General features: G+C 59.6%; 6 protein-coding genes across 19 annotated transcripts; 3 read left to right on the top strand and 3 right to left on the bottom strand.

Annotated features, from left to right (window-relative positions):
- Positions 1-4481: 4481 nt before the first annotated feature.
- On the top strand, positions 4482-25553 carry SHMT1 (serine hydroxymethyltransferase 1). The gene is made up of 12 exons (XM_066365011.1): positions 4482-4638; positions 8326-8447; positions 10392-10537; positions 14350-14465; positions 14746-14906; positions 16854-16935; positions 17413-17625; positions 19581-19697; positions 21368-21490; positions 22795-22911; positions 23676-23786; positions 24467-25553. Exons 2-12 carry the CDS (start codon positions 8352-8354, stop codon positions 24637-24639), a joined length of 1455 nt encoding a protein of 484 aa, XP_066221108.1. The 5' UTR covers positions 4482-4638; positions 8326-8351; the 3' UTR covers positions 24640-25553.
- Positions 25554-29142: 3589 nt separating this feature from the next.
- SMCR8 (SMCR8-C9orf72 complex subunit) lies at positions 29143-40272 on the bottom strand. The gene is made up of 2 exons (XM_066365010.1): positions 37905-40272; positions 29143-30416 (listed from the first exon to the last, which is right to left on the bottom strand). Exons 1-2 carry the CDS (start codon positions 40265-40267, stop codon positions 29963-29965), a joined length of 2817 nt encoding a protein of 938 aa, XP_066221107.1. The 5' UTR covers positions 40268-40272; the 3' UTR covers positions 29143-29962.
- A 359-nt stretch (positions 40273-40631) lies between these two features.
- On the top strand, positions 40632-66746 carry TOP3A (DNA topoisomerase III alpha). 3 transcript variants are annotated; one of them, XM_066365007.1, is made up of 20 exons: positions 40632-40770; positions 41284-41481; positions 43989-44048; positions 44572-44645; positions 45479-45554; positions 46986-47094; positions 48910-49053; positions 49205-49375; positions 49661-49761; positions 52076-52150; positions 54235-54317; positions 55238-55445; positions 57245-57430; positions 57620-57749; positions 59001-59114; positions 59332-59497; positions 60342-60485; positions 63401-63523; positions 63929-64602; positions 66004-66746. In XM_066365007.1, the coding sequence occupies exons 2-20, from the start codon at positions 41302-41304 to the stop codon at positions 66180-66182; spliced, it is 2997 nt and encodes a 998-aa protein (XP_066221104.1). In that variant the 5' UTR covers positions 40632-40770; positions 41284-41301; the 3' UTR covers positions 66183-66746. The 3 variants fall into 3 exon arrangements, with proteins under 3 accessions (XP_066221104.1, XP_066221106.1, XP_066221103.1); XM_066365009.1 differs by lacking the exon at positions 40632-40770 and adding an exon at positions 40825-41150; XM_066365006.1 differs by lacking the exon at positions 40632-40770 and having other exon boundaries at positions 41157-41481.
- Positions 66747-71133: 4387 nt separating this feature from the next.
- On the bottom strand, positions 71134-75950 carry MIEF2 (mitochondrial elongation factor 2). Of its 7 annotated transcripts, none has more exons than XM_066365023.1 (5): positions 75147-75948; positions 74431-74489; positions 73470-73622; positions 73118-73298; positions 71135-72287 (listed from the first exon to the last, which is right to left on the bottom strand). In XM_066365023.1, exons 3-5 carry the CDS (start codon positions 73614-73616, stop codon positions 71197-71199), a joined length of 1419 nt encoding a protein of 472 aa, XP_066221120.1. In that variant the 5' UTR covers positions 73617-73622; positions 74431-74489; positions 75147-75948; the 3' UTR covers positions 71135-71196. The 7 variants fall into 7 exon arrangements, with proteins under 7 accessions (XP_066221121.1, XP_066221120.1, XP_066221119.1 ...); XM_066365022.1 differs by having other exon boundaries at positions 73470-73753; XM_066365021.1 differs by having other exon boundaries at positions 71136-72287; positions 73470-73626; positions 75147-75947.
- Positions 75951-76787: 837 nt separating this feature from the next.
- Positions 76788-96322, top strand: FLII (FLII actin remodeling protein). Of its 5 annotated transcripts, none has more exons than XM_066365012.1 (30): positions 76788-76940; positions 78611-78721; positions 79218-79289; positions 80459-80539; positions 80806-80891; positions 81011-81172; positions 84359-84462; positions 84806-84981; positions 85087-85244; positions 86083-86167; positions 86559-86706; positions 86878-87014; positions 88610-88822; positions 89494-89673; positions 90372-90454; positions 90558-90632; positions 90905-90988; positions 91485-91656; positions 92658-92762; positions 92851-93042; positions 93535-93747; positions 93906-94045; positions 94125-94365; positions 94492-94646; positions 94731-94791; positions 94879-95007; positions 95083-95189; positions 95288-95393; positions 95518-95583; positions 95770-96322. In XM_066365012.1, exons 1-30 carry the CDS (start codon positions 76878-76880, stop codon positions 95902-95904), a joined length of 3840 nt encoding a protein of 1279 aa, XP_066221109.1. In that variant the 5' UTR covers positions 76788-76877; the 3' UTR covers positions 95905-96322. The 5 variants fall into 5 exon arrangements, with proteins under 5 accessions (XP_066221109.1, XP_066221110.1, XP_066221111.1 ...); XM_066365013.1 differs by having other exon boundaries at positions 86881-87014; XM_066365014.1 differs by having other exon boundaries at positions 93559-93747; positions 95770-96321.
- A 117-nt stretch (positions 96323-96439) lies between these two features.
- Positions 96440-117526, bottom strand: LLGL1 (LLGL scribble cell polarity complex component 1). Of its 2 annotated transcripts, none has more exons than XM_066365019.1 (23): positions 117334-117526; positions 113855-113952; positions 111332-111413; positions 111114-111244; positions 110082-110240; positions 109840-110002; positions 109623-109755; positions 108975-109029; positions 108688-108842; positions 108395-108618; positions 108140-108207; positions 107070-107223; positions 106786-106890; positions 102029-102321; positions 101553-101700; positions 101190-101343; positions 99448-99743; positions 98747-99011; positions 98449-98563; positions 98138-98244; positions 97789-97909; positions 97574-97653; positions 96440-96916 (listed from the first exon to the last, which is right to left on the bottom strand). In XM_066365019.1, exons 1-22 carry the CDS (start codon positions 117412-117414, stop codon positions 97575-97577), a joined length of 3186 nt encoding a protein of 1061 aa, XP_066221116.1. In that variant the 5' UTR covers positions 117415-117526; the 3' UTR covers positions 96440-96916; position 97574. The 2 variants fall into 2 exon arrangements, with proteins under 2 accessions (XP_066221116.1, XP_066221115.1); XM_066365018.1 differs by having other exon boundaries at positions 96441-96916; positions 109623-109758.
- Between the last annotated feature and the right edge of the window lie 1562 nt (positions 117527-119088).

The following is a 119088-nucleotide window of genomic DNA, read 5'->3' on the forward strand; positions in this document are numbered from 1 at the left end:
CCTGTTCGGTGGCAATAATTATCGAGATCTTTGAGTGTATTGTAATGGAAAGTACCATTTTCTGGCCATTGGGAACCATTGTCTAGTTTATAGTGGGGCCACGCGGTATTGCAAACGAAAATGAGTTTCTTTGGCTTAAGGTCTGAAAGATCTAATTTAGAGAGAGTTTTGAGTAAGCGACCTAAGGGGGTGTTGCGTGGTGGTTTGGATTGGGAGGTCCACATGGTAAGTAAAGGAGGTAGACGGGAGTCGGGGAGGAAGGAGGAACATCCCCCTTCTTCCTCTTCCAACATAGGGAAAGGGAGGGGAAGAATTGTTGGGGTTCATCACCTGCGAGAACTCAGTCCCAGTGAGGAGGAGGTTTCCTGGCCAGGCGCCTGGACTTCTGAAAATATAAGTCCGAGTAGACAAGAAACCCCAAGGTCTACCTCCCCAGCTTTTTAGGGTGAAAAATTTGGAATAGCGCCTACTGAAGGAAGGGGAGGTGAAGAAGGATTCCTAATCCTGGTCCGGCAGGGGTTTGGAACAGGGCCACAGAGTCAGCCAACCTACCCCCACTCCCAGGACCAAGCAGAATCAGGGAGTAAACCTGGAACAAGCTGACCCTGTCCACCGCCTCCCTGGTAGTAAGCTTGGGTGAGCGTTGGGGGATCGTCCAGGCAACCAGAGCCCTGTCCCGGGTTTCAGCACCAAATGATAAATCGAAACTTAAAGAAACAAAACTTATGAGGCCCTGGCCGGTTGGCTCAGTGGTAGAGCGTCGGCCTGGCGTGCAGGAGTCCCGGGTTCAATTCCCGGCCAGGGCACACAGGAGAAGCACCCATCTGGTTCTCCACCCCTCCCCCTCTCCTTCCTCTCTGTCTTTCTTCCCCTCCTGCAGCCAAGGCTCCATTGGAGCAAAGATGGCCCGGGCGCTGAGGATGACTCCGTGGCCTCTGCCTCAGGTGCTAGAATGGCTCTGGTTGCAACAGACCAGTGCCCCAGATGGGCAGAGCATCGCCCCCTGGTGGGCGTGCTGGGTGGATCCCGGTCGGGCACATGCGGGAGTCTGTCTGACTGCCTCCCCGTGTCCAACTTCAGAAAAATACAAAAAAAAAAAAAAAAAAAAAAGAAACAAAACTTCCGTTCGTAGCCTGAAGAACCAAAACCTATTACTATGGACGGAATGAACATGACTACGGGCACTTAGAACACGCCGTTGCACAGACGAACGTTAAAAAAGAGTAAGGAATGTCAACGTGTGATTTCCACACTGGGCGCCCACTTCAGAGAGAGCCCTGAGGACAAGTGCCGTGTTAACAACCAGCTCACTGAACTCCATGAAAAATCAGGTCATCAGGGCAGAGAACCGATTGTTAAAATATTTGAATCCCACCAGTTTCAAACTCTGGACGTCAGCATTGCAGGTCAAGGCTCTATCCAGTGCACCACCACTGGTCAGGCCGGAAAGAGTACTTTTCTTAACACCTCCCTCAGCCGGAGGCAAGGCCAGGGCCACGTGCTGTGGCTGAAGCTGACTAGAGCTGCTTCCAGCAGGTGGCAGTGCACACTCGCGAATGACAACGGCAGTCCCCTGCGTCCCCCCCTGCGGGCCCCCTGCCCAGTCCGTGGGTCTAGCACAACTACACCCTGGAGAGGGGACGCGAGGGAAGTCACTTGCATGAGATCGCAGACTCAGAAACTCACACAGCGGAAGTCTCTTCTCTCTCACCCGCGTTTAATGACTTCCCCTAATGGTCCCAACAACCCCCCGGGGTTATTTCCGGTTCACAGAGGTGCTCCCAGCCGGTGACAAGATATTTCTGTTGGGGAAGCCCCTTCGTATAAGACGAAGGTTGATCTGCCTGAGGTTCAGAAGCCATTGTACGTATGAATCTTGATTAGTTCTCTTTCTAAAGAAATCACTTGTGTCACATATTGATATTTCTCTGGAAAGAAACCTGCAGTGGCTCTCAATGTCCAACCTGGGAGATCTAGTCTGAGCACACTGGTCTCTCTTCCCCGAGGTAGAAAAATTGGGATCATATTAGCAGGGGGCCACAAAGGGACTAGAGAAATGACTAACAATAGCCGTTAATGTGTATCGCTGTCACGAGATCTTTCCGTCCCTTCTATGAGCTCCTGCAATAATAACAATGCCTGGCTCAATCACGCAAGTGTCCTCATGGGCATACCAATAAATTATAATTCCCAGTTTCTTTACAGCGGGGCTATACGACGGTGTTCTGGACCGTGGGATGTAAAGTGATTTACACCATTTTGAGGCTCGGCCCATACTTCTCCTTATATCAAAGAAAAACTGGCCCCCACCCCCAGGCAGGGCTCAGTTAGTTAGAGCATCATCCTGACATGCCAAGGTTGTGGGTTCCATCCCCTGTCAGGGCACACACAAGAATCAACCAATGAATGCATGAATAAATACCAACGAATGCATAAATAGAACTACAAATCGATGTTTCTCTCTTTCTCTCTCACCCCCCATTCCTTTCTCTCTCAAAATAGCAATAAATGCCTGACCTGTGGTGGCGCAGTGGGATAAAGCGTTGACCTGGAACATTGAGGTCGCAGGTTTGAAACCTTGGGCTTGCCTGGTCAAGGCACATATGGGAGTTGATGCTTCTTGCTCCTCCCTCTTCTCTCTCTCTCTCTTTCTCTCACTCCTCTCTCTCTAAAAATCAATAAATAAAATATTTTTTTAAAAAAATAGCAATAGGCCTGACCTGTGGTGGCGCAGTGGATAAAGCGTCGACCTGGAAATGCTGAGGTCGCTGGTTCAAAACCCTGGGCTTGCCTGGTCAAGGCACATATGGGAATTGATGCTTCCTGCTCCTCCCCCCCTTCTCTCTCTGTCTCTCTCCTCTCTCTCTCTCTCCCTCTCTCTCTCCTTCCTAAAATGAATAAAAAAAAAAAATTAAAAAAATAGCAATAAATATTTTTTTTCCCCCCGAAGCTGGAAACAGGGAGGCAGTCAGACTCCCGCATGTGCCCAACCGGGATCCACCCGGCATGCCTACCAGGGGGCGATGCTCTGCCGCAATCAGAGCCATTCTAGTGCCTGAGGCGGAGGCCGCAGAGCCATCCTCAGCGTGCAGGCAAACTTTGCTCCAGTGGAGCCTTGGCTGCAGGAGGGGAAGAGAGAGACAGAGAGGAAGGAGGGGGGGGGGGTGGAGAAGCAGATGGGTGCTTCTCCTGTGTGCCCTGGCCCGGAATCGAACCCAGGACTCCTGCACGCCAGGCCGACGCTCTACCACTGAGCCTGAGGTTCAGTGGTCAATAAAAATTTTTTAAGGAAAAAAAACCCAAAAAAACCAGAACCTAAGTTAAAGTGTGAAAAATAGGTTTTATTCAGGAACTGTTGCAATAGGGGGAAGGAGATCTTGGTACAGGACTGGGTTCAGCTCTGAACAGAACAAGGAAAAGTGGGAATTTATAGCCAAGAAGCAGAGTGGGGTCAGTGGATGGAAAATGATTAAGAAACATCAGGGATCAGGGGAGATTCTGGCTAAACCCACCCCAATGGAATCTTGGTGAAGACTGGCCAGGGTGATGGACATCACTAGAGGGGATGGTGGAAGATGAGGAATTTGGTCACATATCAAGGATAATCAGTTACGGAGGCTGGGGGATTTTGGCTAAACTGACTCGGGACTCTTGCTAAGACGGACTCTTGGAGGACATGCCCAATAACAGGACTCAGAGGGACTCGACTAAAGCTTGGTCAAGGAAAGAATTTTTTACAATAATTTTCCATTGCATCCTTATTTTAATTTTAATTTATTTATTTATTTTTAGAGAGAGAAAGACAGGAAGGGAGAGAGATGAGAAGCATCAACTCATAGTTGCTGCAACTTAGTTGTTCATTGATTGCTTTCTCATACGTACCCTCACTGGGGGCTCCAACTGAGCCAGTGACCCCTTGCTAGTGATTGACCTTGGGCTCAAACCAGCAACCATGATGTCGGTCAGTCTATGATCTTCGCTCCTTCCACAAGTGGGCAGCCTTGGGTCCTCAGCGTCCCTGGCGGACACTCTATCCACTTCGCCATCGCCTGGTCAGGCTAAAATTCACCTGTTCTTATTCGCACAATTCAATGATGTGTAGTAAGTTTACAGAGCTGTTACACCCATGAATCCATTTTAGAGCATAACCGTCTTCCAAAAACCTCTCTCATGCCCATTTCAATCGTGTTGAAGTTCGAACCCACGTTTGTCCATTTTAAATGACCACTGTGCTAAATTGTAAGGAGGACAATGAAAAAAGTTAAATATAAACTGCAAAACTCATCCCCAACCCCAGGCTGGGACAGGCCCGCTGCCGTCTTGCTGGAAATCCTCGTTCCCCTGGCTTGCAGCCAAACCAGGACCGCTGTACCTGGTGCCCCTTCCGGGCCTCGTGGGCCAGGCCCGCCCTGCGCCGCCCTCCAGACGACAGCGCCGGCACATTCTGATTGGGTCCCTCCAGAGGCGGTGCGCTCCGGGTCCCGAGGGGAAGGCCCGGAGCGCGCGCCAAGTCCTGGTTCCGGCCCGCGCGGCGCGTCACGTGGCGGGTGCGCTGCCTGGCGGGTCTCGGACTTTGGTCGCGCCCACAGCAGCGTGGGACCGAGGTGTCGTTAGGCTGGTGCGCCTGATCCCTCTTCGGTAGGTGGGCAGCTTCGGGTCCCAGGGCTCGGTGACGGCAGCGCCCGCGGTGCGCTTTGCTGGGAGCGCCTTCTGGTCGCTTGCCCCACCGTCACCTGGTTCTGACCGGCCGGAGGAGGCGAGGAGCGCTTTGTTAGGACCTGGGGCGAGGGGTGGCGCGGCCGCGAGACCCGGTTCCCTGGTCGCACGTGGATGCACTCGGGGGTGGTGGCCTCAGCGTTAACACAGATATGCGAGCTGCCGCTGTCCACTGAGCGCTCTCTGGTGGAGCATTCTAAGGGCAGCCCTTCTTTCCCCTCGCTACGGTATCCCCCGTTCGCAACAAAGCTGAAAGTTCAGTCGTAACTTGTAGCCCAGTTCACAGAGGAGGAAGGTGAGACTCGGAGAGAAGAGCCGAGTTAGACGCGACCTGCAGCTAGCAGAATGGCACACCTGGAATGGAACCAGGGCTCACTGAAGCCTGCGCGCCAAGCACGGACTTTGTGGTCACTTTACTTTCGGACTTGCGCCCAGACCCCGTGGAGGAGGGTCTCCGCCTGTCACCCCTGTTCCAGGGGACAGACTTTGCACTGTGGGGTTCTTGGGCCGGCGCCCTGTGTTTTGACGTCCCAGCACAAACAGGTGCCATGGATCAGGCAGTTGCTGCACTGGAAACACCAGTTTAGAGTCTTATGGAATCAAACTTTTAATATTTTACTTGAGGGAACATGCATCGGAGGTGGATAATAGTGCTTTTGTTCAGAGTGATGAGGAAGGGCTTTGGGACTAGAGGTGAAAAACAGTTCAGATTCTAACTCCTTATTATATGATCTTATCTTTCTGAGCCTGGGTTTTCGCTTCTGTAAAGTAGAAATCACAGGATCTGTGTGAGACAGACAGGTGACTGACTAGAGCAGGATAGTTAACCCTCAGCTGACCGCTTGGTGGTTCCACTTGGAACTGAGGCCCAGGGAAGATTTGGAGCCATGGGAGGCTGATGATGACTTTGGCGAATGAATTCACTTCCTAGGTCTGTCTCCCTGGGGTGGAGGGGAGGATCACGCCACACTGTAGTGAAGGTGGACTGCCTCTGTGAGCCCAGTCAAGTTGTTACATTACACTCAGGAGTTTTTCTTACTCTGTAGTTCAGGGTGCCCCAGGATATAATAGATGTAATTGACTTAATTATATCTATAATTGATTTCGTTGAAACAAGACAAAGCCATTTAAAAAAATTTTTCCCATTTATTTGAGAGAGAGGAAGGGAGAGGGAGAGGGAGAGAGAGAGAGTGAGAGAGAGAGAGAAGCATCAACTCATAGTTCCACTTAGTTGTTCCGTTTAGTTGTGCGCTCATTGGTTGCTTCTGGTAGGTGCCCTGACCAGGGATAGAACCTGTGACCTCGGTGAGCCGGGATGGTGCTTTTATCCACTGAGCCACCTGGCCAGGGCAAGACAAAGTATCTTGAACGCTGAAGGGAGAATTCTTATTTCATCGAGGGTGTGGATTGGATGAAGGCATGAATTACGTGCTCCATCTGGGAGGACTTGTCCTGAGTAGCCCCAGGAGGCAGGGAGAAAACCCCCAGTGGGTGGGTAGCGAGAGCAGGGGGCGCTGCTGGCCTGAGGAGGGCTGATGGCCACACATGTACTCTCACGCCGGGGTGCAGAAGCAGCTGTGACTCCGGAGCAGTTCGCATCGTGGGTAAGGAAGAGATTGGCAAGGAGAGCAGAGGGGCAGCAGGTAGTTATGCTGAAATGGACTGAGTGAGACCACAGATGAGTATGGAGACTTCGTTCTCTTTCCTGAGCGGAGTGGACCTCCAATGCCTTCCGCAGAGTGACTGTAGATCTATCTGACTGTCCTCACAGGCGGAGGGTCCACACTGACTTTAGTTATTTGGTGGTAGGGAATTAACTTCTCTGTTGCTTGCCACCTTCAAAGCTTTTTTTTTTTTTTTTTTAAAACCTTGACGAGCCAATATTTAAAAGAAGCTTTTCTCTTTGAGATTCTGTTTTGGCTCTGGTGCTTTTTGTGTGTGTGGGCTTGCCACCTGCTGAGGATGTAGATGATATGTTGGCCCATGCAGGGGTCCATGGGTTGAATTGGCCATTCTTGAGTGCAGAGGTCAGCGAGGAGAAGCCATGGGCCTGGTGCCCGAACTAGTCTCGCCACCTCTGATGGAAACGTGGATGTGACCAACCACGTCCAAGGTTGCTGGCCTGCCCTTGGCAAGGTGATCTTGCTGTTGCCACAGAAGCGTCCATTGCGTTTTAAGTACAAGTGGTTCCACCTTTGTTTTGTAGGGGCGGCTGCATTTCTAATCATGTGCGCGTGGTAAAATAACGGCTGCTTTGAAAGCCCCAGTTAGGAATTTCCTGGATAAAGATTATTATTGGTGGCGGATGGGAGGAGGTGGAGGAGGAAATAGGGGTGATAAATGGTGGTGGACGGAGACGTGACTTGGGGTGGTGAACACACAATACAGTGTAGAGATGATGTGTTGTAGGTAGGATTGTACACCTGAAACGTGTATAATTATGCTAACTAGTGTCCCCACCAAAAATTCAATAAAAAGGTTAGAGAAAAGATTATTGGCCCTGGCTGGTCGGCTCAGTGGTAGAGTGTCAGCCTGGCATATGGATGTCCCAGGTTCTATTCCTGGTCAGGACACACAGGAGAAGTGACCATCTGCTTCTCCACCCCTACCCTGCTCGCATCTCTCTCTCTCTCTCTCTCTCTCTCTCTCTCTCTTCCCCTCATGCAGCCATGGCTCGATTGGAGTGAGTTGAACCTGGGCTCGGAGGATGGCTCCATGGCCTCTGTCTCAGGCTCTAAGAAGAGCTCCATTGCTGAGCAATAGAGCAACATCCCAGATGGGCAGAGCATTGTCCCCTAGTGGGCATGCCAGGTGGATCCCAGTTGGGCACCTGTGGGAGTCTGTCTGTCTGTCTGTTGCCTCTCCTCTCACTGAATAAAAACCAAAAAACAATAATAGGTCAGATGTGAATGTTGCCATTGATTTGACAGAGGGAGAAAGGGGAAGAACAAGAGAGAGAGAGAGACATTAACTCGGATTGTTCCCTTTAGTTGTGGACCCATTGGTTTGAGAGAGGAGTTTCTACAACAATCCTATAGGTCCTTCAAGCATGTGGGTTGGGGTTTTGAGTCTGATCTTTGTGGCTAACTTGCTGTGCAGTCATTGGCTGAGATACTTTACCTCTCTGAGCCTCATTTTCATTACTTGAAAAATGGGGGGGGGGAATAACACTAAGTCAGCAGTTCATTTGTTCGGGCGTTTGGCAAATAAGACTTCATGTATGGGCCACACTGGATGCCGTGGGAGATCTTAAAAAAATAAAAGTAACCAACAGTCCTTGCTTTCAAGGAAGTTAGTTTAGTCGGAAAGAAGCCATACACAGGAAAAGGCTGTAGCTGACCAAAGGCAGCGCCGGGCTCCCTGTGGACAGGCTGGGCCAGGCCCGAGGCAGCCCGGGGAGTTCTCCTTACTGATGGGATAACAGGCTCACACCCACAGCTCAGAAAGGAACCGGAAGCCCCACACCGGGGTTTTGCAATAGAAGATCTTTGTCTTTACCAAGCAGTTCTAAGGGAAAGGCTATAAAATACAGTGTCAGCACTTAGCAATTCAGAGAACTCACAGGCTGCCATGAGCTTTAACCGAATTCAGCGTTGGAAATTCCTCCAGTTTTTAGGCAACTTTGAACCAGTGCAATGGCGGCTGCAGTCAACAGCGCTCGTGGGGATGCTGACCTGTGGTCCTCGCACCATGAAATGCTGGCGCAGCCCCTGAAAGACGGTGACCTGGAGGTGAGGTTGGAGGGGTTGTCTTGGTGGGGGGGGGGCGTTCTTACATTGGAGTGTCTTGTGTACTCTCTAGTTCTGGTCGTAAATGTACTTTATTCAGAATAGCCTTGCAGTGAGTCTTAAGAGTGCCAGATTTCAGAGGCAGTAGCTGACCAAGTGCCAAAGGCCCTTCCAGGGTAAGTTTAAGTATTTCTGAGTTTCTACAACGCACAAAGCGCTATGCTGCTGCTCTTCGGGGGGGTGGGGCACCATGGAGGTGTGACCCTTTCCCTACAGTTCAGACTTACGTGTACACACCAGGCAGCATCTTTGATTAATGTATTTTTGTTGTTGTATTTTTCTGAAGTTGGAAACGGGGAGGCAGTCAGACAGACTCCTGCATGCACCGACCGGGGATCCACCCGGCATGCCCACCAGGGGGCGATGTTCTGCCCATCTGGGACAGTCACTCTGCTGCAACCAGAGCCATTCTAGCGCCTGAGGCAGAGGCCACAGAGCCATCCTCAGCGCCCGGGCCATCCTTGCTCCAACGGAGCCTCGGCTGCGGGAGGGGAAGAGAGAGACAGAGAGGAAGGAGGGGGGGAGGGGTGGAGAAGCAGATGGGCGCTTCTCCTGTGTGCCCTGGCCGGGAATCGAACCTGGGACTTCTGCACGCCAGGCCAACGCTCTACCACTGAGCCAACCAGCCAGGACCTATTAATGTATTTTTTATAGCAACTTTATATCTGAGATATCATTCACTTACCATATAGATCTTCTATTTAAAGTACACAATTCAGTGGGGTTTTTTTTTTAGTGTTTTCATAGTCAATTTTAGAACACTTATACTCTCCCAAAGAAACCTTGAGCCTGACTGACCAGGTGGTGGCGCAGTGGGTAGAGCATCAGACTGGGATGCAGAGGACCCAGGTTTGAAACCCCGAGGTCACTGGCTTGAGTGTGGGATCATAGATATGACCCCATGGTCACTGGATTGAGCAAGGGGTCACTCGCTCTGCTGTAGCCCCCCGGTCAAGGCTCATATGAGAAAGCAATCAATGAACAACGAAGGTGCCACAACGAAGAATTGATGCTTCTCATCTCACTCCCTCCTGTCTGTCTATCCCTGTCTGTCCCTCTCTCTGTTTCTGTCACACACAAAAAAAAAGAAAGAAAGAAACCTTGAACCCATTGGCAGTTACCCACCAACCTTCCAAACCCCAGGCAACCACTGGTCTACTTTCTGTCTGTGGATTTACCTGACCTTTTTTTTTTTTTTTTTTTTTTTTGCATTTTTCTGAAGCTGGAAACAGGGAGAGACACTCAGACAGACTCCCGCATGCGCCCGACCAGGATCCACCCGGCACGCCCACCATGGGGCGACGCTCTGCCCACCAGGGGGCAATGCTCTGCCCATCCTGGGTGTCGCCATGTTGTGACCAGAGCCACTCTAGCGCCTGAGGCAGAAGCCACAGAGCCATCCCCAGCACCCGGGCCATCTTTGCTCCAATGGAGCCTCGGCTGCGGGAGGGGAAGAGAGAGACAGGAAAGCGCGGCGGAGGGGTGGAGAAGCAAATGGGTGCTTCTCCTGTGTGCCCTGGCCGGGAATCGAACCTGGGTCCTCTGCACGCTAGGCCGACGCTCTACTGCTGAGCCAACCGGCCAGGGCTCTGACCATTTTTTTTAAAGGAAGCTTATTTTAAGGAAGAAAAGCAAGGAATAAGGTTCAGGGAGGGGCAAACTTGGTGAAATGTGGAAATAAAGAAAACAAGATGGAATAGAATTAATATTGGGTGAGGTACACATTTAATTGTATTCTGAGTTTGGCTATTTGGGTTATGGTCAGCTCCTGAGGGCAAAGTGTAGCTCTCTGACAGTGACTCTTGTCCTTACTCGGTTATCCTGTGATCAGAACAAAATGTTAAGCTGAAAGGTCCGAATGAGGAGTGTCTCCTTTCTTCTCATCAGGTTTATAACATCATTAAGAAGGAGAGTCAGCGGCAGAGGTTTGGACTGGAGCTGATCGCCTCCGAGAATTTCGCCAGCCGCGCCGTTTTGGAGGCCCTGGGCTCTTGCTTAAATAACAAGTACTCCGAGGGGTACCCGGGCCAGAGGTAGGTGTGTGTATCAAAGCCGCTTCTGCCAGAGTGCCAGGAGGCACTGGGTCCGTAGAGGATGCTAACACGGGAGGGTTTCCGTTCCCCTGGGAAGCACTGGATCCGTAGAGGATGCTAACACTGGAGGGTTTCCGTTCCTCCGGGAAGCACTGGATCCGTAGAGGATGCTAACCCGGGAGGGTTTCCGTTCCCCCCGGGAGGCACTGGATCCGTAGAGGATGCTAACACGGGAGGGTTTCCGTTCCCCCTGGGAGGCACTGGATCCGTAGAGGATGCTAACCCGGGAGGGTTTCTGTTCCCCCTGGGAAGCACTGGATCCGTAGAGGATGCTAACCCGGGAGGGTTTCCGTTCCCCCCGGGAGGCACTGGATCCGTAGAGGATGCTAACACGGGAGGGTTTCCGTTCCCCCTGGGAAGCACTGGATCCGTAGAGGATGCTAACACGGGAGGGTTTCCGTCCCTCCCCCCCCCCCCGAAGCACTGGATCCGTAGAGGATGCTAACACGGGAGGGTTTCCGTTCCCCCTGGGAAGCACTGGATCCGTAGAGGATGCTAACACGGGAGGGTTTCCGTCCCCCCCCCCCCCGAAGCACTGGATCCGTAGAGGATGCTAACACAGGAGGGTTTCCGTTCCCCCCGGGAAGCACTGGATCCATAGAGGATGCTAACACGGGAGGGTTTCTGTTCCCCCTGGGAGGCACTGGATCCGTAGAGGATGCTAACTCAGGAGGGTTTCTGTTCCCCCCCGGGAAGCACTGGATCCGTAGAGGATGCTAACACGGGAGGGTTTCTGTTCCCCCTGCTCTCTGACATAACTTCTCCGTGGTGCCCGCCTGTGGCAGCACAGCTGTTCTCCGAGTGGCTGTACTCGGGGTCCCTGTAACAGCCCCTTTGGGGGCTTTCTAGAATAGCAGGCCAGTCCACAAAGGAGCGTGGAGCTGCTGAACTGTCCGACGAGCCTCTAGTCTAGGAGAAGGTCAGTAAGTGCTCTGAGTGCCGTTGCCGTGTGAGTAGTCGACCTGCTCCAGGAGTGACTGGGTGTGGAAACCGTGTCTGCATCAGACGTGTGGGACTTAAGACGGGCAGCAGGTTCCGTCAACTCCTTCACACTAAGACCCACGAGAGATAATATTCTTCCTTTCTTCCTTTTTTACGGTCATCATCAGGCAAAGGTGGCGATTGCAGAAGCTGACACAGGGCTTTTGCTTCTGTGTACATGTGTGTCCTGGAGGACACAGAGAAAGAAGGGCCCCCGTGGAGTTGACCCCGGGCAGGATTGCGATGACTCACTGGAAATCAGAGGCTCGGTGGAGCTGCCTCGGCCTCTGGAAATGTTGGAGGAGGGAAGTGAGCCCGGGGCTGCTGTGAGCGCAGGGAGAGTCAGGGAAGGGGCAGGGGAACGCGCGGCACACTCCGGGGAGGACGCGCCCTGCTAGGTGTTTTGTTTTGAGGGATTTTTTTTTTTTCATTTTTCCGAAGCTGGGAACGGGGAGGCAGTCAGACTCCCGCATGCGCCCGACCGAGATCCACCCGGCATGCCCACCAGGGGGCAATGCTCTGCCCCTCTGGGGCGTCGCTCTGTTGCGTCCAGAGCCATTCTAGCACCTGAGGCAGAGGCCACAGAGCCATCCCCAGTGCCCGGGCCATCTTTGCTCCAATGGAGCCTCGGCTGCGGGAGGGGAAGAGAGAGACAGAGGAAGGAGAAGGGGAGGGGTGGAGAAGCAGATGGGCGCTTCTCCTATGTGCCCTGGCCGGGAATCGAACCCGGGACTCCTGCACGCCAGGCCAACGCTCTACCACTGAGCCAACCAGCCAGGGCCTGTTTTGAGGGATTATAAAGGCTGGGGGTTTAGGAGAGGTCTTAGGGGAGCTCTCAGTGGAATGGTCATCACCTTTTCCAGCTGTGCCCTTTCAGGGTCGTGGTCTGCACTGATAGGTCAGCGCCAGGGGTCGCAACCTCACAAACAGAGATATGCCGGGGAGAGGGGAGGCTGTTCTGAGGGTGACGTCTGGCACCAGTTTTGCCCGTTGCTAGGCACCCAGGGCTGTCTCTACCCTGGTGACCTTCTGTAATTGTCTGTGAATGTCTTGGCCAGCTTGTTCAGTTCTCTGCCTCAGTTTCCCCATTCCACTTGCCAAGGGGTTCTCCTGGCTTCTTATTGTCCTGCCCCACTGTGAGTAAAATACTCTTATTCCCTGTGTTTCCTTATTGTGGAAACACAATAACACGCCTAACAGAAAATTTACCACTTTTAAGTGTTCAGTTCAGTGGCATTTAGTGTATTCACAGTATGGTGCAACCATCACCACCATCATCTCCAGAACTTTGTCATCCTGCATAAGCAAAGCTCTGTCCCCATGGAATAGCAGCTCCCGCCAACAAGCACGGGAAAGGGGCACCACTCTTCACTCACCAGGGAGCTGCAAGTCAGAACCACAGTGAGCTGTCAGCTCTCCCCCTTCTGTTTCTCTTCCCCTCTTGCAGCCAGTGGCTCGGTTGGTCTACGCATCAGCCCCAGGCGCTGAGGATAGTTCGGTTGATTCAAGCATCGGCCCCAGATGGGGTGGCTGGGTGGATTCTTGTTGGGGTGTATACAGGAGTCTATCTCCCCTCCTCTCACTTAAAAAACAACAAGTGTTGATGAGAATTTAGAGGAATTGTAACCTGTGTACTGATGGTAGGAATGTAAAATGTGCAGCCACTGTGCTAAAATCAATAAACATTTTTTTAAATGTATATACAGCTAATTTAAAAATTTTTAAAGCTTTTTGGGACTACAAGATCTAAATGTTAAAACTTTCTCCTGGATTGAGTTATTATGATTATTAGTATGTATACAGATAAAAAAACAAATTTATGACATGTTATTATTAAACAAAAAGTAAAATTTTATTACAAATGAAAAAAGAAAAACCTGGTAACTCTCCACCCCTCCTCCTCCCGGCCCCGGGTCAGCCACCGTCCCCCGGGTCAGCCACCGGACCCCGGGTCAGCCACCGTCCCCCGGGTCAACCACCGGCCCCGGGTCAGCCACCGGCCCCCGGGTCAGCCACCGGCCCCCGGGTCAGCCACCCTCCCCCGGGTCAGCCACCGGCCCCGGGTCAGCCACCGTCCCCCGGGTCAGCCACCGGACCCCGGGTCAGCCACCGGACCCCGGGTCAGCCACCGGACCCCGGGTCAGCCACCGGCCCCGGGTCAGCCACCGGCCCCCGGGTCAGCCACCCTCCTCCGGGTCAGCCACCGTCCCCCGGGTCAGCCACCGTCCCCCGGGTCAGCCACCGCCCCCCGGGTCAGCCACCGGTCCCCGGGTCAGCCACCCTCCTCTGGGTCAGCCACCATCCCCCGGGTCAGCCACCCTCCTCCGGGTCAGCCACCCTCCTCCGGGTCAGCCACTGTCCCCCGGGTCAGCCACCGTCCCCCGGGTCAGCCACCGCCCCCCCGGGTCAGCCACCGGCCCCAGGTCAGCCACCATCCCCTGGGTCAGCCACCGGCCCCCAGGTCAGCCACCGTCCCCCGGGTCAGCCACCATCCCCCATGCTGTCTCCACCACGGTGACTGCTCTTGGTCCCTTGTCTAATCGTACAGTGTGGTTGGCTTATTGCACTTAGCGTGATGCGAATGCTGGGGCCGTCCATGTGGCCGAGGTCAGGATTTCCCTGTGGCTGAGGAGATGGTGCTCAGGGTCACACGGCTTGGCGCTGCGGGGAGACCGGGGTTTGCACCAGGCCTCCGCCTGTGTCCCCCTGCCCGCCCCGCGCTCCCCGGGCCTCCGCACGGAGCGCGCCCACGTCTCTGCTTCTCTCGCCAGGTACTACGGCGGCACCGAGTTCGTCGACGAGCTGGAGGTCCTCTGCCAGCGGCGCGCGCTGCAGGCCTACCGTCTGGACCCCCAGCGCTGGGGCGTCAACGTCCAGCCCTACTCTGGTAATGACCAGGTCCAGGTGGTTTGGGTTTTTTTATATAAAAACTGAAAGCCTCAAGCAGAATCCCTCCAGTGAGGAGCATATCTGAAGCAGGCTGTCCGGCCTGAAGGCCATGGGGCAACCCAGACCCGACCAGCATGCGGTCGGAGGAGGACCCTTCCACTGTGCTGACCCAGTCAGCCCGGGCCTCTCTGGCGGACGCCATGGTGGCCAAGCTTGGGGTCCTGCTGGGTGCCTCCCAGTCGGAAGCCACTGTACGTCCTCTGGTCTGCCCGTTCCAGGCTCCCCTGCCAACTTCGCCGTGTACACCGCCCTGGCGGAGCCCCATGGGCGCATCATGGGCCTGGACCTGCCCGATGGAGGACACCTGACCCATGGGTTCATGACGGACAAGAAGAAGATCTCTGCTACCTCCATCTTCTTTGAGTCTATGCCCTATAAGGTAAGAGGGCCCCTCTCTCCACGGCTCTGGAGTTCACCTCCTCAGAAAGCCTGCAGTGTGTGGCTGAACCGACCGAAATGTCTCGTCCACATGGCACTGTAGGGAGTCCTCACCTCTCCTCTCCCCCTGTGTCACTGCCCTGTGCTGGGGACTCCTCGGGCACACAGCGCAGGCTGGGGACGCCTGGGACGGAGAACAAGGCACCGGGAGATGAGTGCGGGAGGGCGCTGGCTGCAGCAGAACTCGGGGGCAGGGACAGCTGGGGTGACACCTCCCGGCAACCAGGCCCACCACAGCCAGGACGCTAGTGACAGCAGCTGTATCCCGCACCCCAGAGCCAGCGGCCTCACCACAGCACCCAGTCAGCCTTCATTAGCCCCCTCAGGACCAGGCCATGTGCCCATCACGGGACCGGCACATATTTATGTGGGGGCCCTTGCCATTACAAACAATTTGTTCCAAAAGAAATGCATGTAAGATTCACAGGCTCATGCCTGACAAGGTGGTGGTGCAGTGGATAGAGCGTCGGACTGGGATGCTGAGGACCCAGGTTCGAGACCCCGAGGTCGCCAGCTTGAGCACAGGCTCATCTGGCTTGAGCAAAAGCTCACCAGCTTGGACCCGACGTCTTTGGCTCGAGCAAGGGGTTACTCGGTCTGCTGAAGGCCCACGGTCAAGGCACATATGAGAAAGCAATCAGTGAACAACTAAGGTGTCGCAATGAAAAACTGATGATTGATGCTTCTCATCTCTCTCCGTTCCTGTCTGTCTGTCCCTAACTATCCCTCTCTGTCCCTCTCTCTGTCTCTGTCTCTGTGAAAAAAAAAAAAAGATTCACGGCTCAGGAGGGGCGCAGTGACGTCTCTGTGAAGATACTCAGATGGGCAGCAAAGGGTTGAGCTGCGTACTTGCTCGTGGGGCACTCTGTGTACCTGGTGACTCCTCCTGGCATGCAGGAACTGTCTCCTCCTGGTGCTCGTTGAACAGCTGTTCCGGGTTCCGGGTTCGTTTCCTATGTCAGTGTCTTTTACCACGGGAAGAACGGCCTCCTCTAAGGTGGGAGAACTGGTGGGTGACTGCTCTGCACGAGGGGAGGAGGGAGGGAAGGGGAGACGGAGGGGAAGAGAAGCCAACAGTCGCTTCTCCCGTGTGCCCTGACCGGAAATCGAACCCGGGACGTGCATACGCCGGGCCAGCGTTCTCTCCACTGAGCCACCAGCCAGAGCTGAAAGCGCCCTCTTAATCTGGCAAGGGTGACCGCCTAAATCCGATGTCCTTCCGTCCATGAGGTGGGGGCTTCCGCATGGGGAGTTTCTCACCACCCCTCCCTAGAGGACTCCCGTGACCCCCACCCCGGATCTTTCCGACAGTAACCCCTTCGATTACCTTGACTCCCCCTTACTGAGCGCTTTAACCTGACTTCAGTGAACTGAACTTCCCAAGAACGTGTCGACCTGCAGTCCATCTGGAATTGGTTTCTGGGTGTGGGTGAGGCAGGCGTGCCCGTGGCTGCACTGTGGATGCCCAGTGGACCCAGCTGGACCGCCCTGCTTTCCCTGCAGGGCCACACTGACCTCGGTCGGGCGGCCGCCTCTCACGGGAGGTTCTTTGCCCTCAGTCTTCTGTCAGATTGCCCTTCCGTAAGCCCACGGCCGTAATTACTAGCGCCTTTTTTTTGAAAATTTCTCTCAATAATGTTTTGTGTAGAAGTCTTGTCAATAAATCTTTTGTTCGATGTTTTATGGCTTTTGAAAGCAATGATAATAATTATTAAGTCTCATTTTCTACTTTTGCTGCTTATACAGGAATAGAATTGATTTTTGGTTTTCGACCCTAAAGTGAACTTGCTTAAATTCAGTCACTAATTTTCTTTATTTTTTTAAAAATATATTTAAATTGACTTTAGAGAGAGAGAGAGAAACAGTGCTGTGTCCGTGACATTCGCAGGTAAACCCGGACACTGGCTACATCAACTACGACCAGCTGGAGGACAACGCCCGCCTCTTCCACCCCAAGCTCATCATTGCAGGTGCTGACCCGGCCAGAGCAGCTCTTGGTCAGCAGTCCCAGGCCGCTGGCCGGCGGGGGCCTGGTGCTCTGGTTCCCCACCCGGTCCCCGCTCATGGCCAGTGTCTGCCTCGGGGCGCTGGACCCCTTGCCTCTACGGACATTCTTTTCTCCCAGGGGCTCCATCTTGCCACCGCGGGTACTGGGTGAACTGATGCCTGAGGCTGTTCTCAGAGGAGCCTCTAGAAAAGTTGATCCCTGACTCACTGGGGGTGGTGATCCTAGTCGGGGGCCATCCCAACCACCACGACAGTGCAGAGGCAGGGGCCGGAGTGCTTGCCTTTGGCACAAAGATGTGTTTCGAGAACAGTCTACGTTTCCGTCCTCAGACTGTAGAGGGAGAAACCCCCGAGCTTTCGAGTTTGTACACCCGGAGGCCACCTCGTGGCCGACTCCGTCGGCGGCGGCTCTGACAGCGGCATCGCCTTTGCCGTCGTAGGAACCAGCTGCTACTCCCGAAATCTGGACTACGCCCGATTGCGGAAGATTGCGGACGACAACGGGGCGTACCTCGTGGCCGACATGGCGCACATCAGCGGGCTGGTGGCCGCGGGCGTGGTGCCCTCGCCCTTCGAACACTGCCACGTGGTGTCCACCACCACCCACAAGACCCTGAGGGGCTGCCGGGCCGGCATGATCTTCTACAGGCGAGGTGGGCTCCCGCGCGGGGGGCGGGGGGGGCGTCAGGACCTGTCTCTCCCCTCGGGGTGCTCACATTCGGTCTAGGAAGCTGGGGGGGGGGTCTGACCTGAGGTCCCCGATGGAGCCGCACAGGAGGGGACAATGACAGGCTTTACAGAAGGGCTTTTAGAGAGAAGCCCTGAGCACACCTATCTGGGTCCTGCGGGAGGAGGAGGGGTGTGGTGCTGGGTGCCAGTAGCACCGCGTGGCTCAGCTAAGCCTGCTCACGAGGCTGGTGCTGGAGAGAAAGGAAGCTGTTTGTGGCAGCCAGGGCCTCCCGGGGGCCTCACACGGCACCGTGTTCGGGGAACTTACCGTAGCCTGCCGTGTTTCTCCTCGAGAGCACGCTCAGTGGTCAAGTCTGACGGTGTGGGTGTGTAAGTCCTGGCACCAGTGTATTAGGAACTCGCTCTGTGGTGATGGAATGCTGACTGCCCACCTGTGTGCGGGCGCTCCCGTTGCCGCGGGCGTCCTGTCGCGGAGAAAACCGCCGTGGGGGTGAGGCCGTCCTTCGGCCCGTGGGGGGCCCTGGTGCGTGAAGGGGCATCAGCCGAGAAACCAGCCCTCCGGAGACAGAGTTGCTCTTCATCTCCTCGCCCGGCTCCTGCCCCTGGACACAGCTGGCCCGGCTCCTGCCCCTGGACACAGCCGGCCCGGCTGCTGCCCCTGGACACAGCCGGCCCGGCTCCTGCCCCTGGACACAGCCGGCCCGGCTCCTGCCCCTGGACACAGCCGGCCCGGCTGCTGCCCCTGGACACAGCCGGCCCGGCTCCTGCCCCTGGACACAGCCGGCCCGGCTCCTGCCCCTGGACACAGCCGGCCCGGCTGCTGCCCCTGGACACAGCCGTGGCCCCACGGGCGGCGCCGGCCCGGCTCCTGCCCCTGGACACAGCCGGCCCGGCTGCTGCCCCTGGACACAGCTGGCCCGGCTCCTGCCCCTGGACACAGCCGTGGCCCCACGGGCGGCCCCGGCCCTCCTCTGAGGCCCCTTGGTCGCGTTGGGGTTTCTGAGGCGCCCGCCGGGGGGATGTGTTTTCCCCGCTGTGTGTCGTGGTTGCTCTGCGCAGCCGGCTGGGGCGAGGCTGGTCGTGCCCACGCTCACCGCGGCCTTGGATGGTGGGGAGTCTCTTTGTGCCTCATTCCATCGCCTCCAAAGTTGGGGTCATAATAATAGTACCAGTCCCTTTGGTCTGCTGCTGTGAGGGTTCAATTTAGGTGAAGTGCTTAGAGCACTTCTGGCTCACAGGAAGCTCTATAGAGCCTGACCAGGCGGTGGCGCAGTGGATAGAGTGTCGGCCAGTGACGCTGAGGACCCAGGTTCGAAACCCCGAGGTCGCCGGCTTGAGCGTGCGAGCATAGACATGACCCCAAGGTCACTGGCTTGAGCGAGGGGTCACTAGCTCGGCTGGAGCCCCCTGGTCAAGGCACATATGAGAAGCAATCAGTGAACAACTAAGGAGCTGCAACCATGAGTTGATGCTTCTCATCCCTCTCCCTCAAAAATAAATAGAAAGAAGCGCTATAGAGACATTAGTAGTTACTGCTACTGATGATTACCTTTTTCAACAAAACGAACCTTATTCCCCATGTCTAGCCACACGAGTGTTGCCTTCCTCACACTAGTCACCTTGGAAGACTGCTCCTGGACACGTCTTTGGGGAAATATGCCCAAGGCGTCCTCTCTGTTCCAAGCTCTCTGCAGGGAGGTGTCCACCCTTCCGTCTCACCTGTGGCAGGGAGGGGTGCCCACCTTTGGGAGCAGCACCCTCTCTGTCCTGCAGTCTTCCACACCTGGTCTTGCCTCCGGAGCAGAGGCCGGGCTTGTGCTTAGTGCCCCAGGGCCAGTCTGGACTGGAGTCCAGGCAGGGGGGACACAGAGGGGACAGCCCACCTGCTGTACCCCTTCTCATGTTTGTCTTCGTCCAGGGGTGCGCAGCACAGACCCCAAAACCGGCAGAGAGCTCCTGTACGACCTGGAGGCGCGCATCAACGCTGCCGTGTTCCCGGGACTGCAGGGAGGGCCCCACAACCACGCCATCGCTGGTACGACGTCGCCAACCCAAGGCCGAGCCCTCGGGAGGCCCCCTGCGTCGGTTTGAGGGTTCTCCCACTTGTTCTGTCTTGTGGCCCCCAACTCCCATCTCACCTGTCCACCGAGGCTGTGCCGGGACTCCCACACTCGGGAGGAACTCGAGGAATATCAGTCTGATCAGATGTGAGCTGCTGGTTGGTATCAGGTAGGGACACGTGTGGCTGCCCACCGGCAAAGCTGAGGGGCAGGCCCGGTCTGTGTGTGACCCTGTGTGAGCAACGACAGGGAAGGAAGTGGACAGCTGGGGAGGGCAGAGCCAGTGGACTGCAATGTGCAAGGGCCGGTGTCTCCCCTGCCGTCCTGACTCCTGCGGAGCAGGGGCACCCGTGTCTGACCTTGGGGCACATCCCTGACCTTGGGGCGCACCAGCAGCTCCTGGATCTGATTCCATGGTCCCCCTGCAAGGAGTCGTAGACTCACTCCCTTTCTGTACAAGTGGCTGAGAAAACCTGGGGTGATCAGGCCCGGGCTGGTTGGCTCAGTGGTAGAGCGTCGGCCTGGTGTGCAGGAGTCCTGGGTTCGATTCCCGGCCAGGGCACCCAGGAGAAGCGCCCATCTGCTTCTCCACCCCTCCCCCTCTCCTTCCTCTCTGTCTCTCTCTTCCCCTCCCACAGCCGAGGCTCCACTGGAGCAAAGTTGGCCCGGGCACTGGGGATGGCTCTGTGGCCTCTGCCCCAGGCGCTAGAATGGCTCTGGTCGCAACAGAGCGACGCCCCAGATGGGCAGAGCATCGCCCCCTGGTGGGTGTGCCGGGTGGATCCCAGTCGGGCGCATGCGGGAGTCTGTCTGACTGCCTCCCTGTTTCCAGCTTCGGAAAAATACAAAAAAAAAAAAAATCTGGGGTGATCTCAGAGCACCCTCCGTCTAGAGAAGCACTCGAGTTCCAAAGAGGGGGCAGGAGGTGACGATTGGGAATTTCAGCCACTGGGGGTTTTCGTGTCCCCGTTCCGTGCCTGCAAGCTCAGCCTCTGTGGCGTCTTCAATCCTCAGACGACGGCATCGTCCAGCCTCCAGCCACTCTGAGCCCCTTCCTGTCATCTGCGCGCGCGCACACACGCACGCACGCACACACGCACGCACACACACGCACGCACACGCGCACCCATGCACACACACACACACGCACCCACGCTGACGGGAGGCCTGTGGTGGGACTGGGGCACAGGCGTGCTGCTCTGTCCTCCTCCTCTTTCTGTGCCTGACGAGCAGCCCTCAGGACTGAACACAGGTGCCCATGAGCCGGAACTCTGCACTGAAAGAGCTGCACAGTCTGGCGTCGAAGCATCCGTGTTAGGGCAGCTACGCAATCATTTTCACGTCTGGAGCCGAGGGGACCGTAAAATCTACTTTGCTTAAGAACGGCTTTCTTGTGGTAATCTTATTAGCAGGAGACTTCGTGCCCGGAAGAAAGGCTACTTCCAAAGCCCTTCCTCAGACAAAAGAGGTCTGGAGGTTTGGCCAGGTGATTGCAGGGTTGAAAAGGCAATTCCATCTGGGGCAGGGTGTAATCCGCCCCTTTCTGCGACACAGGAAAGAACCTGGGTGGAACTAAGGTGTTTTGACTCTCGGTCCGTCTGTGAACCCCGTCCTTCCTTCCTGACCCACTGTCTCTTCCCGCCAGGGGTGGCGGTGGCCCTGAAGCAAGCCATGACTCCGGAATTCAAGGTGTATCAGCGCCAGGTGGTGGCCAACTGCAAGGCTCTGGCTGAGGTCTTGATGGAGCTGGGCTACAAAATAGTCACAGGTACACAGGAAACGTGGGCGGCACCCGCTGACCCTCAGCCGCGACCCTGGTCCTGGTGGCTGCGTGGGGTCGGGCCTCACGCCAGGGTTCCCCCACGGGGGGGCTGGCTGTAGGGTGGCGGCCCTGGCAGGGCTCCTGGCGGTACGAGTGGGAAACACCTCCAGAGGCCCGCCTTCCTTATGCGGTGACCACGGTCTCCTCGGCTGGGCCAGAGCTGATGCTGACAGTAGCCGCCGTTGTCACCGGGCGGGTGAGGCCTCAAGTTCTCAGAACAGCTTTCTGAAAGGGGCCCCTGAGGTTCGCCCGAGAGAGGTCAGGTGCCGGTGGTCACGCAGCTGGTGGGCGGCAGCGCCAGGACCGAAACGGAGCGGGACCCCCAGGGCTGTCTCCATGGCGAACCTTGGTCATGACCCTCACCTGAGGCAGAAGCAGAGGAAGGGGACAGTCATCGCGCCAGCGTTTCTGGAGAGTGGCCTCGTGCTGGACACAGCACCTTATTTAACCTCTGGGCGGCCTTGGCTAGTGTTGGTCTTAGTTTACAGTCGGGCGTGTCGCTGCCTGACCGACCAGAGCCACACGGCCAGTAGCCGGTGGGAGGGTGGGGACTGGTGCTGACGCACAGGGCCGTGGGGTCCAGAGCTGAGCCGTGAGTCAGGTCACTTACATCTCTGAAGTCGTTGCTGTTTACTTGGAAGGCTTCTGGGTGGCCTTGGGCCAGTTCCGGAACGTTCTTGGAGCTTTGCTACCTCCATCAGCGCCCCTTGATCCCCGCTGAGGGATAAAATACACGACAGGCCCACAGTGCCCAGCGCCCGACAGGTGCTCACGAAGGGAGTGGTTACCCACGGTTACCGTCAAGGGCACGCGGCCTGCCACTGGGGTGCTGTCCCCAAGGGAGCCTCGGAGATTGATTTTGGGGGTGTGGGCACTTCTCTGCGCTTTGTCAGAGAACACGGAAGCCAGGGATGGCACCTGCCCCGAGCAAGCTGTCCCTCCCCAGGCAAGCTTTCTGGTCCTTGACCAGCACCCTGTGGGCTGGGTCACTGCCGTGGGCAGTCTGGTCATCGTCCCCTCCGCCTCACAGCTCCCTCGCCACCACCAGCCAGCCACCCTTCTCACACTTTGTCCAACTCTGAGGTCCTGCAGGGTCTCTTCTTTACAGTTGCTTCAAGCCTTCCGGGACCCGTGGTGGGCAGTCCCTTCCTGCCCGCATCTGCTCCAGCCCCGTTCCTTGGGAGGAGAGAAATCCTTCCCTTGGTATGAAATGACCATCCGCATTTCTGTCTGTCCAACTTGGTCTCCAGGTGGTTCTGACAACCACTTGATCCTCGTGGACCTCCGTTCCAAGGGCACAGACGGTGTCAGGGCTGAGAAGGTGCTAGAAGCCTGTTCTATTGCCTGCAACAAGAACACCTGCCCAGGTGAGAATCCTCCGTGGTCTCTGCTACCACGGCTGACAGTGGGCTCTGTGGACAAACACACCGTGCTGGCTGGGAGGTCCGTGGGGCTCTCTCTGGGACCGACTGGGCCGACAGGCTCGAACCCGCCGGGGACGGGGGCTAAGGCAGAGTGCTGAGAGGTGAGGCGGTGTTTGGATGAGGGAGGCAGGGGCTACGGTGGAGTGCTGAGAGGCGAGGCGGTGTTTGGACGCCAGGGACGGGGGCTAAGGCGGAGTGCTGAGAGGCGAGGCGGTGTTTGGATGAGGGAGGCAGGGGCTAAGGCGGAGTGCTGAGAGGCGAGGCGGTGTTTGGATGAGGGAGGCAGGGGCTACGGTGGAGTGCTGAGAGGCGAGGCGGTGTTTGGACGCCAGGGACGGGGGCTAAGGCGGAGTGCTGAGAGGCGAGGCGGTGTTTGGACGCCAGGGACGGGGGCTAAGGCGGAGTGCCGAGAGGTGAGGCGGTGTTTGGGTGAGGGAGGCAGGGGCTGGGGAACAGGCTGGATCTCTCAGGGGGCTGTTGGTGAGGAGTGGGTGATACCATCCAAACTCTCAGTGTTAGGGCAAAGGCCACTGAGAGCCGTCAGGACCTGCTGCTGCCTGTGCCTTTGCCTCCAGCGTGGGGTCAGTGGTGCTCCTGGCACCAGTCAGACTGGTGTCTGCGGGCCTGCGCCCGGCGTCTCTGCCTGTGCACCGTGCTCGGCGGAGAGTCTGGGTGCTACCCAGGCACACAGCCTGTTTCTGTTGAAGGTGACAGAAGTGCGCTGCGGCCCAGTGGACTGCGTCTGGGGACCCCAGCACTGACGTCCCGAGGACTTCTGGAGAAGGATTTCCAGAAAGTAGCCCACTTTATTCACAGAGGTAGGGACGCGGGCGTGGACGTTCGCCGTGTCCTGTTGTGTGTGTGGCTGGGTCTCGGGCTGACCCGCTGGGACCCAGCCCCTGAAGGACATTTCTGTGTCAGGGCCGAGTGCTGGGGACAGGCCTGAAACGTTGGTCACCTTGTCCTGCCCAAGGAAGGGTGCACATAAGAATCGTTTCTGGGCCCTGGCCGGTTGGCTCAGTGGTAGAGCGTCGGCCTGGCGTGCAGAGGTCCCGGGTTCGATTCCCGGCCAGGGCACACAGGAGAGGCGCCCATCTGCTTCTCCACCTTTCCCCCTCTCCTTCCTCTCTGTCTCTCTCTTCCCCTCCCGCAGCTGAGGCTCCATTGGAGCAAAGATGGCCCGGGCGCTGGGGATGGCTCCTTGGCCTCTGCCCCAGGCGCTAGAGTGGCTCTGGTTGCAGCAGAGCGACGCCCTGGAGGGGCAGAGCATCGCCCCCTGGTGGGCGTGCCGGGTGGATCCCGGTCGGGCGCATGCGGGAGTCTGTCTGACTGTCTCTCCCCGTTTCCAGCTTCGGAAAAATACAAAAAAAAAAAAAGAATAGTTTCTGGGGCGAACATTAATTAATACCTACGGCTGTCACATCCCCCAGCGGGGGTCCTCGGGTGGTGGGGGTGTTGCACGGTCCCGGAGGACTCACTGAATGTCTCTGCCTCACAGGGATACAGCTGACTCTGCAGATCCAGGGCGACACGGGGGTCGGGGCCACCCTGAAGGAGTTCAGGGAGAAGCTGGCGGGGGACGAGAAGTACGTGCAGGCCGCCCGAGCGCTCAGGCAGGAGGTGGAGAGCTTTGCGTCCCTCTTCCCTCTACCCGGCCTGCCCGACCTCTAGGAGCCACCGGCTGCACCTGCCCCACCGCTGCTGCATCAGGACCACGCGGGGCACCGACCAAGGACGTAGCGCCCCTCTCTTGGGGGACAGCCACCGCCCTGCACAAGACCTGCTCCACCACCGTGTGCTCCTGGTGTGGGGGGTTTCTTTCGGGACTTTTCTCACATTATCTTCACAAATCACAGTCTGTTTCAGACCCACTGTTCGTAATTCTGGGACTAATCATTCAGGAGTTTCCATCTGAATCTCCGTTTCTTACAGCTCTCTCTCTCTCTCTCTCTCTCTAGTTATTCTGGAAAAATGAACTACTACTTAGCCTTAATTCATTTAGACAGTGCGGTGGGTAGGGCGGAGCTACTGGGAAGATTCTGGTCATCTCACTCACCCTTCCCTTCAAAAGTTACTCTTCCTCTGACTCAAAGCTGCAAATGAATGTCCAAGTCTGTGGCTTAAAGAGCTGTCCGCATTCTGTTCCCCGGTGGGACACCAGAGAACTGAGTTAGGACCTTGTAACTGAACAGGGGAGCCCTGAAGCTTCTGCTGTGTGGTTCCGATCCTAATTCTCAGACGTCTAGCCCAGTGCCACCCAGTCTGTGGGTTTCGCTAGTAGCAGCTCAGTGTGCTACGGGATGGCCTTCACCCTCCAGCCCTGGGCCCCCTCGTCCTGTCCCGAGAGTATCAGCCAGGGGCCTTCCACCTGCGGCAGAGAACTCCCCCGGCAACCAGATAACCACGTGACACCTTCCTAAAGGAACTTTATTTCTCGTGAATCTGAAGTACCAAACATAAATGGCCATTTTTAATAAGCACAAACTGTTAACCACAGAATTGTCCACAAGAATTAGAGCTTTAAAAATACAACCAACTTTTTGTATTTCAAAAATAACTCAAATAAATTAATTTCTTAGAAAGTACACTTCTCATAGGACTTGTTTGGCATTTACTCCGGGGGAACTCAGGCGGGTGCCACCGTGCTGCTGAGCTGCTGTCACGCGCATCTGCCGAGCGCCTGCCCGCGCCACTGTGAGGACCGCAGCGCACGTGGCGGTCGGTTCCCGCTCACAGACAGACGGGCGATGTGCAGAGAAAACCCTTTTCTGAAGACAACAGGGTCTCTCCACGGGCTGTGTTTTCACCACGACCTGCAGGACGGCACTTCTCTCAGCCAGCCAGTGCCAGGCAGCCGAGGGGTGACACCCTGAGGTCCCCTCGCGAGGACTCCTCCGGGCCTGGGGTCCAGCACGTGGGGACAGCTGCTGCAGTCTCTAGGTGGGGGTGACATGCCAGTACCCACACCTATGCCTCCATCTGGGAGCTGTTACGCTGCTACCACAGTCTTAACTGGAGGTACAGGGCTTGGCTCCGCTCCCGCTGCAGACGGGGGCATCTCCCAGAGCCCGTGTGGCTGTGTGCTGCAGCTGAAGTCACTCCCCGGCAGCCAGGGCCCCACCAGCAGCTGAGCTCACTGCAGAGGGAGGGCTCCTTCCCACGGGCACAGCCGAACCTGAACAGGTAAGGCACCCGAGGTCGGCGCTCCACAGAGAAGGCGCTCAGGAGAACTGGGTGTGCTCCCACCTCATCAAGTGAGACTCTGCTCATAGCCAGAAGTCGACGTTTGACGCTTTTTCCTTTGTGCAGTCTGTTAATACCATGTCTCTTAAAGATTCCAGTTTTTTCTATGATCACAGTATCAGAGAAAAGCCAGAAAGCTAGCTGGTTTAATTCAGAGAATGAACCAAAACACTTTCTTCTGAGTTTTCCAGGGAAATGGGAGGTATACCTGCTGGCTGGGGGGTGGGTCAGTGTCTCCAAAGGTCCTCAGGGACACGTATCAACGGGTCCCCACCAGCTGAGTGCTGCCACCTGTGCAGAAATGACCTGGGGGCAGCGGAAGCTGACCTGCCATGCACCATCTGGTCCAGGGAGGTGGGGCATGCGTCCAGCAAAAGTGGCTGGTCAGTGTGCACGGAAGATCTCCGAGACTGCTCTAGTCCTCGAGCATGTCACCGAACTGCAACAGGCCTGGCATTTGGGGTAGAATCTATGGCCTCCCTTAGATTTTGAAATGGGACTTGTTTGTTTTGGGTTGGATTCTAGTCTACTTTGAATAGAGTGATTAATCCGAGACCCTGAAAAGCAAGATGGGAAGTCAGCTGTCAGGCCCATCACCAAACTCTGGAGCAGCCACTGCAGTTCAATTATGGGAAAGTCACAATCTCTCAAGTCCCAGTGTCCCACTGCAGGACAAGGTCCCCGGGGAAGGTCTGAGGCAGCAGCTTCATTGGGGCGTCCCAGGCACCAGGGGTGCTGTAAGGGGCCCCAGCCCATCTCTGCAATGAGGCTCCTTGAAATCACTACGGCGTCATGCCAGCCCAGTCAGGTTTCTGTTAACTTGGACGGCTTTTTAAATGGGGAGGCAGGTAACTGGAAGTCAAGCAACCTCAAACCTTCAGTGGCTGGATCTTCAGAGGGCTGAAGACGTAGTAAGGGCACTGATGTCCTTGACATGCAGGGAGGTATTTTTAAACGTTTCATTAACACTAATGGGCCTATTCCTAGAGGAAAACCTCAAATGAAAATTCTTGAAGAGTAGCCTCATTGCACAGGGCTCCCCGCCATGAAGGTTTGCAGGTGCACCTGGGACTTCCCGCAGGTCCCAGGTCTGCCAGGGGTCCGGGGCAGGGGCCACTTCACAGCTCCGGATGCCTCTGCTGGACTGGCTCAGTGCCAGTGCCACTTCAGTCTCTTTGGAAGAAGCAGAGTTGGCATCAAGCAATCCTTTGAAACTGCTACACTGAAAAGTTAGATTTCAACCAAAACTGAAATCCTGGAGTTCACCTTCATGGACAAACCCCCGAGGGAGATGCTCCCGTCTGCCCTCTCTGGCTGCCGAGGGCTGCTCTGTGCTCACCTTACTGGTCCCGCCTCGGAGTCCTCAGGGCCCCGGAAACTTCCTGAGGCAGAGCTCTGAGCAAACACCTGCAGAGCAGACGCCTGCGGCAGCAGCGAGTGGCTGTGTGGCTCTACTCTGGGCCAGGTCGGACTGGCCTGCCTGCAGACGCCTGCGGCAGCAGTGAGTGGCTGTGTGGCTCCATTCTGGGCCAGGTCTGCCTGGCCTGCCTGCAGCGGCTTCCCAGGTGACAGCAGTGTTGCAGCGGTTTCCCAGGTGACAGCAGTGTTAAGCACAGAGTCCTGGTTGGTGTGAAACACGGGGGCGAATGACCACTCTCCTTTTCTGTCACGGGGACCCAGGGGCCTTTCTTCCCTTGAAGATAAAACGTCACAAGCTCAGGTCCTGGGAGGCCTAAGCAGACAGCGTTTGGCCACCCAGTTAGAAAGCAGAGCAGCATCTTGCACAGGAGGGAGTGGAGGTGGTGAGACAGGGGAGCTCACAGGGAGACGGGCTTCCTGAGGCGCAGCCTTCCTGCGGGAAAACACGCTTCCCCCTCACAACTGCCGGACGCTCCTGGAGAGGCGTGCGTGTGAGCGCACAGTGGGCACGGGTACGAGGAACAGTGATGTGATGTCAGCAGCACCGTTTGCCACCGAGGGTTCTGCCACAGCCTCAGAAGCACAATCACACCCCCACGAAGACAGCCGCAGCGGAAGGCCTCCATGCTCTCAGGAGGAGACAGCCGCAGCGGAAGGCCTCCATGCTCTCAGGAGGAGAACCCGCTGGGATGTGAACGGGGACCCTGACCAGGAGCTGATGGCTGGGAGCCAAAAGGCCATATCCCTGCACAGAGGACCTGGGCACGGAACGGACCCAAGGAGGGATGGGACGCACCCCCTCCCTTGTCACCAGAGGGCTGCCTCTCCTGTGACTCGAATGGTGTGCCACAATGCTGCAAGGCAGGCCAGGTCTCCACAGCAGGACCCCAATTAACACAGCATGGCTCCGAGATACGCACGTGTGCTCAGGAGCACCACTTGTGGCTGGCTCAGGTCTGTTTTGTCACAATATTCTGGGAATAAACAAAAAATCAGCAATACCAAGAGGTCTCCCTACCTAGGGTGTATAACAGCTTTAAAAAAAAAAGGAAGTATAAAATTTGCAATGTTGCAAGAAGCCTCCATCTATGTTCCAGAAGCAACTGTGTAAGCAGCCCAGGGAAGGGTGGGTGAGCCTGGGAGCACGTCCTGGGGCGCTGGGGGTTCACACGAGAGAAGCGAGCTGCAGTGTGCTGAGCGGGCCGGGCGCTCTGTCGCTCTGGGGACGGCCGAGCTGCAGGGAGCGGCCTACACTACCGGCCTGCGCCACCTCCCAGAGCGGGTCCGAGAGGACAGCCACCAGAGAAAGCTCTCCTCTTCCTGCAGCTTCCCTGCAGGGGCCACCAGCATCCGAGCTGCCCACCTGTGCCAGCCACCTGACAGAACTCTGCCGTCACCGTGCCCGTGAAACCCTGCGAGAGGTAGTGAAGTGGTTGCAAAGGTTTGCTTTGGGTGAGAACAGTGCTAACTCACTCTGGCCAGAACTGCTGGACCAGGCCCCGGCCACGGCCCCGGCCCCGGCCTCGGCCCCGGCCTCACAGGGCCTGCTGGCTCCTCCTCGTGTGCACAGTGGCGGTGGCTTCACAGCTCCTTGGCCCTGCCTGGGGCTCTCTACCACAAGGACAGTCCTCACTGACACCTGGGGACGGCTGATGCTCCCAGCTCTCCTGCTGACCTGCGTGAAGCTTCCAGGGCGGGAAGCGAGGATGGGGACATGCTGCTCCCTCGCTGCAGCCCTGGGGCCCGAGGGGTGCGTCCCCCACCACCCAGCTGGGGCTGACCTTTCCCCTCTACCTCGCCCACGCCGGGGCTCCCCGGGACGGCGGGCTCCAGGCGGCCACTGAGCTGGGTCTTAACGAGGAATAGAGCCCTGCCCTCCTGCTCGCCACCTCGTCATTCCAGCTGACAGGCTGCCCCACTTGACTGTGCCGCGCGAGTGCTGGGTGGAGATGAACGTGGCCACCACGCTCTTCCCCTCGGGGCTTTGCCTTCCTGCCCTCACCCCACCCCATCAACGCTTTCCTACGCCCTGGCTGCCCGTCCTCGGGAAGCTGAGTGCTCCCTCCCGGTCCTGGGGCCACTTCTCACCAGGGAGACAAGAGAGCTGTTCCTGTCCTTCCAGACGCCTTGGGAGAGCCAGGCTCCCCCCCTCGGCCCAAAGTCCAACTTGCAAGCTGCTTGAAGCCACCTGGGAACACAGCTCCGACCCTGGTTTCCTTCCCACCTGTGACACCGGAAGTCTAAACAGCCCGGAGGACTGCTTGGTCGTGCCAACCTTTCCCTTCCCTGTGCCCTGAGTCACAGGTCTTGGTCACAGTGGCTAGGACTGACTTCAGATTTTGTACAAAAAACTGGGGACGTAGTCAAACCTGAGCGTGGGGTGGCTGCTCCCAGGAGACTCCTGCAGATAGTGCAGCTTCAGCAGCTCGGCCAGGTACTGGACCACCTTGACGTCTTCGTTCACCAGACCCAGGTTCAGCTTAAGGAAGTTCGCCTGCCGGCTGGCAAGCCACTCCTCTAACTCTGTGCTGTGGGCGGGCAGGTGCAGGTGGTGGCAGAAGGTGTAGAGGAAGGCCTTGGAGCAGAGCTGGGTGAGCATGCTCTGGACGTGCAGGTAGTAAGTGCTGCCCCGCTTGATCTGGGTGCGGTGGTCCGCCAGCCGGGGCACGAGGGCGCCCCTGTAGAGGGGACAGCGCAGGGTCTTGCTGTCCAGGTCCAGGATGCTTGTGTAGCGGCTGTAGCGGCTCAGGACGTGCAGGGTGCTGGCGCTGGCAGGGGACGCCACTCTGAAACACACAGGCCAAGGTCAGGGGGAAGGCGAACGCTTGGGAGGGGGCTGCTCCCTGGCCCACACTCTGGGAGGCAAAGCTAATCACCATCTTCAGAGGGTTCCCCGCCACCCTCGTGGCCACGTTCAAGCACCTCGGCATGGCCCACAGCCCTGCACGTGCTCCCTGCTGACCTCCGAGGCTGCGTCTGTTACTTCCCCCTGAAGTAACAGACCTTCTGCCTCGCAACCGTGCCCAGCTTTCGGTGAGGCCTCAGAACCACAGGCCTTCTGCTCTGCCTGGAAGACCCCTCCCCTTTGTACGTGGCTTATGCCAACTGAAACCCTCTCCAGCCTTCCCTGGTCCCCTCCTCTGCTTTCTTGCTAGGACCTTGGTCAAGCTCCTGAACCTTTCTGAGACTTACTGTAAGGCAATAATTACTACCTGGAGGGCTCACTGTGGAGACAAGATGAGTTGTGCTTAGGAGAACGCCTGGCCCTCAGCATCACCAGCCTGGCACTGGCCAGTGTGGTGCGGTGACAGCTGTCAGTCTTCTTGTCTAGCCCACTGGACAGGTCTAGCTGTCCAGCAGACCCAAAGCGGTCCCTGATTTGGCCTCCGGCCCCACTGCCCAGCACATCAGGGACAGGCAGACATGGTTTGCTCAATGAGGGAAGGAGGTCAGAGTGGTCAGGCCTAGCAAGCAGCTCCTTAAAATCCTCTTCCACACCACTGTTTCCAGAAGAACCGGAATTACCCGCAGAATCTGGCAAGTGGCCGGATGACCAGAGGTCCCATGGGCTGACGTGCTCCGGGATCTCACGCTTGTGTTAGACCCAAGAGGGTGTGTAAAATGGACTACTGACCACTCACTTGGAACCAAAGCAATCTCACAACATATTTCCCTTCCTGAATGCAATCTTGTACCATTAACAACCATTCCTGAGCATCGCCTACAAGCCAGGCAGTGACCCAGGGCCTGAGCAGGCAGTGAAGGGAAGAAAAGCCAAGTGTGAGTGAACAAGGGTGTGATCTCCTCCTGCAGGAGAGGCGGGGCCACAGTGAACAAGGATGTGATCTCCATCCCTGCAGGAGAGGCGGGGCCACAGTGAACAAGGATGTGAGCTCCGTCTGCAGGAGAGGCGGGGCCACAGTGAACGAGGGTGTGATCTCCGTCCCTGCAGGAGAGGCGGGGCCACAGTGAACCAGGGTGTGATCTCTGTCTGCAGGAGAGGCGGGGCCACAGGGGCCTGGAGGAGCGGCCTCAGACCTGGGTCTTGAAATGAAGGTGGGCGCTGGTAACAGTGGGAGGCAACCAGACTGCGGTAAGAGCAAGGTCAAAGGGCAAAGCGGAGAGCCACGTGGGCCCCAAGCTCTGAGAGCCGCAGAGAGTGCAGTGGGCTGTAGCCCACACCCCACAGCGACGGGAAGGCAGGCTTGCGGGCAGCTTGTCAGCTCTGCAGAGAGGCAAGCCTTTCTCCACCCATGCCCAGTGCGCTTGGTCCACTCCTGAGGTGGCCGGCCCAGGGCCCCCCGGCTGTGAGCCACACGCCTCCCCCAGCTGGCACACAGCAGCACAGCCGCATGAGACCCTCCACCCATCCTAATGCAGCACCCTGGCCTGAGGCCCCACCTCCCCGGGGAAGCTCGGACATCCCACCCACTCCTACCTCCGGCCACACCTCTCTGGGGTGCTGCTCCTTCTAACTCTTCCTCCATTCCTGTTTTCTTCAAAGCTCCTGATCAGGAAGGAGGCCAGGCAGCACGCAAAGAAGCCAGTCCCAGGCCTGTCCCTCAGCTGCACAGCACGGCACCCACCCGAGAGCCTCACACTTCACCTCTGACATCTATTTAGACGCATTACGGTCTGTCCTGAAGCCAGCGAGGCGATCTCTGCACAGATGAGGACGGTGACGCTCAAAGGGGGCAACCACTTGTCCACGGTCACCCAGCTGGACAGTGGCTGACTCAGGACTCACCCCAGGGCTTCTGACCCACCCTCACACTGTTTCCCACCAGAACTGAGCTGTTTTCCGCCAGTCCCAGGCTTACTACTGCTGCTTAGTGAGCAATACAATAATCCCTGGTTTTGATTTAAACTGAGAGACTGATTTCATCATCTGTCCATCTCTTTAACACGCTCTGTAGACAGGAAGGGCCTACTTTAGCAGCAAAAAATTAAAATTAAAAAATAAAATCCCATCGCCAATGAGACTGGCAGTTGTGGGTTGGGAGTCCTTAAACAGTTCATCGCCTGAGCCGGTTCTGGCTGGAAAGAAAGCCCTGTGTGGGAGAGACCTCCTGAGGGACACAGTTCTGATTCCAGACTGACTCAGCGCGCGGACCAGCCCCTCTCCGTACAGCTGAGCGCCCCACAGACAGGGTGCTCACGACCACACAAAGGCACCTCTCCTATCAGGCTCCTGAGCGCTGACCCTCAGATGGGCCTCAACCTGCCTCTGCGTCTCAGTGCTGGGCGGCCTGTGGGGGGCTCGCTGTCCCTCCACAACTCCAACCAGGCATGGCGCTAGGTCTGCACACACATCCTAGGTGTGCCTGCCCCCACTCCACGTGGGGTACTGAGACCCTTTCACGGACAGGTCGACAAGTTCTGTTGAGTGAGTGAATGAGAGAGGACTGGTCCAAATCCAGACAGCAGTGTTAACACCAGGACCTGAACTCCAAACGCCCACAGCCTCCCTCTGACAGCACGAACCACTCTCTGCAGGCTCTCAAACGTGATGCTCTCACTCCTGTCTGCTGCTCACGTCCACTCACCTTTCAAATTTTTTTCGGGTGATTTGTAGCAAATCCAGTTCCCATTCCACTTCTAACCCCTCAGCTGACACCCCGGTGACAGGTCCCCTGGAGAACAAGATCTGCCACGCCCACCTACCCCTCCTCAGGCCTGAGCAAGACCCTGGAGGCAGACGCTCCAGTCCCAGCACGTGTGCACGCTCAGAAGGTCCGAGCAGGACAGCGTCACAGGAGACGGCATCACTTCCCCGCTGGGACTCCTGGAAACACCTCAACTGCCACTTCCAACAGGACTGTCACTGGTGGAGGACGACTTCAAGGCCCTGATGCCTGGTGGTGCGGGCCAAACTCACGCCCTGCTGCCCTCCCCAGTCTGCCTGTGCCCCCGGGAGGCTGTCAGAGGGCCCGCTGCCCTCCCCAGTCTGCCTGTGCCCCCGGGGGGCTGTCAGAGGGCCCGCTGCCCTCCCCAGTCTGCCTGTGCCCCCGGAAGGCTGTCAGAGGGCCCGCTGCCCTCCCCAGTCTGCCTGTGCCCCCGGGGGGCTGTCAGAGGGCCCGCTGCCCTCCCCAGTCTGCCTGTGCCCCCGGGGGGCTGTCAGAGGGCCCGCTGCCCTCCCCAGTCTGCCTGTGCCCCCGGGGGGCTGTCAGAGGGCCCGCTGCCCTCCCCAGTCTGCCTGTGTCCCCGGGAGGCTGTCAGAGGACCCGCTGCCCTCCCCAGTCTGCCTGTGTCCCCGGGAGGCTGTCAGAGGACCCGCTGCCCTCCCCAGTCTGCCTGTGCCCCCGGGAGGCTGTCAGAGGACCCGCTGCCCTCCCCAGTCTGCCTGTGCCCCCGGGAGGCTGTCAGAGGGCCCGCTGCCCTCCCCAGTCTGCCTGTGCCCCCGGGAGGCTGTCAGAGGGCCCGCTGCCCTCCCCAGTCTGCCTGTGCCCCCGGGGGGCTGTCAGAGGGCCCGCTGCCCTCCCCAGTCTGCCTGTGCCCCCGGGGGGCTGTCAGAGGGCGTGCTCCCCTCCCCAGTCTGCCTGTGTCCCCGGGAGGCTGTCAGAGGGCCCGCTGCCCTCCCCAGTCTGCCTGTGCCCCCGGGAGGCTGTCAGAGGGCCCGCTGCCCTCCCCAGTCTGCCTGTGCCCCCGGGAGGCTGTCAGAGGGCGTGCTCCCCTCCCCAGTCTGCCTGTGCCCCCGGGAGGCTGTCAGAGGGCCCGCTGCCCTCCCCAGTCTGCCTGTGCCCCCGGGAGGCTGTCAGAGGGCCCGCTGCCCTCCCCAGTCTGCCTGTGCCCCCGGGAGGCTGTCAGAGGGCGTGCTCCCCTCCCCAGTCTGCCTGTGCCCCAGGGGGCTGTCAGAGGACCTGCTGCCCTCCCCAGTCTTCTGTGCCCCCGGGAGGCTGTCAGAGGGCCCGCTGCCCTCCCCAGTCTGCCTGTGCCCCCGGGAGGCTGTCAGAGGGCGTGCTCCCCTCCCCAGTCTGCCTGTGCCCCCGGGGGGCTGTCAGAGGACCTGCTGCCCTCCCCAGTCTGCCTGTGCCCCCGGGAGGCTGTCAGAGGGCCCGCTGCCCTCCCCAGTCTGCCTGTGCCCCCGGGAGGCTGTCAGAGGGCATGCTCCCCTCCCCAGTCTGCCTGTGCCCCCGGGGGGCTGTCAGAGGGCATGCTCCCCTCCCCAGTCTGCCTGTGCCCCCGGGGGGCTGTCAGAGGACCCGCTGCCCTCCCCAGTCTGCCTGTGCCCCCGGGAGGCTGTCAGAGGGCCCGCTGCCCTCCCCAGTCTGCCTGTGCCCCCGGGGGGCTGTCAGAGGACCCGCTGCCCTCCCCAGTCTGCCTGTGCCCCCGGGGGGCTGTCAGAGGACCCGCTGCCCTCCCCAGTCTGCCTGTGCCCCCGGGAGGCTGTCAGAGGACCCGCTGCCCTCCCCAGTCTGCCTGTGCCCCCGGGGGGGCTGTCAGAGGGCCCGCTGCCCTCCCCAGTCTGCCTGTGCCCCCGGGGGGGCTGTCAGAGGACCCGCTGCCCTCCCCAGTCTGACTGTGTCCCCGGGGGGCTGTCAGAGGGCCCGCTGCCCTCCCCAGTCTGCCTGTGCCCCCGGGAGGCTGTCAGAGGACCTGCTGCCCTCCCCAGTCTGCCTGTGCCCCCGGGAGGCTGTCAGCGGGCCCGCTGCCCTCCCCAGTCTGCCTGTGCCCCCGGGAGGCTGTCAGAGGGGCTCCACGGATCCGGCACAGACCCGATGGGACGGGCCTTCCGACCTCTGCAATCACAAGGGAGGCCCTGCCAGCCACCCCTGCTGACAGGGACAGCCTGCGAGAGGTCACGCTGACAGCGGCGGGCGCCGGGCTGTGCTGAGGGCTGGCTGTGAAGGTCACGATCGCTGTCACAGGAGGCGCCCTGGCTGCAGACCAACCTTACGATTCTGGCACTGGGCACTGTAGCTGGCACACAGCCCTCAATAAAGACTTGGGAAATGATCATTTAGTGATCTAACCCTCCTATTTTCTCAGGAGGGAGAAAAAGGCTCAAGTGGAGGCCTGAACTGCCCACGTGCCCACTGTGGACACAGAGGGAGGACGCCCCAGGTCTCAGATCACCTCTGCCCTCTCCCACACCCACAGAGATGTCATTAACCGACGAGAGCGGGACTTCCAGTGCCTTCCCAGAGAACAGGCAGGCTCCCAGGAGAAGAAACGGGCCACTGGCCGCTGGGGCACATCCTAGGGGGTTAGGGGAAGGCCTCCCGAGAGAACAAGACCACCCCGAGCCTGGTCTTCAGCACACCCGCGGACGCTGACAGACGGTGGCTTCAGACTCCCCTCCTGCTAAAGTAAACAAGTCCACGCTCAAGGGCTGGGGCGAGGGAGCTGAGCTGGAGAACAGAAGGTGAGTGTGTGTTTAAGGGATACCAACCCACCATTCCACCAAGAACAGTCGTAAAACACAACCCTGAAAAGCCCTTCCCTTCCTGGGACGGAACGGTTCATCCCAAGTGCTGAGGGTGTCAGCAGAGGGTCGGGGTCCTGGGAGGAAGGACAGGCCTGCAGGGCCGTCAGCACCGTCGTCTCACCTGCTGGGCCTCCCGTCCGGCACCTGTGAGCAAGGACTTAACCGCTCCTACGACGCCAGCAACGAGCACGCCCAGGTGACTCGGCCCGTCACGCCAGGTCCCCATGTTGTCCCTCTTTCCCACAAGGATGATCCCCCCTCCAGGCAATCAAACTAAAGACCCCAGGCCTTCTCCAGTCTCCCTTCCTCCTTCCCTGCGGTCACTACATTACTCTGCTTTCTCAGAACACACCACGTGCCCACTGCTTGGACTCTCATCTCTCTGTACGGGGTCGCGACCCACAGGTTGAGAACTGCTGCTGTAGAGCAAGGCTCTGGTCAGCTGGCTGCCCCGTCTCCTAAACTATGAATTCTTCCAGAGCGTGGCCTTGCTCAGACACCTCCAGCTGGCCTGCAGATTCTCAACAAGGGGTCGAGTCACGGCCTGCAAGTGGCACTTGCTTGAATCCCACCACCACCAGCACCTGGGGGAAAGCCTGGTGCAGCAAGCATTAATAAGTCCATGTGGCCTGACCAGGCGGTGGCGCAGTGGCTAGAGCGTCGGACTGGGATGCAGAGGACCCAGGTTCAAGACCCTAAGGTCACCAGCTTGAGCACGGACTCATCTGGTTTGAGCAAAAGCTCACCAGCTTGGACCCAAGGTCACTGGCTCGAGCAATGGGTTACTCGGTCTGCTGAAGGCCCCGGTCAAGGCACATATAAGAAAGCAATCAATGAACAACCAAGGTGTCGCAATGAAAAACTGATAATTGATGCTTCTCATCTCTCTGTTCCTGTCTGTCTGTCCCTACCTAGCCCTCTCTCTGACTCTCTCTGTCCCTGTAAAAAAAAAAAAAAAAGTCCATGTGACTTCTGTGAGAGGGTGAACATAAGGAGACTTGGGACGGTGACCTCATTGATACCAGGGACCCCTACAAAGAGGAAGTCAGAAAATCTGAGCAATCCATGTGCGGAAGAAGTTCCTTTTCCCCTTCCTATGTGGCAGGGGAAGCACAGACTGTCAGCAGGTACTCTGGCGACCACCTAGCTCAAAACCTTTGTTTTACGTACGAGCAAAGTGGGCTGCAGAGAATGGAATGAAAAAACTAAACACAGTCCACTGACTGAGGAAGAGTCCTTTGAGTCATCGTGTCAAGTAGTATTAGGGAAAACAAAGAATCTACTAAAGCAGAAGTAACACAAGGAAAGCAAACAGAAAGCATTCAGAGAGAGAAAAAACTGGGTCTTGCATTTCCTTATCAGGACCGCCTCAAAGGCAAACAGGACAGTGCAGTAAAAGCCACCGGAGTCCTCTGATGTCCCCTCACCAGGGAGGGCTGCCCTCTTGTTATCACAGCCCTCTCTCAGAAGCCCATCTCTCCTCAGTCGTTTACACTCTAGTGTGAATTTGAGAATCAGCAGAGACCTGAGACCTCGAAGTCCAGTCTCTCCCAAACCTCGCTGTACACACCTTACCCCCGAGAAGCTGAATCACAATCTCTGAAGTGGGGCTCGGGCATTGTGCTTTTTAAAATCCTCCCCATAATTCTGGCACAGCAGGGCACAGACCAGGACTGGGAACCGCTAGGAACTGCAATCCCCTGGTGTGACCCACGAAGAAACAGGCCAGAGAGGGGGAGTGGACTGCCCAGAGCAACAGCCCGGCAGCCAGGCCCCCCGATTCTGGCTCTACCCTCCCCCGAGGACACACGTTTGAAGTCCCCCCCACTGCCCCGTAACCAATTACCTCTGCAGGCCAATGAGCTTCCACTTCTGAAAATCCGTAATGTGCAAAGGGGAGGAGACCCAGTGCTTCACGGGCTTGGCACAGTGGCTGTAGTTGGGGACGAAGATGGACAGTGCCGTCACGAGCTTCCTGACTACGGCCTCCTCCTCCCCCAGGACCACGAGCGTCCTCCCGCTGAGCAGGGAGTAGATGGCTGGGTGGGCAAAGGGGTACTGGCGGATGAATTTTAAGGCATTCTGCCCAGCCCTCTTCCTATGTCTCTCAGAAGAGGGGCCGGTGGGATGAGCAGAGGAGGGAGTCCGGTCAAAGCTGGTGGAGGCTCCACTGCTCACGTAACTGGCCGTGTCCGAGTAGTTGTCCAGGCTGGTCTTACTGGTGTCCCGGCTGGCCAGGAGGAGGTTCGGGTCCAGTTCATAAGCAGGGAAACCTTCGGAACCATGGTCGTGGGGAGAAGGGTTGGCATTTTCCCCTGCCAAGTCCACGTGGAACCCCTGGTCCTTCTGCCTGTAGCGCTGAGGGGGGACACTCACCACGCCCTCCTCGTCAGAGTGTGTGTGAGCCGGGGCCGAGAGCGGCACCTGCAGACTGTCGCCGTCCTTGCCGATGCAGCAGGAGTCTGCTTGTGACGAGCTGTTTTCTGAGCCGCCCTCCTCCGGCTCAGCCAGCTCGGTCTGGCTGACGCTCGCCCGGAAGTGGATGGCTCCCTCGCTGTCCTCGGCATAGGACTCTTCTTCGTTAATAGCACTTGGGTAGCTGGCTTTGAAGTCTTCTGGGATGAGGGCCTCAGAGGGGCAGGTGCTAAGGACTTCAATGCTGTCCTCACTGATGGTCCTGTGGCTGACCGCTTTGCTCCGGATCACCTGGGGGCTCAGTGGCACCATGAGGCTGCCCTGGCTGTCGGACTTAGACAGCACGGAGGCGGACTTCTCCGTGCCCAGAACCTCAATGCTCTCACCACTGCTGATACTCCCTTTCATATCCATATCCAGGTAGTCCACGTTCTCCTGGAGGTTGAAACTGCTCACCTCGGTCCCCTCCACTTCCTTGTAGTCTTCATCTCCGAGTTCCTGCTCCATCTTGATCAGCACAGACTCCACACTGGACTTGTAAGAGCCAACGCTAATTAGCACTTGAGGAATCGGGCACTCTTCCAGAGATCTGGAAGGCGGCTTTTCCCCACTGGGCCTCAAGGGTCCGCGTCCCTGTTTCTCCACCACCCTGTCACAGACGCCCGCCAAGTCTTCAAAGAGGAAATTTGTGATGTGCTGTTGCTTCAGTAGTGCTCTGTCGATCTGGCTAGTCAGGAGGTAGCACAGGTCTCCCCTGAACAGGTGCTCAATGTGGCCGAGCTGAGCCAGGGTCTTGGTGAAATAATCGGTGTCACAGAGCTCTTCCAAGGTCTTCAACTTCTTGTCAAAACACTTGGTGGACTTTGCTTTGATGAGTTTTGGGGTGTAGGTAGGTCTGCAGGTGTAGAGGTCTGTGTTGCCACACTCCTCGGGATCAGAGGAGGAGGCGGCCACCGGGTTGGGCTGATCCTGAGTCCGCTCCGCCTCCCCAGAACACCAATCGGAACCTTTCAGCTTCCGGTGGGGGTAGGAGCGGATCTGCTTCAGCAGGTCTTGGTGTTCAATGATGGACTTCTCCACGCTGGCCAGCTCGTTGGCTTTCTCAATCGCCTGGGAGGAGTAAAAGCCTTTGTCGTTGGCCTTCTTCTGGACCTCCGTCTCGGTGTGTAGCACCGTCCTGGTGTAATCCAAGTCCTTCAGCTTCTTTTCAAGCTCCACAGCAAAGGCCTTCCTGTTGCCGGCCTTCAAGTACTCGGACGCTTGGGAAAACTCGGCCGAGAGCTCCTGGAACTGCTGCATGATTTTGTGCTGGTCGGCGGAGATATAGGCCATGCAGAAGGGCCGCACGAAGCCCCGGGCCTCCAGGTCGTACAGGGTCAGGTGGTGCACGTAGGCGAAGGCCCCCTCTTTGGAGTCGCCCAGCACCACCTTGGAGTCCTCCACAAAGTTCAGCTTGGGATAGGCGGAGCCCGGGGGGTGGCCCACGAAGGAGGCCTGGTAATCCACGGACATGATCCGCAGGGAGAAGTAGTTGAGGTCGAACGTGCCGAACACTTTGGCGTCATTGGGGATGGTCAGCAAGGGCTGGGGTCCCACCTGCTCCGAGAACTCGGAGATGAGGATGAAGTCCCGCGAGAACTTGGCTCCGGACAGGGTGGACCAGGGGTTAGCGCCCTGGCTGGCGAAGGGGAAGAGCGGCACCGAGTACTCCTCGGGCAGGGCCGGCTCGCGGTACGGCTCCTCCTCGAACTCGTCCTCTCGGGTGAAGGCCACCACGTCCGGGGCGCTGATCATTATTTCCAGCTGGGCGGCGAGGACATGGAGAGGAAGTGAGAAAGGACGCGGAGGTCCTGGACGCCCGGAGGGGAGGCGCCCGGGCCTCGGGAGGAGGACGCCGAGTCCTCGCTGTCCCTCCTCGGCGCCGTCAGGGGGGTCCCCGGCTGCCTCTCGCCCTCCCCGGGGCTCAAGCTGCCGCAGCCCCCCGCAGAGGCCTCTCTCCTTCGGGGCGCGCTCCAGGCCTCACGAACTGCGCAGGTCTGCAACACCTGGGAGGCGGCCAGCACCGTCCCGCTGCTCCTCCTCCTCCTGCGCCTCCTCCTCCGGGCAGCGCGGCCGGCGCCAGGCACCTACAGCGAGGTCACCGAGGTTCCCCCGATCCCACCGGTCATGGCAACCGCCCCGGGCCCTGAACTGCTGGCCTCACGGGGCAGCTACAGGCCGCAAGGACCAGCCCAGCGCTGCCGCCCCTCACGGCCCGAGGACGGGAAACCGTCGCGGATCCTCGGACGCCACCACCCGTAAGTAGTTACAGCGGCGCCGCCATCTTGGTGTCACATGACTCGTGGCCTCGGCGGCCCCGTGACCCGGAAACGGCCGAATCCACTTCCGCGCTAGAGCGAAAAAGATTGTGACCCAGAGAGAGAGAGAGAGAGAGAGAGAGAGAGAAAGAGAGAGCGAGAGAAGCCTGGGCGGGGACTGTGGACTGGCCTCCTCCAAGGACCAATGGATTAACTAACGACTATTAGAAAGGAAATGAGGCGAGGGAGAGCGGAAGCGCGCTAGGATGACGGAGCCGGGGCGCGGGGCATTGTGGGAGTGGTAGTTCACGGTCCTGCGGCTTCCCTCCCACCGGAAGTGGCCCGAGAAGGCGGCCGGAAGTGGAACTTGGCGGTAGAAGGTTGTAGGCGAGTGGGCCGCAGCCCGTAAGGCTGTCGGGTTCGGGTGGAGAGGAGACTAGAACGTGGGCCGCGCCCGGAGAACTAGTTAATTTAGGGTGGGTACCGGGTGACCCTCACCTCTGACTTCCTCAGCATGGACAGGCACGCGGGATGATCTTCCCTGTCGCCCGCTGCGCGGTCCGGTGTCTGCAACGATCTGGACGCTGGACCTTGTCCACCTCCGCCATGGAGGTAGCCTTCCGAGGCGTGCGGAAAGTCCTCTGTGTGGCGGAGAAAAACGACGCGGCCAAGGGGATCGCCGACCTGCTGTCAAACGGCCGCATGAGGCGGGTAAGGAGTCGCATCTCCTATCAGCAGTGCTTGGTGTGAGGCCCCTGGAGGGGGACATCATGGTGGGCGCCGGGAACTGCAGGGGCCTCGTGTCTTATCGCAAGACTGACGGGCACTTGAACATGTTAAGAGGTTTCCGCAAGACTACGGGCACTTGAACATGTTAAGAGGTTTCACTTACTTGCTTGAAAAAACCTTGGATCCTCCCTCGCCTACAGCAGTGGTTGCCAAACTTGTCCGATCCTGGGGACCCCCTGGGGCAATGGCTATTCTATGGACCCTAGGATAAGACTGGGGGTAATCTGTATTTTAACATGTCTTTCTCGACTCGCCTAACCTGGGAACCACTGACCAAACTCCTTGGACTTGGTATCCAAGCCCTGCTGGGTCCTTCATTCCCAGGTGACCTAGCCGTCCCTGTTCTTCGCCACACCCCCCGCGTTCAGATTTTTTTTTTGGGTTTTTTTTGTATTTTTCTGAAGCTGCAAACAGGGAGAGACAGTCAGACAGACTCCCGCATGCGCCCGACCGGGATCCACCCGGCATGCCCACCAAGGGCGAAGCTCTGCCCACCAGGGGGCGATGCTCTGCCGCGACCAGAGCCACTCTAGCGCCTGGGGCAGAGGCCAAGGAGCCATCCTCAGCGCCCGGGCCATCTTTGCTCCAATGGAGCCTCGGCTGCGGGAGGGGAAGAGAGAGACAGAGAGGAAGGAGGGGGAGGGGGTGGAGAAGCAAATGGGCGCTTCTCCTATGTACCCTGGCCGGGAATCGAACCCGGGTCCCCCGCACGCCAGGCCGACGCTCTACCGCTGAGCCAACCGGCCAGGGCCTAGGAGTCACCAGTTTGGGGTGCGGTCTAGAAGGAAACTATTCAATGCAGAACAGGAAGCCATCACTTAATGTGTTTCGGCTTCAGCGCCAGGTGGGGAAACACAATCTTAGGTGGAAAGGGAAAGTGCCTTCTGGGGGTGACCTGACTTGTGGAGACAAAAGTCCCCATGGCGATTCCTGACTAGTCCTCCCTCCTGCAAAGACGCGCTCCGAGTTATCGCAGCTTGATTGGTCAGATGGAGCTATTCTGATTGGCTGGGGTACAGCTGCTCAGCTTTGATTGGAGGGGAAAGCTTCAGTCCTATTGGTTGGAATAGAGGCTAGGAGAAGTGGAAAATGGGGAGTGCTTAATGGCTACGGAGTTCCCTTTCTGTGTGATAAAAAACCAATAACCTGTAACTACATAGAGGTGATGGTTGCACAACGTTATGCTCTTGTATTTAGGTCACTGAGCAGTTTTGAGTTAATTTTTCTGTATAATGTAAAGTAAGAATCCAACTTTTGGCCCTGGCTGGTTTGCTCAGTGGTAGAGCATCCGCCTGGTTTATGGACGTCAGGGTTCGATTCCCTGTCAAAGCGACTATCTGCTTCAACCTCCCTCTCCCCCTCTCTAAAGCAGTGGCTCAATTGGTTCAAAGGTCGGCCCCAGGCGCTGAGGATGGCTCCTTGGAGTCTCCACCTCAGGCACTAAAAATAGCTCGGTTGCAAGTGTGGCCCCAGATGGGCAGAGCATCAGCTACAGACAGGGTTTGCTGGGTGGTCCCAGTTGGGGTGCATGCGGGAGTCTGTCTCACTATCTCCCTCTGCTCACCTAAAAGAAAAAGAAAAAGAAAGAAAGAGAGAGGGGAAGGGGAAGGGGAGGGAAGGGGAGGGGGGAAGGGAGGAAGGGAGGACTGATTTGTCTATAGATGGAGCTAAAGTCAAGTGCTATGTAGACTGACTGGGTTTCATAATGTTAATGGATTTTAGAGCCAGAGGAACCTTAAAGGTAACTTCATTCAATAATAAAATGAGGTTCAGAAGGGTGAATGACTTGCTGACATTCACCAGTTTATTGGTACAGTTGTATAGCCAGGAAGTAGTAGAAACGTGTAAAGAAAGAGAAAATCCAGAGAGTTGTGCCCTAACCCAGTGGTCCCCAACTTTTTTTGGGCCACGGACCGGTTTAATATCAGAAAATATTTTCACAGACCAGCGTTTAGGGTGGGACGGATAAATGCACAAAATAAAATTATGCGACCAGCGTAAAAACTGTGGTATTTTAAAATATAATTGTCGAACTTATGAGACAAGCGTCAAGAGTGAGTCTTAGACGGATGTAACAGAGGGAATCCGCGGCCCGGGGGTTGGGGACCCCTGCCCTAACCCACTCTCTGCCATTCATTTCTCTTGTGACCATAGACAAGTCTGTTCTCATCTATAAAAAGATATGTTAGCTGATCTCAAGGTTACCTTTCAACATAGTAACTCCATGGACTCTATCAAGTACGTGCTTGTAACTGTGTTTTGAGGGACCACTTAATACATGGTGTTAGTAATTTAGCCTAGATTTATCTGTAGGAAAACTGTTGCATTTTTAATATTCTCACTTAGCAGGGTTTTGGTTGATCTTTATGCTGAGGAGTCCTTTTTATGTAATTTATGTATATTTTTCTTTATTTTGTTTTGTTTTATAGAGGGAAGGACTTTCTAAATTCAACAAGATCTATGAATTTGATTATCACTTGTACGGCCAGGTAGGTACCACAGTTATTTCCGCTGTATAGCTGAATGTGCTTTTAGTTCATGTGCCATTTTGGTCTATGGTATTGGATTTTTAATTATGGCTAAAAAGGGCAGCTGTTTACAAATCCTCCCTAAATTGCTAGTATTTTAGAATTATTTAATCAAGAAGAATTAGCCTGGCCATTGTAGAATATGCCACTGTCTTTTAAAAATAACTTATTGTTATGACCTATAAATCCCTGGTTACGGGTGATCATTTGATCATTTATAAGGAAGTCTCTTTTAAAAAAAAATAGGGACCCATCTTGTAGTAGTAGTTTCTTCTCATATGTGCCTTGACTGGGCAAGCCCAGGGTTTTAAACTGGCGACCTCAGCATTCTGAGTCGATGCTCCATCCACTACGTCACCACAGGCCAGGCCCTTTTTTTTGTTTTTGTTTTTTTTTTAATTTGATAGAAGTTTCTCCCTTTTATTTGAATGATTTGGCAAAACATAGTTCCTGAAAGACTAACTCAAGTTTTGTTGTTGTTTAGAGTGTCACCATGGTAATGACTTCTGTTTCTGGACACTTGCTGGCCCATGATTTCCAGATGCAGTTTCGCAAATGGTCAGTTGAGCCCCTGTGGGAGGGAGTTTCAGATGAGCACAGTAGGTTGTAAAATATTACAGGAATTTTGAGGCACGTTGGTCTTGCTGGGTAACTTTTAACACAAAGACGACTGAGTCAGTCCAGGCTGCTCTAACGTAACGCCATGGGCTGGGGGGTTTGTAAACAACACATTCACTTCTCCCAATTCTCGAGGCTGGAAGTAGGAGATCAGAGTGCCAGTGTGGTCAGGCGAGGGCCTTCCAGTTGTAGGCTGCTGACCTCTCACTGAGTCCTTACCTGGTGGGAGGTCTAGGGAGCTTTGTGGGGTCTCTTTTGTAAGCACACTAATCCACTCATGAGCCTCCACCCCCACGACCTAAACACCTGTTAAAGACCCCGCCTTCCGACACCATCACTTTGGTATTAGGATGCCAGCATATGAGCTCAGGGCAGGGAGTGGACAAACCCTAGAGACCATAGCAGTGACCTAGGATTGACTGATTTGTTGTGAATTTTTACCTTATGTTGAAAATAAACAGCCACTTTTCGTTCTGTTCCCCAACACGAGGACTTTTTCATAGTCAGTGGAGGCACTTACCCTGCTGCCGTTATGCACGAAAGGGCTCTAGAATTTCTGCTGAGCAGCTCCTGTTAACTGTCGTGGGAAGTGGAGAGTGTATTGGGCAGAGGTCAGAGCCTTGCTTTTGATTCTCTGTTGTTCTCTGGGGGGACTCTGCCAGGGTCCCCTGCGTGAGAGCCCTGGGGCACATTTTTCTCGTTAACATGGAGGACTTCCCATCGGGCTGAGGTAGGAAAAGCTGAGGCTTTTCGTGTGTTCACTTCTTTTCTAGGCAGAGCTGCAACCCCCTTGTCCTCTTTGAAGCAGAAATTGAAAAGTACTGCCCGGAGAACTTCGTAGACATCAAGGTAGGGGCTTTTGAAAGACGTGCAGCACTGCAGTTGAACAGCCGCAGAATACGTGAACTGAGTCATTTCTGTATTTGAATGCATTAGAATTTTGAAATAAGACCCTGGCTGGTTAGCTCAGTCGATTGGGAGCATTGTCCTGAAACAACAAGGCTGAGGGTTCAATTCCTGGTCAGGACACACATGGGAAGCACCATGAATGCACAACTGAGTGGAACAACAAATGAATGCTTCCCCCCCCCCCATCTCTCTTTTCCTCTCTGTCTCTCTAAAAATACCAGTCAATAAACAGAACCCTGACCAGATGGCTCGGTTAGTTGGTGTGATTTCCCAGCATGGAGGTTGCCAGTTCAATTCCCGGGCCAGGGCACATAAAGGAGCAGCTTGATGTTCCTGCCTCTCTCTCTCAAAAAAAGAATTTAGAAATAAGATTTTCCACCAAACTAAGTATTAAGACTCAAAAAATTATTCCTGCCTGACCTGTGGTGGCACAGTGGATAAAGCATCAACCTTGAAATGCTGAGGTCGCCGGTTCGAAACCCTAGGCTTGCCTGGTTAAGGCACATATGGGGGTTGATGCTTCCAGCTCCTCCCCCCTTCTCTCTCTCTCCTTTCTCTTTCCTCTCTAAAAATGAATAAATAAAATAAAATAAAAATTATTCCTACCCATTGTATAAGTGAGGTCATTTAAACTAAGTGGCCAAGGAACTGAAGTAAGCCTTTTTGTGTGTGTGTGGCAGAGCCAGAGAGAGTCAGAGAGAGGGACAGACAGACAGGAAGGGAAAGAGATGAGAAGCATCAATTCTTCGTTATGGCTCCCTAGTTGTTCATTGATTGCTTTCTCATATGTGCCTTGACCGCCGGGGGGGGGGGGGGGCCTACAGCAGACCAAGTGACCCCTTGCTCGAGCCAGCGACCTTGAGTCCAAGCTGGTGAGCCTTGCTCAAACCAGATGAGCCCGCGCTCAAGCTGGCGACCTCGGGGTCTCGAACCTGGGTCCTCCACATCCCAGTCCGACACTCTATCCACTGCACCACCTGGTCAGTCTGAAGTAAGCCTTTTTTATGAATAGAATAAGTATTGACAATTCGAGGTTTATTTATTTTTTTTAAACCAGAACATAACTAGACCCACTCGAGTTATATGTGGGCGTTAGAGCTGAGTTTTACTTTCCTTCACGCTGGTCTGGTTCCGGTGAACCCTCAGTCTCCTGCAAGCTCGTTAACGGGTCTGTATTTTAAGTTGGTGGGTTGCACTAGTTTCTTTACCATGTTAGGACCAGTGAGAATAGTTCTCTCTGGTTTCTTTCTCTCACCAAATTGGCATACCCCGAGAACCTGATCCACGTTCAGCCAGCCCTGTTCTGTGTAGCGTGTGAAGCGGTAGCTCGCAGACTGTGCTCTCACTGTCTTTTCCCGTCGGGAACTCCAGAAAACGCTGGAGCGAGAGACTCGGCAGTGCCAGGCGCTGGTGATCTGGACGGACTGCGACCGAGAAGGCGAAAACATTGGCTTTGAGATCATCCACGTGTGCAAGGCCGGTAAGTGCCGCCACCGCGTGTCTGTACTTGGGGCCACGTGCAGAGCTCGTTCTCCCGCACGTATGCACGTACGTGTGCGTGGCGTGCCCAAGTCCCTCGGCAGACGCCCCTCCTGCATCCACCTGCCACTCTCGGGGGCTGTGTGTCCTGGAAGAGGTCACTGAGCCCCTGGGACATCGGACGGGTCAGACCCCTTCCCCAGAGTGCTGTGAGGACCCAGGAGCCAGCAGGTGGCCTGGGTCCCCTAGCATGGGGCTTACTGTGTGCTAGGTCCAAGCAGATTGCCAGTGCCTTGCGAACAGGGAGACGTGATGTCCTCTTTTTTTCTAATTAGCTTTCGACTGTTGACAAAAGAATGTATACACTGTAGGTGAATTATGAAGATTAATTCTAGAATATTTCATTTGTTTTGGTTTGCTTTTACTTTTAAAAAAATTATAAACTTATTGTTATGTAATTTTCATGTGTACAAGATTCCATCTTTTAAATCTTCTATATTAATTTTATCTCCTGAACATTAATAAATAATTGTTGAGGTAGACTAAATGATGCTTACCAGGATTAATGTTTCATAACATAAAGTGACACAGAGGAGGTGATGTGCAGGCCGATCTCAGGCTTCAAAGATGCGGGTTGCCATTTTTCCCTAAGCGTTTTTGAGCTTGAAGTTCTAATGACTCCTAGGAATTTAAACACATTAACTTTCAGGGACAGTGTGTATGTCCTATGTTACTTCCATGACAGGGCATGAAACTCCACCTTTTTTTTTTTTTTACAGAGAGAGAGTCAGAGAGAGGGATAGACAGGGACAGACAGACAGGAACAGAGAGAGATGAGAAGCATCAATCATCAGTTTTTCCTTGCGACAACTTAGTTGTTCATTGATTGCTTTCTAATATGTGCCTTGACCACGGGCCTTCAGCAGACCAAGTGACCCCTTGCTCGAGCCAGCAACCTTGGACCAGGTTTCAGACCCCTTGGACTTGGGTCCAAGCTGGTGAGCTTTGCTCAAACCAGATGAGCCCGCATTCAAGCTGGTGACCTCGGGTTCTTGAACCTGGGTCTTCCGCATCCCAGTCCGATGCTCTATCCACTGCGCCACCACCTAGTCAGGCTCCACCATTTTTAATATACTTCTTTTTTTCCCCCCAAAAGGTCTAAGAGAACAAGTGAGATTAAAGTGTTAAAAGGCTCACCCAGAGTTTTAGTTAATAGCTAAATCTAGCCTGCCTTTATTTCTGACAACACTTAGTTTGGCAGTTATACATGAAGTTTCCCTCTTAGAGAGAGAGCATGTTGTACTTTTAACCTAGTCAGTAAAATTGGATATCTCTCAGTTTCTTGAACTGTTTACCTGTTGTTCAGGGTGGTTTAAGAAAAGTGAGCCCCGCCCTGACCGGATGGCTCGGTTGGCTAGAGCCTCATTCCGAAGCCCGGAGGTTGACGATTCGATTCCCAGTCAGAGCACGTACAGGAACAGATTGATGCTCCTGTCTCTCCCTCTCTCTCCGTTCTCTCTCTAAAATTAAAAAAAAAAAAAAAGTTTAAAAAGACAAAAGTAAGCCCTTTATTTGTTTTTATTTTTTTAGTTGACTTTAGGGAGAGGAAGTGGAGGAGGAGAGAGAGAAACATTGATTTGTGGTATGCATTCATCGGTTGATTCTTATATGTGCCCTCCCCAGGGATTAAACCCCCAGCTTTGGTGTGTTGGAATGGTGCTCTAACCAACTGACCTGCTTGGCCAGAGCTAAGCGAGCCCTTTACGACGAGAGGGCAGTGTGACTTGACTTTGACCCCAGTGACTCTGTTCCGCAGTGAAGCCCACTTTGCAGGTGTTCAGAGCCCGCTTCTCTGAGATCACGCCCCGAGCTGTCAGGGCGGCCTGTGAAAACCTGACCGAGCCGGACCAGAGAGTGAGCGATGCGGTGGACGTGCGGCAGGAGCTGGACCTCAGGATCGGTGAGCAGCCGTGGACTCCTGGAGCGCCCGCATGGCCACCAGGTGCTGGGTTGTGGAGCCAGAAGTGAGGTCTGTGTGTGAATATGCGAGGCCGGCTCTGACCTTGTGGCTTGTCATCTTCTTGTCCCTCCTGTCCTTGCTTGCCTCCCAGGGGCTGCCTTCACCAGGTTTCAGACCCTGAGGCTTCAGAAGATCTTCCCCGAGGTGCTGGCAGAGCAGCTGATCAGTTATGGCAGCTGCCAGTTCCCGACGCTGGGCTTCGTGGTGGAGAGGTTTAAAGCCATACAGGCTTTTGTGCCAGAAATCTTCCACAAAATTAAAGGTAGGGCTGGGGCTTGTTGTGATCTGGAACCTAAGGGCCTAGAATACCCAGGGCGTCAGGGGCATCAGCAGCACCAGTAAATGTTTGATCTTGTTGTTGTTGTTTGTGTTGTCTCTAGTATCACTGCCCTTCATGCCGCCCCGTTTCAGTGTTCAGAGTCCACCTACAAGCTCCTCAGTGCCCGCTCTGTTTCATGTTCCTTTGACTTTCGCTGTGACACGCCTGTGCTCGTCTGTCAAGTCACGCGGCTCCCTGAGTCACGCCGTCCTGTTTGTTTCCTGACAGTAACTCACGACCACAGCGATGGCGTCGTCGAATTCAGCTGGAAGAGGCATCGTCTCTTCAGCCACACGGCGTGTCTCGTCCTCTATCAGCTGTGCATGGAGGTGAGGAGTGCCCTGTGCTGTGAGCTCCCAGGCCGCGCCCTCCGTGGTCAGAGGTGATCCCGACGCGTTCCCCACCGAGCTGTGGCGTTCAGGGTGCGTCTCAGGGTAACCCTTCTTGGAGACAAGTAGGAGGAGAACCCCATGAGAACAGCATGGGACACTGTGGAAGAAAACGATCTGTAGAACTTCTATGTAAAATCAGCAGTTGTAAGAAACATACAGAAGCTGAAATCCTTCCCTGAAGCAGAGCCCTGTCATTAGTAATTAATAAGGATCAGCTGGACCAGGTTAGGCCCTCGACTAGAGCTGGAAGGAGTGTGGACAGCATCCGGGCCAGACCTCTGCCGTTGGCCAGGTGGCGTCTAAAAAGAGGAAAGCTGGCCCTGGCCGGTTGGCTCAGTGGTAGAGCGTCGGCCTGGCGTGCAGAAGTCCCGGGTTCGATTCCCGGCCAGGGCACACAGGAGAAGCGCCCATCTGCTTCTCCACCCCTCCCCCTCTCCTTCCTCTCTATCTCTCTCTTCCCCTCCCGCAGCCGAGGCTCCATTGGAGCAAAGATGGCCCGGGCGCTGGGGATGGCTCCTTGGCCTCTGCCCCAGGCGCTAGAGTGGCTCTGGTCGCGGCAGAGCGACGCCCCGGAGAGGCAGAGCATCGCACCCTGGTGGGCAGAGCGTCGCCCCTGGTGGGCGTGCCGGGTGGATCCTGGTCGGGGGCATGTGGGAGTCTGTCTGACTGTCTCTCCCCGTTTCCAGCTTCAGGAAAAAAAAAAAAAAGGAAAGTCACAGTCGAGTGAGCAGGGATAAACGGCAGGAAGTAGAAGTAAAGGTAGACAGTGGCCTGGCAGGGGTGTGGGAGGGGCCTGTGCTAGGCACGGTGGCCTGAGGGCATCTCAGGGCCTACACTGGAGTGAGGGCCCAAGTGGGGAGCAGCAGGCAGCCTAGGGAGGCCTGGGAAGAGGTGTCCGCGCAGAGAGCAGTGTGTGCAGAGGGCCCCCGGCTGGTCGGGCCCAGCGGCATCCCCCAGACCGACTGTCCACTGTGCGGTGCTGCCTCCTGCCCGTCAGCCCAGCATCGCCCGTCCTCACCCCGGGGCTGCTGCAGTGGCCGCTGCGTGAGACGAAGCTCTGGGCTTGATGGACCCGCTGGCAGGCTCAGGATTGATTTGCTAGGGGCAGGCGTGACCGTCAGCACCTGATGCCCGCCAGGCGCACTGCGTGTTTACCCCTGGGTCTCCTGGGCCCCTGGTGGCGCCTGTGCGTGTGGTGTCGTTCCCCCATTTGCAGGCGCGGAAGCTCGAGAAAGCCCGCGCTCAGGCCGGCACCTCGGGGACTTGAGCTCGGTCCTCAGCATCCCCGGCCGACACCACCCACTGTGCACCGCCTGGTCAGGCGGAGTCTGTCTTTTCTCTAATTTTTTTTTTTTTTTTTTTTTTCTGAAGCTGGAAACGGAGAGACAGTCAGACAGACTCCCGCATGCGCCCGACCGGGATCCACCCGGCACGCCCACCATGGGGCGAAGCTCTGCCCATCCTGGGCATCGCCATGTTGCGACCAGAGCCACTCTAGTGCCTGAGGCAGAGGCCACAGAGCCATCCCCAGCGCCCGGGCTATCTTTGCTCCAATGGAGCCTTGGCTGCAGGAGGGGAAGAGAGAGACAGAGAGGAAAGCGCGGCGGAGGGGTGGAGAAGCAAATGGGCGCTTCTCCTATGTGCCCTGGCCAGGAATCGAACCCGGGTCCTCCGCACGCCAGGCCGACGCTCTACTGCTGAGCCAACCAGCCAGGGTCTCTAATTTTTAAATTGACTTGTGAGAGAGGAGAGGAGAGAGAAGCACTGATTTGTTCCACTTATTTGTGCACTCATTGGTCCATTCTTGTATGTGCCCTGACTGGGGATCGAAACCGCAACCTTGGCGTTATCAAGACTCCACTCTAACCAGCTGAGCTACCCGGCCAGGCCCATTGGAAGTCTCTTAAAAGTGTGATGTTGGTCTTAAGATTAGAGTTCTTCAGCTTGTACTATATAGTTTCTCCTATTTCTGACTTCATATTATCAAAAAATAAAAAAGAAAGTAACACCCTGAATGTGAGACAGGAAACTACTTAGGAGATACACAGGCTGTTGTGTTTCGTGGGCCCCAGACGAGGCACATAAGGGCTTATGAAGTTGCCCCTCGGAGCCTTGGGCTGAGGGAAGAGGCGGTGACGGCACCTCCCGCATGGGGGGCTGCGGGCATGTCACATGGAGCGTTTGCCCGGGGGGAGGGGCTCTGCGACGGTGGCGGTGATCCAGGGTGACCTCTGCTGTGCTTGGACCCTAGGACCCCAGGGCGACCGTGGTGGAGGTCACTTCTAAGCCAAAGAGCAAGTGGAGGCCTCAAGCGCTGGACACGGTGGTATGTTCCGGAGGTGTGGCGCCAGCCCCTGGCTTCCTGTTTTTGGGACCACAGTTCTGCTTCAGACGATGGCCGGGTGACATCACCCTTCACAGGGCCACACAGGAAAGCTCTTGGAAAACTGAGACTCCAAAACATGGGCCTGCTTGGCCTTGGTGCTTTTTATAAACTTATTAATGCAACGTAACTGCTTTATGTGGGGTTTGAGACACAACAAAGGAGGGTAAATCACTCATCACCTCACCATTCTTGCGTAATCACTGATAAAACTTTGGTGTTTTCTCTTACTATATTTTTAATTTTTTTTAAAATTCATTTTGAGAGGGGAGAGAGAGAGAGAGAGAGAGAGAGAGAGAGAGAGAGAGAGAGAGAGAGAAAGGGGGAGGAGCAGGAAGCTTCAACTCCCATATGTGCCCTAGACCAGGCAAGTTCAGGGTATTGAACCGTCGACCTCAGCGTTCCAGGTCGATGCCTCATCCACTGCACCACCACAGGTCAGGCTCTCTTACTATTTTTTATTTACTGTTCCCATTGATTGGAGAGAGAGGGGGAAGTGCCAACTTGTTCCACTTAGATGTGCAGCCATTGGTTGCTTCTCGTATGTGCCCTGACCGAGGACCAAACCCGTGACCTTGGCATGCCAGGATGACACTATCCACTGATCCACCTGGCCAGAGCCTCTTCCTATTTTTTTATGTGCTGATTTTTTCCAGAGTTGTAATTGGAATAGTTTGTTTTTTCCAGCAAAGGACTTTTTAAAATGTTTCTGCATCATCTGTGTAAACATTTAAATATCTGCTTTATGAGCCTAATCAGGTGATAGCACACTGGATGGAGTGTCAGTCTGGGATGCTGAGGACCCAGATTAGAAACCCCAAAGTTGCCAGTTTGAGCGCGGTGATGCCAGCTTGAGCGTAGGGTCACCATATTGAGTGTGGGACCATAGACACGACCGTATGGTCACCCAGAGGTTACTTACTGGCTTGAAGCCCAAGGTCGCTGGCTTGAGGGGTCCCTGGCTTGGTTGGAGCCCCTCAGTCAAGGCACATATGAGAAAGCAGTCAACAACTAAGGTGCTGCAACTATGAGTTGGTGCTTCTCATCTCGCTCCTGTCTGTCTGTCTGTCTGTAAACAAACCAACACCTGCCTTGTGAGCCTGCTCGGGAACAGGGCTTCTCAAAGTCTGACCCTGAGAAGAGCCGCCCGTGGGAGCGCACGTCTGAGTAAACCACGTTGGGGCACTTCCTCCTAGTCCCCGCTGTGCAGGACGGTTCCGAGCACGTGTCCTGTTGAGGTTGACTCGAGGCGGGACACGCAGAGCGTGCAGGGACCAGGGGGCACTGCAGTGGACCTGGGTGTGCCGAGGGATGACAGGACAGCTCACGACTGGCCTCACACGGCAGACACAGTTCTTCGTTTCTTGCTGGTTGAATTCGCTCTGCCGTGCAGCCAGGCATTGTTGGGATGTCACCAAGGGGAGAAGAGCTTGATCTTCCCGGAGGCCTGGACGAATGGCATTCGTCCTTCAGGGGAATTTATTGGGGCTTGGGTGGTGTCCCCAAACTGTGGTTCTCAGACTGCCTGTGTTAGAATCAGCGTATTAGATGCTTGTTAAAAACGCACAGTCGCCTGACCTGTGGTGGCACAGTGGATAAAGCGTCGACTTGGAATGCTGAGGTTGCCGGTTCAAAACCCTGGGCCTGCCCGGTCAAGGCATATATGGGAGTTGATGCTTCCTGCTCCTCCCCCCCCCCCCCCTTTCTTTCTCTCTCTCCTCTAAAATGAATAAATAAAAATTAAAACAAAAACGCACAGTTCCGGCCCCTTCCCTGCCTTCCTGTCGGAACCCCTGGTGCTCAGGGCGCAGCATCTGGCTGGCTTCCCAGTGAGCCCTGCTCTGCACTCAGGGTCTGAGAGCCGCGGGCGCAGGCCCAGAGCCCTCTCCTCAGCGGGTCCCCCGCCTTCTGTGTGGCAGCAGCTGCAGGGACTGGGGCCAGGCGGTTCGAAGATGAGTCGTGTGGGGCTGTCGTGCGTGCCCCCGGCCCGCACTGTGCCCTGACGTGCCTGTGCACACTTCTAACAGGAGCTCGAGAAGCTGGCTTCTCGGAAGCTGAGGATAAACGCTAAGGAGACCATGAGGATCGCCGAGAAGCTCTACACTCACGGGTAAACGGTCGGGGGCAGACCCTCAGGCTGTCTGTCAGCGTGGGACAGTTAGAAACAGCTTATGGGGAAACGCAGAGTCTAGATGTCACCTGAGCTCTGACTCAGAAGAATTTTGACATTGATTTCTCTTTCCTGATCATGGGAAAATTTCAAAATCTGTTCTAAGCCGAGGGCCCACAGCGTTAGGCCCCAGTCCTGGTCTGGTTCCTCAGCAGCGCCCCCTGGTGGCTGGGCAGCAGCACCTGGAGGAGATGTTGGGCTGTTGTCCGTCGTCCTGTCTCGGGCTATGAGCACCCGTGTCATCCAGGGACTGTGACCACACAGCCGTGGTGGCCGCCACACACTACAGCTGACTGCAGAGAACTGGAGATCTGGGCTGTCTGAATCGGGATGTGCTTGAGTGGGAAATTCACACCGGTTTCCAAGCCTCGCGTGAAAAAAAGTGCAAACTTTCTCAATGTGTTTAAGTGGCTACGAATTTAATTACATGTGTGTGCATTGTATGCTGCTGGGCAGCACTGCCGTTTCTGTGCATGAGGGAAGTGCTAGAAGCACCCCATGTCGTAGCTGTCGGCCGCGGGGCTCCCCTGGGCTTGCTCTGCCGGGTGACCGAGGCTGGGCAGCCCCGGCACGGCGCCAGGCCACCTGCTCTGGCCGAGCGGGGCTGTGGGCAGGGCCCGGTACGGCTGCCCATCGTCTGTCCTTCGGCTGCTGTGTGTGCCCTGGCGGAGAGCCTGCGGCTCCTCACCCCACGCGGGGGGCACAGCCCAGGACTGTTCTCAGCGTGGGTCACCAGGGTTGCCTTCATTGAGGTGGCTGGGGTAGGTGAGAGTGTGGTGGGTGTTTTCAATCTCATTCAGTGTTTATAGATTAACTTTTTGTTCTGGCTTTTTGTTTGCTTGTTTCTGGTCTCAATTCAGGTACATCAGCTATCCCAGAACAGAAACAACCATCTTCCCCAGAGACTTGGACCTGACCGCCCTAGTGGAGCAGCAGACTCCGGATCCACGCTGGGGCTCCTTTGCCCGGAGCATTCTGGAGCGGGGCGGCCCCACCCCACGCAACGGGAACAAGTCTGACCAGGCTCACCCTCCCATCCACCCCACCAAGTACACCAGCAGCTTGCAGGTCAGTCTGGCCCCGCTGCCCTCCGGAACCCAGCGGGAGGTGGAGGTCAGCAGTGAGCTATGCATCCACTCTGCGGCTCTCACTGTAGGGACTGAGTGAGTTAGAAACCTCCTTCCCGTCTCAGGAGAGATGTCAGTGTCAGAATGCTCCCGTTTCACAGTCTTCTGCCGGCTTCCTGGAAGACTCCGGTCTGCTCTCTGGGCAGCCCCCCACGGCAGCTCCCCCCGCTGCCTCGCTGACCCCACCACCCCCACTCTGACCCCCACACGGCCTCCCACGCACACGGCCTCCCACGCACACAGCCCCCTGGCCTCCTCCCCTTGTCACCTGGAGGAACCTGTTCATCTCCCCCAGACGTCCACCTCGCCCTCCTGTCCCTCTGGTCCCAGCCGGGTGCACGCTTAGCATTTCCCAGCGGGCTGAGCTCCACGGGGCCCGGGCTCGGGAGGCTTGCTGGACGTCTGTGGGTAGTCAATTCTGGTGGTCATCGTCCTCCTCCTCCTCTTCCTCTCTTTGTTTCTGATTTTAAAAGTAATGCATGTTCATTTTAGACAATTAGGAAAACACAAGATTGTAAGAAAGAAAAAAATTGCCTCTAATCTTACCTTCTACTGAGAACTACCTTTTCTACGCATGTATACAATATTCTTAGACTACAATCATAACTTTAAATAATTTCGTAAAGTACTTTTTTTCACTTTCTTTATATATATATATGGGGTTTTTTTTTTGTTTTTTTGTGGTTTTTTTTTTTGTATTTTTCTGAAGCTGGAAACGGGGAGAGACAGTCAGACAGACTCCCGCATACGCCTGACCGGGATCCACCCGGCACGCCCACCAGGGGGCAATGCTCTGCCCCTCCGGGGCGTCGCTCTGCCGCGACCAGAGCCACTCTAGCGCCTGGGGCAGAGGCCAAGGAGCCAACCTCAGCGCCCGGGCCATCTTTGCTCCAATGGAGCCTTGGCTGCGGGAGGGGAAGAGAGAGACAGAGAGGAAGGGGGTGGTGGAGAAGCAAATGGGCGCTTCTCCTATGTGCCCTGGCCGGGAATCGAACCCAGGTCCCCCGCACGCCAGGCTGACGTTCTACCGCTGAGCCAACCGGCCAGGGCCCTTTTTTTCACTTTCTATTTCCGCATATGCTAAAATATTTGAACGGTTACCTAGGTGTGCCATCATTTATTTTGCCAAATCTGTTTTTTTAAGAATTGTTTTCATCCTTTTGATACATTATATACTAAAGTTAACATTTGTATGCATAAATATTAGTGCAGATCTTTCCTTAGTTCCTTTGAATATATTCTTAGAAGGAGAATTAGTGGGTAGAGGTATGAACATCTTATGGGCCTTTGATTTATAGACTGAGCCTCACCAAATGCTTGACTCCTAAACTGGTGGACAATGGCCGTGACCCCTGTGTGACGTTGGTCTGAGGCTGCTGGAGGCATGTTTTCTGTCTGTCTCCTGCACAAGGGGAGTCTTGTGAACCTCTTCTGCCTTCACCGTGGTTTCTCCTTGCATTGGGCTCACAGCAAAAGAATCCCTCCCTGTCTTCAGGGCAGCGTGACTCCCTCGCTTATCTTTGCCTGGTTCGAGTTGTGACGTGGATCAGCCTGAAGCTGGACAGGTGGAGCTGCCTGGCACTCACTCCATGCTAGTGCAGGGGCTCCAGGCGTCCTGGCCCGGTTCTGTGCAGAACTGTGCACTGAAAGGTGGCCTAAACCAGGTGGCACTACCGGTGACACTGAGATCCCTGAGCAGTATTATTCTGGAGGGAGTTCCAGACTTTCTTCTCTTCACAGGGAGATGAACAGCGACTGTACGAGTTTATCGTTCGCCATTTCCTGGCTTGCTGCTCCCAGGATGCTCGGGGGCAGGAGACCACCGTGGAGATTGACATCTCTCAGGAGCGCTTTGTGGCCCATGGTCTTATGATTCTGGCCCGAAACTATCTGGATGTGTACCCGTATGACCGCTGGAGTGACAAGGTGATCCAGCTTAGGTCCGCTCAGAGGTCAGAACCCACATCTCACTCACGGGCCTCAGAGAAGGGGGGACAGTCGCATTCCCAGCCCCAGGACCACTGGACGGGCCGGGGTGTGTCCTTTGAACTGGAGGTAGTCTGGCCTGAGTGCCCTGGCGGAGTGAGTTAACCGACGCTTCTCTGCTCTCTGCAGACGCTGCCTGTCTATGAGCGAGGCTCCTGCTTCCAGCCCAGCACTGTGGAGATGGTGGATGGGGAGACCAGCCCACCTCAGCTGCTGACTGAAGCCGACCTGATTGCCCTCATGGAAAAGCATGGCATCGGTCAGTAGCTCGTTGTCGCAGCAACTAGAGTCTCTGAGCACGGCAGCTCTCCTGGGGTGACGTTCTGGACCCCACTGTATAGCTGAAGCGAGGCTTACCGAAGTTAAGATCTTAAGCTAGCCTGACCAGGCGGTGGCACAGTGGATAGAGCGTCGGCTGGGATGCGGAGGACCCAGGTTCGAGAACCCGAGGTCTCCAGCTTGAGCGCAGGCTCATCTGGTTTGAGCAAAGCTCACCAGCTTGGACCCAAGGTCACTGGCTTGAGCAAGGGGTTACTCGGTCTGCTGAAGGCCCGCGGTCAAGGCACATATGAGAAAGCAATCAATGAACAACTAAGGTGTCGCAACGAAAAACTGATGATTGATGCTTCTCATCTCTCTCCATTCCTGTCTGTCCCTGTCTATCCCTCTCTCTGACTCTCTCTCTGTCTCTGTAAAAAAAAAAAAAAATCTTAAGCTAAGGTCAGAAAGTGTGTGAGTTATTAAGACGTCAGTCCAAACAAGTGTGCAGCCACTGCTCTGACCCTGCTCTGCACCGTCCACGCAGTGCCCCGAGCTCTGCGGGTTGGGGTGGAGACCACCGCAGTCAGTGAGTCACGCGGTTTTTGGTTTCCCAGCACACATAAAAGTTAGGTTTAGCTTTTGGGAAAAAACATTTGTTCTGTGTTCGTGGTATCAGCCAGTAGTCAAGATTCCAAATAACTTGATTCGGGGAGAGAAGAGCTCAACAGCTGACAATGTGTTTTGGGTCCTCTGTTTGACTAGGAGGGTTGGGTTAGCTGATACTGTTTTTGGAGGATAAGTAACTGCCCTTTGGAGTAAAAAAGGGACCATAAGGACAATGGAAATTCTCAGACACAGCCCCAGAGTGTCCCATTGACCGGGTGGCCCATTGAAATTTTTTTAGATTTTATTGATTAGAGAGAGAGGTGGAGGGGGGGCAGCAGGAAGCATCAACTCATAGTAGTTGCTTCTCTTCTCATGTACTCCTTGACCGGGCAAGCCCAGGGTTTTGAACTGGTGACATCAGCATTCAATGTCAATGCTTAATCCACTGTGCCACCACAGGTCAGGGGGCCACTGAAATTTATAAGGAATTATAGAAGCCGTTGAGTACGGGCAGGACTATTAAGACAGTGTGTCAATGTGAATGGGGGTGTCTTAGCGAGCACAAGAAACCCACTCAGGAAGGAGCCCCCGGGCACCTGGGGGGAGGGTCTGCATTAACCTGAGTGACCAGGGTGGCTTTCAGGTACTGACGCCACTCACGCAGAGCACATCGAGACCATCAAAGCCCGGATGTACGTGGGACTCACCCCGGACAAGCGGTTTCTCCCCGGGCATCTGGGCATGGGACTCGTGGAAGGTGAGGAGGGAGGAGCGTGCGCTGAGTCACTGGGGGGGGGCATCGCTCAGGACTCCTGGAAGGTGAGGAGGGAGGAGCGTGCGCTGAGTCACTGGGGGGGGGCATCGCTCAGGACTCCTGGAAGGTGAGGAGGGAGGAGCGTGCGCTGAGTCACTGGGGGGGGGCATCGCTCATTGCTCAGGTTTGGGTCGACAGGACGCTGCCCTTTCCGCGGCAGGTTACGACTCCATGGGCTATGAGATGTCCAAGCCGGACCTCCGGGCGGAGCTGGAAGCCAATCTGAAGCTGATCTGTGAGGGGAAGAGGGATAAGTCCGTGGTCCTGAGGGAGCAGGTCCAGAAGTACAAGAAGGTGTTCGTCGAAGCAGTGACCAAAGCTCAGAAGTGAGTGCCAGGCCCTGCTCTCTGCACGTGGGCTGGGTCCCCGAGGAGCGGGCAGCCCGGGGGTGACTCAGCAGAAGCCGGGTGGTCCTCGTGACCCTGCCCCCACGCGGTCCCGTCCAGGTGGTCCTCGTGACCCTGCCCCCACGCGGTCCCGTCCAGGTGGTCCTCGTGACCCTGCCCCCACGCGGTCCCGTCCAGGTGGTCCTCGTGACCCTGCCCCCACGCGGTCCCGTCCAGGTGGTCCTCGTGACCCTGCCCCCGGGCGGTCCCGTCCCCGCCAGGCCAGCTCCCCTTTCCCCTCGGGCTTCCCTGCCGAGTCGTTGGCCCCTTTCCGTGGAGCTGTCCGTGTAGAACCAGGCAGGTCTGGTCCAGTCATTCTGGACTGCTGGCTCTAGAGATGCCCTTCTCCGGTTTTAGTTGTTTCTGGAATCAGTAGGCAGCACAGCCACGTACCAGTAAAGCCCAGAGCTGCCGTGGGCCCCCTCTTCTCGGGGCATCTGGAGGGGCCACTGTCAGCAGCACGTGCACGTTTTGTTGGGAACGTTTTCTACCCCGTGCCAGTTTTGAAAAAGGCATGAGCTGGCTTACACTTAAACCCGACAGGCCTCAAGGAGTGCGTGCCTGGACCCTGTGCCGCTCTGTCCAGCATGAGGCCATGGTGAAGCAGAACCGCCGGCCCAGTTCTGCCAGGAGACGCCGGGGCCGGGGCCGCTCAGCCAGTGCCTCCCTCTGTCCGCCTTGTTGTCTGTGGCAGGCCTGTGGCTGACCAGCCGGCTGGTCCCCCGTGTCACGCACACATATGTGTGCACACAAGCATGTTGCGAATGCTTTGCTGTCTCTTCAGGTTGGACGAGGCCTTGTCCCAGTATTTTGGAGAAATGGCAGAGGTGGCCCAGCAAGAAGCCATCTACCCGGTGACACCAGACCCTGTCAGGAAGTGCCCGCAGTGCAACAAGGACATGGTCCTCAAGACCAAGAGGAGTGGCGGGTCAGTGCCCAGCTGGTGCCAGCTTTGCTCTCCTCACACCTGCCAGCTGGCCAGACAGCTCCCGCCTGGCCTAGTCACTTCACTGGTGTTGTCACTGACAGCCAGCCTGCTGCCACATGCCCCCGCTCTAGACACTGGAGATGGAACAGGAGCTGATGGCGCTGGGGGGAGGGGCTGTGGGGGAGGGCGCTGAGTGGTGTCCCCATGGACCACACCCGCTCACCGGGTGCAGAATGGGGGGAAGCACGAGTTTCAGACGCTAGTGGGTCTGGGTGCAAATCCCGCTTCTATGACATGCAGGCTCTGTGCACCAAAGCGGGTGCTTGCCCACTGGGTCACAGCTGTGGGGCCGGCGGGGTGCAGTGGGAGGGTCAAGGGTGGAGTGCTGGCCTCGGACGGAAGAGGCGATCAAACCACCGACTCACCTCTCCTGGTTCTGACTTGGAATTGGGTCTGAACATCTTAAACCCCTCTTTATTGCCAGTGTATCCTCTCAGAGTGGGCCGCTTACCCTGAGGCTCAGGTGGCCGCCTGGCCGAGGTGTCCAGCCAGTGCTGAGGGAAGCCCATGGCGGGCATGGGGGTGCTGGTGTCCCCGTCGTTGATCGTGTGCCACCCCTGTGGCTGGCAGGATGCAGGGTGCTCGGCAGACGTGGTGTTCGATTCCATAACCACCCGCGGGGCACGAGTTTTCACTCATCTTCTACGGCGTGCAGCCGAGGGAGTGGACTGAGGTGGCCCGTCCAGAGCTGGCCGCCCTGGGGAGTGGGAAGGGCATTGAATCCAGTCGTCATAGTTCTCTGTCCTGCCGGCCCCCTGGCTGCAGCAGGGGTCACCTCTGTGCCGTCACGTGAGCAGGTGGTTTCCCTGGACCTCACTAGAGGCCAGTGGCCCAGCCTCACCGCCTGGGGCACAAATGCCCACAAACGCATAAGCCAGCGCCACTGGGGTGTGGCCTCGTGCCTGACGGCCACGTGTAAGTGCTTTATTTATTTATTTTTTTTTTTGTATTTTTCTGAAGCTAGAAACAGGGAGAGACAATCAGACAGACTCCCACATGCGCCCGACCGGGATCCACCCGGCACGCCCACCAGGGGGTGACGCTCTGCCCACCAGGGGGCGATGCTCTGCCCCTCCGGGGCGTCGCTCTGCCGTGACCAGAGCCACTCTAGTGCCTGGGGCAGAGGCCAAGGAGCCATCCCCAGCGCCCAGGCCATCTTTGCTCCAATGGAGCCTCGGCTGTGGGAGGGGAAGAGAGAGAGAGGGGAAGGAGAGTGGGAGGGGTGGAGAAGCAGATGGGTGCTTCTCCTGTGTGCCCTGGCCGGGAATCGAACCCGGGACTTCTGTACGCCAGGCTGACGCTCTACCACTGAGCCAACCAGCCAGGGCCATTGATTGCTTTCTCATATGTGCCTTGACCACGGGCTTTCAGCAGACTGAGTAATCCCTTGCTGGAACCAGCGACCTTGGGTCCAAGCTGGTGAGCTTTTTGCTCAAACCAGATGAGCCTGCGCTCAAGCTGCTGACCTTGGGGTCTCGAACCTGGGTCCTCTGCATCCCAGTCCGATGCTGTATCCACTGCGCCACTGCCTGGTCAGGCCACGTGTAAGTGCTTTAAATGCTCTTGACGGTGTTTTCTTTGCCACCTATTGGGAAGTGGATTAATAATCATGGAATATAAGAAAAAGTACTTGCTTTTGGTCCTGGCTGGGTGGCTCAGTAGGTAAGAGTGTTGGCCCAGCATATGGACACCCTGGGTTTGATCCCCAGTGATTCCTGGTCAGGACACACAGGAGAAGAGACCATCTGCTTCTCTCCCCCTCCCTCTCCCCTTCTCTCTCTCTTCCCCTCCCGCAGCCAGTGGCTCAGTTGGTTTGAGCGCCTCAGTTGGCCCTAGGTGCTGAGGATAGCGCGGTTGACTGGAGCATGGGCCCTTAATGGGGGTTGCTGGGCGGATTCGATTGAGGCGCGTGTGGGAGTCTGTCTCTGTCTCCCTTCCTCTCAGTTGTAGAAATAAACAAAGGCTTTCACCAGACAGACAGGGTTCTGGTCCCAGCTCGCCGACTGCCCAGGTCTCAGTTTGCTCCAGGGTAAGCCGATGGTGGCGTGAGGGAGTGGTCGAGGAGGGCAGGCCCTTAGCACAGTCTGACAGCGCCCTCAGCGCGTGGCAGTGCCGTGGTCTGGGTGTTGGCAGACCAGTGGCGGTGGCAGTGGCAGTGCCGTGGTCTGGGTGTTGGCAGACCAGTGGCGGTGGTAGTGGCAGTGCCGTGGTCTGGGTGTTGGCAGACCAGTGGCGGTGGCAGTGGCGGTGCCGTGGTCTGGGTGTTGGCAGACCGGTGGCAGTGGCGGTGCCGTGGTCTGGGTGTTGGCAGACCGGTGGCGGTGGCAGTGGCGGTGCCGTGGTCTGGGTGTTGGCAGACCGGTGGCAGTGGCGGTGCCGTGTTCTGGGTGTTGGCAGACCGGTGGCGGTGGTGGTGGCGCGGTCTGGGTGTTGGCAGACCGGTGATGGTGGCGGTGCCACGGTCTGGGTGTTGGCAGACCGGTGGCGGTGGTGGTGGTGGTGCCGCGGTCTGGGTGTTGGCAGACCGGTGGCGGTGGCGGTGGCGGTGCCGCGGTCTGGGTGTTGGCAGACCGGTGGCGGTGGCAGTGGCGGTGGCGTGGTCCGGGCGCCTACAGGTGGTTGGCTGTCCTCTAGCAGAGAGCAGAGTCTGCTGCTGCAGTTTCCATTTTCGGGAGCTGGGAAGTCAACACGGGCTAGTGTTTCTCCGTGATTTCATTACCAGTGACTGTCTCACATGTGCTCCAGACAAGTGAATGTCTTCACTCAGCGGAAGACGAGTTTCCTTGCCGGATGGGGACAGCCTGGGACTGCTGTGGTTTGGTGGCTCTTGCCTGACCTGGTCCCCCTGCCCGCAGGTTCTACCTCAGCTGCTCAGGGTTCCCGGAGTGTCGGTCAGTCGTGTGGTTCCCCGACTCTGTGCTGGAGGCCAGCAGGGATGGCAGCGTGTGTCCTGTGTGCCAGCCACACCCCGTGTACAGGTGAGGCGGGGGGGGACCCTCAAGTGCTTGGGTCCCCAGGCCCCTTGGGGGGTTGTGCGCCGGCTCTGCAGGCCTGACCCTGCCCAGTGCCTTTGTAGGTTGGAAGCCAGCCTCGGGGCAGGTTCCTGGAAAACTGCTGCACACACCTGGAAAAATAAGAGCACAGCAGATTTCTCAGCATTGTTACAAAATAACGTTGACCTCACCTGGTCTGTGGGAGTGAGGCTTTCAGAGGCTTCTGTATTGTGACTCATGGGGTTGTGGCTTCATCGCCCCATTCTGCGCTCTCGTGAACGCTGGAGGGGGGATGCCAAGGGGAGACCTGCACGTGCAGCCCTCTGTGGACCGAGGGGAAGACTCTGTACGAGGTAGTGAATGTCTTTCCCTGTCTTCTGGCCCCGTTAGGTTGAAGTTCAAGTTCAAACGTGGTAGCCTTCCCCCGACCATGCCTCTTGAATTTGTTGGCTGCATCGGCGGATGTGATGAGACCTTGAGGGAGATCTTGGGACTGAGGTTTTCCCAGGGCCCCCCCAGAGCTGGCCAGCCCGCCAGCCAGCCCTCCGGCCACCTGCAGGCTAGCCAGTCACTGAACAGAATGGACAGCAGCCGTCAGAGCCACCCCCGGCCTCCTGACACCTGGCAGAACAAGCCACCACCCACCGGTGCTGCTGAAAGCAACTCTGTGACCTGCAACTGCGGCCAGGAGGCCGTGCTGCTCACTGTCCGCAAGGAGGGCCCCAACCAGGGCCGGCAGTTCTACAAGTGCCACACTGGCAGCTGCAGCTTCTTCCTGTGGGCCGACAGTGGCCATCCAGGAGCAGGGAGGACCACTTCTTCTGCATCAGGACCCCCGGGCCGCTCGCTGGGGTACCCATCAGGGTCAGGGAACCCCCCGGGAGGGCTTGGCGGCCCTGGTGATGACTCGGGTGGCAGCGCGTCCTGCCTGTGTAACCAGGCCACTGTCACACGGACTGTGCAGAAGGACGGGCCCAACAAGGGCCGCCAGTTCCACACGTGCGCCAAGCCCAGGGAGCAGCAGTGCGGCTTCTTCCAGTGGGTGGACGAGAACGTGGCCCCAGGTGAGCAGCAGGCGCCCCCGGCAGCCCTGGGGCGGGTGGGGCTGGCCCATCCCTCCCGAGACCAAAGGCGGCAGAGGGAAGGCAGGTGGTGCAGCCGTGGACGTGTGAGGGCACGGGGGTCTCCACGCTGCTGCTCTTGGCAAGGTAGTGAATGGCACCGTCTTTGTTCCAAACCAGAGAGGGTGGCAACCGTGAGTCCCCTAGCTTGCTGTGTGCCTGCACTAGCTAAGGAGACTAGACAGGCATCACCCATTTTCATTCAGTAAGCAGGTGATCACAACTCTACAAATGAGGAAGGTGAGGCCCCAACACACGCAGTGACTTTGCTCAGGGTCACACGGTGACACAGCCCCTGAAAGCAGCTCGGCCTGACCCCGCTGCCCTGAGCTCCTGGGGCCTCTGTGCGCCCTGTGAAGTCATCCTCAGCCTCTTCTGTTCAGATGGAGAGACTACCCCGATGGTGTCTAGGGACCCAGCCAAGGTTGCGTACACAGCCGGGTCTGGCATCAGTGGGTGTGTGAGGCTGGCATCTGGGCCTGGGACCGAGCTAGGTGAGGGGTCTGAAGGCACTTGGAAACAGTCCCTGCCCACTACCGTCCACAGCAAAAGCTAATGAAATGTCAGAATGCCCAAATGGCCTAGTGGGAGCTTCGTCGTACGGAGCTTGTTCCAAAGCCCCATCTGTCCACCATTGAACAGATGACACGGCCTCTCGGCCTCAGTTTGCTCAGCAAGATGGGCACCTGCCTGTCTTTATCCGCGCATGTCTTATAGAGGAGTTTAGTCTTGGACTGGCCCTCACACACACCTACAGGGAGAACCCACAAGGCTCAGTCAGAGTGTGGGGCCGGCGGGCAGTGGCAGAGGGGGCTGGACTCCGCCCTGCTGTGACGGGCTCCCAGCTGCAGTGTGGGGAGGTGGTCGTTCGGACACGCAAGGGCCGCTCGCCTCCCCCTGAAAGGAAGCGGCGGCGGCTCCAGGGCAGCGGGTCAGTGGCCAGGCGGTCGGTACTAAGAGGCAGTGTGAGAACTGGAAGGATCCGGAGCTCGAGTCTCAGCGTGGACGGCGGGGAGCAGCTGTGGCTCACGGGCCCACTGGTCTTGGCTGCCTCACCACGTGACCTCAGGCCAGCTGCTGTGTGGTGTCTGCTTGGGCAGGAGAGGGCGCCTACGAAGTGACAACAGTGCCCTCTTGACCAGGTGACCAGGACAGCTGGTCGGCGAGGCCTTCGGGAGCTCCAGGTTCAGAAGGCGACACTGGGCACAGCGTGAAGGTGCCCGGCCTGGGCTGGGGGCGACTCCACAGGGCTTGGAGGACACCCTTCACCCAACACGGTGGCCTTTGCTTCCGTCCACCTTGGCATGTCTGTCTAAACTCAGACTTCCCCCGCTCTCCCCACAGGGACTTCCGGAGCCCCGCCCTGGCCAGGAGGCCGAGGGAGAGCCCGCAGACCGGACTCCAGAAGCAGAGGAGCCCGGGCCGGTCCCTCAGACCCTGGGTCCACGGCCAGGAAGCCGCGGAAATGCAGCATTTGCCACCAGCCTGGACACACCCGCTCCTTCTGTCCTCAGAACCGATGAGGGCAGGGTCCAGTGGAGGCCCCTTCCCCGGACCTGCCCCTTGGGTTTCAAGACGGAGTGGTTGTCACTGGGACCAGGTGGCCGTTTGCTGCCCTGGAGCTGTTGAGGGGTCTGACCTACCTGTGTGAAGGAGTCCAGACCCAGGCTGCTGGCATTACCAAGAAGTCCACCTCTGCTGGACAGTGGCTGTCTGCCCGGGACTCAGGAACGACCATGGCCACCGCTGCGAGGTCACAGGGGGCCTGCAGGGACTGCTGCTGTTGGCGCTACAGAGCAGCTGCCTGTGGGACATGTCGGGTCGGGGCTGGGGTGTGGTGCAGCGGGGCCTCCACGACCTCCCTCGCCCCCTCGGGAGACCAGCACACCCGGGGCAGGCTCGGGCACAGGAAGGGCCTCCTCTCCGCAGACGTCCTGGGGAAGGGGGCGTAACGCAAGGAGATGGCTCTTGTTCTAAAATTGTGTCTGTAGACTCTTCACCTAGAAGCACTGTCCCAGGACACTCCCTGCTCGCGTGCCTTAATAAAGAGTTTTTACCCCTTGTCTCTGCTGGGCGTGGCACGTTGTCTGAGGAATGGCGGCGAGAGCAGTGGGAACAGACACTCTGGCCCTCCCGGTCTCCCTCTTCCCCCACCCCACACCGCGGACCCTGTGGCCGGCAGGAAGCCCGCTCCTCGCAGCCCCACAAACAGCTTGTCCTGCTGAGGAGACGGTTGGTGCGGAATTCAGAAAACTCCCCCCTTCCACACCTCCAGAGGTGGCGAGGTCCGTACTTGCCTTCACAGAAACCTTGTGGATCACATGGAATCATACTGGCTTTATTGTATTATTTAGAAAGTAAGCAGAAATGGGGTGGGTTGCCCAGGGTCCCGTCACTAGCCGGTAAACATATGAACTTCCCTTGGGTCTGGGGACTCCTGTTCCCGTGGCCTCTGGCTGGATGACAGGATGGAGAATTCTCCTGAGTGCCCACAGGTGCCTGGCCTTGCTCCCGGAGGGCCTGGTCAGTGAGTGTGGGTCATGGCCCTGTGTGGGGTTTGGGGCTCTTCCCCTGCGGTCCTAGGAACCCACAGTCTACTTTCTGTCTCTGGTTTTACCTATTCTGAGTATTTTGTATGGTTTCAGGTAAACATCTCTATAGCATTTGAACTGTTGATTAGGTTATGTGCCCATCTATTTCTCCACATTTTTTTTTTTCTAATTTATTGATTTTAGTGAGAGAGGAAGGGATAGAGAGACAGAAATTTTGATCTGTATGTGACCTGACTAGGGATCGAACTGGCAACCTCTACGCTTCCAGATGACACTAACTGACCCAGCTCTCCGGCCAGGGCTATTTCTCCACATTCTTACCAACACTTAATTTTTTGAAAAAAGCGTGACCGCCCTAGTGTGTGTGAAGTTATATCTCATTGTGGTTTTGACGTTGCATTTTTCAAGTGACCACGGACGTTGGGCATCATTTCATGTGCTTGTTGGCCATGAGTTTATCTTTGGACAATAATTTATTCAAGTGTTCTGCCCGTTTTCAGTTGCGTTTTTTGTCCTTTTTGTTGTTGGGTTGCAGGAGTTCTTTACACGTTTTGGACACTAGGTGCATTTGTGGGTTTTAATCTTTCTGCAGGTAACTCCTGTGTCTGCCAAGACCAAGAACTGCTGGATTGGACAGCACCAGGGACAAACCAGCCCACGTCCTCCGCTCCAGGGACCCAGAGCGGAGTACCTGAGTGGCCTCTGTAACCCGGTGTCGGTCAACCGGAGGCTCTCTGGTGGGGCTGACGGCCGATTTCAGTGAGAACCTCACAAATAAGAGCCTGAGTGTGTGTGTGTGGGGGGGGTTCCCATGTCGCCCGACGGCTCGCGCAGGCCAGCGGCATTCAGTGCACCGAGAAAGGGGTTCCTCCTCCAGTGGTGACTGGAAAGGGCTGCATCCCGTCTCCCACAGCTCGTCCAGTGTAGGACGGAGGACAAAGTGAACCCCCGTACTAGGCCTTAGCCATGAGCCGCACTAGGAACTGAACCCCACAATCGGTGCACCGTGTTTCTCGGCCCCTCGAGGGAAACGGGTCGGATGAGAACGCGGTTCCTTCCCCTCAAAGCAACTGCCTCCCTGTCTCCACCTCAGCTCTTGGAGAGTCCGCATCGTTCTCCGTGCCACACAGAGAGCCTCCTGCTGTCCCTCAGAGGACACCTGGCAGAGCCTCTTGACTGTCCCCGCAGTCCGTCGGCCTGCCCCAGTCTGGAGAATGGCGAGTGTGGCCGCCCCACAGCCGTTGCTGGTTGAGGGAGCCTGCCTCTGCTGCCTACTCGGAGCAGCTGGAAGCTAAAAAAGGTACCAGCCCTGTTCACCCTGGCAGCCCGCCGAGCACCCGGCCCAGGGTGCCCAGCAGCAGTGGTCTGGGACACGGGGAGGGGGCCCTGCTGCCCTTGGGGGTGAATTCACAGCCGCCTCTCCAGAGCCTGCTGCAGTCCGGACTTCAACTGTTGAGCACCGAGGATCTGACTAGAACACAGAGGTGGCGCAGAGTGAACTAGCGTGCCAGGGTGGTGCCACTCCACGGGCCAGCCCTGCCTTAGACCACTCACGGTCACACTGGCCGGGGGAGCAGTTTGGAGAGTCTGGTGTGAAATCACACAGCAGAAGAGCCTGAGTCTGGCCTCCCTGCGGGCGAGAGGCCCCAGCCCATCAGACGGCATCGTCTCGGTGCAAACGTGACCCACACCGTCCTCAGTCCCACGCTCTGGGTTTCATCCTTAGCTTCCTCACTGACTTAAGTGCAGACAAACTGTAATGTTATTGGTGTGTGTGTGGGGGGTGGGTGTTTAGAAGCCCATTTTTCTGATTAGAAAAGTATACTTTTGAAAACTACAAGCATGTCATGTACCAGGGGAAAGGCCCTTGTTTTAGAACCGGGAGCAGCAGCCCTAGATGATGGGTGAGCTGTGTCACCCTCACTGGGCCCAGGGCTCTTCCATCCCTGGAGGAGGCAGTACCTGTTCTAGAGCCCCTGTAGGCTCTGGGTTTGCTCCCGGGGCTACAAACCTGGCCAGCTAAGTCCCTAGGTCTTGTCTGGAACCAAAGTCAGGAAGTGCTTCCTTCTGTGGCCTGGACGCTAGCTCAGAGGCAGTTTCTCTGGAGGTGGGTTCTGGCCCACTCAGGTCTCGAACCAGGCAGCTCCTGAGCTAACACTGGATCGGCTTCACTTTCCCTCAGTGCCACCGGGAAGATGGGCGCCACAGAGAGGCGTCGCTTGTGGGAGTAGGAATCACACATCCCTCACTCAGAGTGGTAAGATTGTGAGAAAGGAGATTAGGCCTGACCGGTGGTGGGGCAGCGGACAGAGTAGACTTGGAACACTGAGGGCCCCAGTTTGAAACCCCAAGGTTGCCAGCTTGAGTGCAGGACCATCAACATGATCCCAAGGTCGCTGGCTTGAGCAAGGGGTCACTAGCTGGGCTGGAGCCCCCCAGTCAAGGCACATACGAGACAGCAATAAATGAACAACTAAAGTGCCGCTATGACGAGTTGATACTTCTCATCTCTCTCCCTGCCTGCCTGTCTGTCCCTCCCTCTCTCTAAAATAAATATAAACCATACCGCCTCCAGGTTTATGCCAAACCCCTCTGGCCAAACTTCCAAAATGCCAAACAGCTGCTTACGAGAGCCCAGCCTGAGTCACATAAGTTTTTCTTTTATTCTTGTTCACATTCTTGGAAGCATAGCTCTGCTGCAGCAGGAAGGGTACCAAAGGTAGGGACGCCTGGGAGGGGGGCGGACCCTCCACTCTGTCCCCCCCCCACCTCTGCCAGGCTTCAGTGGGAACACAGGCTTCAGCTGAGAGCATTCACATGGGCACTGTGGAGGCCGGTGGGCACACCAGACCACCCAGGAGGGCCCGGCCTCTGCTGTCCAGCGAGGCCCAGCAGCAGCGAGCCGGCCACCCTCGGCTCTGGGCAGGCAGGCAGCACAGACCCTCAGCTCCCCCCCGCGGGGAAGGGGCTCTCCCAGGGGCCTTGGCTGCCCAACAAGGAAGCTCGCCTGGCTGGAGCCTTCCCGAGGTGTGAGGTGGGCGGCACATCAGGCTGCGCTCCCACTCCAGGACGGAGGGGGGCTCGACAAGCAAACTAGACCACGGACGACACTGGAAGACACAACCACAAGCTGCACTCCGCAGGTACCAGGCGCCCAGCCCACGGGGATAAACACACACGTGGCATTTGCCATCCTGTACCAGACGCCCACCGATGCCCACACCTGGCACCTGAGAAGCACTTATCCTCTCAACAGAAAAACAAAGCTGGCCTCACCCCCTGCCCAGGACGGCAGAAACCCTGTTCTGTCGGTGGAGTCGCTGCTGGTGACCACGGCCCAAGCCCAGTGTCCTGGGGTGAACCCGGAGGGCTGAGGGAGTGTGTGAGTGGCTGGCATTCCAGGTGACAGCAGGACACGCTCTCCGGGCTGAGAGGCTTCCAGCGACTGTGACTTGTGCCCTCTGGCCCCACGGGCACACACACTCTTCTGTTCGGCTGACGGCAGGAAGCAGATGCTCTCCGACCGACAACCGGGAGGGAGAAGCCTGCAGCTCACAGCAGCGTCAGCACCCACGCTGCCCGCCCTGCCCCGCCCACGCACACAGCAGCCCCTCGGGGTCCTGCAGGCCCCGTGCAGCTCACAGCAGCGTCAGCACCCGCGCTGCCCGCCCTGCCCCGCCCACGCACACAGCAGCCCCTCGGGGTCCTGCAGGCCCCGTGCAGCTCACGGCAGCGTCAGCACCCGCGCTGCCCACGCTGCCCCGCCCACGCACACAGCAGCCCCTCGGGGTCCTGCAGGCCCCGTGCAGCTCACGGCAGCGTCAGCACCCGCGCTGCCCACGCTGCCCCGCCCACACCCACAGCAGCCCCTCGGGGTCCTGCAGGCCCCGGTGCAGCTCACGGCAGCGTCAGCACCCGCCCTGCCCCGCCCACGCACACAGCAGCCCCTCGGGGTCCTGCAGGCCCCGTGCAGCTCACGGCAGCGTCAGCACCCGCGCTGCCCACGCTGCCCCGCCCACGCACACAGCAGCCCCTCGGGGTCCTGCAGGCCCCGGTACAGCGCGTAGCCGGCCTCCTCAATCTCCTGCTGGCGCAGGCCGGCGAGCACGTTCACCCAGGGGTTGAAGTGGCAGGGCAGGCTGGCCCGCTCCAAGCTGCCCACCAGCAGCTCCAAAGCCTGCAGGAAGCGCTCCCCCAAGGCCTCCTCGGCCCAGTCCGCCTCCTCCTCGCCCAGACGCAGGACCACCTGGGTCAAGGGGGCCCGGGTCAGCTTCCCCAGGGCCGGGTGGCCATGACAGACGCCGTACAGCAGCAGCAGCAGCCGCCGGCGGGTCCCGGCATCACGGTCATCCAGAGCTCGCAGCCTGGCGGCCTCCAGTGGGTACAAATCCTGCAGCCAGAAGTTCCCGGCCAGCCCCTCCAGGGGCCAGGCCAGGAGGAGGCAGTCTTCCACGCCGGGGCCCGTGACCGCCAGCAGCACAGCAACCGTGAGCTCCAGGCGCTCGTGCTGCACCTCCAGCAGCAGGTCCTCGGAGGCCACGCTGGGCCGGATCAGGCACCCACAGAGGCTGCCGATGGCCGGCCAGTTGACGGCGACGGTCAGCGTCTTGCGCAGCAGTTCCAGCAGAACCCGGGAAGAGAGGTAGCCGCCCACCAGGAAGCGGTCCCAGGGGCTGCTGCCCCGGGAGCAGAATTCAAGACGAGTCCTGCGCACGGCCCAGCAGCGAGGGTCCCCGGCCACAGTGTCCGTGCCGGGCACCAGGTCCCACAGGCCCGGCTCCAGCACCAGGGGTGCCAGAAGCCGCACGTAGTCCGCAGCCCCGGCCTGCAGCCCGTCGTACAGCGGCCCACCAGGCACCAGCGCGCCAAAGGGCAGCTCCGGGAACTTGTTCTGCAGGTGGGCCTGCAGCTCCAGGGCAATGTCACCAGCCAGCTGCTTGGCAAGAGCCACCTGGGCCACCGGGATGCTCACGTGGTCTCGCTCAAAGGCCAGCAGCTTCTCCTGGAACGTCAGGCACAAGGGTGCTGGGGAGCGGAGTTGAGGAGACGGCCGGGGGTCAGCGCCTGCAGGCCGGTCTGCAGGGTGAGAGGGCCAGGGGACATGTCAGAAGGCCCTGTGGTGAGCCAGGAGAGCTCTGCCAGGCCGGTGGCGTGTGCAGCTCTGGGCCTCGTTTTCCTCACCTGTGAAACGACCACCTGAGAAAGCACTTCGCCCAGGCCTCCAAAGATGACAAATTCTTATTTCCCCAGATCCCCACTCTCTGGGGCCATGAAGAATGGGGAGCGGGTCCTGGGCCTCAGTTTCCCCTATCTGAGATCCCCCCCACTGTCATAAGCTACTGCCCTTCCCTGGTACCACCCCCAAAGACCACATGTCCCAATGGTTGGCAACAGGGCAGAAAAACACAGCACTCTTGCCTGACCAGGCGGTGACGCAGTGGATAGAGCATCGAACTGGGATGCAGAGGACCCAGGTTCAAGACCCCGAGGTCGCCAGCTTGAGCGCAGGCTCATCTGGTTTGAGCAAAAGCCCACCAGCTTGGACCCAAGGTCCGCTGGCTTGAGCAAGGGGTTACTCGGTCTGCTGAAGGCCCACAGTCAAGGTACATATGAGAAAGCAATCAATGAACAACTAAGGTCTCACAACAAAAAACTGACGATTGATGCTTCTCATCTCTCTCTGTCCCTGTCTATCCCTCTCTCTGACTCTCTCTCTGTCCCTGTAAAAAAAAAAAAAAAAAGGAAAACACAGCACTCTTATTAAACAGGCAGGGAGCCCACGGCCCCAGAGGAGGAGGGACCCGCGCAGGTCACACAGGTCACACAGTCGGTCAGTGGCTGCAGCTCCTGAGTGAGACCACCACAGGGGGACCCATCCAGGTTAGAGGGGAAGGGTGCAAATTCACCTGGGGCAAGGAGTGAGGGGGCTGGGAGCAGCAGGGGCTGGCTGAGGGCAGCAGGTGGGGTCCGGGGCGGTCGGCGTGGCGTGGCCTTGAGCAGGCTCAGTTCCTTCCAACTGTCCTCCAGGCCTGTGGGGTCTCCCTTGGCATCATCCTCATCCTGAGGGCCAGTGGCCCTGTCAATGAGCTACAGACAGAGTGGCAGGTCAGAGCACGGCAAAGCCTCTGGGCAAAGCAAACAAGGCAGCTGGGTGAAGAAGCAGGCCCAGCCCCGGGGATCCCCAGCCCACCCCCCAGGGCCCCACTGCAAGGCCCCAGGCCCTCTGCTCTTCTTCTGGGAACCCCAGGGTGGCCTTACCCGCTTCACAGCCAGGGTGGCAATAGCCAGCACGGCAGCCCCGCCCACACCCAGCACCAGGCGGGCGTTGGCCAAGAGGAAGTCCAGGACGCTGCCCAACACATCGTCCTGATGCCGCTTCCCCCGTTTCTGGAAGAACGCCGCCATGTCTGTCTGCCTAGGAAAGAGCCAGGGACCAGGGACCGTTGAGCACGGGGGCAGCCAGGCTGACGACGAGGCAGGTGCGGGTGGGCTTCCTGGCTGCCATCGTGCGGAGGTCCCTGGCTCAAGTCCACAGTGGGTTCCTAAAAGTTTCAGAAGAAGCCGCTTAGCCCCGGCTGGATAGCTCAGTTCGTTAGAGCGTTGTCCCGAAACGCAAAGGAGAAGCCACTCGCGGGGCTTTCTTGTGAGAAGGGGAACTTTCCCCAAAGCTGCCCACAACCCACCCACCCCCTGGACAGGGGAACTCACGCTGAAAGGCCCTAAAGCAGGTCGGAGAAGGTACCCATCTCCCCGACCCCACCCTCCAGAATTCCCAACATCGCCAAAGACCCACGAGCAGGGTCTTATCACCACCCCAATTTTTACGGAGAAACGGACAGCTAAACCACACAGTCAGTGGCCCTGAGAGTTCAGGGGACCAGTCAGACTCCAGGCAGAACTGACTCGCTGAGGACACCTGAGCAGATAGATGACCCTGCACTCCGAGCCAGCTCTGAGGGCAGCGAGGACTTCTGCCCTCCCTGCTGGGCTGGGGCTGCCCAGGGCCCTTGCCAGGCGAGGAGATGGCCGGAGCAGCTGCAGCCTGAACCAGCTGGAAAATCAGACACAGCTCCAGCCCTGGACTGAAAACTAAGCTCGGCCTGGGTTGGTCAAAGGCTGGCAGGGTGGCCACCTCGGCCCGGCAGCTTCCAGCGGAATGAGAAGTTTAGGGTACAAACTGTAGAGTCCTCAGTACCCCCCCCACACACGTCTGTCTAACCTGGGACTCGACCTAGTCCCTGGTGGGGTCACTCAGGGTCCACCCGCAGCCTTCCAATTCTGAGGAGGGGAGAGAAGGGGGAGAGGAGGAGGGAGGGGAGGGAGAGGAGGGGAGGGAGGGGAGGGGAGGGGAGGGAGAGGAGGAGGGGAGGGGATGGGGGAAGGGAGGGGAGGGGGAAGGGAGAGGAGGAGGAGGGGTGGGGAGGGAGAGGAGGGAGAGGAGAGGGGAGGGGGAAGGGAGAGAAGGAGGGGGGAGGAGAGGGGGGAAGGGGAAGGAGGGAAGGGAGGGAGAGAGGGGAGGGGAGAGGAGGGAGGGGAGGGGGAAGGGAGGGGAGGGAGAGGAGGGAGAGGGGAGGGGAGAGAAGGAGGAGGGGGTAGGGAAGGGGGAAGGGAGGGAGAGGGGAGGGGAGGGGGAAGGGGGGAGGGCAAGAGAGGAGGGCGGGTGGTTAAAAATAACCGGTCTCTGGCAGCCGGGCCCCTGGGATGCTGCCCGTCCTCCCCTTCCTTAGCCAAAACCAGGGTAGGCTGCCGAGGGCCTGTCACGGTCCGGTTCACAGGGGAGGGCACCCAGGCCCTGAAAACCTAAGCACCCCAGGTGGGATTCGAACTCCGGTCTGAAGGCCCAAGGCCATTGCCCTCCCTCCACCGCTGGAGGCCACGCCCCCGACCTGCGTCCCGGGCCCGCTCCGCGCCCGCGGCTGGGTGGCCCGGCCGTACTTGCGTGGTGGCTCCGGCGCACCGCCCGGCGGAGGCAGCGGGCCCGCTGAGTCCCAGACCCCGGACCCGTCTGAGGATGGAACGTGAAGAAGCCGGGGGAACCGAACGCTGAGGACCGCTGACCCCGAAGCGCACGCAGACGAGCAGGTCCTGGCTCCAATCAGAGCGCTGGAAGCCCGCGCACTCTTGCCAAAGCGCCGCGCGGTTCAGCCAATAGTGGGAAGGCCACGCCCCCTACTCGGGTTGCGCGCTCCCTCGGGGGCGGGACTTTCTGATGCATTCCGGGGATTTAAAGGCGCACGGTTGCGTTCCACGCCCGCGACTGGGCAGTGGGGTGCCAGATCCCCCGTGTTGGGGAACGACGCGGCCCCCGGGGTCGGCTGTCACGCCTGTGCCCGTGTAATACGAGCCTCCCGTGTGGAGAAAGCTGTCCGAGCCCACGTTCTTTACGGGGCTGGGCAGACTGGCCCCGCGCCGCGGGCTGTCCGGCTGACTCTGTAGGTCACCTCTGCGCGAGTGGCGTGGCCTCGTCCGTCTTCCTGGCTCGCGGGGCACCCAGTGTGACTCAGGAACCTCCCCCTGCCGCCTGCTCCGTGTGACCTTGGTGGGGGCTGCTTCTCCCGGGCCTCCGTGTTCTCTCTCGTGAAACGAGAACACCAGACCCCCTTCCGCTGCTGGGAAGGAGGGTTGTGCCTGGAACCTGTGGTTCATTCGGCATTTATTTATTTATTTACTGGGGGCCTACGATGTGCGGGCCAGGAGGGAGGGGTGGCCCGGGAGGGGCGAGTAAGCAAATAAACTGTGTGTCTGCGTGTGCGCGCGCGCGCGTGTGCGTGCGTGTGTGTGTGTGTGTGTGTGTGTATGGTGGGGGACGAGGTTGACTCTAAGCGGGAATAATAATAATAATAATACAACGTGCCTCTTATTGAGTGCCTGCTGTATGCCACAAGCCACACCGGCGTTCGCTCCTTTGTTCCCGGCGACAACCTTAGGAAGAAGCATTGCCCCTGGCTTGAGCTGGGGTGGCGCAGTGGATAAAGCATCAACCTGGAATGCTGAGGTCGCCGGTTCAAAACCCTGGGCTTGCCTGGCTGGTCAAGGCACATACAGGAGTCGATGCTTCCTACTCCTCCCCCCTTCTCTCTGTCTTTATCTAGCTATCCATCTATATCTTTCTCTCTCTCTCTCTTCTCTAAAATGAATAAAGTCTTTTAAAAAAAAAAAGAAAAAGAAGCATTGCCCAGAAGAGGACACGCCCGGGGCAGGCCTGGGCTGCACTAGAACCAAAGGGCGCCAGCCCGGGCCTCTTGCTGCCGCCAGGAGCCACGCAAGGCTCTGCGGGCGGAGAGAGGGCTCCCCAGGGAGCTGCGCCCCTGGGTCTGGGTTCCAGATCTCTCCCGGTGTCGACTCCAGCTGCCGCTGCAGAGCCTGGGCCACACCCCTGCCCGGGGACGCAGGGGCTCAGCCCGGAGGGTATGAAGCCCCCGGCGCGAGCACAGGGGACGCTGGGACTGCTGGAGGTCCCGCCAGTCCCCGAACAGACGGGGAAACCGAGGCCCGGGAGGCGGGAGGGGCCGGGCGCCCGGGGCCGGAGGAGCGCAGCCCGGGAGGCGTCTTCCCGCCCGGGCGGGGGCGGGTTAAAGGGGCGGGGTCGGCGCTGGCCCAGCCCGCTGGCTCTCCCCGCCACCCCCCGCGCCCGGCCCGGCCCGGCCGAGCAGTGAGAGCGGCGCCATGGAGGCCACCGGAGTGCTGCCGTTCGTGCGCGGCGTGGACCTCAGCGGCAACGACTTCAAGGTGAGCTGGACTGGGGGGCCCGGCCGGGCCCTGTTCCAGGCCGTCTCTTCCGCTCCGGCCGGCGCCGGTCTCTCCACTTCCTGCCCTGTCCGCCTCCGGGCCCAGTGCCGCCCGGGGCTGAGGGCGGGGCCGGGTGGGGCTCTCCCGGGGCTCGGGTCCCCCGCCCCGAGCGGACTGCCCTGGGCCTGCGCTCAGGGCCCGCACTGGACACCGAGGCTGGGTCGGGCGGACGCGGACGCTTGGGCTCGGAGGCACGCTATGGGGTGGGCCGGGAGCCCCTTACCCGCGTCCCCCCTCCCCAGTCCTGGCATCTGGTTAGGGGTCCTCGAGTTCGTTTCCTGTCCCACTGAGGTCACTCGCCCACGCCAGGCTCTGACTCACTGCCGTGCTGCCGGCAGTGCGACTGTCCCCGGGTGGGTCTGGAAGTCATCACTACTTCCATCCTGTTCCTGCCACCACCCTGTCCCTGACACCTCCATTCTGTGTGGTCTGGAGCAAGTCACTTCCCCTCTCTGAGCCTCGGTTTTCTCATTCCGTGAAGGGGCTTAAAAGTGACCCTCTTGGAGGCGTGGGTTAGTTGGCATGGAGAATGTGTCCGGCAGGTGTGGGAGGGTTCTCAATGGCGGCCGCCCGCCTTCCAACCAGCTGGTGGATAAGGTGGTTCTATAGAGTCCAAGATGAAGGCTGGTGACCAGAGGAGGCAGGGCAGGAGTGGAGGTGAGAGCTGATGCCTGGAGGGTCAGCCTAGGCTGAAGGATGGGTGAGTGGGCAGACCCAGGCTGGAGTCAGTTGAGTGTCAGCGTGGATCTGCAGGCTCCAGGAGCCCAGACTTCTGCTGGGGTCAGGGGTCGGTGGAGCCAGAACCCAAGGAGGTAGACATGTTCTTCCTGCATTTATCCACATGTGCACACACCTGTGACCCCGTGCACAAGGACCATACCACCTTTATCTGCTTCCGTCCTCACCATCCTCACCTGGAGTCTTCACGTGTCCTCTCCGGGCTGGAAGTTCGAGTCACTGTCCGGGAATGTGGCTGAAGGGCACTGAAGGCACATGCTACCCCAGGCTTCCTGCCCCAAGGGTGGGGGTACTGAGAATGGCGTTCGAATGTGGGGCATGAATAAAGGAACGAGGCAGTAACTGCAGGGTGAGGAGCCAGGCGGGGCCCTGCACCAGGGATTTGGACCTGGCCACAAATGGCTGGTGTGCTGATGACAGGGTGGTCACAGGTAGGACCTTGGAAGAGGCTCAGGGGGTACCCCATAGCAGGCGGTGCAGGCAGAGCCTGGAATGCTGGGTGAAGGCATTTGAGCAGAGCTGACAACACAGCTGGCTGCTGGGGATGTCACCTAGAACAAGCGAGTTCCATCCTGACGCTCCTGGGGCTCAGATTCCAGCAGGTGAGACAGATCTTAGACCAGCAGCCACCCTGATAACTAGTGGGTCCTCACAACACTTCTGTCAGGAGAGACTTTTACCAGCCCTGTTTTATGGTGAGGGAATTGAGGCACAGAGTGGCCAAGTGACAAGTGACTTGTCCAGGATCACATAGCTGGTGAGAGTTGTCTCTGTTGCTCCCCAAAGGGCCCCCCTGGACAGTTGGAGGCCATGGGGGGTGGTAAAGCAGGGACTTTCCTCTCCCACACCTGCCTCACCATGAATGCCCCCAGGGTGGCTACTTCCCTGAGAATGTCAAAGCCATGACCAGTCTGCGCTGGCTGAAGCTGAACCGCACCGGCCTGTGCTACCTGCCGGAGGAGCTGGCCGCCCTGCAGAAGCTGGTAAAGGGCTTTCCGCGGGCAGGGTGGGTGCCTGTGGACGGGGCTGGTAAAGGGCTTTCCGCGGGCAGGGTGGGTGCCTGTGGCAGAAGCTGGTAAAGGGCTTTCTGCGGGCAGGGTGGGTGCCTGTGGACGGGGCTGGTAAAGGGCTTTCCGCGGGCAGGGTGGGTGCCTGTGGCAGAAGCTGGTAAAGGGCTTTCCGCGGGCAGGGCGGGTGCCTGTGGACGGGGCTGGACCCGGCGGACGGAGCCTGCACAGAAGGCAGGTGGCAGAAAAAGATGTTGATGGTCGTGAGGAGAGCTGGCAGGGAGGGAGGAAGCACCCTGTCCCATGAGGTGTGCAAGAAGAGGCTGGGTCTGGGAGGGAGGGGTGCAGCAGAGGTGGGCAGGTCTCTGTGGCTGACGGACCCCTGAATGGTGCCGAGTTGTGGTGGCAGATGGAGACTCCGTAAACAGCCCTACCACCCCACTGAGCCTCGGCTCCCTTGTCCCCGGACCAGGAACACTTGTCTGTGAGCCACAACAACCTGACCACGCTTCACGGGGAACTGTCCAGCCTGCCATCTCTTCGCGTGAGTGTCATAGAGGCCACCGAGCTTGGGGTTGAGGACTGGAGCCCAGCCAGGGGCACGAGGGCAGGGCCAGACCCCAGGCTGGACCACCACCTCTGCCCATCCCTGGGTCAAGCTCAGGAGCTCATTCCTGAAGGGGAGAGGATGTCATAATGTCCTGTGTTAAGTTCACCCGTAGGAGAAAAAGGTAAAATATTCCAAATTCCGTCTACGGTGGGTGACAACTACAATAATAATCACTGATAACGGCTAAGCACTATTCCAACTATTCCGTGCGGGTTTTTTCTTAGAACCCTGACCTCCACTGAGTTCACACGTGAGGACCTTGGGCCACAGAGGCAGGCCACTTACCAGAGGTCACATATAGGTCATGGTAGGGCTGGCGTAGGGTGGGGTTTGGCCAGAGGGGGAGGTGGTCAGTGTGGCCTGCTCACACTTCTGCTCTTCGTGGAGCTTCTGACACCTCGGAACGTCAGGCTCCTGGTCAGACCCTTTGGGCCTCGCCAGAGACCATTCCCGTCCAGAGTCAAGGCCCCGAGAGGGTAAGGACCCAGGCTGCTTGAGTTCAGACCAGCTCTGCCACTCCCTGCCTGCATGACCTCGGACAAGTCCCTTCCACCTTCTGGGGCGGTTTCGGTGGAGGGCTGCTGTGACGGCGCACGGCACCACGGTTAGGGCAGAGGAGACCCGGCAGCAGCCCTGGGCCGTGTGCTACTTGTAGTCGCAGCACCGTTCACTGACCTCCCCTTTCTCCCCCGAAACGTTCTCCACGTCTGTGCGTGAGGTTTCAGTTCTAAGAGGAGAGAGAACAGACTTGCTCAGTCCGCACTGACCGCTCTTTGGGCCAGCTCTCTCCCTCTGCTCTAGAACTCCTGACCCAGAGCTACACTCCTATTGTGCCCCCTGGAAACGAGGAGAAGAGGGGAAGGTTCCCTGAGCACCCTGTGCTGGGCTCGGGGGCTCCTTTGAGCTGGGCGTGGAGGTGTGAACAGGAGCTCATAGGGAGAACAGGGCGAGCTTGCCAGGTGGAGAGACGGAGCGAAGGGCTGGGGAGGAGAGCGCTGAGGCCTGGCCTCCAGTGGGCTTCCTGAGGAGGGCGTCCGTCCCTGGTCCCTGCTTCTCCTGGCGGAGAAAGCCAAGAGTCACAGACTCCCATGGTTCGTCCCCAGGCCATCGTGGCTCGAGCCAACAGCCTGAAGAATTCTGGAGTACCCGATGACATCTTCAAGCTGGATGACCTCTCAGTCCTGGTCAGTGGTCACCCCATCCACTAGGATGGTCTCCGGGGCCATTATCCCGTTGTGCAGATGGGGAAACACACTTAGCATCGGAAGAGCCTCGCCCAAGGTTACCCGTGGAGTCAGACCCGTCACCCAGGCACCCTTCCTGCCAGGGTCCTGCCCATCTCCCTTTGGCCCCGAACCCCCCCCCTCAGCCTGGGATGCCCCGGCCTGGCAGAGGACTGGCGAGGTGGCACCAGCGCTGACCCCTGGCCTGGCCTTGCCCCTCCTCCCAGGACCTGAGCTACAACCAGCTGACGGAGTGCCCTCGAGAGCTGGAGAACGCCAAGAACATGCTGGTGCTGAACCTCAGCCACAACAGGTGCCTGTCGGGGCGGGCGGGGGGCCGGGTGGGTGCTCAGGGTGGGTGCTCAGGGTGGGCACGGAGCTGACCGGCAGCCCCTGCGGGCCTCGTTCCGTCCCTCCCCCTCTGGTCCGCAGCATCGACACCATCCCCAACCAGCTGTTCATCAACCTCACCGACCTGCTGTACCTGGACCTCAGCGAGAACCTGCTGGAGAGCCTCCCCCCGCAGATGCGGCGCCTGGTGCACCTGCAGACGCTGGTGCTCAACGGGAACCCGCTGCAGCACGCCCAGCTCCGGTCGGCGCCCCCAGAACCCAGCCCTGGGGCGTCCGGTCCTCGTCCCTCAGCCCCCCGGTCGCTCTGACCCTTCCCGTCTGGGGTTCACTGTGGGCGGTGCCTCTCAGTCTGCTGTCCTGTCCACCTCCCCCCACCGCCGTCCTCACCTCGTCCCCGTAGGCGCTCTCAGCCCCAGGCTCCAGCCCCCCCCCCAGGCGCTCTCAGCCCCAGGCTCCAGCCCCCCCCCCCGTAGGCACTCTCAGCCCCAGGCTCCAGCCCCCCCCCAGGCGCTCTCAGCCCCAGGCTCCAGCCCCCCCCTAGACGCTCTCAGCCCCAGCCCCCCCCAGACGCTCTCAGCCCCAGGCTCCAGCCCCCCCCCCAGGCGCTCTCAGCCCCAGGCTCCAGCCCCCCCCCAGACGCTCTCAGCCCCAGGCTCCAGCCCCCCCCCAGGCACTCTCAGCCCCAGGCTCCAGCCCCCCCCCTAGACGCTCTCAGCCCCAGGCTCCAGCCCCCCCCCCTAGACGCTCTCAGCCCCAGGCTCCAGCCCCCCAGACACTCTCAGCCCCAGGCTCCAGCCCCCCCCCCAGATACTCTCAGCCCCAGGCTCCAGCCCCCCCCCCAGATACTCTCAGCCCCCGTAGGCGCTCTCAGCCCCAGGCTCCAGCCCCCCCCCTAGGCGCTCTCAGCCCCAGGCTCCAGCCCCCCCCCGTAGGCACTCTCAGCCCCAGGCTCCAGCCCCCCCCCCAGACACTCTCAGCCCCAGGCTCCAGCCCCCCCCCCTAGACGCTCTCAGCCCCAGGCTCCAGCCCCCCCCCCGTAGGTGCTCTCAGCCCCAGGCTCCAGCCCCCCCCCATAGACACTCTCAGCCCCAGGCTCCAGCCCCCCCCCAGACACTCTCAGCCCCAGGCTCCAGCCCCCCCCCCTAGGCGCTCTCAGCCCCAGGCTCCAGCCCCCCCCCAGACGCTCTCAGCCCCAGGCTCCAGCCCCCCCCCAGATACTCTCAGTCCCCCGTAGGCGCTCTCAGCCCCAGGCTCCAGCCCCCCCCCCAGGCGCTCTCAGCCCCAGGCTCCAGCCCCCCCCCTAGACACTCTCAGCCCCAGGCTCCAGCCCCCCCAGACACTCTCAGCCCCAGGCTCCAGCCCCCCCCCAGATACTCTCAGCCCCAGGCTCCAGCCCCCCCCCCCAGATACTCTCAGCCCCCCGTAGGCGCTCTCAGCCCCAGGCTCCAGCCCCCCCCCCAGGCGCTCTCAGCCCCAGGCTCCAGCCCCCCCCCCCGTAGGTGCTCTCAGCCCCAGGCTCCAGCCCCCCCCCATAGACACTCTCAGCCCCAGGCTCCAGCCCCCCCCCAGACACTCTCAGCCCCAGGCTCCAGCCCCCCCCCCCTAGGCGCTCTCAGCCCCAGGCTCCAGCCCCCCCCCTAGACGCTCTCAGCCCCAGGCTCCAGCCCCCCCCCAGACACTCTCAGCCCCAGGCTCCAGCCCCCCCCCCTAGGCGCTCTCAGCCCCAGGCTCCAGCCCCCCCCCCCGTAGGCACTCTCAGCCCCAGGCTCCAGCCCCCCCCCAGACACTCTCAGCCCCAGGCTCCAGCCCCCCCCCCGTAGGTGCTCTCAGCCCCAGGCTCCAGCCCCCCCCCATAGACACTCTCAGCCCCAGGCTCCAGCCCCCCCCCAGACACTCTCAGCCCCAGGCTCCAGCCCCCCCCCGTAGGTGCTCTCAGCCCCAGGCTCCAGCCCCCCCCCATAGACACTCTCAGCCCCAGGCTCCAGCCCCCCCCCTAGACGCTCTCAGCCCCAGGCTCCAGCCCCCCCCCCCCCGTAGGCACTCTCAGCCCCAGGCTCCAGCCCCCCCCCCTAGGCGCTCTCAGCCCCAGGCTCCAGCCCCCCCCCTAGACGCTCTCAGCCCCAGGCTCCAGCCCCCCCCCCAGATACTCTCAGCCCCCCGTAGGCGCTCTCAGCCCCAGGCTCCAGCCCCCCCCCCAGGCACTCTCAGCCCCAGGCTCCAGCCCCCCCCCCCCCCGTAGGCACTCTCAGCCCCAGGCTCCAGCCCCCCCCCCGTAGGCACTCTCAGCCCCAGGCTCCAGCCCCCCCCCCCCTCGGCACTCTCAGCCCCAGGCTCCAGCCCCCCCCCCGTAGGCACTCTCAGCCCCAGGCTCCAGCCCCCCCCAGGCGCTCTCAGCCCCAGGCTCCCGCCCCCCCCCCTAGGCGCTCTCAGCCCCCGGCTCCAGCCCCCCCCCCCCCGTAGGCGCTCTCAGCCCCAGGCTCCAGCCCCCCCCCCCCCGTAGGCGCTCTCAGCCCCAGGCTCCAGCCCCCCCCCCGTAGGCACTCTCAGCCCCAGGCTCCAGCCCCCCCCCCCCTAGGCGCTCTCAGCCCCAGGCTCCAGCCCCCCCCCCGTAGGTGCTCTCAGCCCCCGGCTCCAGCCCCCCCCCATAGACACTCTCAGCCCCAGGCTCCAGCCCCCCCCCCAGACACTCTCAGCCCCAGGCTCCAGCCCCCCCCCGTAGGTGCTCTCAGCCCCAGGCTCCAGCCCCCCCCCATAGACACTCTCAGCCCCAGGCTCCAGCCCCCCCCCCTAGACGCTCTCAGCCCCAGGCTCCAGCCCCCCCCCCCCGTAGGCACTCTCAGCCCCAGGCTCCAGCCCCCCCCCCTAGGCGCTCTCAGCCCCAGGCTCCAGCCCCCCCCTAGACGCTCTCAGCCCCAGGCTCCAGCCCCCCCCCCCAGATACTCTCAGCCCCCCGTAGGCGCTCTCAGCCCCAGGCTCCAGCCCCCCCCCTAGGCACTCTCAGCCCCAGGCTCCAGCCCCCCCCCCCCCCGTAGGCACTCTCAGCCCCAGGCTCCAGCCCCCCCCCCCGTAGGCACTCTCAGCCCCAGGCTCCAGCCCCCCCCCCCTAGGCACTCTCAGCCCCAGGCTCCAGCCCCCCCCCCGTAGGCACTCTCAGCCCCAGGCTCCAGCCCCCCCCAGGCGCTCTCAGCCCCAGGCTCCAGCCCCCCCCCCCTAGGCGCTCTCAGCCCCAGGCTCCAGCCCCCCCCCCCCCGTAGGCGCTCTCAGCCCCAGGCTCCAGCCCCCCCCCCCCGTAGGCGCTCTCAGCCCCAGGCTCCAGCCCCCCCCCCCCTAGACACTCTCAGCCCCAGGCTCCAGCCCCCCCCCTAGACACTCTCAGCCCCAGGCTCCAGCCCCCCTGCCCCCGCCTGACACCCCCGCCTGCCTGCAGGCAGCTCCCGGCGCTGACGGCACTGCAGACCCTGCACCTGAAGAACACCCAGCGCAGCCAGGGCAACCTCCCGACCAGCCTGGAGGGCCTGAGCAACCTCTCAGGTCAGCACTGACCCCGCGGCCTCTGGGCCCCGTGGGCCCCGCGCTCCTGGTGGAGGAAGGGGTTGAACCCAGCTTCTCTGACGGCCTCCCAGAAGGAAGGGATGGGATGTGGCTGTGTGTGTTGATCTCTGCCAGGGTGACAGTGACTGACACCCGGTCGTAAGCACCAGCTCGGTGCTGAGACCCACCAGGGTGAGGAGGCTTCCCCTGAGGCTCAGGGAGCTTACGTCCCCTGCTGAAAGCCACGGAGCCTGGAGGTGGTGGAGCTGGGGTTCAGCTGGGATCTGGCCGCCTCCGGAGCCGTCCGGGCGGCCCGGCTGACGCGCCCCACCCTGTGTCTCAGACGTGGACCTGTCCTGCAATGACCTGACGCGGGTGCCCGAGTGCCTGTACACCCTCTCCAGCCTGCGCCGCCTCAACCTCAGCAGCAACCAGATCACGGAGCTGTCCCTGTGCGTGGACCAGTGGGTGCACGTGGAGACCTTGAACCTGTCCCGAAATCAGCTCACCTCGCTGCCTGTGAGTCCAGGCCCGGGGGGGGGGGGGGGGGACGGGACAGGAAGGCTCCCAGGCCACGCTGCCTGCGGCCCCTGACGCCCCCACCCCCGCCCGCTTTGCCCCCAGTCGGCCATCTGCAAGCTGACCAAGCTGAAGAAGCTGTACCTGAACTCCAACAAGCTGGACTTCGATGGGCTGCCCTCAGGCATTGGCAAGCTGGCCAGCCTGGAGGAGTTCATGGCCGCCAACAACAACCTGGAGCTGATCCCGGAAAGCCTCTGCAGGTGAGGGGTCGCGGCCGGGCCAGTGGGGTCGCGGCTGGGCCAGTGGGGTCGCGGCCAGGCGAGTGGGGTCGCGGCCGGGCCAGTGGGGTCGCGGCCGGGCCAGAGGGGTCGCCCGGGCGAGTGGGGTCGCGGCCGGGCCAGAGGGGTCGCGGCCGGGCCAGAGGGGTCGCCGCCAGGCGAGTGGGGTCGCGGCTGGGCCAGTGGGCGGGGTGGGGGTGGGGGTCACAGCACAGAGAACCCCAGAAGGACAGCCGGGGCCCACCCTGGGGTCTTCGTGCATCCTACGAAACGGATGAGCTCGTCTGGCTCTGTGGGTGAGGACTCCACAGGCCTGTGCCAGTGACTCCCAAGTTGGGGTCCGCCCGGGGAGCACCCTTCGGGAGGACGCTGCTAGGGACGAGGCCAGAGGTGCGTTTGGGACACAGGTGGCTCCATGCTCTCTGGAGGCTCCAGGGGCCACAGGTGTGGTCTAGAAGTCCAGGCAGAGAACGGAGGGGAGAGCCCCTTCCCTCCCCAGCCACAGCTTTCAGACTCATCAGAGCGTGGAACATGTTTTTTGGTGTTTATATCTCCAAAGGTCATTAATCTGCAGAAGGTTACTTGGAAAAATTCTGCTCCGTACAAGTCGCACAAGATTCCCAGTCACTTAGCCGTGAGGGAGTCCAGTTCCGTGCACTCCTCGGCCTGCCCTGCCTCTTTGGCACGTTCAAGCTGGTCAGGCCACTCAGTCAGGCCACTTAGTCCTCCGGCTTGCCCTGGCTTCCTGCCCCCGGGACTGGACGCTTCCCTGTCCCTCCATCCATCGTCACCTCGCTGAGGCCCAGCTCTGTCCTCACAGGTGCACAAAGCTGAGGAAACTCGTCCTGAACAAGAACCGCCTGGTGACCCTCCCAGAGGCCATCCATTTCCTGACAGAGATAGAGGTCCGGGCTGGCCCAGGCCAGCGCTGGGCGTGGGGGACGAGGGGGAGGGCGGAGGTGCAGAGGGACCCTCAGGAAAGACCGGGCTCGGGGGTCACTGGAGTGAGGGGGACCTAGCAGAGGCCTCCTGAGGGGTGGCCACGGCCAGGGCGCTTTAGGGGAGAGGGTGAGCCACGTCCCCTGCATCCATATCACACTGGACAGTGTCACCTAAGTCCCGCAGCCGGCCTTCAAGGTCACGTTTCACAGGAGAAACCGCAGCCCCGAACGGGCACTGGCTGAGTTGGGATGAGAACACAGGCCCCTGGCAGCTTTGCAAAGAGCAAGAAACGGGGTCTGGTGTGGCTGGAAGGTGGGGCCCGGCTCAGGGCCCCCTCTGCTCACCCCGAGGCAGGTCCTGGACGTGCGGGAGAACCCCAGCCTGGTCATGCCGCCCAAGCCCGCTGACCGCACCGCGGAGTGGTACAACATCGACTTCTCGCTGCAGAACCAGCTGCGGCTGGCGGGCGCCTCTCCGGCCACCGTGGCCGCAGCGGCGGCTGGTGAGTGGGCAGGGTCTGGCCTGAGAGTGGGGGGACCCTCTCTGGGGTTCTGCTTGGGTAGGACGCAGCTCTCTGAACGCTGGGAGGTGGGGTTGACCCCTAGTTGGCTGGATGCCCCAGGGGGCAGGCTGGACTGGGGCTTAGTCGTTTGCCGTTTGCCCCTCCCTGAAGCAGGGGGCGGGCCTAAGGACCCCCTGGCTCGAAAGATGCGGCTGCGGAGGCGCAAGGACTCAGCCCAGGATGACCAGGCCAAGCAGGTGCTGAAGGGCATGTCGGATGTGGCTCAGGAGAAGAACAAAAAGCAGGAGGTAGGTCTGACCGGGGTGAAGCTGGGGCCGGGCAGGTGGCTCTGGGCTCTGGTGAAGACAGACTGTGTGTGTGACTCAGGTCAAGAAGGAAAAGGGGACCCTGGGCAAAGACTCTGAGATGGGTGATGAGTCGAGTCCTGCCAGAGTGCCTGCCCAGAAACCACCCATGCGTTAGGACTGTGACCCCAGAAACCACCCCTGCGTGGTGACTGTGACCCCAGAATCAACCCACGCGTTAGGGCTGTGACCCCAGAAACCACCCATGCGTTGTGACTGTGACCCCAGAATCAACCCACGCGTTAGGGCCGTGACCCCAGAAACCACCCATGCGTTAGGACTGTGACCCCAGAAACCACCCCTGCGTGGTGACTGTGACCCCAGAATCAACCCACGCGTTAGGGCTGTGACCCCAGAAACCACCCATGCGTTGTGACTGTGACCCCAGAATCAACCCACGCGTTGGGGCTGTGACCCCAGAAACCACCCCTGCGTTGTGACTGTGACCCCAGAATCAACCCACGCGTTAGGACTGTGACCCCAGAAACCACCCATGCGTTAGGACTGTGACCCCAGAAACCACCCATGCGTTAGGACTGTGACCCCAGAAACCACCCACGCGTTAGGACTGAGACCCCAGAATCCACCCACGCGTTAGGGCTGAGACCCCAGAATCCACCCACGCGTTAGGGCTGAGACCCCAGAATCCACCCACGCGTTAGGGCTGAGACCCCAGAATCCACCCCTGCGTTGTGACTGTGACCCCAGAATCAACTCACGCATTAGGGCTGAGACCCCAGAATCCACCCACGCGTTAGGACTGTGACCCCAGAAACCACCCACGCGTTAGGACTGAGACCCCAGAATCCACCCACGCGTTGGGGCTGTGACCCCAGAATCCACCCACGCGTTAGGGCTGTGACCCCAGAATCCACCCACGCGTTAGGACTGAGACCCCAGAATCCACCCACGCGTTGGGGCTGTGACCCCAGAATCCACCCACGCGTTAGGGCTGTGACCCCAGAATCCACCCACGCGTTGGGGCTGTGACCCCAGAATCCACCCACGCGTTGGGGCTGTGACCCCAGAATCCACCCACGCGTTGGGGCTGTGACCCCAGAATCCACCCACGTGTTAGAACTGTGACCCCAGAATCCACCCCTGCGTTAGGGCTGACCCCAGAATCCACCCACGCGTTAGGGCTGAGACCCCAGAAACCACCCACGCGTTAGGGCTGTGACCCCAGAATCCACCCACGCGTTAGGGCTGTGACCCCAGAATCCACCCACGCGTTAGGGCTGAGACCCCAGAATCCACCCACGCGTTAGGGCTGAGACCCCAGAATCCACCCACGCGTTAGGGCTGAGACCCCAGAAACCACCCACGCGTTAGGGCTGTGACCCCAGAATCCACCCACGCGTTAGGACTGTGACCCCAGAATCCACCCACGCGTTAGGGCTGTGACCCCAGAAACCACGCATGCGTTAGGGCTGTGACCCCAGAAACCACCCACGCGTTAGAGCTGTGACCCCAGAAACCACCCACGCGTTAGGGCTGTGACCCCAGAAACCACCCCTGTGTTGTGACTGTCGCCCCAGGAGAGCACTGAGGTCCGAGCCCCTGGGGACAAGGCGCGGCGCTGGGACCAGGGCCTGGAGAAGCCGCGTCTGGACTACTCAGAGATCTTCACGGAGGACGTGGGCCAGCTGCCCGGCCTGACCATCTGGCAGATCGAGAACTTCGTGCCGGTTCTGGTGGAGGAAGCCTTACACGGCAAGTTCTACGAGGCCGACTGCTACATCGTGCTCAAGGTGAGCGCTGGGCACTCTGCTGGGGGCCGGGGACCCCCAGTGACCTCATCTTTTTTTTTTTTTTTTTTTTCTGAAGCTGGAAACGGGGAGAGACAGTCAGACAGACTCCCGCATGCGCCCAACCGGGATCCACCCGGCACGCCCACCAGGGGCGACGCTCTGCCCACCAGGGGGCGATGCTCTGCCCCTCCGGGGCGTCGCTCTGCCGCGACCAGAGCCACTCTAGCGCCTGGGGCAGAGGCCAAGGAGCCATCCCCAGCGCCCGGGCCATCTTTACTCCAATGGAGCCTCGGCTGCGGGAGGGGAAGAGAGAGACAGAGAGGAAGGAGGGGGGGGTGGAGAAGCAAATGGGCGCTTCTCCTGTGTGCCCTGGCCGGGAATCGAACTCGGGTCCCCCGCACACCAGGCCGACGCTCTACCACTGAGCCAACCGGCCAGGGCCCCAGTGACCTCATCTTACGTAGCTCAGAACCCCCACCTCAACAGTTTTGTTCATTGAGGCAAGGTAGGGGGAGAAGGCTTTGCGGAGGGGGCCAGGTGGAGAGGATGCAGGCAGAGGTGTGGCCGTGCAGCCCTGGGGTCGGGGAGACCGTGTCAGTCAGCCTCGCTCGGGGGAGCCAGGACTGCCTGGGGAGGGCTGACCCGACTGTGACCTGACCCCCCCCCCCCAGACCTTTCTGGATGACAGCGGCTCTCTGAACTGGGAAATCTACTATTGGATCGGTGGGGAGGCCACCCTGGACAAGAAGGCCTGCTCTGCCATCCACGCGGTGAACCTGCGTAACTGCCTGGGCGCGGAGTGCCGCACAGTGCGGGAGGAGATGGGCGACGAGAGCGAGGAGTTCCTGCAGGTGCCGTGCTGGAGGGGCCTGGAGGGGTGGGGGTAGGGGAGGGGCCTGGAGGGGTGGGGTGGGGAGTGGGAGGGGCCTGGAGGGGTGGGGTGGGGAGTGGGAGGGGCAGGGCGGGGGGGGGGGGGGCTGGCTCATGGGGCCTGGAGCTGAGGTCAGTGGTGTTTTTGGATTAAGAACTTAAAGCAGAAGGCAGGGACAAAAAGGTGAAGTCAGGGCAGCGAGGTGAGGACAAAAGGTGGGCAGGAGCCCAGGTCACGGGAGGGAGGCCAAGAAAGAGGCGGGGATCGGGGACCACTATGGCTAGAGGGCAGGGCTGCCGAGCTTCGGGCACCAAGGGGTCCTGTGAGCAGGGTTAGTGAGCTGTGCTGGCCCCTCCTTTCAGCGGGTTACATGTCAATGAGGCCACACAGGTGAGATTTCAGCCAGATTCACCCAGGTGTGCCCTCCATAAACCTGCTTGCTTCTGTACCTTGATGCACGCCTACCTGTAAACAGGCTCTGCATAGCCAAACGGGCATAGGAGTGCACACATGCATCGGTCTGTGCGTCTTAACGCGCCACTGCATGTCTGTGTTTATGGCCACAGACCTTCCTCTTCCTCTGAACTTCCTCACGGATCTGTAGCACTTGTGCCCAGGGTGGTGCTTGGTGGGAGGCAGTGTTAGCTCACTGCTCAAGCACCGCACCCTCACACACAGGTGTTTGACAACGACATCGCCTACATCGAGGGTGGGACAGCCAGTGGCTTCTACACAGTAGAGGACACGCACTATATCACCAGGTGAGGGGTGTGGGCGGCTGGAATGAAAGGACTGGAGGGAAAGTGTCGGCGGTCAGTTTGTCCTTTGGTGTCTCCTCTGAGGCACTTTTGCTCTGGCCGCCAGGTTGTACCGTGTGTACGGGAAAAAGAACATCAAGTTGGAGCCTGTGCCACTCAAGGGAGCCTCCCTGGACCCCAGGTTACTACTTGTGACATGAGGTGGGGGTGCTTGACCCCGGCCCTTTCTCCTCCACCAGTGAGGGGCAGATGTGGACTCTAGAAAAAGCAGCTTTCCAGCAACCTTTTATAAAAACGTTTATGTTACTGTGTTCAGGTGACCTAAGCAACTCCTGTTAGCCCCATGATGGGGCTAAAACCCATCATGAGGGAGGTGGCAGGGGTGGCCCTGGGGGCAGTCACCGCCTGGACCTGTCACAGCTTCTCCGGCCCCTCCTGTCCCCTCCTGTCCAGGTTTGTTTTCCTGCTGGACCGAGGGCTGGACATCTACGTGTGGCGGGGGGCCCAGGCCACGCTGAGTGGTACCACCAAGGCCAGGTACGAGAGCTGCACCCTGCTCAGACATGGTGGCGGGTTTTTTTTTGTTTGTTTTTTATTTTAGAGAGGAGGGGGAGATAGGGAGAGAGAGATAGAGAGAGAGAGAAGTGGGAGGAGCAGGAAGCATCAACTCCCATATGTGCCTTGACCAGGCAAGCCAGGGTTTTGAACCAGCAACCTCAGTGTTTCCAGGTTGACGCTTTATCCACTGCGCCACCACAGGTCAGGCTGGTGGCGGGTTTTGTGCAAAGAAAATTGTCACCTAAGAAGGGATATGAGCTATGTTTGTTTTTTAATTTATTGATTTTAGAGATGAAGGACGGGAGGGGGAGAGAAAGAGGAACATTGATCTGTTCCTGTATGAGCCCTGACTGGGTATTGAACTGGCAACCTCTGTGCTTCAGAGTGAGGCTCTAAACAACCAAGCCATCCAGCCAGGGCTTTCTATTTTATTTAAGTTGTCTGGGCCTTACTAAGGACTTTGCCCCTGCTTCAGGCTCTTTGCAGAAAAAGTTAACAAGAATGAGCGGAAAGGGAAGGCAGAGATCACCCTGCTGGCGCAGGGCCAGGAGCCCCCCGAGTTCTGGGAAGCGCTGGGTGGCGAGCCCTCGGAGATCAAGAAGCACGTGCCAGATGACTTCTGGCCCCCGCAGCCCAAGCTGTATAAGGTGAGCTGGGGTGCAGGGCCGGACTGGCGTCACCACTGGCCAGGCTGGAGGGAGGGGTGGGCCACGTGGTGACTGTGGTCTTCATCTGGATGTTAGTGGGGGGGGGGGAGGGGCGTGCCACCTTCTGGACAGGGAATAGTCTGAGCCACGGTCTGGAGCCTGGCTGTCTCTGAGTCAGGCCATAAGAATAATGTTAGGGTGTGTTTTCCAGAAGGTGGGGCTGGACAGGGAGGCTGAGAAGTGCCTAGCTACCAGGCCTGAGAACCCGGCCTTGATTCTGTAGGGGACAGAAGGCCACGGGGTGTTTTGTTTGGTTTTATTGATTGATTTGAGAGAGAGAGGTAGGGGAGACAGAGAGAGAAATTGATTTGTTGTTCCACTTATTTATGCATTCATTGGCTGAATCTTTTTTTAATTTTTTAAAAAATATTTTATTTATTGATTTTTAGAGAGAGAGGAGTGAGAGTGAGAGAGAGAGAGAGAGAGAGAGAGAGAGAGAGAGAAGGGGGGAGGAGCAGGAAGCATCAACTCCCATAGGTGCCTTGACCAGGCAAGCCCAAGGTTTTGAACCAGTGACCTCAGTATTCCAGGTCGACGCTTTATCCCACTGCGCCACCACAGGTCAGGCCATTGGTTGAATCTTTTATGTACCCTGACCAGGGCTCGAACCCTCAGCCTTGGCATATATATGGTGATGTAGCTCTAACCACTGGAATACCCGGCCAAGGCACTGTGCATGGGGTGTTGTGAGCAGAAAAAGAACAAGTTTGAAAATGAGAAGCAATAGTAAGTTCTAGAGAGGGCAGGCAGTGAAAGCACCATTGAAAAGTCCTTCCATGTATAGGGTGTCCTTAAAATGACCTGGGAGTGGAGGAAGGAAACTAAGGCCCAGAAAAGAGCAGGCAGGGGACCTGAATGCACACAGCAGGCCAGGGCCCAGCTCCACACCGGGGGGCTGTGTGGGTGGGGCTGGCATCCCCAGGTCACCTTTCTCCTGCTAGGTGGGCCTGGGCCTGGGCTACCTGGAGCTGCCCCAGATCAACTACAAGCTGTCAGTGGAACATAAGACGCGGCCCAAAGTAGAACTGATGCCCCAGATGCGGCTGGTGAGATGCACAGGGAAGAGAGGGCGAGGAGGAGGGCTCCTTCCTAGAAAACCCAGCACTGGTTGACCTCCAGCCTCTGGCCCCCCAGCTGCAGAGCCTGCTAGACACGCACTGCGTGTACATCCTGGACTGTTGGTCCGACGTGTTCATCTGGCTCGGCCGCAAGTCCCCACGCCTGGTACGAGCTGCAGCCCTCAAGCTGGGCCAGGAGCTGTGCGGGATGCTGCACCGGCCACGTCATGCCACAGTCAGCCGCAGCCTCGAGGGCACTGAGGCACAGGTAGGCAGTGAAGTCCAGCTGCGCAGGCCACGCCCCCGGGGCCTCCTCCCCCAAATCCTGAGGACCTTTAAACCCTGACCCTCCTGTGAATCCCTTACTGTCTAGGAGAGCTGAGTCCAAGCCTGCAATTTACCCACTGCTGCCTGGGCCCCGCCTTCTCTAATCTACTCCTCCCACTTCTGGCGCTGAATCCCCGCCCCCACACCCTAGGCCACACCTCTAACTGCTCCTCCCACTTCTGAAACTGAGTCCCCGCCCCCGCCTCCTCTAACTGCTCCTCCCACTTCTGAGACAGTCCCCACCCACCCTTAAGCCCCGCCCCCTACAGTCTGCCCCTCCCACTTCTGGCACCAAGCCCCTGCTCCCACCCAGGCCCCGCCTCCTCTAGCCTGCCCCTCCCACTTCTGGCACTGAATCCCCGCCCCTATGAGCCTCCCCAGGGCCCCCCCCCTTAACCCTGCTGACCTCCCTGCTGACCTCCATCCACTCCAGCTGCTGTTTCCTCCTCCTCCGCAGGTGTTCAAGGCCAAGTTCAAGAACTGGGACGACGTGCTGACGGTGGACTATACCCGGAACGCAGAGGCCGTGCTGCAGGGCCCGGGACTTGCCGGGAAGGTGAAGCGTGACGCTGAGAAGAAAGACGAGATGAAGGCTGACCTCACTGCGCTCTTCCTGCCAAGGCAGCCGCCCATGGCTCTAGCGGAGGTGGGGGCGGGGCCCCAGGGCGGTGGGCGGGGCCTGTGGTGATGGGCGGGGTGGGGCGGAGGACTTGGTCCCAGCCTATCCTGGGAGGAGGCTCGGGGTGGGTCCCTGCCCAGTGCGAGGGCCCAGCTCCGGGCCCACCAGCTGGGAATCACATGTAGGCTGAGCAGCTGATGGAGGAGTGGAACGAGGACTTGGACGGCATGGAAGGCTTCGTGCTGGAGGGTAAGAAGTTCGCACGGCTGCCCGAGGAGGAGTTCGGCCACTTCTACACGCAGGACTGCTACGTCTTCCTCTGCAGGTGATGTTGGTAGAGCACCTGGCTTGCCCGGCCCCTCCCCCGCTCTGAGGCCTTGGCTCACTGCCTCCTGACCCTGCAGGTACTGGGTCCCAGTGGAGTACGAGGAGGAAGAGAAGAAGGAAGAGAAGGAGGAGAAGGCGGGGGCTGAGGGCAAAGAAGGCGAGGAGGCAGCAGCCGAGGTGGAGGAGAAGCAGCCGGAAGAGGACTTCCAGTGCATCGTGTACTTCTGGCAGGGCCGGGAGGCCTCCAACATGGGCTGGCTCACCTTCACCTTCAGCCTGCAGAAGAAGTTTGAAAGCCTCTTCCCCGGCAAGCTGGAGGTGTGCCCGCCACGTCTGCCTAGCCTCTGCAGGGTTGGGGGTGGGACTCGGACCCAGGGAAGGCTGGGCCCACGATGGGCAGGGTGGGGGGGTCCACGGAGCTTCCTGACACTTCCACCCACCCAGGTGGTACGCATGACACAGCAGCAGGAGAATCCCAAGTTCCTGTCCCATTTCAAGAGGAAGTTCATCATCCATCGGGGCAGGAGGAAGGCGGCTCAGGGGGCCCTGCAGCCCAGCCTCTACCAGATCCGCACCAATGGCAGCGCTCTCTGTACCCGGTGCCTGACTGGGGAGGGGCACAGCTGGGCAGATGGGGGTCAGCAAGCCACCCTGGCTCCTTGCTGACACCCCCTTCCCCCCAGGTGCATCCAGATCAACACTGACTCCAGCCTCCTCAACTCTGAGTTCTGCTTCATTCTCAAGGTGGGGTCCTGGGAAGCGGCTGGGACTAGGGGAGCTGGTTGGGGGTCGTTGGGTGGACCTGACCTGAACCTTCTGCACACTCCCCAGGTTCCCTTTGAGAGCGAGGACAACCAGGGCATTGTGTATGCATGGGTGGGCCGGGCATCAGACCCCGAGGAGGCCAAGCTGGCGGAGGACATACTGAACACCATGTTTGACGCCTCCTACAGCAAGCAGGTGAGTAGGGCAGGCGGCTGGGCGGTCGGGCGAGGCCAGACAGGACCCTGGGCTGGACCAACCTTCTACACACAGGTCATCAATGAAGGGGAGGAGCCCGAGAACTTCTTCTGGGTGGGCATGGGCACGCAGAAGCCTTATGATGACGACGCCGAGTACATGAAACACACCCGGCTCTTCCGGTGAGGCCGGGCCCAGACCCCTGCCCACCTCCCGCCCGGGTCCTGGGGCTGCGAGCAGCTCAGGGTCCTTAGTCTCTCCCTGACCCTTGACCCCCCAGGTGCTCCAATGAGAAGGGTTACTTCGCAGTGACTGAGAAATGTTCTGACTTTTGCCAAGATGACCTGGCAGATGATGACATCATGTTGTTAGACAATGGCCAAGAGGTAAGACCCCTGCTGACCCTGCCCACTCAAGGGGCCCACCCACTGGCAAGTGGGAATTCTGAGGCCAGAAGCTGGGGGAGTTCCTGAGGCCCCCGCGAGACCACCTCCCTCTCCACACTCACAGGTCTACATGTGGGTGGGGACCCAGACGAGCCAGGTGGAGATCAAGCTGAGTCTGAAGGCCTGCCAGGTGAGCGGGGCGGAGGGGACGGAGGGGGCGGAGGGGGCGGAGGGGGCGGAGGGGACGGAGGGGGCGGAGGGGGCGGAGGGGGCGGAGGGGACGGAGGGGGCGGAGGGGACGGAGGGGACGGAGGGGGCGGAGGGGGCGGAGGGGACGGAGGGCCGGCCACAGGCTCACACACGGCCTGCTCGCCAGGTGTACATCCAGCACATGCGTGCCAAGGAGCATGAGCGTCCGCGCCGCCTGCGCCTGGTCCGCAAGGGAAACGAGCAGCACGCCTTCACCCGCTGCTTCCACGCCTGGAGCGCTTTCCGCAAGGCCCTGGCCTAGGGCCCTGCCACCACCCGCAGCGCCCTCGTGGAGACCCCCTGCCACCACCCGCAGTGCCCTAGGGTCCTGCCACCACCCACAGCACCCCTGTGGAAACCCCAAGCCCTGGGTGAGGGACTGGCCTAGGGCCCTGCCACCACCTGCAGTGCCCTGGTGGAAACCCCCTGCCACCACCCGCAGCACCCTGGTGGAGACCCCAAGCCCTGGGTGAGGGAGAGGAAGGGCCTCTCCTCACCCACTACTCACCATCAGAGGCCATGTGCAGGTGGCAGCCCTGCCACGGTCCCCCCCAGTGCCACGGGCCCCAGCAGCACCGACGGGGCAACCCTGCCTGGGGCCCTCTGGGGTCTGCAGCATCAGACCCCCTCCAGTGTGAGCTCACGTGTGATACCCCCCACCCCGTTTGGGATAAAGCAGGCGTGCTTGTCCAGTAAGATATTAAATGCTTTTATTTTCAATATTAAAAATCAGCATTTTTAATATTAAAACAGTGCTAATGTTAACAAAATGACAGAAAAAACCCCAGGGTACGGTCTACAGGGAAACCCATTCTGACCCCCCACAGACACACCTGACTGGGCCCCAGTCCTGGGTACCCCGGTCTCTCTCTCACACACACACCCATCCGTGGAGAGGCTGGGGAGAGGGACGTGCTAGCCCAGGAGCAAGTACCAAAATAGTTTCAGGAATGACCAGTCCAGGCGCTAGAAAAATACTCTTTGCAAAAGGAGAATGGAAGGACAGTGCCCGCAGCGGCAGGTGGCACGGGCTGCCAGCCCCAGCTGTCCTCCCGTGGCACCTGGCCTCCAGCGGCCTGTAGGAGCTAACAGTCCAAATCCACCTGAGTTCCAGGCCCACGCTCGGGGCTGCCCTGTGGCCGTGGCTGGCAGGTGCCCTGGAGCCCCCAGGTGAGGAGGTATAGGTAGGTCTACGTGGAGGGTTGGAAGGAGCCAGGCGTCCTGGGTCCCAGGTCCAAGCAAGGCAGGTGCGTGGCCAGGTGGTCCTGACCTTCCTGGTAGAGAGAGAGAGAAGGATCAGGGGAAGGACAGGTGGGGGCCAAAAGGGGCAGGTGACCTCACTACTCAGGGGCTAAACTCAACTTCCTCCAGGGCAGGCAAGAGGGCCGCCCACCCAACTGGGGCAAAGGCCCTGCAGTAGCAGCTTGAGGAAGGCTAGCCAAACCTCTGAGTACTGACCACATCCAGCCCAGTAAGGCCAGACTGTCCCCAGCAAGAGACAGCTGTGGTGTCTGTGCCTGGCTGTGTGGGTGGGGCCCCAGGGAGGAAACAGGTCAGGCAGACGTAGTGGCCGCAGATCTGGAGAGGGGGCCAGAGACTTGGGAGGGACGGCCTGTCGGGCCCCCCTCAAAGATCTCATCTGCCGAAATGTGCTGGCCAAACCAGCCCCAGCACCCTCGGGTCACCCCCTCTTGCTCCAAACACCACCTATGACACCCAGGGGCTAATGGGCTGGCGCTGTTTTATAGTAATCTATGACAGTCGTGTCTGTGTGGGCCCCGAAAGCCCCCGCCAACACACCCATGGGAGCAGCTTGGCTTCAGGGCGTACTGGCATTACAGGGGCCTGCTAGGACTTCAGGTATGAAGCCGGGGACACCCGAGGGTCGAGGCTGAGAACCAGGCAGCCCCGGGCCCCCACACTGGCAGCACCTCATTTGATCAGGACGGCACAGGCTCGAGCCTCGTCTCCCATCAGGTTCCTCAGGTTCCTCTCCGACTCCTCTGACGAGCTAGGGAGAGGGGTCAGCGGTCAGCGGTCAGGCTCTGGGGCACAGCCCGGCTCATACGCCAGGCCGGCTAGGGGAGTGGAGGGAGGGTGGGGAGCCAGGGCGGCCCCTCCTGTGAGTCCTGCCCGCCCACCTCACCCCAGGAAATCCTTCACGTCTTCCACCGTGATGTCCCCTGTTGTGTCCAGAGTGGTGTCAGCACTGGTGGCTGAGTCAACGGACATCGGAGAGAGCGTGGCCTCAGGCAGCTCCGGGGTATCTGCAGGGACAACATGATCAGGCCTCTGCTAGGGCCTTAGGGGACCCTCTGCGGGGGACCCAGTCCCAAGCCCACCCCATGGTGGGAAGTGATGATAGACCCCCTGCCTGACACAGCCTCCCCGGGCCCCCAGCCTTGGCGCAGCTGCTGCCTCCTGCAGAGAGAGGTCTGACCTCATGTCTGAGCTGACCGGTGTCCTGCCACCCTAGCCCATGCCCGGCCCCTCACCAGCTCCCTTGCTGCAGACAGGATTAGGGCTTCCGTCACGGCTCTGTGCGGCCAGGACGATGCCCGGAGTCCCATTAGCCTGGCTCAGCTTGGGTGACTGTTGGAGCCTGCAGGTGCAGAGACAGGGCCATGTTAGGGTCCCAGACAGGCACCTCAAGGCTCTTGGGGCAAACCTGACTTCCCACTTACGAGACCCGAGACCACAGCGGGGTGACAGCGGGCGGGGCGCCCCTGCTCCATGCAGTCTGGGGGTGGGGATAGCACCAGCCTGTTCAAAGGCCTCCCAGGCCTGGGCTAGCCCCACCGTGCACCTGGTGTGGGCAGCAGCGTGGGGCCAGCTGACGTCCAGAGCGCAGAGCGGCTCTGTGATGTTCCGGGCACTTAGGGAGAAACGTTCGAACTCCGACGGGGAGATCAGGTAGAAACCTGAGGTGAGAGGAGGGGCGAGCGTGCCGTCAGGAGACCTGATTCCAGCCACAGCCGCCCAGCTGGGCTCTGTCCTGCGTTCTGACGGGCCCTCCCCCGCCCGGGTCCCCCTTTCTGCTGGACAGTCCCTGGGAGTTCTCAGGACCCTCTCGGGCTCCTTGCCCCAGGAAACCTTCGCCTCACCCTGGCCGTGGCGCGTGAAGACGCAGGAGGCGATGCCACTGATGTCCTCCTTCCGGATGCAGGAGTAGTGCACCTGGGGCCTCAGGCCCGGGACCGAGAAGACGTGCACGTCCCCCAGGTTGGTCAGGCAGGCCAGGCAGGTCTCGGCATAGTCCTCACAGGCCACGCTGGCAAAGGTTGCCAGTGCCACCTTGCGCACACGGCAGCCCTCGTGGGCCGTCAGCTTGAACTTGGTCTTGGCGCTCACCTTGGGTAGTGTGAACACCTGGCAGAGGGCAGGTGCCAGTGAGCACAGCTTGGCCCTGTCCATGCCCCCTGTCCCTGCTTGGAGCCCAGCCCGCCACACGACCACCTGTCTGAATACCCTCCCACCTGAGCTGCCATCCTGACTCGACTAGAAACCTCTGCTCCCAGAGACCTCCCAGGACCCCTCCTATGAACCTGGCACACCTGTCACACTAGGTTGTAAGGGTTACATGGCTGGTGTCCCCCCAAACAATGCCAGACAGAGCCCTGAGAGGTGGTCAAGAGGCCCTGGCAGGGACTTGGAGGTGGGTGAGTCCTATAGGAACACAGCTAGCTGAAGGAGTCATCGGGGTTCTTCAGGGGCTCCGCTGCTGGCCGGGGAGGGTGGGGGGTATAGGCAAGGGGTCCAACGGGGACTCGGAGGCAGGCACCTGGAAGTCTCCGCAGTGGCTCACCTTGAACTGCTCCTCAGAGGCGATGAGCACGGCATGGCCGCCCTGCATGTCCGGTGCCTGTGCCAGGTCCTGAGAGGCCTCATAGGGCTCAGGCAGCGGGCGGCCACGCCCGTCCAGCACGGCGATGGCCACCACGGGCGCACGATGCATCAGCTGCACCTCCTTGCCCAGCACAGCCTCCACCACCCGCTCAGGCCGCTTCTCGCCGCCGGCCGCGGCCACCGGCACCTCCAGCGCATAGGCAAACACAGAGCCCGAGTTGGTGCCTGCCCACAGGGTGGGTCCGTGGTGGGCCGCTGTGGGCGACAGGCTGGTGAGGCAGGGTGCCTGCCCCGCCCTGCAGGTTCCTGCCTCCTCTGCTGACGGCCCGGGGCCCAGGGCTGCTCCCTCCGGGCCCACCTCGCTGCGCTGACCTCAGCTAGCCTTGCGACCTCAGGCACCTTCTCTACACTGCTGACCGCAATCAGAGCCTCAAATGCAACCCTCCCAGAGGCAGCAACGGCCTCCGGGCATCCCCACGGGACTCGGCACGCAGAATGAACCCTGATCGCACCGGCCGACCCATCACCCTCAGCCCTACCACCTCTGAAGTGCAGCTCCACCACAAAGCCCCTGCTCTCCATCGCCAACGCTCCCATTCGGAACAGGGCCTCACCACAGAGGTGCCTCAGGGTCCAGGCCGCGCCCCCTCGCTCCACTCCCACCCCCTTCAGTGTGTCCTCCATGCGGTGGTCAGACACGGAGCCCCAGGCCTGGGCTACAATCTGCCTGCTCTCCCTACAGGAGCTGACTCTCTGGGGAAGGCCCTTCCGTGTAAAATCAGAGCTGAAAACCCAGGAGCCCAGGTGGCCCCGAGCCGTTACTGCTGCGCACGGGGCTGAGTGAGTGACCCCAGCACAAGTCCGTGAGCAGCTCACACAACCAGCACCGAGCCCGCTGGGAAGAGCCCACGGCCCTCCTCACGCGGACTGGGGAGCACAGAACAGACACCTGGGGCTGCCACAGCCAGGCAGTGGGAAAACCCACCGGATAAAAGACCCTCAACAAATAAATAATATCAGAAGGGGGCCTCTCTCAGACCCACAGACTGACAGGGAGATGCCCTGTGTGAACTAACCGGACGCGGACCCAGCACCAACCATCGACAGGCATGTGAGGTGCGTGGAGACAGCCGCCTGTGGGCCGGTGTGCCCAAGACCGCCGGGCCAGGGCCAGCTCCACGGCTGTAGGTCGCGGCGGTCAGCCATGAAGGAGCACGCACACCGGGTCCTCAGTTAAAAACTCCGTCAGGATAAGCGAGTGCGGTGGCAGCAGCACCAGGTGAGGTAGGGGGTGTAACACTCTACTCTGTGGCTGCAGGGCTCCACGGACAAGCCTCAGCTGAACTCCTCGGTAAACCTGACCCTGTCTCCCCGCGCAGGAACCCTCGCCCCTCGGCATGGCGCCAGCGCCTCCCGGAGCCCTGTCCGTCCTTGCCGACACACTGGGTGGGCAGCCTCCAGCACACCCACCTTGAGGCCGGCAGGACCCCACCCTCCTCCCCAAACCCCGAGCTCTCGGGGCTCCGAGGTCCTGCCGGCTCCTACAGCGACCCCGCGTCGTCACAGTGATCCCCAGGGCACTGCTCCGGGGGCCGGGGCACCTGTCGTCAGCGCAGCCTGGCACGCAGCAGACACCAGACAGCTCGTTTCTGGGACAGCCAGCGGAGGCCCCTCTGCACCCCGCCCCTTCCCCGGCCTCACCGTCTCGGAGAAACGTGTCGGCGAAGTAGAGGCAGCGCACCACCCCCGAGAGGGAGTCGTCGGCCGAGCGGGGCTCGATGCGGCGCTGCACGGGCGTCATCTCCACGTCGTGGGGGCAGGCCTGCTCCGCCAGCTGCACGTTGGCCTCCTGCAGCTGGAGGAGCATGGGGCTGCAGGGCACGGCTTCCCCCGCACAGCCCAGCCCCCACGTGCCCCTCCCCAGCGCAGCCTGGCCGTCCGGGGCTCGGGGCTGCCAAGGCCGGGTGGCAGGGGAGCAGACACAGGGCTCGGTCCAGAGCCGGGCGGGCTCCACGTCCACACCACAGACTGGGCGCTGCTGCCCGCAGCCCGGCCGCCGCTCACCTTGCTGTTGGTGTTGGCAGCCCGCTTCTTGCCCGAGACGCGGCTCTTGCGAATGCGCCGGAAAGACTGGCGCAGGGACTTCTTGAGCGACTTCACCCGGGAGAGCGGCCCCTCCATGGCCAGGGAGTCGTTGGGATGAAGGGTGCACCTGGGGGCAGAGCGGTGCCGGCTGTGCAGGAGCGGCCGGGGGCTGCCGCTGGCCAGGTGCTCCCGCTGGCCGGGGCCAGCAGGACGGTGCCGGTCAGGGAGCCCCAGCCCCTCTCCCCGCCCACCACGCAGCTGGGGGACGCAGACCACACCAGCAGCACCCCATCCAGGTCGAAGCTGCCGGCCCCCTCACCACGCCAGGTCCTACAGAGGACACTGAGGTATGGCCGGGTGGGTGGGAGTGTGGAAACACGGGAGGCCCCACAGGAGGCTGGGCCAGGTGGAGGCGAGCACACCCTCACGGGGCTCTGGGCCCGTCCCACACGCACCTGGCCAGCACGGGGCTCTTGCGCTGGTAGTCGAAGAGGCCGAAGCCGTGACTGGTGCCGAAGGCCACGAGGCTCCACTCGGTGTGGAGCGTGACCGCGGTGACGGCCGCTGGCGGCAGGCACTGGACCAGCACCCGAGGCTGGAAGCCGGCGGGCCAGGGCAGGGGCCCCGTGCGCGGGCTCAGCCGCTCATGGCCCTTCCATGTGAAGCCCTCTCGGTCCTGGAGGAGGTCCACACTGGCCATACTGACCGCCTGCTCAGACGGCACATCGCTGAGTTCCAGCAGCAGCACCTGGGCCCACAAACAGCGGGGGCGTCAGCACAGAGGGTAGGGCCACCTGTCCCACATGGGCCCGCAGAGCCACGGCCAGGGAGGTCCTGCAACTGTCTCGTTACCCACTGAATACAATGCTCAGTGAATGCTATACTGTACAACAGGGCCCGCACTGAGGAAAGCACTGGTCCCCGCCCTGCTGGATTAAAGTGCCCCACTACCACCACGCCTGTCTCCCACTCAGCAGTAAGCACACAGTGAGCACCTTCTGTATACAGCGCGTGCTAGAGGAGCAGCACTGGTCCCCGCCCTGCTGGATTAAAGTGCCCCACCGCCACCACGCCTGTCTCCCACTCAGCAGTAAGCACACAGTGAGCACCTTCTGTCTACCACTCAGCAGTAAGCACACAGTGAGCACCTTCTGTATACAACACGTGCTGGAGGAACAGCACTGGTCCCCGCCCTGCTGGATTAAAGTGCCCCACCACCACCACGCCTGTCTCCCACTCAGCAGTAAGCACACAGTGAGCACCTTCTGTATACAACACGTGCTGGAGGAACAGCACTGGTCCCCGCCCTGCTGGATTAAAGTGCCCCACCGCCACCACGCCTGTCTCCCACTCAGCAGTAAGCACACAGTGAGCACCTTCTGTCTACCACTCAGCAGTAAGCACACAGTGAGCACCTTCTGTATACAACACGTGCTGGAGGAACAGCACTGGTCCCCGCCCTGCTGGATTAAAGTGCCCCACCACCACCACGCCTGTCTCCCACTCAGCAGTAAGCACACAGTGAGCACCTTCTGTATACAACACGTGCTGGAGGAGCAGCACTGGTCCCCGCCCTGCTGGATTAAAGTGCCCCACCGCCACCACGACCGTCTCCCACTCAGCAGTAAGCACACAGTGAGCACCTTCTGTATACAACACGTGCTGGAGGAGCAGCACTGGTCCCCGCCCTGCTGGATTAAAGTGCCCCATCGCCACCACGCCTGTCTCCCACTCAGCAGTAAGCACACAGTGAGCACCTTCTGTCTCCCACTCAGCAGTAAGCACACAGTGAGCACCTTCTGTATACAACGCGTGCTGGAGGAGCAGCACTGGTCCCAGCCCTGCTGGATTAAAGTGCCCCACCGCCACCACGCCTGTCTCCCACTCAGCAGTAAGCACACAGTGAGCACCTTCTGTATACAACACGTGCTGGAGGAGCAGCACTGGTCCCCGCCCTGCTGGATTAAAGTGCCCCATCGCCACCACGCCTGTCTCCCACTCAGCAGTAAGCACATAGTGAGCACCTTCTGTATACAGCGCGTGCTGGAGGAACAGCACTGGTCCCCACCCTGCTGGATTAAAGTGCCCCACCGCCACCACGCCTGTCTCACACTCAGCAGTAAGCATACAGTGAGCACCTTCTGTATACAACGCGTGCTGGAGGAGCAGCACTGGTCCCCGCCCTGCTGGATTAAAGTGCCCCATCGCCACCACGCCTGTCTCCCACTCAGCAGTAAGCACACAGTGAGCACCTTCTGTCTCCCACTCAGCAGTAAGCACACAGTGAGCACCTTCTGTATACAGCGCGTGCTGGAGGAACAGCACTGGTCCCCGCCCTGCTGGATTAAAGTGCCCCACCGCCACCACGCCCGTCTCCCACTCAGCAGTAAGCACACAGTGAGCACCTTCTGTCTCCCACTCAGCAGTAAGCACACAGTGAGCACCTTCTGTATACAACGCGTGCTGGAGGAGCAGCACTGGTCCCAGCCCTGCTGGATTAAAGTGCCCCACCGCCACCACGCCTGTCTCCCACTCAGCAGTAAGCACACAGTGAGCACCTTCTGTATACAACACGTGCTGGAGGAGCAGCACTGGTCCCCGCCTTGCTGGATTAAAGTGCCCCATCGCCACCACGCCTGTCTCCCACTCAGCAGTAAGCACATAGTGAGCACCTTCTGTATACAGCGCGTGCTGGAGGAACAGCACTGGTCCCCACCCTGCTGGATTAAAGTGCCCCACCGCCACCACGCCTGTCTCACACTCAGCAGTAAGCATACAGTGAGCACCTTCTGTATACAACGCGTGCTGGAGGAGCAGCACTGGTCCCCGCCCTGCTGGATTAAAGTGCCCCATCGCCACCACGCCTGTCTCCCACTCAGCAGTAAGCACACAGTGAGCACCTTCTGTCTCCCACTCAGCAGTAAGCACACAGTGAGCACCTTCTGTATACAACGCGTGCTGGAGGAACAGCACTGGTCCCCACCCTGCTGGATTAAAGTGCCCCACCGCCACCACGCCCGTCTCCCACTCAGCAGTAAGCACACAGTGAGCACCTTCTGTATACAACACGTGCTGGAGGAGCAGCACTGGTCCCCGCCCTGCTGGATTAAAGTGCCCCACCGCCACCACGCCCGTCTCCCACTCAGCAGTAAGCACACAGTGAGCACCTTCTGTCTCCCACTCAGCAGTAAGCACACAGTGAGCACCTTCTGTATACAACGCGTGCTGGAGGAGCAGCACTGGTCCCCGCCCTGCTGGATTAAAGTGCCCCATCGCCACCACGCCTGTCTCCCACTCAGCAGTAAGCACACAGTGAGCACCTTCTGTATACAACACGTGCTGGAGGAGCAGCACTGGTCCCCGCCCTGCTGGATTAAAGTGCCCCATCGCCACCACGCCCGTCTCCCACTCAGCAGTAAGCACACAGTGAGCACCTTCTGTATACAACGCGTGCTGGAGGAGCAGCACTGGTCCCCGCCCTGCTGGATTAAAGTGCCCCATCGCCACCACGACCGTCTCCCACTCAGCAGTAAGCACACACTGAGCACCTTCTGTATACAACACGTGCTGGAGGAGCAGCACTGGTCCCCGCCCTGCTGGATTAAAGTGCCCCACCGCCACCACGCCCGTCTCCCACTCAGCAGTAAGCACACAGTGAGCACCTTCTGTATACAGCGCGTGCTGGAGGAACAGCACTGGTCCCCGCCCTGCTGGATTAAAGTGCCCCACCACCACGCCCGTCTCCCACTCAGCAGTAAGCACACAGTGAGCACCTTCTGTATATAGCACGTGCTGGAGGAGCAGCACTGGTCCCCGCCCTGCTGGATTAAAGTGCCCCATCGCCACCACGCCTGTCTCCCACTCAGCAGTAAGCACACAGTGAGCACCTTCTGTATACAACGCGTGCTGGAGGAGCAGCACTGGTCCCCGCCCTGCTGGATTAAAGTGCCCCATCGCCACCACGCCTGTCTCCCACTCAGCAGTAAGCACACAGTGAGCACCTTCTGTATACAACACGTGCTGGAGGAGCAGCACTGGTCCCCGCCCTGCTGGATTAAAGTGCCCCATCGCCACCACGCCTGTCTCCCACTCAGCAGTAAGCACACAGTGAGCACCTTCTGTATACAACACGTGCTGGAGGAACAGCACTGGTCCCCGCCCTGCTGGATTAAAGTGCCGCACCGCCACCACGCCTGTCTCCCACTCAGCAGTAAGCACACAGTGAGCACCTTCTGTCTCCCACTCAGCAGTAAGCACACAGTGAGCACCTTCTGTATACAGCGCGTGCTGGAGGAACAGCTCTGGTCCCCGCCCTGCTGGATTAAAGTGCCCCATCGCCACCACGCCTGTCTCCCACTCAGCAGTAAGCACACAGTGAGCACCTTCTGTCTCCCACTCAGCAGTAAGCACACAGTGAGCACCTTCTGTATACAACGCGTGCTGGAGGAACAGCACTGGTCCCCGCCCTGCTGGATTAAAGTGCCCCATCGCCACCACGCCCGTCTCCCACTCAGCAGTAAGCACACAGTGAGCACCTTCTGTCTCCCACTCAGCAGTAAGCACACAGTGAGCACCTTCTGTCTCCCACTCAGCAGTAAGCACACAGTGAGCACCTTCTGTCTCCCACTCAGCAGTAAGCACACAGTGAGCACCTTCTGTCTCCCACTCAGCAGTAAGCACACAGTGAGCACCTTCTGTCTCCCACTCAGCAGTAAGCACACAGTGAGCACCTTCTGTCTCCCACTCAGCAGTAAGCACACAGTGAGCACCTTCTGTCTCCCACTCAGCAGTAAGCACACAGTGAGCACCTTCTGTCTCCCACTCAGCAGTAAGCACACAGTGAGCACCTTCTGTCTCCCACTCAGCAGTAAGCACACAGTGAGCACCTTCTGTATACAGCGCGTGCTGGAGGAGCAGCACTGACCAGGACCACTGGTCCCGCCCTCCCACAGCTCATCTAGTGTCTGTGCTCCTGCCCTGGCCCGAAGCCTGCAGGGCTCCCTACAGCTAGAGCTTGGACTGACGGCCCCGACAACAGGCCCCCCGCCCAGGCCCCCCCCCCCCCGGCTGACCGCACCTCAGCCGCCCATCCTGGGGCCCCCTCCACACCGCTGGTCTTTCACCCACTGGTCTCTTACCACTTCACTGGACCTTCCCGTTCGTGCCCACCTCTTCCGTAAACCCCCCAGCCCTGGGGACACTGCAGGCTCACCTGGCCTGCGGTGCCGGCCACCACCATCTGGGCTGTGTACTTGCAGAGGGCCACCTTCTGCACCCCGAGCCGGGGGTCATCGCTGTAGGGGTCAAAGCAGCCCACCTGGGGAGGGGGACGCAGTGGTGACACAGGGCGGAGCCAGGACCGGGCTGCTCGGGGGAGGGGAGGGCCCCACCTTGCGGAAGGGCGGCCAGTCGTCCTCGGCAGCCCGGGCCAGGCTGTCGGGTGGTGACACAGGGCGGAGCCAGGACCGGGCTGCTCAGGGGAGGGGAGGGCCCCACCTTGCGGAAGGGTGGCCAGTCGTCCTCGGCAGCTCGGGCCAGGCTGTCCGCGTGTTCGCAGTCCGTCTGGAAGAGGCCGGCGGTGCTCAGCTTGTAGAGTGGCCGCAGCGCCACCCCAGAGGCGTCCCAGAACCGCACGGTGCCGTCCTCGTGGCTGCAGGGAGGACAGAGGCCCACGCCAGGTCCCTGACCATTCCCCTGTCCTCCCCCAGTGACCACTTACTGAGCACCTACTGCGTAAGCCAAACGCTGACCAACGCCTCTGTACACAGCAAATGGGAAGCTCCTACTGACCAGGACAAAGACATACCGAGAGCCTACTGTGTGTCACGCCACACGCACCTGGCCCTCAACAAGGGGAGGGTGGAAGTGGTCAGCAGTGTGGTGACAGGAAGTGGAACAGAGGGCATTTCGGGGAACAGAGGACTCAGGGGTTCTTCCCCCGCTGGGTCACACAGAGAAGGTGATCGGGAGACATGGCCACAGAGCAGAGGCACCCGGGGGCACAGGCAGCAGCAGGGGACGGTGGGAGGGGCAGGCCAATCTGGGTGCAGGCTCTGCTGGGAACCCCGGCGGAGACGCAGCAGGAGTGCGGAGACGGACAGGAAGCTGCAGCGGCCCGGAAGGCCACAGTCCACAGCTTTCCAGCAGGAGAGGGGACGCAGAGTCAGAGGCCCAGGGATCCCAGCACAGGCAGGCAGCGGGGGCAGAGCAGGAAGTCGGGCCTGAGTCACCGGGCACGTCAGCACCCGCACGGCCAGGCCGAGCCCTCCAGCACCTGGCTGGGCAGCCCAGCGATTCCGGTCCCGGGGCAGGCGAGGTGGGTGGAGCCCAAGGCCAGGCCAGCAGGCAGGGCAGGGCGGGCTGACCCAGGGTCTAGCAGAGCTGCAATCCCAACCCACCCTCCTGGAGGGGGGATCAACAGGGGCTGGGCTAAGTCACTGGGCCGATCAGCACCGTGGCCCAGACTGAGCTCTCCTGCACCTGCACGGAATGTACCCAGCCCCACACACACACACACACACACGTCACAACTGTGCTTGGCCACAGGCCTCCAGGGTCTGACTTACCCAGTCAGCAGCAGCCCTCGCTGAGACGGCTCCTGGGCCAGGTTCCGGCCTCCGGTGATGGGCCAGCTCTGAGAGGAGGAGGCAGAGATGTCAGTGGACAGGCAGGACAAACATCTTCTCCCTCCCACCCTAAGCATCAAGAACCCAAACTGCTCTTTGAGTCCCAATGTCCAGCTGCCCCACTCCCACCTCCGGGCCTGTGCTTGGGCAGTGCCCTCCCCCAGGCCCCACCCTGAAGGACAGCCAGGCACACACCGAGGCGCTGGGGGCCGGCTGGGGGCTCTGCTGCTCGCCAGCGCTCAGGATGCGGGCCCACAGCTTGGCAGGGACGTTGGCCACGTGGGCGGAGCAGGTGATGGCCGAGGAGTGCAGTGGGGCCAGGTACGGAGCGGGCACCACTGGCCAGCCAGGGGTCTGCAGGTCGAGCACCACCAGCTCCTCCTCCAGCAGCACAGCCAGGGCCCGGGGCTCGTCGAACCCTGTGGGGCGGGAGCAGGGTGAGCAGCGCAGCCCCAGGCCGCACGGGCGCAGGGGGGAGGGGAACACACCTTCCTCAGGGCGCGTGCTGTGCACTGTGAAGAAATCAATGACGCGCGAGGTGAAGTCCAGCGTCACCAGGGTCTCCGCCCGGAGCACACTCACACAGTGGCGGTCACCGTAGCTGGCACGGGGCATGCCGCCACTGAAGATGATAAAATGGCCCCTACACAGGGACAGGAGAGCCATGTGAGCCACCTGCACTTGGAGCACACACTGCTAGACCCAGGGTGACCGTCATAGGACACCTCTGCACCCACAGCCCTGACCCACATCTGAGGCCCAGCCCCCCACCTACCCGGATTCACAGCTGCGCCACAGAATCTTGTTGATGGCTTTGCAGGGAAAGGGGCCTAGAAGGACGGAACAGCTCAGGCTCAGCGGCCCACTGGGACCAGAGCAGCCCCAGGTCGCATTTCTGGCCCTTTCTCCCATCCTGCCCACATCACTCCCTGCCTCAAAGCTGTTTCCTGCCTCCCCAAGAGAGGGCCCACTGCCCCTGACCATACGCCCCCCCCCACCCGGGGAGAGGAGACTCACTCTTGCAGATCCTGCTTGGTGCTGCCACCTTCCACGAGGCCACCTGGGTGCCCCCAGAGGCCCGGCGGGCATGAGTGCCTAGGCTTGGGATCACCCGTCAAAACCCCGTGCTCAGCAGGCTCATCTGGTTTGAGCAAAGCTCCCCAGCTTGGACCCAAGGTCGCTGGCTCAAGCAAGGGGTTACTCGGTCTGCTGAAGGCCCGCGGTCAAGGCACATATGAGAGAGCAATCAATGAACAACTAAGGTGCCACAACAAAAAATTGATGCTTCTCGTCTCTCTCCATTCCTGTCTGTCTGTCCCTATCTATCTATCCCTATCTTTGATTCTCTGTCTCTGTCAAAAAAAAAAACCCAACAAACCCATGCTCAGACGGCGAGGCCGCCCTCGGCCGACCCAGCACTCACCGTAGGGCATGGTGGCCAGCGTGGGCTGCATCACCGGGGAGCTGCCCGTGTCCACTGACCAGACGGCGTAGCTGCCGTCGCTGTGGGAGCTGACCAGTGTGCGGCCGCTGCGCTCCCAGCACACGCTCTCCAGCTGCTGCAGAACGGGGCAGACGGGCGTGACGAGGACGCCGTGAGCACAGGGCCCTGGACGTGGGCACCACACTCCCCCACAGACCTGGTTCCCCAGGAAGACGCGGTCCACACACTGCGTGGCCTGGTTCCAGATGACCAGCAAGCCCCTGCTGTAGCCGATGAGGATCTTGGTGGGGTCCTGCAGGTGTCCCTGCAGGGACTCCACGGGGCCCAGGGCCTTGCCGCTCCGGTAGTCATCTGGCAAACTGCAGAGCAAGGACAGGTGAGCAGGCAGGAGCGCTGCCCAGGCCCAGAGTGGGGGTGGGGAGCCCACCTGCCCCTCACCTTCGCAGAACTTCGTCGGGGCCGAGGGTCTGACCCTCAATCAGCAGCAAGGTAGAGATATCCAGGAAGAAGACGCTGCCGGCCTCGGTGCCCAGGGCGGCCACGCTGCCCGCACCCACCAGCAGGACCACTGTGACATGGGCCAGGGTCGGTGGGCCACTATGGGGGACAAGGGGAGGTGGGTAAGGACAGGGTCCGTCCACCTGCTCCGGAGGGGCACAGAGGGCACTGACGAGCCTCTACTGCCACTCGTTATGGCCCCTCCACACTCACTGTTACCCGGACAAACCAGGAAGGCAATGGTGGCAGCGTTGTAATTAACTCGCTCAGTTATCCATGAGGGTGTCAGCGGAGAGAAGGATAAATACAGGTTCCCCAGGTCTTGGAGGTGGGTTCCCAAGCGCCTCCCAACCACGAGGAGGGAGAGGCAGGAACCAGGCTGCGCCTCGGGCCAGGCCCAGGAGGCCCGGGACACACAGCTCTCCTGAGCCCGACCCAGGAGCCTCACCAGCCCTCTGGGTGCCTCTCTGACTCTGCAGGACAGCCGAGTAATTCACCCCGGACTAGGGCTGGAGACAGCCATCACCCAGCCCTCAGCTGGAGCAGTACAAGCCTCTCACTGAGCCGGAAACAGGCATATTGTAGCAGGAAGCACTCACCCACCCTGGACAGTTCAGCAAAGGCCAGCAGGGCCAGGGACCACAAGGTCCCTTACGCTCTCACCCGCCAGGAGTGAGAAGCTGGGGACACAGTGCACTCTCACATCCTGCGTCCCCAGGTGTTCCAGCGATTCCGCAGCACACAGCCCACCTTGCTCACCTCGAGCTCGGCTGGAACTTTCCTGCTAACACCCGCCAAGTCCACGCAGCCCATCTCCGCGATGCAGGGTCCAGATGCCATCTCTGGGACCCAGGCTAAGCTCAAGGTACCCCACCACCCTGAGCCCCAGCCCCTCAGCAGCTTCCTGTCACCGCCTTCGCAAGGCAGGCTCCCCATGCCCTGCGGCTGGTCCCTGGCCACGTTCACCAGTACCTGGCGCCGTCGAAGCCCAGCCGATTGGGCAGCTGGAAGCTGAGTGCTTCCTGCAGGCGGGCGCAGCCGTCGTGGTGGACGACCTCCCAGAGGTGCAGGCTACTGTCGTCCAGCAGGGTCAGAAGGCGGCCCTGTGGACACACACGGAGACCGAGACTGAGCCAGGAAGCCTGGGCGGTGGGGGCTCTGGGGCCCAGGAGTCAGGAGCGGAGGCCCACCTGTCCGGGCAGGAAGTGCATCTGGGTGACTGTGGCCACGTCTCGGTGCAGGCCCGTGAATTCCACGCCAGGTGCGCCGTAACTGAGGGCAGCGGGTCAAGGCAGAGAGCAGCAGACACAGGTGGAGAGGCCCAACTTTCCTCCTTCTCCAGGACCGTCCCGACGGGTCCCAGACACAGGTGGAGAGGCCTAACTTTCCTCCTTCTCCAGGACCGTCCCGACGGGTCCCAGACACAGGTGGAGAGGTCCAACTTTCCTCCTTCTCCAGGACCGTCCTGACGGGTCCCAGACACAGGTGGAGAGGCCTAACTTTCCTCCTTCTCTAGGACCGTCCTGACGGGTCCCAGACACAGGTGGAGAGGCCTAACTTTCCTCCTTCTCCAGGACCGTCCCGACGGGTCCCAGACACAGGTGGAGAGGCCTAACTTTCCTCCTTCTCCAGGACCGTCCCGACGGGTCCCAGACACAGGTGGAGAGGCCTAACTTTCCTCCTTCTCCAGGACCGTCCTGACGGGTCCCAGACACAGGTGGAGAGGCCTAACTTTCCTCCTTCTCCAGGACCGTCCCGACGGGTCCCAGACACAGGTGGAGAGGCCTAACTTTCCTCCTTCTCCAGGACCGTCCTGACGGGTCCCAGCCAGGCCAGTCTGTCCAGGAGCCCTCCAAAGTCCAGGGGGGCTCCCTCCTGGAAGAAGCACTGGCCTGCACCCCCAAATTACCCTCAAACACGGGATGTAGGCTCCACTCAGCTCCTGTAAATCATGCTACGCTACGACCTTCACGTCTTCATCTATAAAGTGGGGCAGTGACTTCTACATCGTAAGGCTGACACCAGGCAACTGAGAATAAAGACACACTCAGCGCGCCTGGCCCAGGCCTGACACAGGACCAGGGCTCCACTCATGGCAGCCTCTCATGCACTGTGTGCACCAGAGCGCCCCACCGGCCAGGTCACACAGGCAGGGATGTCAAGCTAGGCCTGGGCAGGGAAGCCCAAGGCAGAGGAGAGTCCAGGCTGCCTCTTCCCACAGCTTTAGGCCAAACTCCAGCCATTGGCAAGGAAACCAACTTCCCTTTGGGGTGGACGGATGGGCAGGCGGGCAGCCAGCAGCCCCATGAAGACAGAGGAGAGGCCAATGCCTGTCCGTGTTACAAACCGGCACACAGAGGCTTAGATGGGTTGGAAGACCTGCTTCCAATGCCTGGTGTTGGTACCCGAGTCCCAGCAACTAGAGGTCTGACAGTGGACAGGCAGGGCCTAGGGGCCCCGGAGGGAGGGGTCAGCCACGTTGCCTAGGACCAGCGCAGGAGCCAGGCCGTTGCTTGGAGCTGGAGTTGGGAGTCCCTGCAGGACTTGGGAGAACACAGAAGAGGGGACAAAGGGGGGGGGGGGAGTGCTAGGCAGGAACCAGAGTTGCCAAGGAGACGAGACGGGGTGGCTCTTGTGTCCACAGCTTTCGTCTCAAGCCTCAGTTTCCCAGCCCAGGGTGGTGTGGGGGAAGGGGGAGAGCTCTAGTCTGAGGCTCTCCTAGTCCATACAACAGGTTCCTTGAAAGCAAAGGAGTCGGTGCAAGAAGGACCAGGAGAGCCAGCTCACGAGACTAACAGACGCATGGCGCAGGGCGCTAGGGAACACCACCTGCAGGAACACAGCACACACGGGGGGGAGGGGGGGGGGGCAGGACAGCACCTCAGGGGGGGCAGCAGGTCAACAATGGGGGAGGGCGGGGAATCTGGTCCAGCCACACCCCTTGGTGCAGGCAAGCTTGCCACCTGCAAGCCCAGATGCCCAGCCCTCCAGCCCTGCCTAGCCAGGGAACCAACCCTTCCCCTCCCCTCCTCCACAGGCATTTTATCATTTTGTGCCACACAGTGTCCCTGACCAGAATACTGAGACCCAGAGGGTCACATGGGGAGGGCTGGAAGTGGGCGCCACACCAAGCAGTGGCCGGACACCCTTCACCTCTGCTTCTGAGTGAGGGGCTTCCCTGCAGCAGTGGAGGTGGGCTGCTCCATGCCAGGGAAGAAGGCCTTCAGCTGTCTGTGCGCCCCCACCCCAGGCTTCCAGGGAAAATGACCGCTTTGTGCAGCACACACAGCCCATTGTGCGACCGCCAGCATCCAGGTGGGGGCAGAGCTGCACTCGCCAAGCCGAGCCTGGCACTGCCCCCAGCCCCTCGGCCGAACACGTCTCACACTCGTACACGTACGTGTTCCCGGTCACAAGGGAAAGGCCCACTGTGAGACCCTGGCCCAACCACCAGCCTTGACAGCCCTAGCCACCCTTGTCACAGTTGCTGGGACAATCGCAAGGTCACCTAGGTAACTGGCTGGCTGAAATGTGGCGAGGGGCAGCTGTGGTCACTGCAAGCTGAGACCCCCCACACCCCCTCCACGATCTCTGAGGAGGTCTCTCAGGGCAGAAGTGGCACGGCCGGGCCCGGCCCTGTCCAGCAGCCCAGCACACAGGGAGCTGCCCGTGGGTGGTCCTCAGCACCGGGCGCAGCGTCCCACAAAGGATACATCTTGACGGCCCCGGACCTGGTGCCGATGGCCATGATGCGGAGCTCGGGGTCGAAGGCCAGGGCGCTGGGCTGGTTGGGGAAACCATGCTCCACCGTCTGTGGAGAAGGGGACGGCACTGGCACAGGCCCGGCTGCCCCGGAGGCCACCCCCCACACCCTTCAGGCTCTGCCAGTCTGTACAGCAGAGCGTAGGTGGGTCCACCTGTGCTCTAACCGTGCCCTCAACTGTGAGACGGGCAGTCACATCTCCAGTTGGTGTGAAGAGTCTGAGCCCCTGGGCCCTGGCCACACCCGTGCCCCTCAACACCTCGATGTGCGCAGGGCTCTCTACAAACAGGAAGAACCAGGTGCAGTAGCGGAGCCCACCTGCCCCGGGGTCAGGGTTCTGCGCCCCATTCCCAGAGGCACAGACTGAAGCCTGGTGATGCGCCATGCTGTCTGGGGTCCCACATGAAGTCAGGGCCCTCCCCAAACACAGGCCCCACGGGGAGGTCAGAGGCCAACACCCAAGGCTGTCTGTCTAGGCAGAGGCTCTTGACACTCTCCGCCAACCTCGAGTCAGAGACAAGGAGCCCGAGGCAGAGAGCTTGCCGCCCAGTCCCTGAAGGTGCCACCCACCTCCCAGCCTGGGATTCCCCAGCTGGAAATCAAGCAGCATGGTGTCCCCCCCCCACCCCCGTTGTGGAGGCGACGGTGTGAAGGGACCTGGGCACCGGGTGCTATTCACCGAATGGCTTCCACCTGGTCCTCTGCACCTGGCAAGGCCAGTCCCAGCCCCACCCGCCCAGCTCGCGCTTTCCTCCACTGCCCACCCACTTAAAAGGGTCATACCACCTGAGACCTAGCTTGGGGCGCCCCTCCCCGGAAAACCTACACCCCAACCCCATGTGCTCAACACCAATGTAGGGTGCCACCTGTGGGCCACAAGTGCTTCCTGACCACTGCCTCAACAAGACGCACCTTCTGTAAGACATCCTGACCCCCAGGCCTGTCACCCCAGCCCCCCACCCATCCAGGCAGGGACTGTCCCTCTGGACTGCTGGCTTGGCCTTGGACTAGGGTCAAGCTCTGGGTCAAAGCCAAGTCGTCACATCTGGCCCCTGTCCTTCTTCCACAGCTCACTTGACTCCAAGCCCAGTGGCCTTCTGACCTCTCCTAATTTTCTGGGCAGGTTCCTGCCTCAGGGCCTTTGTATCTGCTATCCCTCCATCTAGAACATGCTCCACCCAGCACTCCCCATGGAAGGCTTCTGCCTATCAGGTCTCCGTTCAGGAATCAACTCTTCAGAGGACTCCAAGCCTCCCTGGCTATGGCGGCCATGCCCACCACAAGCTCTCGGCCCTCACGCTACTTTATCTTATCCATAGTACTGGCCACCATCCAAACTGCTGCGTATTATTATTATTTTTTTAAGATTCTTTTATTTATTCATTTTAGAGAGAAGAGAAAGGGAAAAGGGTGGGAGCAGGAAGCATCAACTCCCATATGTGCCTTGACCAGGCAAGCCCAGGGTTTCGAACCAGCAACCTCAGCGTTCCAAATCGATGCTTTATCCACTGTGCCACCACATGTCAGGCCTGCGTATTATACTTTTTTGTTTCGGTTTTTCACTCTTCCCCACTATGACATCTGCCCCCCCCAGTGAAGAGGCATTGGACACTTTTGATCACTGCAGTGTCCCCAGAACCTAGAATTCACACACAGTAGGAGCTCAGTATTTGCAGGCACAGAGTGGACACCCCACAGGCAACCTGTAGACAGGGTTGGGGTGCAGACCCAAGACTGAGTACAAAGTTATTGTTTGCCACCGAACCCCCCCCCCCCAACTAGGGCACCTGGGGTCCATTCTTTTTTAAATTTTATTTTGGGGTCTATTCTCTGGTGATCACCTACGACCCCCTCTGGTGAGCAAACCTTTTGCCCCAGATCACTCCCCTCCCACCACTGCCTCACTCTCCTCAGTGGGGAGCCCTCACCTTTTGTCAAACCAAGCCCAGCAGGGGCAGCCAAGCCTCCAGACCTCCCCACCATCTGTCACAGGCCCCCACTTCACACCCTAAGTAGCTGGCTGAGAAGGTGACACCTCAGCCCAGTCCTACCCCACCATCCTTCCTCACCTCACAGGGGATCACCCTCTTAGCCACCAGCAAGGGAAGGGGCCCCCCGGAAGCACCCTCCCTTTAGGCCCTGCAGGCTGCTGGCAGGTTCCCGGTGACCAACTGAGTCTGAGAGTCCGGGCAGCAGCCCGCCACCACCTCGGAAAACCTGCGTGCCTCAAGCAACGTCCCAGTGCCTCAGCCACCCCAGACCTTCCTCCTGGACAAGAGTCTCCTCTTGGACCAGAGCAGCCCCTCCGAGCTCAAGTCAAATCCCTACCAACAAGGGAAAGGAAGGATACAGTGCCCCAGCTCCACCTGCGACTTTGGGCAAGTCATCACCTCTCTCTGAACCTCAACTTTCTCACCTGCATCACCGGGATTTAACAACTGAGACCCCCAGGAGCGGTGAGGCGCTGTGCAGAGGGCTTGGAGGCTAGAACTGACCGTCCCGGGAGGAGTGTGAGCCAGGGGCACCCTGGGGCTCTGGCTGCTGACCACACTCAGCGCCCAGGAAGGCAGGGGCTGTTCTGGTCCTACCCAGGGAGACGACCGAGAGGCAGCCCTCCACCCCCACCTCTGTCTGGGCGGCATGGTCCTGATGGACACAGGAGGCCAGAGCCCACAGCAGGGAGGAAAGTGGACCCACTTCAAGGGAAACTGAGGCCCCACACGGACAGGCGTCTCTCCGGGAGTCCCCTCCCCCGCCCCCGCAGGGCAGGGCAGAGAGCAGGGCAGAGCCAGGCCGGGTGTAAAGCCCTGGGGGAGGCAGGAGAGGAACAGGAAGGGATCTCCCAGCCCCACCGCCCCACATCTGCCTCCTCTCTGCTCAGCCCTCCGGGGGAGAGGAAGCAAAGCCAACCCCAGACCGAGGCTGCCTCCCAGGGCGGAGGGGGTGCGGACGAGCCCCCCCAGAAAGCGATGACAAGAGCGAGCGAGAGGCAGGCAGGAAGACACAGGCACAGAGACTCCAGAGACGCGGCAGAGACAGAGACAACGAGGCAGAGAGACACCGAGGGGCTGCACGGAGACACATGGGGACACACGGGACAGGGCAGCGCCGCCGCTCCCCAGGCGCACGGGCCGAGCCTCAGGCGGGGCGGCGGCCCCGGCCCCGAGCGCGGGACAGGGACCCAGGGAGGCGGCTCTGCAGAGACCCGGAGAGACGGGGCCGGCGCGGCCCGCGGACACCCCGAGAGGCAGGCCCGGCCGGTCGGCGGGGGACCCCGAGCCCCCGGCGGGGCCGAGACGCGCCCGGCCCCCGCGCCGCTCCCCCGCCCCCCGGGCCCGACGTGGCTCCGGCCCGCGGCCCCCGACCCCGGCCCCCAACCCCGGCCCGCACCCTCCCGCCCGGCCCGGGCCGCCGCCGCCGCCGCCGCACCTTGTTGAAGGCGAAAAGCTCCTGCTTGAGCTTCTCGCGCTGCGGGTCCGCGCCCTGACGCCGGAACCGAAACTTCATCATCTTGCGTCCGACTCCCGCCGCCGCCTCCGCCTCCGCCCGCAGGATGCGCCGCACGACCCCGCCGGTCCCGAGGCGCAGGCGGGGCTCCAGGAGGTGCGCCAGGCGGCCCGGGCGCGGGCGAGTGGGGCGGAGCCTTCGTGGGGGCGGGGCACGGGCGCGACGGACGTCCTACCCGACCAATGGCCGTGCCCGCGCGCCGCTCGTCCCGCCCCTGCCGGCCAGACAATGGGAGAACACAGGGTCGGTCCCGATGCTCCGCCAGGCTTGCGAAGGGACGCCCGCGGAGTTTCCGCCGCGGCGCGGGGGCTGCCGGGACTTGTAGTCCGCGAGCCACGGTCCCAGCGGGGGTTGGCTGTGACGGGCTTTTTGGAAGCGGCTGCCGCGCGCTCCCGAACCTGGAGGAAGGTTTGTTTTCCGTCTTGCAAAGATCGAGCGACGAGCATATTCGTGTAATGAGGTGGCCTTTGTCTGAAAGCCAGAAGAGTTTTTGACTGATGCAACATCCTGGTTCCCTCAGCCTCAGTTTCCCCATCTATGCCACTGGCCCAATGTTTACCAGTTCCCGGGACACCACTTGTGACTGTTCTTCAGTGTGCCAGGACACTTCCCACCGATATGCTTTTTGCTCTGGCTGTGTGGTCAAGATAAAATAAATAAGGAAGGCCTTAGCCTCCAATCCCCACCTCCACCCCCAACTCCTCCACATCCCTCAGGACCCGATGCAAAAGGCTCCATGGGGCAGCACAGGGTATTCTTGGAAGAGTTCCATCAGCCAAAGACAGGGACGGACACCCAGCGGAGAGGAGCGGTTCTTCTTCAGGAAAAGACAATTGGGAAGATCCTGAGATTGGATTTGGGCCTTTCCAAGGTGGGGGAAGGGCCTTTCCTGGCCAGGCAACTGTTTTATAAACACAGCTGTGTCCCGCCTTCGCTCTCTTGGGGGGGAACAATAGACTTGTCCACACCCACCTCCCTCCTTTTCTCATCTGGACAATGCCCTGGAGGCTCAACCTTTTCTTCCAGGCTGAGGATAGGCTGCACTGGGCTAATAAGGACGGGCAGGTTCCAGGTGCCAGATACTGAGGTGGGGGCCGGTGAACCAAGCCCCAACCCCACCAGCTAGCCGCCACAAGGGAAGCAGGCCTGACTCTGACTCCCAGAGGCAGCTGCCAAGCTACTGGGGTCTGGCTGCCCCTCTTGACCCATGCCAGCCCTGCTCAGCGCTCCCCTGGGGTTGGGGCTAGGTCCGGAAGAAGGGCAGGTAGGAGAGCAGAGAAAACCTTAAGAACAATACAGCTGGAGTGCTTGATGGTGCTGCCAGCACCGCACCATTTAAATGCTTTCCTGATTTCAACTGGAGGGAGGCGACAATAATATCCCAGTTTGATAGATGAGGAAGATAAGATAGATGGGTCAAGGCACAAGGGGCTTTGATTTGGGTTGTAGCCAGGACTGGCTGGACCGAGAGGGGTCAGACCCCTTGGCCCACAGCCTGTTCCACACGGCACAGGCCACTCAGGCCTGGGTTCTGGTCCTTGCCTTGCCATCTACTGACAAGACCTGCACCCCTCTGTTGCTTCTCCCACAGAACGAGGGCCTCGCCCAGGGGAAGTGTTAATCAGTTAGTCACTGATTCCTCAGTGACTAATTCATATCCCAACGTCACCATGTAGC

This window comes from Saccopteryx leptura, chromosome 2 (genome assembly GCF_036850995.1).
Source record: "Saccopteryx leptura isolate mSacLep1 chromosome 2, mSacLep1_pri_phased_curated, whole genome shotgun sequence".
In the NCBI taxonomy this organism is placed as follows: Eukaryota; Metazoa; Chordata; class Mammalia; order Chiroptera; family Emballonuridae; genus Saccopteryx; species Saccopteryx leptura.

What these genes read in the sequence shown, in the direction of transcription:
- FLII (XM_066365012.1), top strand. Translation starts at nt 76,878, where the DNA reads ATGGAGGCCACCGGAGTGCTGCCGTTCGTGCGCGGCGTGGACCTCAGC. An exon ending in AGAAGAACAAAAAGCAGGAG is followed by an intron (nt 87,015 to 88,609) that starts GTAGGTCTGACC and finishes CTGTCGCCCCAG; the next exon opens with GAGAGCACTGAGGTCCGAGC. An exon ending in TGATGCCCCAGATGCGGCTG is followed by an intron (nt 92,763 to 92,850) that starts GTGAGATGCACA and finishes CTGGCCCCCCAG; the next exon opens with CTGCAGAGCCTGCTAGACAC.
- TOP3A (XM_066365007.1), top strand. Translation starts at nt 41,302, where the DNA reads ATGATCTTCCCTGTCGCCCGCTGCGCGGTCCGGTGTCTGCAACGATCT. An exon ending in GGGCATGGGACTCGTGGAAG is followed by an intron (nt 59,115 to 59,331) that starts GTGAGGAGGGAG and finishes TTTCCGCGGCAG; the next exon opens with GTTACGACTCCATGGGCTAT. An exon ending in CAGCCACACCCCGTGTACAG is followed by an intron (nt 63,524 to 63,928) that starts GTGAGGCGGGGG and finishes TGGCCCCGTTAG; the next exon opens with GTTGAAGTTCAAGTTCAAAC.
- MIEF2 (XM_066365023.1), bottom strand. Translation starts at nt 73,616, where the DNA reads ATGGCGGCGTTCTTCCAGAAACGGGGGAAGCGGCATCAGGACGATGTG. An exon ending in CCACCCTGGCTGTGAAGCGG is followed by an intron (nt 73,299 to 73,469) that starts GTAAGGCCACCC and finishes CTCTGTCTGTAG; the next exon opens with CTCATTGACAGGGCCACTGG. An exon ending in CCCCTCACTCCTTGCCCCAG is followed by an intron (nt 72,288 to 73,117) that starts GTGAATTTGCAC and finishes CTCACCCTGCAG; the next exon opens with ACCGGCCTGCAGGCGCTGAC.
- SMCR8 (XM_066365010.1), bottom strand. Translation starts at nt 40,267, where the DNA reads ATGATCAGCGCCCCGGACGTGGTGGCCTTCACCCGAGAGGACGAGTTC. An exon ending in AAGCTCATTGGCCTGCAGAG is followed by an intron (nt 30,417 to 37,904) that starts GTAATTGGTTAC and finishes TGTGTGTTTCAG; the next exon opens with AGTGGCGTCCCCTGCCAGCG.
- SHMT1 (XM_066365011.1), top strand. Translation starts at nt 8,352, where the DNA reads ATGGCGGCTGCAGTCAACAGCGCTCGTGGGGATGCTGACCTGTGGTCC. An exon ending in CATGATCTTCTACAGGCGAG is followed by an intron (nt 17,626 to 19,580) that starts GTGGGCTCCCGC and finishes GTCTTCGTCCAG; the next exon opens with GGGTGCGCAGCACAGACCCC. An exon ending in CAACAAGAACACCTGCCCAG is followed by an intron (nt 22,912 to 23,675) that starts GTGAGAATCCTC and finishes TTTCTGTTGAAG; the next exon opens with GTGACAGAAGTGCGCTGCGG.
- LLGL1 (XM_066365018.1), bottom strand. Translation starts at nt 117,414, where the DNA reads ATGATGAAGTTTCGGTTCCGGCGTCAGGGCGCGGACCCGCAGCGCGAG. An exon ending in CTGGGCTTCGACGGCGCCAG is followed by an intron (nt 110,241 to 111,113) that starts GTACTGGTGAAC and finishes TGTCCCCCATAG; the next exon opens with TGGCCCACCGACCCTGGCCC. An exon ending in CCTCTGAGGAGCAGTTCAAG is followed by an intron (nt 99,012 to 99,447) that starts GTGAGCCACTGC and finishes GCCCTCTGCCAG; the next exon opens with GTGTTCACACTACCCAAGGT.